Genomic DNA, 140,546 nt, shown 5'->3' on the forward strand with positions numbered 1-140,546 from the left:
AGGAGAAAGGGAGTGAGGGAAGGAGGGAGAAAAGAGGGAAGAAAGAAAAGACAAAAGGGAAGGAAGGAAAGACAAAAGGGAGGGAAGGGTGAAGGGATGGAAGGAAGGGAATGATTAAGGGAGGGATGAAGGAAAGAGAGAAGGAAGGAAAGTAAAAAAGGAAGGAAGAATGAAAGGGTGGGAGGGAAGGATGGAAGGAAGGAAGGGAAGGATAAAGGAAAGAAGGTTAAACCCCAGCAGCTCTGATTTTGTTACATTACTCCTTAAACCTGAAATTTTACGATAATCTTCCAATATGACTTCTAATTCCTTCGATGCGTCCAATGAATTTTCTGTTATTATTAAGAAATCGTCTGCAAACAGATTCACTCTCACTTCCTCCTTTCCTATTCTAAATCCTATTATTCTACCATTATTTCTAATTCTATCTACCAGACATTCTATGGTTATTGTAAATAACATAGGTGATAGAGGGCACCCCTATTTGACCCTTCTTTCAGTGTCTATTACTCTCGATAATTTTCACTTTTCTAATCCCTTTTTATACATTTCTCTTATAACCTATATAAATTCTTGTCTCGTTCCCAAATTCTCCATCCTTTTAAATAGAAAGTTATGATTCACCGTATTGAATGCTTTATATACCTCCAATTTAACAAATGCCATTTTTTCTTGCTTTTCTGTGCCACAGTGTTAAGCAAATACCTAACTGGGTGACTAATATTTCTCTCATTTATAAATCCATACTAGTCTTCCCCTATGACTTTTGGTAATGAATCCTTCAGCCTATTTGCTAGTATCTTCGCAAATATTTTGTAGTCCTGGTTCATTAAGCTGACAGGTCTATAAGAATTTACTTCTCTAGGATTCTTCCCAGATTTGATAATTGTATTATTTATACTTCCCTCCAAGACTCAGGTTCTTCACCCCCTCTTATTATGTTATTAAAAATGATTGCCAATTCCAGGATTTGTTTGTAAAACTGTGCAGTATATCCATGAGCTCTGGGTGATTTTGCTATTTTTAAGTTCCTTATCACATCTTCAGTCTCCTGGTATGAAGTAACCCTTTGTAAAAAAAATTGTCCTCTTCCCCCATTTTTGCACCAACCCAGTCATCACATAATACATTATTTCCACCCTTGTATAATTTCTAGTAAAATTCAGCAAGTATATCCCTTACACTTTTCTTGTTCTTTACCAATTTATTTTTTTATCATATATTTCTTTCACCTTTTGGTTTTTCTTTTTTAAAAAAAAAAATTCGCCAGGCGCCTTACTGAATTAGTATTGGCCCTTTGAAAATCATTTTTCACCATTATTTCTTTTATCCATATATTAAATTTTTTGCCTTCCTCTGAGGCTCAGAGAGTGTGACTTCTTGCCCAAGGTCTCTCAGTGTTTCTGTCTTTGCAGAGAATCATACCCTAGTCTCTGAGAGTAGTAGTCCAACATGGGGGCTCCAGATAAATGGGTTTATTTACAGCAGGGGTCCTCAAACTAAGGCCCGATGGTCAGATACAACCCTCCAAGGTAATTTACCCAGCCCTCGTTCAGGATCAACCTAAGTCTGAAACAACTTGAAAGCAAACAACAACAACAACAACAACAACAATTCTATCTCATCAGCCAAAAGCAGGTCCACACTTTCCATTGAAATACTAATAAGTTTATATTTTTAAAAATTGTTCTTCATTTTAATTATTATATTGTTTTAAGTGTTTTTTTGGGGGGGGGGTTGGTTTTTTTGCACTACAAGTAAGATATGTGCAGTGTGCATGGGAATTCTTTTTTTTTTTCAAATTATAATCCGGCCCTCCAACAGTTGAGGGACTGTGACCTGGCCCTCTGTTTAAAAAGTTTGAGGACCCCAGCATTTGATAGAAAGGCAGGGCAGTACAGAACAATTGGAAGATTTAATGCCGGTTGCTCCTTTGTCCTGGAGGGTGCTGGTAAGGACCCGCAGCCCCGTTGAAGGAGGCATGGGTGTGATCCTGCCTCTGGGACAACCAGAGCCGAGGCTGGAAATTTAATAAACTGCTATTCATGATTTGAAGTCTTGTGTCTGTTGTGAGCCCTTCTCCAAAACTGGGTGCATCTGGGAGGAATGTGGTTTGATGGGTGGTTGATGGGTCCTGATGGTCCAATGCCAGCGAGACAAAGAAGATGCCAGTCGGTGGACAAAAGGTGTTTAAGGCACAGTTACATTTAATTGAGGATTCCCAGAGGAGGTCTCGGTAGGTGCTATAGATCAGGCAATATTCCCAGGGCTAGCATAGACCATATCATGCCAGATAGATATGGGAAATTGGAGGAGGGTGATTTTCTGTGGGTGAGGGTGAGGCTACAACTCCCAGGACTACATAACATTGAGCTAAGTGATGTCATACTGCATTAAGTCTACAGTACAGAGACACCCAAAGTCTTGATATTTCCAGTTGACCATGTAGCCATTTCTGAGAATGCAGAACTGGGATATTAATCCATTAGGCAGCTGTGGTGGAAAAAGGAACCTCAAGCCAGACAAAGAAACAGACGGACCCAGGAGTTCAAGTTTCACTAGCTTGGTTCTTGGCCAAGAATGGCAACAGCCCCAACTCTTGCTGGCAAAACATACTGTCACATTCTATACTTCACAGACCCATCTTTTATAGGACTCCTTAGACATGCACAGTTTATCTTGCACATAAGTTTAGATTTCCTCAAAATCATGTATTTTACAAGAAATCACGTGTTCATCTCATTTAGGCACATGTGCACTTTGGATAAACTAATTATTTCCAGCCATGTATACACTTGGCCATATTTGTATACAGTCTTTGTATACAAGAGTGTTGACCACAGCCATCCATCTGTTGGTGCAAGTGGCTCAAAATTATATTTACACAGGAACTTTTCCCAAAAAAAAATCTATGAGTCTCCCTCACATCCACACTCCCCCTGAAGGTTTTCAAGTTCCCAAATGTTGGAAATTTGGGGAAATATCATCAAGGGGCAGGATTCTTATTTGGGGGCTGTTGATGCCCTCGTCTCTCCCTGCTAGGGAAGTTTTCTCCTGTTTGGGATATATATTTTTTTTGTCGTGTCAGGAGTGATTGCAAGTCACTCCTGTTGTGAGAGAATTGGCCGTCTGCAAGGACGTTGCCAGGGGACGCCCGGATGATTTTATTTCTTTTTTATCATCCTTGTGGGTGGCTTCTCTCATGTCCCCGCATGAGGAGCTGGAGCTGATAGAGGGAGCTCATCCGCCTCTCCCTGGATTCGAACCTGCGACCAGTCAGTCTTCAGTCCTGCCGGCACAGGGCTTTAACCCACTGCGCCACCGGGAGCTCCGGTGTTTGGGATTAAACCCCATTTCATTTCTGAAGGTATTTTCAAATCTGACCAGGTGGAGGAGCAGTAATCGGATTCCCAATATTCCACTGCTTGACAAGAAATCAGCTGACAAAATTGGACTGGTTTCAATCTCCTCTGGATATAAAAGTACCCTTTCCAACGAACAGCAGCATTGCATTTCCTTCTTTTGGGGGAAGAAATTCGCAGTAAGTCTTTCATGCTTTAAGTCTCTCTGTTTTAATTATATATGCAGAAGTTACATTGCCAAGATGAATGGATAGACTGATGGATGGACAGACAGTTGTCAATTGTTCTCCAATTCTGGATGGATGGATGGATGGATGGATGGATGGATGGATGGATGGATGGATGGATAGATAGATAGATAGATAGATAGATAGATAGATAGATACCAGTGAGGGGTGAAGTCACGTCCCGATGAACGGCAGCTAAATTCGCTGGTTCCGGAGAGAGAAAAATAATAATGAGTTAAAACTCCAAAATACAAAAGGATCACAGTGAGTAATTGACATCTCCAGATGAATTGAGAAAAGCAGAATAAGGGAGCATTAATGAACTCACAAAAAGTGAGAGTTAAAAGCTAGATTTTCTTATATTTGCTCAGATCTAGCAAATATAAGAAAACACGTCATGATTAATGTCTGCTAGAAGAGATAAAGACCATAAATCTAAACTAACTGCTACAAAAGTCACAGAATATTTCTTAAGACCCAGAACAAAACCTTCATACAGAAGCTTAGACAGACTGTGCGCAGAGAGTTTCTGAGATAGACAAAGAGAAGAGGAGGAAGGAGAAGTAATAATGGCGACAAAGCAAGGAGCGATCCCCAAGCAACCTCAGGAGCCCCAAGAACCAACAAATTTAGAACTGTCAGGACAATTTAAGACACAAATTGAAGAATTAAAAAAATATGATTTTGGAAAGTACTTTAAATATCACATCTAGTATTAAGAATCTGGAGTTGCAAGTTGCTGAGCAGGCTGAAAAAACAACTTCTCTAGAAAGAAAGACTAAATATCCAGTACTAAAGATCTGCATCAGCTACAAATTGTCTCCCACAGACATGATTTAAATTTTATCTCATTGGCAGACAGAGACAGGAGATCGAAAATTAGGATCAGGAACTTTACAGAAACCCAAACAGAGACTTAAATTTTTTTAAGAGAAACAATAATAAATTGGATCCGGGAAATAACAAAAGAGGATTGGCAGCAGTCTCAGTTTGATCATATTCCTGGACCCAGGAAACAACTTCCAAGCCCAGGGATATTATAATAAGATTCTCAAGCTATTACTACAAAGATCAATTCATGCAAACCACCAGAAATCAATCCATCTCACAAATAATTCAAGAAAGTAAAATCCAAATTTTTCAGGATTTATGCCCAGAGACTGTGAGCTGGAGAAGGACAATGCGCCCTTGTACCACAATACTCCATGATAAGGGTATATTGTACAAATGGGGGTACCCTATTTATCTGAAATTCAAATACACATGGAAAAGCTACAATATTACATCAGTAGATCATGGAAAGGAACTATTTGAAGAATTATTTGAACAACCACAATGTGTCCTGGATGGAAAGTCGAGCAACACAGAAGGAAGAGAAGTGGGAGGTGTAGAGGGAAAGAAGAGAGAGAAATAAGAGGACAAAGTTAAGAAAGAATGAAGAAAAGAAGAAGAAAAAAGTAACAACAACACAACAAGAAATAAGTACTATATGAACAATGATCCTAATTAATAAACTTGAAGAATAGCAGTAATAAAAACAAGTAATATAAAGGGATAATTGACTTAACTTGATAAAAAGGGGGGAATTAGAATTGTAACAATTATAATGAAAGTAGTTGGGAATATGTGTGATGTATCTATGCATGTTTTTGTATGTGTATGTATATGTATACACACATATATGTATATGTGTGTATATGTGCATATATGGGTATGGATACAGATTTTTCACCCTTTATATTGAATGAATAGGTAATATTTTAGATATAAAAATAAATATACTGGAGGGGAAAAATGCAAATTTAATATTTATTTATTTATTGTGTCAGTAGCAGCTAGACATTTGTATTACATTTTTAACAAAACAAACAAACAAACAAAACACAAAGTTTGCAAGCTTGGTAGTTGATTAAATGTCCTTTGACCAGTATCTGGCCACTTGGAGTGCCTCTGGTGTTGCTGCAAGGAGGTCCTCCATTGTGCATGTGGCAGGGCTCAGGGTGCATTGAGCCCTGGTCTGTGGTTTGTTCTTCTCCACACTCACATGTCGTGAACTCCATTTTGTAGCCCCATTTCTTAAGGTTGGCTCTGCATCTTGTGGTGCCAGACCGCAGTCTGTTCAGCGCCTTCCAAGTCACTCAGTCTTCTGTGTGCCCAGGGGGTAGTCTCTCATTTGGTATCAGCCATTGATTGAGGTTTTGGGTTTGAGCCTGCCACTTTTGGACTCTTGTTTGCTGGGGTGTTCCAGCGAGTGTCTCTGTAGATCTTAGAAAACTATTTCTTGATTTAAGTCATTGACATGCTGGCTGATATGCAAACAAGGGATGAGCTGGAGATGTCGCTGCCTTGGTTCTTTCACTATTGGCTGCTACTTCCCGGCGGATGTCAGGTGGTGCAATACCGGCTAAACAGTGTAATTTCTCCAGTGGTGTAGGGCGCAGACACCCCGTGATAATGCGGCATGTCTCATTAAGAGCCACATCCACTGTTTTAGCGTTGTGGGATGTGTTCCACACTGGGCATGCGCCCTCAGCAGCAGAGTAGCATAGCGCAAGGGCAGATGCCATCACTGTGTCTGGTTGTGATCCCCAGGTTGTGCCAGTCAGCTTTCGTATGATATTGTTTTTAGCACCCACCTTTTGTTGATATTCAGGCAGTGCTTCTTGTAGGTCAGAGCACGGTCCAGGGTGACTCCCAGGTATTTGGGTGTGCTGCAATGGTCCAGTGGGATTCCTTCCCAGATCATCCTCAGAGCTCGGGATGCTTGTCTGTTCTTAAGGTGAAAAGCACATGTCTGTGTTTTAGATGGGTTAGGGATCATCTGGTTTTCCCTGTAGTAGGCCATAAGAGCACCTAGAGCTTTGGAGTGCTTCTGTTCAACCATCTCAAAGCTCCGTGCTTGAGCGGTGATGGCACGATGATCTGCATAGATGAAACTCTCTGTCCCTTCTGGCAGTGGCTGGTCATTTGTGTAAATGTTGAACATGGATGGAGCAAGCACGCTCCACTGAGGCAGGCCGTTCTTCTGTTTCCACCATCTGCTTCTCTGGCTTTGGAACTCATCAAAAAAGCTCCTGTTTTGTAGCAGATTTCCTATGAGGTGGGTGAGGTGGTAGTCCTTTGTGATATTATACATTTTTCTCAGGAGGAGGCGGTTAGAGAAGCCTCCTCGCAGGATTGCAAGACATCTGGGCGTCCCCTGGGCAACGTCTTCATAGACGGCTGATTCTCTCACTCCAGAAGTGACCAGAAGCGACTTGCAGCATGCAAGCAAGGAAGCAAAATTTAATATAGAATCCTCAGGTGGTTGTGGTTTAGTTGCTGGTTGGGAGTAAAGTGAATCCACCCCTCCCCCACCGAAAGGCTATGATTAAACCATCTCCTGGACAAAAAGCTCCAGGGCTCGGTGGGAGAGGGGAAGTTTGGGGAAGAAAAGAGGGGGAGAGATATTGGGAAAGGAGGGGGGAGGGAGAGGAGGAGGATAACACACTGGGGTGATCTTCTTAGCAGGGACCAACCAAGAAACAAAAGAATGCAAACAAATGCTGGATCGAGTTAAGCTGATATCGTGGAATGTCGCTGGCTTGGATCATACCAGAAAAGGTGGAGGATTACAAACCAGATTCTTAAAACCAAGGGGGACTTTTTTGTGCAAGAAACTCATCAATCACAAGAAGATTTAAATGAACTGAAATTAAAAGGAACTATAATATATGAAAAAGCTATGGGCACTTTGAAAGCAAAAGGAGTAGCAATTATAATTAAAAATAATAGTGGATTTAGCATGGTGCAAACAAAAAAGGATGAAATGGGAAGATATGTGATGATCCAGGGGACTATGGGAGGGGAAGATTATACTTTGGTTAATGTTTATGCACCAAATACAAAACAGAAAGAATTTTATGAATTGATTTTTAAAGAATTAGAAGAAATTAAAAAGGGTTTTGTAATATTAGGAGGGGACTTCAATGGAATTATGGATAAAAAACTGGATAAATCGCACCCTACAAAAGAAAAGGGGGAAAGGAATCTAACAGCACTTAATAAAGTAATAACCAAGGAGGGATTCGTAGATGTTTGGAGAATGATAAAGGGTAATGAAAGATTTACCTTCCACTCTTCAGTGCACAAAAATTACTCGAGAATAGATTATTTTTTTGTTTCAAAAGATTTAATTTCGAAAACCCAAGATGTTGAAATAGAGATTATAAAAACCTCAGACCATGCACCAATTAGTATTATAATACAAATTTTTAAAAATTACAGATTAACTAAAAGATGGATAATTGATAAAAAAAGTATTAGAAGATAAAAAAAATACCAGGAAAAATAGCACAAAATTAGAGGAAATTTGGGAGATATATGATAATAACCAATGCTCTGTCGCAATAGTATGGGATACAATGAAGGCAGTAGCTAGGGGACTTTTCATTAAAGAATATAATAGTTTTAAAAAGCAACAGGAGGCAGAAGAAAAAAAATAGAGGTGGAAATCAAGGAATTAGAGAGAAGATATACGACAGAACAAGATAGAATGAGTTATGCAAAATAAATAACAAAGAGGCAAGAACTTGAAAAAGAGGGATCGAAAAAGCACAGAGAGATTTTATTTATTTAAACAGAGAGTATTTTGAGTATAGCAACAGAAACTCTAAGTTACTAGCTAATGCAATGCAAACTAGGAAACAAAAGAAATTAATAACTGTGATTAAAGGTAAGGTTGGAAAACAGTGCACAAGAATGGAAGATAAAATACTAATCTTTCAGGAATTTTATCAGGATCTATATACAGCAAATGATGGACCCAGAAAGAAAGTTGAAGAGTATGTAGATATACATTGGAAAAGAAAGATCCAAGAAATGAACAAATTAACTATGGAACAAGCAATATCAGAGAAAGAGATTGAGGAAATTATAGACAATTTAAAACCTGGAAAGACCCCAGGACTAAATGGATTGGGACCAGAATATTACAAAAAAAATATAAAACATTATTGATATCTAAATTTAAAGATTTATATAATAGAATAACAAAAGGAGAAAATATTCCACCATCATGGGAACAATAGTTGATCACTTTAAATTAAAAAACCTAATAAAGACCCTACATACCCTGGATCGTACAGACCTATCTCATTAATAAATCAAGATACAAAAATATTAACTGCCATACTGGCTGAAAGGATGAATAAATTTATATATAAATATATTAAGGAGGATCAGTGTGGATTTATAGGAGAAAGACAAATGTCAAATTTAATGGGTAGGGTATTAAACGTAATTCATAGTATTTAAAAAAAAATAGTGGCAGGAGTATTAGCTTTGCATATTTATAAGGCATTTGATAGCGTATCCTGGCAGACAATGAAATTAATATTAGATAAATTTGGATTTGGAGAAAAATTTAGAAACCTAATTGATAAATTATATTCAAAAAATTATGCCCAAGTAATGGTGAATGATGGTTTAACAGGGAAAATAGATATAACACGAGGCATGCGCCAGGGATGTTCTCTTTCCCCAATTTTATTCATAATTGTAATGGAACTATTAGCTAATGTAATAAGAGAAGATAGTAGTATAAAAGGAATAGGAATAAAAGAGAAATATAAAATAAAATTGTTTGCAGATGATACCCTTTTATCAATGAAACATCCAATAAAACAATGGGAGAAAATTGAGGCTTATTTAACAGAATTCGGATTAATAACAGGTTTACAAATTAATTGGAACAAATCAGAAATGATGATATTTAATTATCGAGAAGAATAGATAAAAAAATATAAAACAGGAGGGGAAAATAAAAATTAAAGAAACAATTAAATATTTAGGGATAAATTTAACTAAAGAATTAAAAAATTAGATATAAACAATTTAACCAAATTAAGAAAGGAAACTGATAAGAAATTAATGGAATACAACAAACTCAAATTATCCAGCATTAGTTAAAATGAAGATATTACCCAAACTAAATTTTCTATTCAGAATGCTACCTGTACAAATTTCAGATCAAGAAATAAAAAACTGGCAAAACATGTTAAATTTGTATTGTAATAGGAACAAAAAAGCAAGAATAAATAAAAGCTTATGGTATAAATCTCAGAAAGAGGGAGGTCTTGGACTACCTCAAGTTATATTATCATTCAAATCAAATAAGATATATCGTAGAAAGTTTAACAAAACAAAAGAGTTTGGAGTGGCTGGAAGATGATAAAAAATTAAAACTGAAATTAGAATATATTTTTATAGGGGTAATAGAGGAAAGGGTAAAAAGAAATGGTATAATAATTTAAACAACCCCCTTTTAAAAAATATTTTGGAGATTTGGGGGAGATATAAAAAAAAAACCTCTAATGCCAGGTATTTCTCCTATCATGCCAGTTCTAATGACAGAAAACTTTCCAGCAAATTTGAAAAAAGAACTTGAAGCAGAATTTAATGGAAGAGGTTTAATGAAGTGAAAAACTGGGACCTGACGATGGTAAATATGGAAAGGATAAAAGAGGAATTAAGAGATTTAGATTGGTACAAGAATCTACAATTAGGTAAATGGTCAAGTGATATAAGGAAAAAGTATAATGGGGTAGGGAATATACAAAAATAGTAAAGATGATAACTCAAAGGGAGACTAAAGAAGAGAATATAACATTTAAAGGTACAGTAAATGATATCTATCAACTGTCATTAATGAACAAACAGGAACAAGATTAGTTGAAGAAAATATGGGAAGCAGACTTGGAGGGGGAGTGAATAATCAGGAATGGGCAAAGATAAAGAGTATGAGATTACTAAAAAATATGTCTATAAGAATCAAGGAAAATTACTATAAAATGGTATGGAGGTGGTATCTAACTCCCATTAGATTAAATCAGATTGATTTAAAAAAAATACTCAAATCAGTGTTGGAGAGGTTGTCAGGAAATAGGGACGTACCTTCATATGGGGTGGTCATGTAAAATTATACAAAAATTTTGGGAAAGCATATTCAAAGAAATAAGAGCAATAATAAAAATAGACATCAAGATTACACCAAAATTAGCATTATTATTTATACATGACAATACAATTCCATCACAAGAGGAGAAAAAATTGGTTTCTAACTTGATAACAGCAGCTAAATTGTTAATAGCAAAAAAAAAACTGGAAAGAAAAAAAGAAATTCAATTAGAAGAATGGTATAGGGAAATTTGGAATATAGCTATTAATGATAAGCTAACTTGCAATATTAAAATTAAAAGGGGAATATGGAAAGAAACAGATTTTTGAAAAATATGGGGAAAATTTATTGAGTATATTTTTAATGAGGGAAAGGGGTATAAGCCAGCAACAGAAACAATGATATTTGGAATTGTGAAATAACATGAGTTGGTTGGTCCTGGTGAAGGTGAAGTCAATACGGACTTTAGGAGGGTCTCTCCAGTAAGAGAGACCCCTAGGACCGCACCAAAGAGGGTCCGCTACCTTGGCGAGCCATTAGAGAAGCCTGATTTCAGCAGTTTTATTAATATTAAAAATTGAAATGAGACTCTTGCCAAGGCGAAGAAGTGGCACCAAGGTTTAATGAGCGATTCAGCTGAAGCGGATGCAATTGCAGTGATATCTCACATGCAAGCATACCAATACAAAGTTTGGAAGCATTTTTATAGCAAAAACATGTACAGAGATTTCAAATTTCCACCCTCCCTTCCCCGCCCTGCTTGACGGTGATTGGCTGGTGGCCGAACAGCTGGGAGGAGGCTTGGCGGCCCGCCCTCAGCCTGGGCCAATCACAAGGCTTTCCCGCTTCAGGGGAGCCTATCAGGATGCTTTCCCCGCTTCGGGAAATTGACAAATCAGGGAAGAAGAGGCGGGACAATCAGGGACAATGGAGAGTAATAGGATTATGGCATTCTTGAAACCTATGTGTCCCTGCGTCCGGGAAATTGGCCAGCTGGAGGATTGGGTTATTGTCTTGCTGATGAGAAGTTGATTGATTTAAGAAGAGTTTTCCTGTCCCTGATCCGATAAGAGGTGTTTGTAATGTGACTTGGGTGAAGGAAAAACAGAGCTGGGCAGGAGACCCTCCTGTGGGCAGTGTGGCCCGTATTGTTTCTATCTATCAAAACTTGACTGGAAGAGATGCCTATCAATTAGTCTGACTCTGAAAATCAATAGGAACTTCCTTTGCTATTGTCCATGCAAGAGTTTGTGGAATGTTTGTTTTTGTGAGGGCAACAGCCCCCTCGGGCAACTGGTCGCTTCCTGGCCATTGCTCTAAGGTTGGGCAAAGGGCCAAGAGTTGGCCAAAGCAAAAAGGTAAGGGATAATTCATAGAAAGATATACATACATTCAAATCATAAACATTTCATAGCAATAAACCCCATCCTTGTCCCATATCCCAAGTACATTTTAATAAAAGATTTAATTTCATGAAGAAACTTGAAGTCCAATGTTTTAAAAGTTCTTTGAAGAAAGTTCATGGGGGAGATAGTGTTTACTGAAGTCCAAGACATGCAGGCAGAGAGTCCATGATCTTTGGGAAGGCTGGCAGATGAAACCCCAGCTATGCTGCAATCGATTCACGCTTTGGTCCTTGGAAAACTAGAATCTCCTCCCAAGGTCCAGGGCCCCTAGGCCAGACCCTTCCCTGAAGCCCCATGGGGAAACCGCATCAAGTCCCCAGGTCCAGAGCTTGGCAGAGGCGAGAGGCAGCGAGGAGCAATGAAGCAGTAGCAATGGAACCGGCATTTTTTACAATCAGCTGTTTCTAATAAAATATATTCTCAAATCTTAAGAGGTTATTTCCTGAGCGTAGGGGTCCAAAATAAGAAAAACGAGATGGCAGATAGGGTTAGAATTTAGTACAGAAAAATAAGACATTAAAATGGAGCCGATCCGCCATTTTGTGGATACGGAGATCTGAAAGGAAAAACTCCATATCCACGGTTTCAAGCGGTGCGGATCCGGCGTCCCCGGAATGCCAGGGAGGCATTCCGGGTAGGCTCACAGTCCCCCGCGGCCTGGAAAAGGTTGAATTCATGCATTTAGTTGGCTCAGGCAACTCTCTCCAAGATTCTATAGGAATCAAAGACATTTAATCAGATATTTATGATCTGTTCTGAGAATGGTTGGTTTGTTATTTTTGCAATTGTGCTATTGCGACCCTATGCACCTTCGATTCCCTTCGGACCTTTTGTGACCTTGTATGTAAATGCTTTTTCATCCTGGCAGCCACAGCGATTTGGATTTTCCCACTGGAGCTGAAACTATTTGTACCATCTCCTTTTCACCCCAATTGTCTACAGTACTGAAAGGAGAACAGAGAGTCCAAGGACTGGAGATAAGGCATCATGGGTCAAGGACAATCGGTAAGCGGATAGGTTCTTCAGGAGGCTATTTCTCCCAAGTGAAATTCTAGGTTTTCTCTCTCTCTCAGTCCCTTGTTTGTTGATAATTCTCCCCAATTACAAATGGAAGCAAGATAGAATTACTGTGTTGGAAGGGACCCAAAAGGCCATCTAGTCCAACCCAATTTGGCTACTCAGGAAGACACAATCCAAGACCTCCTGGCTGATGACCATCCAACCTCGGCTTAATAATCGCCACAGGAGGAGACTTCAACCTCCTTTTGACAGGTTGGAAGACACAAGCTGACCCCTCCTGACAGATGGTCACCCATTCTCTGCTTTAAAACCTCTTGGGGAGAGACTCTACTCAAAGGCATTGTATTACCTTTGGGATGCGGTTTCCAGTACTGGGGTGGAATCTCAACTATAATTACAACCCAGAAAAAGGAAAAGAGTCAGAGTCAGAAATGGTTTTAAGAACAACAACAGCAACAGCAACAACTTTATTTTTATACCCCGCTTCCATCTCCCTGAAGGGACTCGGGGAGGTTTACAAAGGGACATGCCCAACAAAACAGGTTAAAATAAGCATTACAAAGCAATATCAAACATCAATAAACATAAAATCAGACAACATTATAAAAGCGATTAAAAGCTATCATGGCTGAGCAAATAAAGTGCTGGGTTCGGTTCATAATTATTGAGTGCAATGAATCCTAAGTAGAACCAGAGAAAGTGTGACAATTGGAAGGCTGGGCTAGGAAGCAAATGTCCTTAGGCTATTAAAGTGTTAGAAGTGCCGGAAATGGACCATGTTAAAGTGCAGGAGCTGGACTAAATTTTTCACCGGCCTATGTAAGCGGAATACAGCACCTGGCCCAGTTAAAGCCATTTCTTTTTTCTTTTTAAAAAATAATTTTTATTGAGAGTTTTGACTAGGGTGTACATCGAGAGGGTGTCAATCATTGACATATCTTTATTTAAAATGTGATACTCGGGGATTTGGTAGGGGTTTAGGTAAGTAAAATGGGGTGGGAAGGCTAAAGAGAGGTGAAAAGGAGAGAAAAAAGGGAAGGGGGAAGAGCGGGGATGGGAGAGGGGAAAAGGGGATGTGCAGGGAGGATGGAGAGTTGGGAAGGAGAGTTAGTGAACTAATTTATTGATTATAGCCCTGTAGAAGATGTTAGTATTGGTGTTGGTGTTGTCTTCTTATCTTATCTCTTTCCCTTTCTATATTTGTTTGATGTTAAAGTAGTTTTTGACTGGGGACCAGTCAATCTTGTTTTTCTCCGTTGTTTCTGTGTTTTTTAGATGCTCCGTTAGAGAGTCCATATTCATTATATCTAATCGTTTAAGCATCCATTCTTCTGTCGTTGCTGTTTCTTTATTCTTCCATTTTTTAGCTACCACTATCTTTGCTGCCATTACCATATGGAAGAGGAGTTTGTCCTTATTCTTCTCAATATCAAAGTCAAAAATACCTAAGAGGTAGTATTCCGCCTTCATTTCCTTCCTTATGTTCAAAATTTTGTTTGTTATTTCATGAATCTCTATCCAAAATCTTTTAATTTTGTCACATGTCCACTAACAGTGGAAAAGGGTGCCCTTTTTCCTGACATTTCCAGCATAGCTCAGGAACATTTTTATAATATTTTGCTAGTTTACTGGACGTGATATACCACCGGTACATCATTTTGAACCAATTTTTCTTCAAGTCGTATGAGTTTATCCAAATATTTTCCCAATCTGTTGTTCCTGTCGTGTATCCTAAATGTGTTGTCCATTTCGCAAGGCAGTTTTTGTTCTGGTGTTTCTCTGTCTTCCATCCCAATAAGATTTTGTATAATCCCCTTTCTTTCTGAGAGCATAATCTTATCCCATTGTTTTTCTCCTAGCTCAAAGCCCATTTTTTTGCCTTTATTAAAGGCTTCTACCAGTTGTCTGTGTTGAAACCATGTAATCTCTCCATAAGTTGTTCTTATTTCTTCCAGTGTCTTAATTCTGTAGTCTTCCCTGTTTTTCTTTAAGATATCCTTGCATCGGGGCCATTTCTCCCAAACTAGCTCTCTTCTTTGTAGCGCTTCAAGGGCGGAGACCCAGAGAGGAGTTTTTTGACAGAATTTATCTTTGTATTTCTCCCAAATTTTTATCAATGAGGACCGAATAAAATGATTACCAATTTTTTTTCTATCTTCCTTTTGGAGTACCATATATAAGCATGCCATCCGCTTCGTAAATCATGGCCTTCCTGCGCTAGGTCTTTTACCCTTTTGATGTTGGCCCATTCTTTTATCCATATTAACCCACAGGCGTGGTAAAGTTGTCGATCTGGTAATCCTAGGCCCCCCTTTTTCTTTCTTGTCTATTAAGTATTCATATTTTATTCTGGGTTTCTTCCCTGCCCAAATAAATCTTTAAATTTCTGTATTCCATTTCTTAATTGTCTGTAGGTTTCTGATTATTAGGATGGTTTGAAAAAGGAAGAGAAGTTTGGGCAAGACCATCATCTTGATAGCAGATAGCCTTCCTAGTAATGAGAGTTTCAAGTTCCTCCCTTTAACTATCTCTTTAGTGATCTTGCTCCATTTTGCTTCGTAGTTATTTTTTAACAGATGCAGATTTTTTGCTGTCAGGTTTATACCTAAATATTTGATTTTCTCCACCACTTGTATGCCGCATTTCTCCTCCAATATTTTTTGTCTTTCTTTCGTTATATTCTTCGGTAGTATTTTTGTTTTTCTTTTATTCAAATTAAAGCCTGCTAGTAATCCAAATTCTATTTCTATTCTATTTTTTTGATCCAATCTTCCAGATTCTCTAATGAGTCTTCTATTATGCAAATAACATCATCCGCGAAAGTTCTAATTTTGTAAGAGTGTTTCTTAATCCTGGTTCCTTTGAGCTCCTTGTCATTTCTAATGTTATTTAGTAAAATTTCCAGTGTCATTATAAACAATAGCGGGGACAGCAGGCATCCTTGTTGTGTTCCTTTTTCAATATTTATTGTTTCTGTTGTTTGCCCATTTATGCATATATTTGCTTCCTGTTTGCTGTAGATCGCTTTTATTAAATTTATAAAATGATAGCCCATGTCCAATTCGTTCATTAGTGCCAAGAAAAATTCCCAGTTGACCTTGTCGAAAGCCTTTTCGGCATCTAAAGCCAAAAAGGCACATTCTTTATTTTTTCATAATATTCTATTATGTTTATTATGGTTCTTACGTTATCTCTAATTTGGTGTTGCAGTAAGAATCCTGATTGTTCTTCCTTGATCTAATTTTTCAAGAATTGTTTTAGTCTTTCTGCTAGGACGCTTGCATAAATTTTATAATCAACATTTAATAATGAGATTGGACGATAGTTTTTCACATCTGCACTGTCTGAGTTTTCTTTATGTATCATTGTGATCGTGGCGTGTTTCTAGGTATTTGGGATTTTTTGTGTTTTTAATGCTTGGTTTATCAATGCCTTCAGTTTAGGCACCAATTCCTTTTCAAATGTTTTCTAGTAAGTGGCAGTGAATCCGTCTGGTCCTGGTGATTTGGGGGCATCTAATTTAGAGATAGCATTTTTATTTCTAATTTTGAAACTTCTTTGTTACGGTTGGGCGGCAATGGCGGCTGGCTGGACTCCAGAGTTGCTCCTGAGAGTCGATTCCATGGGCAACTGATCCCTGCTGTAGACAATGGGATCAGCTGCCATGGAAAGGCCTGCTTGGATTCAAAGTGTGGGGCTTCTGGCAGGAAAACAAGAGCTTCCCAAGTACTTCAATGGAAGAATGGAGTGTGTGATGCCATCTCTCTAGCCCCATTTCCATTGCTATATAATGCAGTTTGAAACTGTATTAAATGGTCGGTGTAGACATATAACTCAGTGAATGGCATTGGAGGAGCTCCCCAAGATGCTGAACTTTGGATAGGAGGCAACATCTTTTCTAGCATAGTGCCATTCAGCACTTTGGAGGTTCAGTGCCGTGGATGGCTTTTCAAAAGTTTGAAAAGCCATCCAATGTGAACCCCAGCTGAGGTGCAACATCCTGCCTGGCAGAAGACAGCTGGGCTGGATGACCCCTGGGGTCTTGACAATTCTAGGAGTATGTCCACTTTTGCTCACTTGGTGCTGTTTTGGAGGGGGGACCCACCAAATGAGATTCAGCTTCTTGAAAGATCAGACAAAAATCCAGAGCGGATCCCTTGTCGACACTAGAACGATTGTACATTACTTCTATTGCTTTATATATGTGAGGTGCTTTGGATCTTGGTCCTGAGAAAAGATAGCAGCAATCCTGGTGTCTGGATAGTATTTAGGAATGTAGCTTTCATCACCCCCAGTTTCACTGGGTTTGAAACAGTTGCTGTAGTGGCTTTGTTTGATCTTGTAGGATCAAGAGAATGAACCAGAGACCGGAGACATCGTTGTGTTTCCTCGGGGTCTCTACAACCATTATGGTGTGGCTGTGGACAAGGAACACATGATCCACTGCACAAGTAAGGACTTTTCTACTTTGAGTCATTATAGGAAGGCCTTCTTTGACTTTTTAAATGAACTGTAACAGGGTCTTATATTTGAATTAGGGCTTGCTTTGGTCCCCTGTGATAACAGGGTTAGGTAATTTCTAATACTATTTAATAGAAAAATTGTCATGGTTCTTTTTTTGGATATTATGAATTGGGATACTAATTCTTTAGGTACATATCTTCCCTTGTTTTTGGATGCCTGACTGAAGTTCCTAGTTCCTGGACCGCTAGAAATTTGGGGACCAAAAGACAATGACATCAAGGGCCAGGATTCTCATTTGCGGCATGGATACGCTCCTCTCTCACCCTGCTATAAACAACCCTAGGAATATTTATCACCTGTTTGGGATTAAACTGCATTGCACTTAAGAAGCTATGTCTCATTCCAGCCGGGAGGGAGAGCAGTGATTTCATATGATTTTCAAGCTTTCACTGGCTTCTGATGCCAATGGGGTGAAAGAGCTATCATATATATATATATATATATATATATATATATATATATATAATTTTATGATGGTTCAATACATTTGTTATACATTGTTTGTTTTACAGCAGATACATATTATTCAATACAACTACCATACTTTAACTTTTGGCATCTAGTATTATTTTTCTATCCCTCACCGCTGTGCTCCCCTCCCCACTCTCAAGCCACAGTTTTTACATATCATGTGTCCAAAATTTCAATTCTTCTTGTGGAGGTAACTTTCCTTTATTTTTTAATTCCTTTTCAATAAATTTTCTCCATACATCATCAAAATCACTTTGTTTCCATACACCTCTTTTAATATACATGTCAGCTCATCATCACGCTCACTCCGGTCATCAGGAGAGGCCCTGCTCGTGATCCCGCCCGCGTCGCAGGCGCGTTTGGTGGGGACGCGGGACAGGGCCTTCTCTGTGGTGGCCCCCCGCCTCTGGAATGCCCTCCCGAAAGATCTCAGACAGGCCCCTACCTTGGCGGTTTTCAGAAAGAACCTGAAAATCTGGCTGTTCCAACGTGCCTTCTCAGATTAGGAACCCCACTACCAAAGCCCAGAAGCACTTTAGTAGAGTCAAGATCACCCTCACCGCACACTGGACTTATATTTTAATCCCATCTCCCTCCGACACTTCAGCACTTTTAATCCTGTACCCTACTCCTGGCCGGCTCAGTTTTTTAATAATGTCCTGTTGTACTGCTACTGTTATTGTTTTCTGCTTTAACTGTTTTATTTGCTATGTATTGTATTGTTGTATTTTGTTGGGCTCCGGCCTGTTGTAAGCCGCATCGAATCCCTTGGGAGATGCTAGCGGGGTACAAATAAAGTTATAATAATAATATAATAATAATTTATTGACAATTTCCATACTTCCTTGTACCACTCCTCTATTTGTGTATTTATTTCTCTTTTCCAGTTCCTTGCTATTATTAATAAATTTGTTATCACATCTTTATCCTCTTTTTTCAATTAATTATTATTATATAATGATAATAAAGCTGTATTAAGACTTCTTTCTATTTTAATATTCATTATATCTTATATTGCTCTAAATACTTTCCCCCAAAAATTATGTACATATTTACATTGCCACCCCATATGTATACGTGTTCCTGATTCTTGACATCCTCTCCAGCAATTTTTTGAATAGTTTTTATTTATATTTGCTATTCTTACTGGTTTTAAGTACCATTTCCATATTAACTTATAATAATTTTCTTTAACCTGTATTGATACATTTTTAGATGTCTTTGTCTCCATAATTCTTGCGACTCTGTTTCATTTATTTTTATCCCTAAATCTTCTTCCCGGATCTCCTTGAAGATGTTATTTTTTGTTTTTCCTTTTTTTATTTCAATTATTATCTTATATATTTTACTAGTTACTCCTTTCCAATTTTCATGCTCCTCTACAATCCTTCCATTTTTTATTATTTGTTCAAATTGGTTAAGCTTACTTCCGTTTTTATTATTTTTCCCCCCAATTTATAAACCATTGTTCTAATTGTATACAATGGAACCATGTCAATTTTATTTCTCTAAATTCTTCCATAATAATTTCCTTCTTCATTCCAACCTTTATCCAATCCCCTATTTTGTCTAAATTATTTTCCCTTAACTTTTTATCCATTACTTTTTTTTTAAAAAAAATGAAAATTTATTTTCCATTACCATTGGGGTTATTACTGAACTATACGTTATTAACATTCTCCTATATTTGTTCCGTACTTCGAATATATTGCTCAACATTGGGTTTCTAATTTCCCTAGTTTCTATTCTCGTAAACTGTTTCAAAAATATATTCCAGATTTCTTCCTCCGGTTCCTCCGAATCCTTACTTAGCCAATCTACTCCCACTTTTTTTATCATTCCTTCTATAACCAATCTTAATCTGCTCACTTCATAATATTTTTTTTATATTAGAGAGTGCTAATCCTCCCTCTTTTTGCGATCTGTACCAAAATTGTTTGTTTAATCTATTTCTTTTACTACCATTACAATATTTATTTATCATGTGTTGCCATCTATTTAGCTCTTTTTCTGTAATTTGAAGTGGCAGCATCCTAAATATAAAATTTATTTTCAGAAGTATTTTCATTTTTACTAATGCTATCTTTCCAAATCAAGATAAATGTATATTTTCATATTCTATTTTTTAACAACTTTTCTCAATGCTACTACATTTACCTCTTCCATTTCTTTTGAATCCTTTGTTATTATTACTCCCAGGTATTTTAATTTATTCTTAATTCTAATTCCCATTTTGCTCTGTTCTATAAAGTCTTTGTCTTCTTTCTATGAATAATTAAATAGCATCATTCCAGTTAACTTGTAGACTTGTTGTTTCCCCAAATATCTCTAAATTATCCTTTATTTTATCCATTTTACTTATTATATTTTCAATAAATAAAAATGTATCATCGGCAAATAAGCTCACTTTCTGCTTTTCCTTTATTCCTATACCTTCTAAGTTCTTATCTTTCCTAAGGGCATTTGCAAATAATTCTATCACCATGACAAACAAAACTGGTGATAGAGAGCAACCTTGTCTTGTTCCCCTTGTCACTTTTATTCCTCTTGTCACTCCATCATTTATAGTTACTACTGCTGAATTTCTTGAATAATATTGTTCTAATAATCCTTTTATTCTACTTCCCATTCCAAATTTGTTCATAATCTCCCTTAATGTTCATCATTCCACACAATCAAAAACTTTAAAAAATGTCTAATGATAATATCCCTACTTTTATCTTCCTCTCTTGAGCCACACAAATTTTATTTAATACTCTCCCTATCAAATTGACATTTGTCTTCCTTTTACAAACCCACACTGATCTTTTTAAAATATACTTGTACATGCATTTATTCATTCTATTGGCTATTATAGCAGATAAAATCTTTGCACTCTGATTAACTAATGATATGGGCCTATATGACCCTGGGTCTTTTAAATTTTTATCAGGCTTTGGTATTAATATTATTAAGACTTCCTCCATGATTCTGGCATCTTATCTCCTTTCATTATTCCATTTTACAGTTCTAATAGTTTTGGAATCAATACTTCTCTAAAACTTTTATAATATTCTGTTCCCAAACCATCCAGACCTGGAGCTTTCCCAGATTTTAAATTCTTAATAACTTCCTCTATTTCTGTCTTCTTAATAGGTTGTTCCAATAATTCTTTGTCTTTCTCCTCCAACCTACTCTCCCAATTTTCCTCCACATATTTCCTAATTGTTTCTATGGAGCTAGCTTTTGTTTGGTATAGTTCATTATAAAACTCTTCCAAAACCTTCAATTTTTCTTTCATAGGTCTACATATTTTATCAGTTTTATCTTTTATCATATTTATTACACCTTCCATATTCTTTTTTTGTGTGGATTTGGCTAGCATCTTTGAATTCCTATCATTCAAAAAATTCACTCCTTAAATATATTACATTTTCTTGTACTTCATCTATTTTCATTTTATCCAATTCCTCTTTTTTAGCTCTCAACTTTACATAAATTTGTATATCTCTCTTTATTACATATTCTTTTTCAAGCTCCTCTATTTCTTTTTCTAGATCTCTTTTCCTTTCTTCTTGCTTTTTTTTGAGATTGTCTCTTTTATACATAACCCTCTCACCAACGCTTCCATAGCACTCCTTTTGATACGTCCTTTTCATTAAATCCACAGATTTCTTGCCATTCGGATTTTACTCTATCCACAATCTCTCTATAATTCAAATTTTTTGTCTTCAATCTCCACCTCCTCATTTTATCATAATCACATTTCAAGGCAATCTCAATTGACACCAGGGCATGATCTGAAATCTTGATAATTCCAATATCAGCATTTAACAATTTACTTAACATGTTTTTAGAAACAAAAATATAATCTATTCTTGTATAAACTTTGTATACAGCCGAGTAGTATGTATATTTTTTTCATCTCCCTTTACCAGTCTTCACACATCCTTTAATTGCCATTTATTCATCATTCTACTTAAGTCCGTTGTTTCACTGTTTCTAATTTTTGACATTTGAGTAGTTTTATCTTTTTTTTTGGTCCATATAACAATTACAGTCCCCTCCAAATATTACATATTGTTGGTGATAGTTCTCTATCTGACCTAGTACTTTTTCATAAAATTCTTGCTGTTTTACATTTGGTGCGTATACATTTAATAATACATATCTATCCTCCCCTATTTCACCATACATTATTATATATCTACCTTCCTCATCTTTCGATACCTTGTTTATTACACAGTTACATTTCTTTGCAATTATTATAGCTACACCTCTTGATTTTGATAACACAAAGGATTTTTCGTAGCTTCTTATCCAACTCGATTTTAATTCATTCGAACCCGGTTTATTCTGGTGTGTTTCCTGTAAGAAGATAATATCTGCTGCGTCTTTCTTCAGTAGGGTTTCAATCCTTCTTTTAATTACCGTTCCTAAACCTCTAGTGTTCAGTTGATATTCTTAATTTATTGGACATAATTTCCATTCCCATTTAAAAACTTTTTTGTGGCTTGATCCATTGTGAACCTTTGTCCCTTATAATCTCCTTCCCCTCCTTCCCCCCTTCTCCTGCTTCCCCTCCTCCCCTCATTCCTCCCTCCCATTCTTCGGGATGTCTAGTCCCAACCATGGCCCCCAGTCTTCCCAAGTGGGAGGGGGGGGGGCAACATCATCCTGTGGTCCAGTCTCCTTCCCCCCGAGTGCTCATTTTTTTTCAAAAAAATACATTTTTAATTGCAGTGCTTCTAAATTTCTTCTTACAGCCCAATTCCTCTGATGACGCTGATTATTCCCTCCAATTTTCCTTCGTTCTTTGATGTTCTTCCTCCCTCCGCTCCTTTCTCCTCCTCATCCTTTCCGTCTCTGTCTTGTTTCATTATTATGCTGAGCTCCTTCAATAGTTGAAGTCCTTGTTCCAAAGAATCAATTCTGTACCTTTTTCCTCTCCATTGGAATTTGAGAAAAGTTGAGTATTCCCAGGTATACACTATTCCAGCCTTCATTAACAGAATCGTAATTGGCTTCATTGAATATCTCCAGTTTTTTAGTTTCAGGGCAGTAATCATTGAATATTTCCAGCTTTGCTTCTCCCATCTTTAAATTTTCTGGGTACTTCCTCGGTATTTTCATCAAATCTTCTTTTTTGACAAAGTTATGAACTCGAATTATTATGTTCCTAGGTGTTATTTTATTTCTTCCAGCCAGAAGATGATGTACTCGTTCTAGATTAATTTCCATCCAGTTTAACATTGGTGTAATTTTTTGCAACCACTTCAAAATTTCAGTTTTCAAATCTTCTTTTCTGTTCCATTCTGGAAAATTTTTAATTATAACATTATTCCTTCTCTGATTATCTTGCATATACACAAACTTTTTCCATATCTGAAAGTTTGTTGTCATTTTGCTGAATTTGTTGTTTGAGTGCTTTTTGTTCTTGTTTGTTCTTTTCAGCTTTGGATTTAATTGTTTGTATCTCTCCATATATTGTTTGTAGAGTTCTTTGTATAGTCTGAAATTTGTCATTTGAGATTTTCCTTTCTGCGTCCAGTTGCTCCTTCATTTCTTTAGCGTTGGCCTGGATCTCCAGTTTCATAGCTTGAATATCATTCTTTCTCTCTTGTTTCCTTGTCTTTCTTTCTTTTTCAAACTTCAGATTCAACTCCCTTGTTTTCTTATTGCCCTCTTCTTTAATTAGTTCTGTTATTTTGCTTAACAACTGGTTATTATCCATTTCTTTCTTTTCACTACTTCCTTCTGCTCCTGTAATTAAGGATGGTAGCGATGTGGAAGTGGATGTAGCAGAAGGGGGCGTACGTTGTAGCTGATGTAGCTGTCTGCCCTTGGTTACAGGAGGACTTCTCATTTTCACTGGGGTCTTTGGGGTCACCCTTTCCAACCTTGCAAATGCTCTGTCTGAAGGTTTTGTTTGTACCCAGAGGGGATTCCTGCTTGGGGGGCTTTCCTGCTCCTTTTCTTGTTTTTGTTTCTTCTTATTCAAACATCAGTCAAATTCACCCCATCCAATTGTTTATAAAGCCTTAATTAACTGGTTTTGCTCCACTCTGCATAGCCCAAAAGAAAGTCTTAATTATGCTTAAGCTTATGCTTATGCTTTGCCTGTGATTCCAGGGAGTTCCACTTGCATTCAATTTCCCCTTTTGTAGTTTTGCAGTTTTGCAGGAAAGCCTTCACTCCTACTCTGCTTATCACAACTCTCTCTGCTTGGTTCTTCAAAGGAGGGATCGAATGACCTACTGCCTTTTATAGTCTGTTATAATATTCCAATTTCATTTATAGTTATTACTTAAAGTCTTTTTGTAATTATCTGGGCATTTATCAACTTATTCGAGCTGCTGATGTTTTTCAACTATGTTTGTATGCCCAGTAATGGCGATTTCTCATTCACTTTCATTCACTTTTGTTTTTAACCCTTCAACCCAATACCTACCAAATTAGGCAACAAAACTCCTTACCATACAAGGTGTGACCAACAATAATAAAAAATAACAAAAAACCAAAAAGAGCTTATAAATCCTTAATAAAAGGAGAACCCATCACAGCGCATGCGTTCAGCTGTGGGGGGTGTGCACGTGCATGTAAGAGATCTCCTGCTCGCGGCAGAGCTTGTGGCGGCAACGGCTGCTGGGCCTCCCAGAGCCAGCCACAGCTCCACCAAAATTCAAAATCAGAAACACCAGCCTGACCGACGGAGCCTCAAGCGAGGCAGCAGAGTCAGGAGGCGGCTTCTCCACTCCATAGCAACTACGCCTGGGAGAGGCTTGGCCCATCTTTCCCACTCCTCCCCCTCTTCCCTGGCTGTTTCAGGGCCTCGCGTCCTCAGTCTCTTTCACCCTCCGTTTCCCCCAAGAGGTCTCCCAGACCCCCAGCACCAACCTCCACCCAGCCTTCCACTGCCGCACGCCTCCCTTCCCAAGCTCCGGCGCCTTCCTGGGCAGTCGTGCCTCTTTCACCCCTCCCCCACCGGCTTCCCTGTAGCCCATGGGGCAGCCAGAGTGCTGTGATCCCTCCTTCCTTCCTTCCTTCCTTCCTTCCTTCCTTCCTTCCTTCCTTCCATCCATCCTTCCTTCCTCCCTTCTTTCTTTCCTTCCTTCCTTCCTTCCTTCCTTCCTTCCTTCCTTCCTTCCCTTATCTTCTGTTTTTCCGCCCTCCCTTTCCTTTCCTTCTTCCCCTTCTGTTTTTCCTAACTCCTTCCCACCCTTCCCCTTCCTTCCTTCCTTCCTTCCTTCCTTCCTTCCTTTCTTCCTTCCTTCCCGTCTTCCCCTTATCCTCTCTTTGCTTCCTTCCTTTACTTTATCTTCTGTTCTTTCCTTCCTTCCCTTATCTTCTGTTTTTCCTCTCTCCCTTTTCTTTCCTTTCCTTTCCTTTCCTTCTTCTCCTTCTGTTTTTCCTAACTCCTTCCCACCCTTCCGCTTCCTTCCTTCCTTCCTTCCTTCCTTCCTTCCTTCCCTTCTTCCCCCTATCCTCTCTTTCCTTCCTTCCTTTACTTTATCTTCTGTTCTTTCCTTCCTTCCTTCCTTCCTTCCTTCCCTTATCGTCTGTTTTTCCTCTCTCTCCCCCTTTCCTTTCCTTTCCTTCTTCTCCTTCTGTTTTTCTTAACTCCTTCCCATCCTTCCCTTTCTTTCTTTCTTTCTTTCTTTCTTTCTTTCTTTCCTTCTTTCCTTCCTTCCTTCCCTTCTTCCCCTTATCCTCTCTTTCCTTCCTTCCTTTACTTTATCTTCTGTTCTTCCTTCCTTCCTTCCTTCTTTCGCTTGTCTTCTGTTTTTCCTCCCACCCTTCCCTTCCTTCCTTCCTTCCTTCCTTCCTTCCTTCCTTCCCTTCTTCCCCTTATCCGCTCTTTCCTTCCTTCCTTTACGTTATCTTCTGTTCTTTCCTCCCTTCCCTTTTCTTCCTTCCCTTCTTTCCCCTTCTGTCCTACCTTTCCTTTCCATTCTTCCCTTCTTCACCTTATCTTCTGCCCTCCCTTCCTTTCCTTCTTTCTGTTATCTTCTGCCCTTTCTTGCCTTCCTTCCCTTCTTCCCTTTCTGTTTTTCCTCCCTCCCTCCTTCCCATCCTTCCCCTTCCTTCCTTCCTTCCTTCCTTCCTCCCTTCCTTCCTTCATTTCCTTCTTCCCCTTATCTTCTGTCTTTCCTTCCTGCCTTCCTTCCTTCCCTCCCTTCTTTCTCCTTCTGTCCTACGTGGGGTGAAAGAGTGAAGGGCCCGTGCCCCCCCCCCCCACAAGCAACTCCTAAATGTCAAGGTTTTCCCCAAACTCCACTGTGTTCAAATTTTGCCATATTGAGTTTTCTTCCCAAGTTTGATCCAGATTCATCTTTGTTTTGATTCACAGTGCTCTCCAGTAGGCTTGGGCGGTTTCGTTCGTTAATTTCGTAATTCGTTATTAATTCGTATTTAAATTAGCTTACGATCCAATATTGAGCCATGCAGGACTACTGTGATGAGTAATTAAAAATCGAAACAATTTTTCTAATTTATTTCGTATTGTTTCGTAATTGTTTCGTAATTGGTTCAAAATTGTTTCGAAATTGTTTCGTAATTGTTTCGTAATTATTTCCGTATGTCTGGTGCAAGTTTTATAGTTGTTGTTTGTTTTATCAGTGATAAAAAATAAATTATCACACCAACAGTCAACAACAGAGGGAGAGGGAAGCTTCAGAAGTTCCCCCTGTCCCATTTGGAGGGTTTTTTAGCATATTGCGCAATCGCGTCTGCCATTAACGAATCGATTCGTAATTTTACAAAATTTTGTATATTTCGAACTTTTTAAAAAGAAAATTTTGAAATTCTTTAAAAAAACAAAATGCAGGGCCCCCCCTAAAAATGAAACGAGTTTAGAACCAAATTTTTCCGTGGTTATCCAAGCCTACTCTCCAGATGTAAGTGGACTGCTATTATTATTATTATTATTAATCTGATCCTGGCTATCTGTCAGGAGTGGTTAGATTGTGCTTCTCCCATTTGCCAAAAGTGGCTGCACTGGATGGCCCCTGGAGGTCTCTTCCTATCCTACGATTCTTTTATTATTATTATTATTATTATTATTAGTAGTAGTAGTAGTAGTAGTATACTGAGCCTGAATGGCCATCTCTCAGGAGTGGTTTGATTGTGCTTTTCCCTTATGCCAGAAGGGGCTGGATTAGATGGCCCTTGGAGGTCTCTTCCTACCCTAGGATTCCATCATCAACATCAAGTTGAGGCTGGCTGTTGGAGGCCTCTTCCTACCCTACCATTCTATTATTCTTATCAACCAGAGGCTGCTTGACCATCTGTCAGAAGTGCTTTGATTGTGCTTTTCCACCATGAGGGTAGAAGGGGGTTGCCACAGAGTATGCCACAGCAACGTGGGGCCAGGTACAGCTAGTTATTATTATTATTATTATTATTAGTATTAGTATTATGCATCAGTAAGAGTCTAGGGTCAAGATCGAACTGAAGACCTGGGTGTTGTTTGGCCTGAATGTGGCTTTGTTGGATCTTGCAGGATGAAGAGAAGGCACCAGAGCCCGGAGACATGGTTGAGTTTTCTCGTGGCCTATACTATCATTACGGGGTGGCCGTGGACAAGAAATATGTGGTCCACTTCACAAGTAAGGATTTCTCTATTTTGAGTCATTAAAGTGAGACTGCAGCTGGATCTACACTGCCAATCAATACCATTTGAACAGTGTTATATGGTTAATGTAGACCATATAATGCTGTCAAACTCATTTTTATAGAAAGCCACCTCAAGCTTATAATTGCCATTGAAGCTATGGACAGAGAATCAATGGATACAGAGGACTGACTATAATTCTTTTACATAGGGGTCTGTGCCTTTAACTTTTACAATTTGGGTCCCCAGACGTCATGGTTCATCAGGACAGACGGGTCATAAATAAAATGTATTATTACACTGTGTAACATGATAGTTGTTCCTTGATTATCAATGTTATTTCCTAATTTGTTCTATCATAGAAATGTGGGGGGAAAGTTTATTAAACTGCAAAAACTTTGATTTTGTGGGACATCCCGCCACATACTTTGCTATAATTTTTCAACAAATATCTCGAGTCTCAACCAATTCAATATCGTTTGTGACACATTTTGTTATATGAATGAATCTGTAAAGAATGTGAATAGATAATATAGAAACATGTTATCATAATGTATGCTTACAATGGACAATTATTATCTATTCAAATATGCTATTTTCTTTTCAATAAAAAACATGAAAAAATCATTCACAGAGTTAGATCTTATATATATAGATATAGATATAGATATAGATATAGTTGTTGTTGTTCATTCGTTCAGTCGTCTCCGACTCTTCGTGACCTCATGGACCAGCCCACGCCAGAGCTCCCTGTCGGCCGTCACCACCCCCAGCTCCTTCAAGGTCAGTCCAGTCACTTCAAGGGTGCCATCCATCCATTTGCCCTTGGCCGGCCCCTCTTCCTTTTGCCTTAATGTTTGTTTGTGATATTCACAGAACTCAAAAAGCCCTGGACGAATTGGCCCCAAATTTGGACACAAGACACCAGACAAAGTAATCTATGTCCTTCACTCACAAAAAAACCCCAAAACACTTCTCCCTCCCTCCCCCCACCCCCCTTAGAAAAACGTTCAACTGTAAGCCTCAGGGAGGGGGGAGAGAGGAGGGAGGGACGGAGTGCACATGCATGGCCAGGCTCCCTCCTCCTCCTCTTCCAAGGGGAAACTTGCAACTGAAGGAACGGAGGGATGGGGGGGGGGGGGAATACATTCGGAGATGAGGGGAAAGAACAAACAAAAAGAGGTAAACAACACTTTAGATTTACTTTGTGCCTTCACTCTGCAGCAATGCCCTTCTTTTTTGGATTCTCCATGCTCCAACATATGGGACCCGGACCGCCTTCCTTCTGGAAACCAATTCCCTCACTGCAGGAGAACATGCAGGTCAAGAATAAGGTTCCACAGTCACCTATGCACCCACCACCAGGACACTGCTTTTGGAGGACTATCATCCTCGGACTATTAGGGATCGCCTCAGTCAAAAAAGTAAAATAATAACATAAAATAAAATGGTTCAGTTTTAAAAATGCAGATCACTTGTAGGTAAAACTGGCTGCCATCAATTCATAAACTAAAGTGCCAGGGTGTCAAACTCATATGGACCCATTTCAGCCTACTCGAGGTCAAATGCCCATTTAAAAATCAATTTTTTAAGGCTGGATTGAAAGCACTGGAGGGTGGGGACTAACCTAATCTCTCTTGGGAGTGCATTTCAGAGCTGGGAGGCTACCAGCGAGAAGGCACTCTCTCTCATCCCCACCAACCGTGCGTCAGACGGAGGTGGGACCAAGAGAAGGGCCTCCCCGACAGATCTCAAAGCTCGCTCCGGTTCATAGAAAGAGATGTGGTCTTGAAGATAGGTTGGACCCAAAGTGTATAGGGTTTTATAGGTGATAACCTGCATATTTTGTTGAGCCCAGAAAGTTGTTGGTAGCCAGTAGAGCTGCTTTATAGGGGTGTGGTATGCTCCCTATAGCTAGCCCCAGTCAGTAATCTTTCTGCTTTCTTGAGGTCCGGATACAAGACATTCCGGCTTGAACATTTCGTCCGTCGGTGGCTCAAAGGGAGAAGTGAAGAAAGAGCGCCTTTCCGATGTGGCCGGGCAAAACAAGTATCGGGTCAACAACAAATATGACAAGAAGTGGAAACCCAGGGATCCAAAGGACATTGTTTGCGACGCCGAGGCCATGGTGGGCCAGGAAATGGACTACAACCTCCTCTACGCCAACTGCGAGCATTTCGCCACCAAGCTGCGCTATGGGGTTGCAGCGTGCAAACAGGTGAATTGGCCTCCTGTGTCTGCCTTGAGCTCATGGGGTTCGGTTTTGCCCCAAATAGAAGCCTGGTTGCATTTCCCAACAGATCAAATCTGGCATAATCTCCAAAATGTGAAACAGTTCCTTGGCAAGGGATCTCGGAGTCATACCACTTCAGCACGTTGAGCCAAGTGTTTGGTAGAGCAGGTTTATCATAGAGCTTAATCATACTGTTTTGAAATCAAATGGATGATTTTCCTACCTTTATCACACTGTTAAATTGTATTCAGTTGTACTCAGTAGTCCTCAGTTGATTTGCCATCACACCCTAGAGATTTGGCCCCTTCCACCCACTGTCGCTCCCTTGTGTTCTTTGGTTAAAAGAAATGATGGTGGGGGTTGCATGAAATGAGGTTAGGGAGATGTAGGTTTTCCCCCACTTCTTTATAGCTTTAGACTTAAGACACACTACTTTGGGGTATTACAGCTCGCGTCCATAAAATGGTAAGAATGTATTAGAATATATTGCCTTGGAATGTGTTGGAAACTCTTTCTTTGGATTGACACTTATTATATACTAGCTTGGGTTCCCAGCAATGCTTGTGTTATTTGAAAAGGGCCTTTTGTTATTTATTAATGTTTCCATTAGAAAATACATAAGGATAAGGGTGAACTGCAATTCTCAAAATTGTGGGCCAAACACCTCCAAACCCCACCAGTATTCAAAGTTGGCACATTGAGTCTATGTACCAAGTGTAGTCCAGATCCATCACTGGTGGGGTTCAGCGGGTTCTTTGGATAAGGGTCAGGCCTGTAGCCAGGATTTTGTTTCGGGGGGGGGGGGGGGCTGAGTTCGGTTTGGGGGGGTTGAGTTGGGTTCGGGGGGGGGGGTTGAGTCTGAGTGACAGAGGGTCGAGTCTAGCAAACCTTTTGTATCGTTACCCCAATACCCCCATGCATATGGGATATATTGGGTATGGTGATCAGATCATGATATGAATAAACATAACAGTTTAAATAATGCACCAGTAAGGCCTTCTCGCGGACCACCATGAGAATTTGGGGGGGGGGGGGGCTGAAGCCTCCCATGCACCCCCCCCCCCCCCGGCTACATGCCTGATAAGGGTGAACTACAACTCCCATATTCCAAGGTCAGTCACTCCCAAACCCCACCTGTATTCACAGTTGGCCATGCTGGGTCTGTGCTCCAAGTTTAGCCCAGATCTAACATCAGCTGGGTTCAGTGCTCTCTGGCTGCGGGTGAACTATAACTCCCAAAACTCAATGTCAGTTATCCCCTAAACACCTGCAGTATGTTCAGTTGGTCACAGTGGTTGTCTGTGCCTAGTTTGGTCCTGGTACATTATCGGTGAGAGCGGGGGAGGGTCACAGTATCTCTGGATACAGGTGAACTACAACTAGCCATCTGTAGGGAGAGATTGGATTTTATTCCTACCTGGCAAAATGGGATTGGACTGGATGAGAGTCATCCTCTCTGGAGGCTTTATTTATTTATTTACTGCATTTGTATACTGCCCTTCTCAGCCCTCAGGCTTTCTAACCAGTGACCAGATGGTCATCTGTCTGGAGGGTTTGAACTGTGCATTCCTGCCTGACTGAATGGGGTTGGACTGGATGGTCCTTGGGGTCCCTTCCAATTCTAGGATTTGGAGTCTCCTTTTCTGGAGGTTTTTTAACCAGAGGCCAGATGGCCATCTGTTGGGAGGGTTTGAACTGTGTCTTCCTGCCTGCTGGGAGATGGTAATTTTGACATCGCCAATTGTGTTTAAGTGCAGGCCAAGGTCTTTAGGCACTGCACCCAGTGTGCTGATCACCCCGGGACCATTATTATTATTATTATTATTATTATTATTATTATTATGAGCCTTAGAGTGTCTTCCATTGCTGTATTCTATGTCCTATACTTACCACTCTGGAGTATCACCATCAGGGTGCTCTCTCTTCCTCAAATTCAAAAGCAAAACTACATCTCACAACGGAATTCAAAATGCAGGTGACCCACAGGCAACTGTGCTCTCTTTCTTTCCCTTACAGGCTGACTATGCCATCATGGGTGGAACAGCAGCTATAGCTGTTGGAGGCCTGGGAGGCCTGGTAGCAGTGATCAGGGCCATAGTGGGGGCGGTTCAAGACAGACAGAAGAACATTCGCCCCTCTGCTTCCGAGCTGCAGAGAGACCTGAGGATGCCCGGTGACGGCTTCAGCTCTCAAGACATCTCCATGCCCAGCATAAATCCGAATCACCCTTTGGTTTCCAGACCTCACCACCGCAATGTTTTAAAGCTGGAGAGAGCTGTTGAGTGAATTAAAATTAAATTTAAATTAAAAGTGAATTAAAAATCAAAATTAAATTAAAATTTGAAGTGAATTAAAAATCAAAAGTAAATTAAAATTAAAAGTGAATTAAAAGTGACAAATGCATGACTTTTATGGTCTGGGCTTCTCCTCTTTTATTTGTGATTAACTTGGGTACCTGGTGTTGCCCAGGTTATTTGAAAACGCCCACTTTTTATTTTGCAAAAACTATAACCTTGTGGGTGAACTTCGACTCACATCACGCCAGGTTAGACCCGTGAAACTCCATCAGTAATTAGTTTGTCATGTTGGGCAAGTTTGCTCTAGATGCAGCATCAGCAGGGTCCTCTGGCTACAGAGTAAACTACAACTCCCACTATGGTGAGTCAGTCCTCTCAAACCCACACAGTATGATCAGTTGGTCATGGTGGTTCTGTGTGCCAAGTTTGGTCCCAGTCTATTGACAGTGATGATCACAGTGTCTCCGGGTGTAGGTGAACTACAACTCCCACTATGGTGAGTCAGTCCCCTCAATACCCTCCAGTATATTCAGTTTGTCATGGGGGTTCTGTGTGCCAAGTTTGATTCAGGCCCCTCATTGGTCAGGGTCACTGTTTCTTTGGTTGTAGGAGAACTACAACTCTCAAAACTCAAGGTCAATCCCTCCCAAACCAATCCAGTAATCAAATTTGGGTGTATCAAGTATGTGTGCCAGGTTTGGTCCAGATCCATCGACTTTTGGGTTCACAATGCTTTTTGGATGTAGGTGAACTGCAACTCCCCCAAATGAAGGTGAATTTTCCCCAAAGACCTCCAGTATGTTTTGATGGTCATGAGGCTTTTGTGTACCAAGTTTGGTACAATTCCCATTTTGGTGGGGTTCATAGTGTTCTTTGATTCCAGGTGAACTATAAATCCTAGTATCTACAACTCCCCCTAAAACCCACCAGGATTCCAATGTAGGCTTATCAGGTATGCGTGCAAAGTTTGGTCCAGATCCATCATTGTTTGGGTTCACAGCGCTCTCTGGATGCAGATGAATTACAAGTCCTATAAATCTCTCCAAAGACCTCCAGTATTTTCTGTTGGTCATGGGGCTTCTGTGTGCCAAGTTAGTTCTGGTTCCATTGTTGGTGGGATTTAGAGTTCTCTTTGATTGCAGGTGAACTATACATCCCACTACCTACAATTCCTATAAATCAAGGTGAATTCCTCCCAAACCTCTCCAATATTTTTTTGATTATCATGGGGGTTTTGTGTGCCAAATGTGGTCCAGGTCCATCCAGTGGTCTCTCTTGCTGCAGGATGAACTACAATATTTATTTTATTTATTTATTTGGGGTTCTTTTACCCCGCCCTTCTCACCCCGAAGGGGACTCAGGGCGGCTTACAAAAGCAAGGCACAATTTGATGCCTGCATCATAAAAACAATCAACACAAAATTACAACAATACACAGTTAACACCAAATATACATTATAACCATAAAATCAATAAAATCAATAAAACCAAATACAAACCTAGATTCTCCTCTTACATGGTCAGCGTTCACTACTCATAGATCTCGATTTACATTCCACTTCATCAATCCTGCTGGTCTTACTCGCCTGGTTGTCTGATTTAATTGTCGGAGTGCCCAAAGGCCTGGTCCCATAGCCAAGTCTTCACCCTTCTCCTAAAGGCGAGGAGGGATGATGATGCCCTGATTTCCCCCGGGAGTGAGTTCCACAGGTGAGGGGCCACCACTGAGAAAGCCCTGCTCCTCGTCCCCACCAGCCTCACTTGTGACAGTGGTGGAGTCGATAGCAGGGCTTCCCCAGATGATCTCAGACTCCGAGGTGGGACGTAGAGGGAGAGACGTTCGGACAGATACACTGGACCGGAACCGTACAGGGTTTTGTAGGTCAAAACCAGCACCTTGAATTGTGCTCGGAACTGAATCGGCAGCCAGTGGAGCTGACATAACAGAGGGGTGGTATGCTCCCTGTATGTCGCTCCGGTGAGCAATCTGGCTGCCGCTCGCTGGACTAGTTGAAGTTTCCGAACAGTCTTCAAGGGCAACCCCACGTAGAGCGCATTGCAGTAGTCTATTCGGGATGTAACAAGAGTGTGGACCACCGTGGCCAGATCAGACTTCCCGAGGTACGGGCGCAACTGGTGCACAAGTTTTAATTGCGCAAAAGCTCTCCCGGCCACCGCTGAGACCTGGGGTTCCAGGCTCAGCGATGAGTCCAGGATCACTCCCAAGCTGCGAACCTGCGTCTTCAGGGGGAGTGTAACCCCGTCCAGCACAGGCTGTAACCCTATACCCTGTTCGGCCTTACGACTGACCAGTAGGACCTCTGTCTTGTCTGGATTCAATTTCAATTTGTTAGCTCTCATCCAGTCCGACACAGCAGCTAGACACCGATTCAAGGTCTGGACAGCCTCCTTGGTGACAGGTGAGAAGGAGTGACAGATCTGGACATCAATATGGACATCAATATGTTGAGTCAGTCCCCCAAAACCCCTCCAGTATGTTCAGTTGCTGATCAATCACTCTCTGTTTACTGTGTAGGATAGGGTTAACTGAGAGGCAGTGGGCGGGGTCATGCAAATAGCACACCAATGGAGAGAGTCAGAAACACTGGGATGTGAAGGAAACACTCATCACTGTCGTTTGAAGCTCAGGCGTCGGCGGTGGATGGGAGGGCCTTTGCACAATTAAGATTCGTGCGCCAACTGCGACTGTACCTCTTGAAGGCGGATCTGGCCAGGGTGGTCCACGCCTTAGTCACTTCCAGATTGGACTACTGTAATGCGCTCTACGTGGGGCCGCCCTTGAAAATGGCCAGGAAATTCAAATTGTTGTCCATACTCCCCCAAACGTATTGTTTTTGTGATTAATCACTATGCTTCAATTATGTTCAGCTTGTAACAATGAAAGTACATCCTGCATATCAAAATACTTACATTACAATTCATAACAGTACCAAAATTACCATTATGAAGTAGCATGAAAATATGGTTGGGGGTCACCACAACATAAGGAACTTAATTTAGGGGTCATGGCATAAGAAAGGTTGGGAACCACTGCTATAGAGACTTATATCATTACACATGTGCAGTTTCAGCATCCTGCGATAAAGAGTAGTAGGTCAGGGGAAATCTTTCATGAACACCCCTCGTAACTCCCCATTAGGAACCTGTCTCCTACCTTACGCTGAAGCAAAGAGCACAGTATGTGGGGTGGAGCAGCCTTAAATAGCCTGCAGCTCTGCCCCTCTCAACCATCCCCAGCAAATCTGGTCTACTTCATGGGGCTCTTCAAATAACCCTACCATCACCAACACCACCATGCTTTAGGGGCTTTGCCTGCCAGTTATGGGTGGGCCAGCTTGATTGTTTCCACTATATTAATTATTTATTTTATTTATTTACAGCTTTTATATTCCGCCCTTCTCACCCTGCAGGGGACTCAGGGCGGATTACAGTGTACACATATATGGCAAACATTCAATGCAAATTTTGACATACAAACATATACAGACATACACAGAGGCTATTCCACTTTTTCTGGCCGCCAGGGGAGCTGTCGCTTCCATCGTCCATCTGCGACACTGATGAATCACTTCCACATTCCCCGCATGCTTCCCCGCTGGAATGCTTTGCTGGAGTCTTCTTTATGGCCTCATAAATCAGTTAATTATTTATTTATTATTTATTTATTTACTTTGCTTATATACCGCTGTTCTCAGCCCGGGGGCGACTCACAGCAGTGTACAACATGGAAAGGACAAGTTTCAAAAATACAAGGCACAATCTAAAATATCAGTCTAGCAAAACCAAAAACATCATCATCAAAACATCCACAATATCAAAATACAAAAAGCCAATCTCGACGTCTCATCGTTTAAACCACAATCCAGTATCAATTTCCGTTGTTCCATTCCTGTTGTCATTACCAATTATTGCACTTCATGTTCGAACGCCTTCTTGAACAGCCACGTCTTCAATTTCCTGCGGAATATCATCAGGGAAGGAGCCAGTCTGATGTCCACAGGAAGGGTGTTCCACAGCCGAGGAGCCACCACCGAGAAGGCCCTGTCTCTCGTCCCCGCCAGACGTGCCTGTGAGGCAGGCAGGATCGAGAGCAGGGCCTCCCCAGACGATCTCAAAGTCCTCGTGGGCTCGTAGGCTGAGATGCGGTCAGATAGGTATCTTGGGCTGGAACCATTTAGGGCTTTATAGGCCAACGCCAGCACCTTGAATTGAGCCCGGTAGCAAATCGGCAGCCAGTGGAGCTGGTACAACAATTTAATTTAATTTAGCCTCCCCACACTTTAAGGTGGTACCTAATTTTCCTACTTGACAGATGCAACTGTCTTTCGGGTTACAAAGGTTGACAACAGGCTACACAATTGGTTGGAAACCCACTCCAACCCGGGCTGGCTTCGAACTCATGTCCTTTTGGTCAGAGTGATCTTAATGCAGCTGACACTCAGCCAGCTGCGCCACAATCCCGGTGCATACGGCTATAGCTGTATGTAATGACAGTGTGACTAAATTGTGCTTGCAGTTCTGGAGGGACTCTAATTGTTACTTCTCATGGACTTCGCATAGGGATTTGGTTAACTAGTTAAAATTCATGAGTAAACTAGGTTTTTTTTAAACCAGAAAATTTTCGGGATGGGGGGGGGGTTAAGGATTGAACCCCTAACCCCCCCCCCCCCCCATGGCTTCAGACCTGTTCTCAGATCTCCACTGATTTACAAGAAATCAGGCACAGAAGCCCCACCTCATTTCCTTTTCCTGAGAAAGCATTGTTTGACAAACAAACAGCAGAGTCGCCTTTCCTTCTTGGTGAAAACTTCATGGTAAGTCTCTCCTGCTTTTAAGTCTCTCTCTTTTGATTATAGATACAGAATTTCCCTGAAGGAAAGATATATGACAATGTATAGATATGTGTGTATATGTTTGGTGGGAGAAATCAGATTGTTTTAGTGTGTGTTAGGAGCAACTTGAGAAACTGCCAGTCGCTTCTGATGTGAGAAAATTAGGTGCCTGCCAGGACGTTGCCCAGGGGATGTCTGGATATTTTACTATCCTGTGGGAGGCTTCTCTCATGTCCCTGCATGAGAAGCTGGAGCTGACAGACAGGAGCTCACTCTGCTCCCTGGATTCGAACCACCGACCTTTTGGTCAGCAGTCCTGTCGGCACAAGAGTTTAACCCATTGCACCACCAGGAACCTTGATGACTAAAGTGTATAACTTCTAAATTCAGTTGTAAATGGGTGGGTGAGTAGATGTTTTAGGGGATTGAAATGTTGATGGATGTTCCCTGGAGAGCGAAAAGCATTCTGTGTGTTTTAGGACCCTAACATCATTCAGATTTATTGTATTGTTAGTTCAGTTTTCGGTCTATCGAGTATTATTTATCTGGTACTGTTCCTATTCTCTCCAAGACTCTACAGCATAATTTCTCAACCTGGGGGTCGATAGTAATAATAATAATAATAATAATAATAATAATAATATCAATAATAACAATAACTTTATTTGTATTCTGCCCTATCTCCCCAAGGGGACTCAGGGTGGATTCCAACATAACAATGTCAAACATTCAATCTATATAAATAAAAATGTAATGTTCGTTTGTGGGATTAGCAGAACTCAAAAACCACTGGACGAATTGACACGAAATTTGGACACAAGACACCTAACAGTCCAACGAGTGTCCATCACCCATAAACACACACACACAAAACCCCAGTGGAACAGACTTTAAAATTCACAAATACACCATATATACATACACACATACACTTATATACATATGCACATGCACACATTCATACACACACACACACACATATATATGAGCAAACACACACAAATTCATATACACACAAATATATACATATACACAAGCATACACATATACACAATATGCATGTACACATGTAAACACACAAATACACAAATATATACACACATATATATTTATACACACACACACATATATATACAAACACACATATATACACACGCACATACACACACACACATATAGAAGTAAACATATATACACAAATATATACACACATATATACAATATGCATGTGCACATATAAACACACAAATACACAAATATATACACACATACACACACACATACACACACACACACACACACATATATGCAAACACACATATATACACAGATATATGCACACACAAAATACATATACACAGACTGGGCCACAGCAATGTGTGGCAGGGGACGGCTAGTAGCTATATAAAACAGATGATACTGACATAAAATCCCAGAAAAACCCCACATATAAAAGTAGCATTAAAACTTAACATCAAATTAAAAACCTAGCATCAGTAAATTAAACTTGATATCAATAAATTAAACTACCACATAGGCAAACAAATTTCTGTAATAACAAATCTGTGGGGGTTGCAAGGGGGTGTCACCAAAGGTAATCAGTAAACACAGTATTTTCTGTTGGTACTGGGGGTTCTGTGTAGGAAGCCTGGCCCAATACTATCATTGGTGGGGTTCAGAATGCTCTTTGATTGTAGGTGAACTAGGAATCCCAGCAACTACAACTTCCAAATGCCAATGTCTATTTTCCCCAAACTCCACCAGTGTTCACATTTGGGTATACTGAGTATCCATGCCAAGTTTGGTCCAGAACCATAATTGAGTCCACAGTGCCCTCTGGATGTAGGTGAATGCGGGGGGGGGGGGGGGGGTCAACCCATTACACAAAGTAAGCATTTGCAGTATAGTTGATTTTGCTCAGGGGCGCTCTTGAGGCGCTCTTGGGGGAAAATAGACATTGACATATGCGAGTTGTAGTTACTGGGATGTATAGTTCACCTACAATCAAAGAGCATTCTGAACTCCACCAATGATGGAATTGAACCAAATATGGCACTCAGAACTCCCACGACGAACAGAAAATATATATCAGTGATTGGTTGGGGGGGGGGGAGCACCAAAATACTGTTTGTTTACCGTTGAAAATTACCTAGGGCCGCCTCTGTCTGTGTGCCAAGTTTGGTTCAATTCCATAGTTGGTGGAGTTCAGAATGCTCTTTGATTGTAGGTGAACTATAAATCCCAGCAGCTACAACTCCCAAATGACAAAATTAATTCCTCCCAACCCCATTTGGGCATCTCGGGTATCTGTGCCAAATTTGGTCCAGTGATGTGCGGGGCTTGATGAATGCAAAGCTGGGGTGAAAATTGCTGGAAGAAACATTAACAACCTCAGATATGCAGATGACACCACTCTGATGGCCGAAAGCGAGGAGGAGCTGAGGAGCCTTCTAATCAAGGTGAAAGAAGAAAGCGCAAAAGCCGGGTTGCAGCTAAACATCAAAAAAACCAAGATTATGGCAACAAGAATGATTGACAACTGGGAAATAGAGGGAGAAAACGTGGAGGCCGTGACAGACTTTGTATTTCTAGGCGCAAAGATGACTGCAGATGCAGACTGTGGCCAGGAAATCAGGAGACGCTTCCTTCTTGGGAGGAGAGCAATGTCCAGTCTCGATAAAATAGTAAAGAGTAGAGACATCACACTGACAACAAAGATCCGCCCAGTCAAAGCCATGGTATTCCCTGTAGTAACCTATGGATGTGAGAGCTGGACCTTAGGGAAGGCTGAGCGAAGGAAGATCGATGCTTTTGAACTGTGGTGCTGGAGGAAAGTGCTGAGAATGCCTTGGACTGCGAGAAGATCCAACCAGTCCATCCTCCAGGAAATAAAGCCCGGCTGCTCATTGGAGGGAAGGAAACTAGAGACAAAGTTGAAGTACTTTGGCCACATCATGAGGAGACAGCAAAGCCTAGAGAAGACAATGATGCTGGGGAAAGTGGAAGGCAAAAGGAAGAGGGGCCGGCCAAAGGCAAGATGGATGGATGGCATCCTTGAAGTGACTGGACTGACCTTGAAGGAGCTGGGGGTGGTGACGGCCGACAGGGAGCTCTGGCGTGGGCTGGTCCATGAGGTCACAAAGAGTCGGAGACGACTGAACGAATGAACAACAACAACGAATGAAAATACATCCCGCATATCAGATATTTACATTACGATTCATAACATTAGCAAAATGACGGTTTTGAAGTATCAACAAAAATAATATGGTTGGGGGTCACCACAACATGGGGAACTGTATTAAGGGGTCGCGGCATTAGGAAGGTTGAGAATCACTGCACCAAAAGATTGTATTACTATTCTGGGAATCAGGGAGGTTTTGTCAGAAAATGTGATCCATTCTGAGTATGGTCACTTTGTTATTTTTGCAATTGCACCACACTGCGATCTTACTCATGGGGATTTCCTTCGGATTTTTTGTGACTTTGTTTGGAATGCTTTTCAAAAACAGCTTTTGTCAGGATGCCCGAAGAAGCAGCCGTGAGAAGTGGGTGCTTAGTTCATCCTGACATGAAGGCTCTGTTGGCGAAAGAGAGGACTAGGAAGAAGATCTGGCGGTGTTTTGGGGACCGAAAGTAGAAACTGTGAGAGTACATTCTGACCTGGAGCGGGGTGGAGTTTAGTTTCCAGGGATGGGGAGGATAATGTTTGAACTGTTTTTCCCTTTCTGGCAAGAAGGTAAAATAAAGACTTTGTTTCCAGAACTTAATTGTGAGTGTGTCTTGATCCCAAATAGGAGGGAAGCAGAATTTGTTTGCAGGACTCGATCATTCATATTTTTCTCCTCTCTCTTTTTGCCTTTGATTCTGCTGCCTGGCAATGTTGTCTCAGCCTCCTCCTCTTCATCCCTATACTCTACAATACTGAAAGCAGAATGGAGGCTGCAAGGACCAATGACGACATGGGATACAACAATTTGGTAAGCAGAAAGATTGTTCGGAAACCTATTCCCCCTGAGTGAAATTCTAGGTTTCTTTCTTCATCTCCCTTATTTGTTTATAGTCATCACAGCTTTCTCCCATGAATTGAACCACAGAGCTGGAAGGGACCCCAAGAGGCCATTCAGTCCATTTTTTTGTCGTGTCAGGAGTGACTTGAGGAACTGCAAGTCGCTTCTGGTGTGAGAGAATTGGCCGTCTGCAAGGACGTTGCCCAGGGGATGCCCGGATGTTTTGATGTTTTATTATCCTTGTGGGAGGCTTCTCTCATGTCTCCGCAAGAAGAGCTGGAGCTGATAGAGGGAGCTCATCCGCACTCTCCCTGGATTCGGACCTGTGACCTGGCGGTCTTCAGTCCTGCCAGCACAGGGGTTTAACCCACTGCGCCACTGGGGTTAAATGCAAAAGTCCATGCAAAAGGGGGACTTTTTCACATCAGGAGTGACTAGGGAAACTGCAAGTTGCTTCTACTATGAGAGAATTAGCCGTCTGCAAGGATGTCGCCCAGGGGACACCCAGATGTTTGATGTTTTTACCATCCTGGTGGAGGCTTCTCTCATGTCCCTGCATGGGGAGCTAGAGCTGACAGAGGGAGCTCATCCACTCTCCCCTGAATTTGAACTGCCAATCACCAAGGTTCAGGGACCTTCTTTGGTGCGGTCCTCGGGATCTCCTCGGTTGGGGAGATCCTCCTAAAAGCGGCTCGATATCACCGACCTGTCAACAATGCTCCCAGCACATTTTGCCTCCAGGGACATGAGAGACATGCTTAATTATTTTAAAGGCAGTCACATGGAGGAGCTCATCTTCAACTGCTCTAGAGACTACAATCCAATGGAGCCATGGGTTTACATGGCAGGAAAAGAGATTCCACATCTTTATTAGTAAGAATGCTTTGATGCAAAAAGCAGTTTGGCAGTGGAATCTGGTGCCGCCTGGGAATCCGATGGATTCTCCTTCTCTGGAAAATTTTACGCAGCTCTGGCCATCTGCTGGGAGGACTTGGATTGTGTCTTCCTGCCTGGCAGAAGATAGCTGAACTGGATGAACCCTGCGGTCTACACGATTCTAGGAGTCTGTCCAAGAAGTCTAGGAGTCTGTCCAAGGTGCTGAACATGGGAGAGTCCACACTTTTGCTAGCTTGGTGCCGTTTTGGAGGGAAGACCCAACAAAGGGGATTCAGCTTCTTGAAAGATCAGACAAAAATCCAGAGCAGATCCCCTGTCAATTCTGGAACCATGAGGGGTGTTCATTAAATATTTCCCCTGACCCACTTCGTGGTTGAATTTCAAAGCCACAAGAGCATGCTTTTTCCATTTGGGTGGACACCTTTGGTTCTTTATTTATTTATCGTGTCAGGAACAGACCAAAAAGTTGCATTGCATTTTTAACAAACAAACAAAACACAAAGTTTGCAAGCTTGGTAGTTGATTAAATGTCCTTTGACCACTTTCTGGCCACTTGGAGTGCCTCTGTTGTTGCCGCAAGAAGGTCCTCCATTGTGTATGTGGCAGGGCTCAGGTTACATTGCAGCTAATGGTCTGTAGTTTGCTCTTCTCCACACTCGCATGTCGTGGATTCCACTTTGTAGCCCCATTTCTTGAGGTTGGCTCTGCATCTTGTGGTGCCAGAGCGCAGTCTGTTCAGCGCCTTCCAAGTCGCCCAGTTTTCTGTGTGCCCAGGGGGGAGTCTCTCATTTGGTATCAGCCATTGGTTGAGGTTCTGGGTTTGAGCCTGCCACTTTTGGACTCTCGCTTGCTGGGTGTTCCAGCGGGTGTCTCTGTAGATCTTAGAAAATTATTTCTTGATTTAAGTCATTGACGTGCTGGCTGATACCCAAACAAGGGATGAGCTGGAGATGTCTCTGCCTTGGTCCTTTCACTATTGGCTGCTACTTCCCGGCGGATATCAGGTGGTGCAATACTGGTTAAACAGTGTAATTTCTCCAGTGGTGTAGGGCGCAGACACCCCATGATAATGCGGCATGTCTCATTATGAGCTGTTTTAGCGTGGTGAGATGTGTTCCACACTGGGCATGCATACTCAGCAGCAGAGTAGCATAGCGCAAGGGCAGATGTTTTCACTGTGTCTGGTTGTGATCCCCAGGTTGTACCAGTCAGCTTTCGTATGATATTATTTCTAGCGCCCACTTTTTGCTTGATATTCAGGCAGTGCTTCTTGTAGGTCAGGGCACGGTCCAGAGTGACTCCCAGATATTTGGGTGTGTTGCAATGCTCCAGTGGGATTCCTTCCTAGGTAATCCTCAGAGCTTGGGATGCTTGTCTGTTCTTGAGGTGAAAAGCACATGTCTGTGTTTTAGATGGATTAGGGATCAGCTGGTTTTCCCTGTAATAAGCTCACCTTTGGTGAGTGTACCACATTATCTCTTGGTTTTGATGGCCTCCTGCAATTTCTGCAGCAGTGAAGCCTAGTACGCTCCAGCAATCATGGTCCCCTTTGCTAGGACATCCATCAATATTACTCTGTGCTGGTCCCAAAATATATTGAACATAACCTTGCCTGCCAAGAGTTGGGCACGTGCTTTCTTTGGAGGCGGTGAGTTGTGATGCTTCCATTGCATTGACCAGACTTTAGCCTTGCGATCAGAGTGATGGGCCCAGCTTTTTTCCTGTGTGATCAGTCTGTTGAAAAAGTCCTGGTTTCCATGGCACAACATTGTCAATACAATCTGAGAGCATTCAACTCGTTCCTGCTTCTGGAAAGGTATGAGAAGCCGGGGGAACCAGGGAGCGGATACCTTATGCAGGTGAAGATGGTCATGGGTGATTTTTTTTCCCATGGACCCCACACTCACCTTGACATTTTGGGCTAGGGGGCAAATGGTTACGTGGCAATTTTCCAAAATGGTGACCTCCATTTGCTGGACTGTGAGTTCATCAACAGCAGAGTGGGGTCGCCCTAGAATTGGAGCTGTTTGCACCAAAGTCAAACCACATGTGGATTGATGATGCCAGTTCTTGACTCCATCATATGATGGCGAATCCGCACCATAAACACTTTCATCTCATTGAACGTCTCCTTTGGTGTGCGGCTTTCAAGGAAAGGAACTTGAGGACTGCTCTGTATAACACTGGGTCCATTCTCAAACCTCACACCACTTCAGCACCTGAACAATCAAGACTGTTATCAGTTCTGAGTTGAAAATTGGCACGTAACCTATAGGGACTTATATCATTACACATGTGCAGTTTCAGCATCCTGGGATAAAGAGAAGTGGGTCAGGGGATATCTTTAATGAATGCTCCTCGTACTGTACATTAATTATATTGCTTTGCAAGTATGAGGTTTGGATTTTGGTCCTGAGAAAAGATAGCAGGAATCATGGTGTCTGAATAGTATTTAGGAATGTGGCTGTCCTCCTCCCGCATCTTTCATCATCCCCAGTTCCACCCAGTTTAAGACAGCTCCTATAATGGCTTTGTTTGATCTTGTAGGAGGAAGAGAATGAACCAGAGCCTGGAGACATGGTTGTGTTTCCTCGGCGTGTGTACAAGCATTATGGTGTGGCCGTGGATAAGAAACACGTGGTCCACCTCACAGGTAAGTACTTCTCTACTTTGAGTCATTGAAGGAAGATTGAGGTTGGATCTACACTGATAAATAGTGCAGTTCGAGTTGCAGTATAGGATCAATTTAGTCCCATATCATGCAGGCAGTGTAGATCTAGCCTGAATGGGAGGAAGCTCACCAGTGGGTTTCCTAGGCTGAGTGGGATTCAAACATCATTTATGATCCAGTATACATCATTGACTCTTGTAGCCTTCCTCCCTCCCTCCCTCTTTTCTTCCCTCCCTCCCTCCCTCCTGCCTCCCTCCCTTCCTTGCTTCCTTCCTTTCTCCCTTTTTCCTAGCTTCCTTCCATCCTCCTTCCTTCCCTCCCTCCCCCTCCTCCTTCCTTCCTTCCTTCCTTCCTTCCTTTCTCTTTCCCTCCCTCCCTCCCTCCCTTCCTTCCCTCCTCCCTCCCTTCCTTCCTTCCTTTCTCTTTCCCTCCCTCCTTACTCCCTCCCTCTCTTCCTTCCCTCCCCCCTCCCTCCCTCCCTCCCTTCCTTCCTTCCTTCCTTCCTTCCTTCCTTCCTTCCTGTTGTGACAAAGAGCAGGAAACTGGACCCTCCTGACAACAATCCACCACACTTGACTGCAGGAATACAATGCTTTTTATTGAAAAACGTTGAATGCAAAGCAGAGGAAGAATCAGAGGTAAATAAAAACCATAGCAAAAACAGCAATAAGCAATGTCCATGAAATAAAAAACCACGGTTACCCTTGATGAATCATGAAATCTGCTAGCTCCCAGCAAACGACACTTGGAACAACTTGAGAAACTACGAGAAACCCAGCCACTTGAATCAGGAGGCCTCCACAGGCTTGCACTTGGAACTGGAACGATGCCTGGTCTGAAGGCAGCTTCAGACCCAGCACTCTTAAAGGAGAGAAATCTATTACGAGACATGCCTGAAGTTTTTGTTTGCATTCCTCTCAATCTTTCTGACCTCCGTAAACTTTGTGCTTCTTCCCTGCTCTGCCAAATCTGCCCCCTCCTTCTCTCATTAGGCTGACCAGGTGTCAGATTCTCTGGGGAAATAAGGCTGGGAGAAAAAGGGAGTGAAACTTCTCCACTCGGTTCGGAATGAATGTTCTCATGAGAACTTTGACTTTCACTTTCCAAGGGTGTAGGATTTTCACTGTTCAACCCATCATCAGTATTAACATCTACACTGGCATCAGGAAATACATTCAAAGAATCAGGTACAGGGTCACACAGAGGCTGAACCCCAACACTTCCTCCCTCCCTCCCCCATTCTTATTTTCTGGGTAGTTCTTTTTTGTGGTTGGTCTTGTTTTGGGGATAGGTCTTATTTTCAGAGTAGGTTTTATTTTGGGGTTGGGTCTTATTTTCAGGGTAGGTCTTATTTTTGAGGGAGATCATGTTTTGCAGGTAGGTCTTAATTTCAGGGTAGGCCTTATTTGCAGGGGAGTAGTACCCTGTATGCATTATTTTCAGGGTATTTTCTCTTAATTGTGCAGAGGTTGACTTATAAGCTTGGGTTTTCTGAATTGAGTTCCACTGTTTCCATTCCATTTCAACCCCTAAATCTGATGTTCTTTCCTCCCTTTCTTTCTTGAGCTGGGGACCCAGGATTTTCGGGCTCTAACCTTTCATCTGCTACTGGTTCATATGGAGAGGTGAGGAAGGACCGTGTTTCCGATGTGGGAAAAAATTACCAGGTCATCAAGAGGAATAAGACTACTCCGGGTGTCCGGGATCCAGAGGAGATTGTCTGCAAAGCCGAAGCTATGGTCGGGACAAAGAAGTACTACAACGTTTACACCAACAACTGTGAGCATTTTGCCACAGAGCTGTGTTATGGAGCTCCAGAGAGTGAACAAGTGCGTAGATCAGGTGTCCCCAAAGGGGGGGGGGGTTAAATTAATATCTTCCTCTGAGCTTGACAGAGTGTGACTTGCCTAAAGTGAATTCAAACTACTGTGTCATGCTCTCTGAATGCTGAATTCCTTCCCTTTCTGTTCATGCCCATATTTTCTCTTTCTTCCTTCCCACTCTATGCCTCTTTCTTTCCTTTCTTCCTTCCTTTCCTCTCCTCCATCTCTTTTTCCTTCCTTCCTTCTTCCCTTTTTCTTTTCCTCCTTCCTTCTTCCCTCCCTTCTTTTCTTCATTCCCTCTTTCCTTCCTTCTTTCCTTCCTTCTTTCCTTCCTTCCTTCCTTCCTTCCTTCTTTCCCTCTTTTCTTCCTTTTATCTTTCTTTTCTTCATTCCCTCTTTCCTTCCTTCCTTCCTTCCTTCCTTCTTTCCCTCTTTTCTTCCTTTTATCTTTCTTTTCTTCTTTCTTTCCTTCCTTCCTTCTTCCCTTTTTCCTTTCCTCCTTCCTTCTTCCCTCCCTTCTTTCCTCCTTTCTTCATTCCCCCTTTCCTTCCTTCCTTCTTTCCCTCTTTTCTTCCTTTTAACTTTCTTTTCTTCTTTCTTTCCTTCCTTCCTTCTTCCTTTTCTTTTTTCCATCCTTTCTCCCTCTTTCCTTCATAGAATCTTAGAGTTGGAAGAGACCTCATGGGCCGCCCAGTCCAACCCCATTCTGCCAAGAAGCAGGAAAATCTCATTCAAAGCACCCTTAACAGATGGCCATCCAGCCTCTGTTTAAAAGCCTCCAAAGGAGGAGACTCCACTGCACTTCGGGGCAGAGAGAAAGTTCTACTGCTGAACAGCTCTCACAGTTAGGAAGTTCATCCTAATGTTCTGGTGGAATCTCATTTCCTGTCATTTGAAGCCATTGTTCCGTTGTGTCCTAGTCTCCAGCACAGCAGAAAAAAAAGCTTGTTCCCTCCTCCCTATAACTTCCCTAAACATCTTGATCCCTGGCCCTCATCATGTCTCCTCTCAACCTTCTCTTCTGCAGGCTAAGCATAACCAGCTCTTTAAGCCGCTCTTCATAGGACTTGTTCTCCAGACCCTTGATCCTTTGAGTCACCCTCCCCTGGACACATTCCAGCTTGTCAACATTTCCTGTCAATTCAAAAAGACAGACCAGATGGAAGGAGTCCAGAGAAAGGCCACCAAAATAGTCAAAGGTCTGGAAGCCATGTATCCCAAATGAGGAGTGTGTTAGGGGAGTGTGTTAGGCTTCTTTCTTATGCAGATAAACAACTTCACTCTCACAGAGCCTCATCTCACACCAAAGTTACACAGGAGTTTCACACAGTAGCTTTTTACACACAGCAGCCTTCAACACGATGACCTTTAATTTGGAGCTTCTCTCATCGAAGCTTCTCACACACCAGGCCTACTCATACCAAGGCCTACTAACACTGAGGTCTACCTCTCACTGAGGCCTTTTTCCCACTGAGGCCTTCTCACACTGAGGGCTCTCTTAGACTGATGCCTCTCACATACTGAGGTGAACTAACAGTGAGGCCTTCACATATTGAAGCCTACAAACAGACTGAGGTCCTTCTCCCACAGAGACCTCTCTCATACTGAGGCCTGAGGCCTTTCTCATTGAGGTCTGCTAACACTGAGAGCCCCCTCAGACTGACACCTCTCACATACTGAGGTGAACTAAGTGAGGCCTTCTCATACTGAGGCCTACAAACAGACTGAGATCCTTCTCCCACAGAGACCTCTCTCAGACTGAGGCCTGAGGCCTTTCTCATTGAGGTCTGCTAACACTGAGAGCCCCCTCAGACTGACACCTCTCACATACTGAGGTGAACTAACAGTGAGGCCTTCTCATACTGAGGCCTACTAACAGACTGAGGCCCTTCTCCCACAGAGACCTCTCTCAGACTAAGGACTACGTCAGACTGAGGCCTATCCGGCCTTTCTCAGTGAGGTCTGCTAACACTGAGAGCTCCCTCAGACTGATGCCTCTCACATACTGAGGTGAACTAACACTGGGGCCTTCTCATACTGAGGCCTACTAACAGACTGAGGCCCTTCTCCCACAGAGACCTCTCTCAGACTAAGGATTACGTCAGACTGAGGCCTATCCGGATTTTCTCAGTGAGGTCTGCTAACACTGAGAGCCCCCTCAGACTGACACCTCTCACATACTGAGGTGAACTAACAGTGAGGCCTTCTCATACTGAGGCCTACTAACAGACTGAGGCCCTTCTCCCACAGAGACCTCTCTCAGACTAAGGACTACGTCAGACTGAGGCCTATTCGGCCTTTCTCAGTGAGGTCTGCTAACACTGAGAGCTCCCTCAGACTGATGCCTCTCACATACTGAGGTGAACTAACACTGAAGCCTTCTCATACTGTGGCCTACAAAAGACTGAGGCCTTTCTTCCACAGAGACCTCTCTCAGACTGAGGGCTAGCTCAGACTGAGGCCTATCATACAGAGGCCTCTTCTCACTGAGGTCTGCTAACACTGACAGCACCCTCAGACTGACAGCAACTAAGCTACAGACACACCTGTTTGTATTGTACTACAGCTTTTGCTGTGTCATTAGATCAACCTTTTCAGTGCCTGACTCACAATTGTATAGTTAAAAATACCTAGTTAATTTTTGATATTTCTAACAGAGTGATTGACACTTAACTTGGAAAAGAGAAAGTTCAGGAGGAAAACAATGAAAACAATGTTTACATATTTAGGAGGATTTTCGGTTGAGGACAAAGGGGTCAGCTTGTTTCCTGCTTCTCCAGAGAACAGGACACAATGGAGCCATGGGTTCAAACAGCAAGAAAAGAGATTCCACCTAAACATTAAGTAGAATGTCCTGATCGTTCGTGCTTTAGGACAGCAGATTATTCTGCCGGCGGGGGGGGGGGGGGGGGGGGGGGGGAGAACGTCTCTATCTCTGGAGATTTTAAAGCAAAAGTCAGATGGCCATCTGTCAGGAGGGTTTGAGTTGTGCCTTCCCACCTGGCAGAATGGGGTTGGATTGGATAGCCCTTGCGGTCTCTTTCAACTGTAGGATTCTGTGTCTTGTGCTTCTCATCCTTTGAGGTACTCTCCTTTTCCCCCAAATGAAAAACCAAAACTACATCTCACAACAAGAGTTCAAAATGCATGTGACTAACAGCCAATGGTGCTCTCTTTTCCTCCCTCTCAGACATTCTGGGCCAAAATCATAGGGGGTCTTGTAGTGGCGGCTGGAGTCATCGCGACCGTATTCATGGCAATTCTACGAAGAAGGTAGTAACATCAGCAACTCTGGAGTCGATTCTGAGAGAGAGGCCTGACGGACACATCCCCACATGACCACGGCTCCTCCGATTTCCTCCCATGCAACTCTGATGTGAATCCTTTTGGTGTCTCCAGAGCCTAGGACTCCAGTTCCTAACACAAAAAAGATATCAAATAAAGGTGCCAAATAAATACAAACGATCTGAGTTTCTCTCGCTTTGTGTGGTTTGGATTCAGCAATGGAACACTACTTCATGGTACTGTGATGGTACTTGCTTTGATACTCTCCGACTCTGGGGAAGTGGTGCTCATCTCCATTTCTAAGCTGAAGAGCCGGTGTTGTCCATAGACACCTCCAAAGTCATCTGGCCAGCATGACTGCATGGAGTGCTGTTCCCTTCCCGCAGAAACGGTACCTATTGATCTACTCACACTTGCATGTTTTTGAACTGCTAGGTTGGCAGAAGCTGGGGCTAACAGCAGGAGCTCACCCACTCCCTGGATTCAAACCTGCAGGTGTGGTCTAACCAAGGCAGAACAGAGGGGAAGCATGACTTCCCTGGATCTAGACACTAGACTCCTACTAATGCAGGCCAAAATCCCATTGGCTTTTTTTGCCGCTGCATCACATTGTTGGCTAGTGATTTTGTCATTTGGGAGTTGTAGTTGCTGGGATTTATAGTTAACCTACAAGCAAAGAGCATTCTGAACTCCACCAATGATGCAATTGAACCAAACTTCACACACAGAACTCCAATGACCAACAGAAAATCCTGGAAGGGTTTGGTGGGCATTGAACTTGCATTTAGGAGTTGTAGTGCACCTACATCCAGAGAGCCCTGTGGACTCAAACAACGATGGATCTGGACCAAACTTGACATGGATACTCAATAGGTCCAAATTTGAACACTGGTGGAGTTTGGGGAAAATAGACTTTGACATTTGGGAGTTGTAGTTGCTGGGATTTATAGTTCACCTACAATGAAAGCATTCTGAACCCCACCAACAAGAGAATTGGGCCAAACTTCCCACACAGAACTCCCATGACTAACAGAAAATACTATGTTTTCTGATGGTCTTTGGTGACCCCTCTGACACCCCCTTGTGACCCCCGCAGGAGTCCTGACCCCCAGGTTGAGAAGCACTGCAGTAGATGAATCCTAGAGCTTCTTGTGCTTGACACTGGAACACATTCCCCAGCATTGGATCTAGAAAGAGAGAGGGAGCCAGAGAGAAAGTTTATCTTCGTTCCAAAGTATGGGAAGATGTCCTTGTTTGACCTTGTTTGACCCCTGGGGGGGTAATGGGGGGGGGGTTCAGAGGGGTTGCCAAAGACCATCAGAAAACATATAGAATCATAGAATCAAAGAGTTGGAAGAGACCTCATGGGCCATCCAGTCCAACCCCCTGCCAAGAAGCAGGAATATTGCATTCAAATCACCCCTGACAGATGGCCATCCAGCCTCTATATTTCTCATGGTCTTCGGAACCCCATGGCAGAGAAGGCTGAAGATCTCTCCATCTGTTCTTCTCTTCTTTTTTGGAAACAGACTGCGAATCCTCCCACCAAACGCCCTCCTCCACTATGATTGGCCAGCTTCTCAGCAAGCGGGGAGCTGTTTCTGAGACTCCAAGCAGGGAGGGGAGAGCAGGCATGCTGGGTGCATGGTAGCATGGTACACATGGGCGGGCGAGGGAGAGCATGCGAGGCTGGAGGGAGGCTCACACCAGCAAGTCCCATCAAGCCACAGGGGTTCAGTGTGGGAAGTTTGGCCCAATTCTATCGTTGGTGGGGTTCAGAATGCTCTTTGATAATAATAGATGAACTATAAATCCCAACAACTACAACTCCCAAATGTCAAGGTCTATCACCCCCATTGTTCACCCCTTTTGAGCTCCTCCCTCAAAAACACATTCTCCCATCACCTATCTCATCCAAAGTTTTATCAGTTGTATCCTAGTGCATCTGGCCCGCACACTGTGTTCTATTTTCTGTTATGTTATTTGGAACTGTTTATTTTATTTTGTTATTTCATGTGTTTATTTAGATGGTATTTTTGCTTCTTGTACTTTATTTTGCAGTATTGTTATTTTGGACTTTGCCTCGTTAGCCGCCCTGAGTCCCCTTCAGATAGATGGTGGCGGGATATAAAGAAAGACCGTGCTCTGACCTACAAGAAGCACTGCCTAAACATCAAGCAAAAACTGGGTGCCAGAAACAATATCATACGAAAGCTGACTGGCACAACCTGGGGATCACAACCAGATACAGTGAAGACATCTGCCCTTGCGCTGTGCTACTCTGCTGCTGAGTATGCATGCCCAGTGTGGAACACATCTCACCATGCTAAAACAGTGGATGTGGCTCTTTGCCCTCCAACCCCCGAAATAAGAGACACAGACAACGATATGGAGTAAACTAGGGCAACTTTATTGAATGTTACCTAATTAACCTGGAAACTTGTTTTTCCACTAACCTGAATTGACCTAAGAATTGGTGAGGAATAAAGCCGAGGTAGTGTTCCTTCCCGTCCTACCCCTCGGCTGAAATTGGGCGAAACACCAGGTCCCCGAGTGAAGTAATCCTGGGTGACCTTCTATAGCAACAACGAAGAATATTCTGCCCCAAGGGATTGAGGTCAGAATCTCTCGTTCCTAGGTCATTTGCGTATTCCCCCCTTGGTTGTAAGAACCACAAGTGAGGGTTTGCGCCAATGACCCAAACAAAGGTTGCCTTGGTGAACACCAAAATGTATTTGCTTATCTAATTCCGCTGTTGCCTATTTAAATCCCAGCGCTCCCAATTTGCCTTTTAACAGTATAGGGTAGGCGAAAAAACCACCTAGAACATAGAGGGTAAAAAATTCCTACCCGGCCCCTACTGGCGACCTAAATTATACTGTTAGCGGCGGGAGGGTGGGTCGAAGTCTTCTAAAGACTGAAGCAGAGGGGGCAGAAGCTGTATGAGTAGCTCCGCCCCCTCTGGAAAGTAGATCCGGCCGGATCTACTTTCCAAGCCTCTTCTTCGGGTGAGTGGGGCAAATTTCCTTCCCCGTCGCAGCTTCGCCGCGACGGGGAAGTCCTGTTGCCCTCCAACCCCCGAAATAAGAGACACAGACAACGATATGGAGTAAACTAGGGCAACTTTATTGAATGTTACCTAATTAACCTGGAAACTTGTTTTTCCACTAACCTGAATTGACCTAAGAATTGGTGAGGAATAAAGCCGAGGTAGTGTTCCTTCCCGTCCTACCCCTCGGCTGAAATTGGGCGAAACACCAGGTCCCCGAGTGAAGTAATCCTGGGTGACCTTCTATAGCAACAACGAAGAATATTCTGCCCCAAGGGATTGAGGTCAGAATCTCTCGTTCCTAGGTCATTTGCGTATTCCCCCCTTGGTTGTAAGAACCACAAGTGAGGGTTTGCGCCAATGACCCAAACAAAGGTTGCCTTGGTGAACACCAAAATGTATTTGCTTATCTAATTCCGCCACAGATTAGGGGCAAGGGTCCACTTAGCCCCTATCCCCCACCAAATCCTCTAGAATATGGCCAATCACTCTCTAAATTCAGCCCCCAATTATCCCTTCTCCATATCGTAGCTGCATTCAATCATGACTGTAAACAAATCTGGTGTGGTGCAATGCAGTGTGGTAAGTAGTACCGAAAAAACATAGGACAGAGTTGCGCCATGCGCCTTGGCACCGCCAGGCCACTTATCATGTGATCATCTCAGACCAACTCATATTTGTCTGAGCCAACAATGTTTAGTTTCTTGTGTTCAGCTACCCCTTGTAGCAACACGACCCTGCCTTGTTACAGGGCCAAACATTCATATCTTTATGAACATATCGACACAGGATGACCAACATTCCCGAAATTAACAATAACGGGACCATCCCTCCTTCCGAAGACGTCGTGTCTTTCGAATCGGTGGATGTAAGGAGGCGAGGCCCAGGTGGTGGCCCCAAGGAACTGTTCACCTGACGTTGCACTCTTTTTTGCTGTGGTGAACAGCTATGGCAACCGCCAGTAACGTCGTTTAGTGCCCTCGCACTGCATCTGGAAAAAACAACAAGTCTCACTAAAATGGACTAGCCAGCATCTGGAAAAGGATCGCCAAATTTTGTTTCACTCTCGTTATATTTGTTTGGCTGCCTGTGGCCCATGGCTGCACCAATGTGGCCGCTGGTATCCAGCAGAGTGTCACTTTCGACCAAGGCTAACCAGCCTCTTTGTAACATGGCCAACACAGCATAAAAGTTTTTTCTTTCTTCCTTTCTTTCTTTCTTTTTTTTTTTTTTTTTTTTTTTTTTTTTTTGATGTGTGCGTTGCACTGATTCTTGGCCGAAACTGGAAACAGACTAGTCTCGGTATCTCCATTAATTTATTATTATTATTCTTATTTTTCTTTAATAATGCCAGGGCTTAAACCTTATGATCAGTTAGTCTTGACTTGACCCAACTGCAGGCAGCTCATCCCTTGTTGGCTAGACCCTGTAGGGTTTTGTTATTGACCCCCATATGGAAACCCAAGGGGGCCGAACTGCCAATAATAAAATTGTATGATCAGGTACTTTGGTATGAATAAATACCGTGGGTAGTTCCAATAATGATCCATTAAAATTAAACAAAGCATCAAATCAATTGAGGATCACGCGGGTTACCGCGTTTGTTTGTTGAGCCATTTTCCTTTTTAAAGTCATTGGCATGAAGATGGAAAACCTGCGCTTAGGCCTACTGACGATGCGGATGGCCAGTGTAATTATTGTTAGGATCTAAAACCCCTTTTTACGGCACCTGGCCACTGCGCTGCTAACGGTAAGGACAAGGAACAACACCCCCGCCAAGTAGGCTTGACTAGTTCCGACAAAATTCTTGACCCCTTTTAAATCAGAGACTCGTGCCTTGCTGCCAATAGTAACTTATGACTACGACTACTTTACTTGTCGCATTTGAGAAGGACTATATATGTTGTGGGAGACAATCTGAATTGGGAACGACCGGTCTAACGGTCTAATGTTCAAAAAGAGTATCAACTCTGCCATTGTCTAACGTAGCATTGTGATCTACCGCAACCAACTGTTGAACCATGAAGTGAAAGGTAAACATCGTTATGTCTCCCCTTGTCCTTTAAGATCGAGATGTTGTGGGTTAATTAGCTTGTATCATGGCACTATTATTTGCAGCAGCCGCATAAGTTGAGTAACCAAAATCACTAGTCCAAAAGTCAATTGACCCTCTGTTGTGAAAGAACTCTAAAATAGAAGGATCTTTAACTATCACTTAAGGTGTGTAATGTTAATGACCTAATTAGCACACCAGTGTCCATCGAATGACTTTGGATAGCATAATCCCAAAAACATAGAGCTGATTGTGGGGCACAACACACCATAGTTCCTAACTCTCGAATGGGCACATTTACTTTAATAGGTGTTGTAACCACCCAACAGGTTCTTCGCTATTCTAATATGATGAGTTGTTACGGTGACTCTAAACTGGATTTTCCGAGTGAAGTCAAATTGGTTTGGAAATTGTATTGATGTGACCGCGAAGTTTACATGGCTCCCAGCTCATGTCGTGCAATAAAGTTGGTCTATTGATATCCTAGTTGTCTTAATAAGCTACCGGGTTGTAGATGCTGACTATCAGCAGCCCGTAATCTCTTTGTCATGTTTATTTTGTAAAGTTAAAATAGAAGCTGGGGCCCTCCGTTATTGTTAAGCCAAAAGTCACATCCAATAAGCGCATCTGTTGTTGATGGTCTCATCATGCAACTATCCTAATCTTAATGTTGTTCGACTATCCTCCAAGTTATCTGGTTAATTAGTTATCCCTGGACACATATGTCCACCGGAACAGCTGAACTTGGAATAATGCAATTGCTGGACAAAACCGTAAAAGGCGCCGAACATCTTGGTAGCCATAGATAATCTAAATGCACCCTTAACTGGGTCCCTGTAAGATGACGTAAGGTGTCAAGCGCAAATCCCCTGGGTATTTTGTGAACTATATCCAACATAGCTATCCCCCTGATTGTTGGGTGTAACAAAGGTTTTGACATTCTAGCTTCCTTGGCCCTGCCATGGATCTTATAGCGGGCAATGTTAGCATGTCCTTAGAGATGCAAGCCAGCGGCCTTTGTGAAATGTCCTGGCCTTTGATCTGGGAGCAAGACCACCCAGCAACCACTACGTGCATAGTTGGCTGCAAAAGTATGGGGGCGAGTTCTTATCCGAATAGGTTTAATGTGCTGGGCCCCTATTGGAAAGAAAAACCGCTCTGGGGCTTTGCTAAGGTCATGCCCGTTGAGGGCCCCATCAATATTGCCATAATTGTCTAGCGTGCTCAATTATAATATGTACCAGCGTACTGAGCTTTGTAGCCTTTTAAAGGTGCCCCCAGTAGTGCTAATGCCTGCACCTGGCTCTGAACTGTCAATGTCGTTTCTACCGTACCTGTAGAGAAAAGTAAGGCCTGGCCCGTATTGAATTTTAATCTAATATGCCCATGATATGCATTTTGTCTTATCCATGAAAATCAGAGCAGGTGAAGCGTTTCGGTTAATTAATCTTATCGTTATTTGCTTTTTACTTCATGTAATTTATTAACATAGACCCTCTCTGTTAATCGCTCTATAGGAGTGTGTAACCATGACCCTATCAACCTGATACCGTTGTCCAATAAGCGGCGAATGAAAAACCACCCCCAGGATAGCCCTGTAGTAAAGGTGGGAAGGTCAGTTCGCTGAGCCAATATTAATGACCCATTAAGCTAGTGGTTGGTCGTTATGACCCCCCCTTTTGACCTATGATTTTTAGTCTGGGTCTGCCGCTATAGGTAATCAATGTTGACTTATATGAGCCGATGCTGCCAAATAGTGGATGGGCCTGTTGATAGTGTGTGTGTTATGTTATTTTCGGTCAGAATTAGCCCTCTTTCTCTTTCTCCCTTTTTTTTTTTTGTTTTGTTTTGTTTTGTTTTTGTTTGTTTGTTTTTGGCTTAATTGTCCCTCAGGCCAACCCGTATGTCTCTTAGTATCGTAGTACCTGTGGTTGCACTGCTTCCATCACCTGCTGTACTCGGGAAAGAGCCTCACAGCCGCCTGTGACAATGCTGAATGTTGGAACTGTCTGTTTGGTTAATGCCTATTGAAGGGTCTTTCTGTTGTGTTCACCTCTATCCAGTTCTATCCCTATAGCAAAATAGGAAAGAGAGATATTTGCAAATAACTGTCATGTTGTTCAACAAAGTGTCCCAAAAGAGTAAAACTGTAAGTAGCTTCTGATGTGAGAGAATTGGCTGTCTGCCAGTACGTTACTCAGGGACACCCGGATGTTCTGATGTTTTATTATTATTATTATTATTATTATTATTATTATTATTGTGGGGGGGGGTTCTTCCTGTCTCTGCATGAGGAGCTGGATCTGAATAAATGGAGCTCATCTGTGCTCCTCCTGGATATGGACCTGCGATCTGTCGGTCTTCAGTCAAAGGTAGTCCCTTGACATTAAGTCCAGTCATGTCTGACTCTGGGGTGTGGTGGTCATCTCCATTTCTAAGCCTAAGAGCCAGCGTTGTCCATAGGCACCTCCAAGGTCATGTGGCCGCATGACTGCATGGAGTGCCTTTACCTTCTCACCGGAGCGGCACCTATTGATCTACTCACATTTGCATGTTTTCGAACTGCTAGGTTGGCAGAAGCTAGGGCTGACAGCGGAAGCTCATGCCGTTCCCCGGAATCGAACCTGCGACCTTTCGATCAACAAGCTCAGCAGCTTGGTACTTTACCCACTGTGCCACCGGGGGCTCCAATATTGGTACAAGGGTTTACCCCCTGTGTCCCCGGGAGCTCCTCAAATATGTTTGTACATATCTATCTACACATATATATAGCTATATTATTTTATTTACTATTATTGTTATTAATATTAATTATCTCATTGTAGTCCTCTATATGTAAGGTCGAGGGTAAAGGTGTAATGATCATCTCAATTTACAAGCCTCAGAGTCAGCGTTATCCATAGGCCCCACCACAATCAAGTGGCCAGCATAACTGAATGGGGCGTCATAGGCATCTAGATATAAGCATATCTAATATATAGGCTAGCATGTTCAAAGTATCCTAAAGTTGGGAGAAACCTCACAAGCAACCTAATTTAATATCCTGTGAAACACTGTCGTTTGGGTTGAAATTTTTTTTTTGAATTTATTGTTGTTGTTGTTGTTGTTATTATTATTCCTGTCCTTCTGTATATTCTTATTAGCATCTTGCACCTTATTGCAAGGTCTAAGCCGGTATGAGCCATACAGCTACAAAATGGCTGCTTGAAAGAAAAACAAGATGGTGGCTCCCTGTAAATGCCACGAGGCCTGGTCAGTAGCATCTAAAATGGCCGCCTGATCAGCATGTCCAGTTTCGTTTTCTAGTTGTAATTTATTCATCCATGTATATCCCCGCCTTTCCCCTTCAGCAGAGGGAATCAGACCAGCTTCACCAAGGTGGATTGATAAACATATGAACTAAAACATTATAACCATAAAAAATTTAAAATTAGTGGGAAGTATGTGTTGAGTTTGTTTGCCATAAAGGAGGAGAGGTGTGATTGCACCTTTTGGGCCTCGCCCGACCAGGGAATGTATCTAAGAGTCAATAAATAGCCTCCTGCTATTATTTCCTCTTATTTATAAGTCTACTTTAGTTTGTTTGTATGAATGTCCTAACCCCCATTTGCCATCCCGAGGGGACGGCAAACGGCGGGACCTGCCCGCAGCCCCTCCCTGAACTCAGAGGGCTCAGGCAATGGAGGGAGAAGAACACGTGACCCCGCCGGGGCAGTCAGAAGAAATAGTGTAGTGGCCGCCCTCCTGCTGTAAAGGCCGCCCGGGATCTGCCCCACCCAAAGGACGATGACTGGCCTCCCCAAGGCCCTGGATTCGGCACTGTCGGCCATGCAGTCCGCTGCGGCCGCTGGCGATGAGGAGACCCACTTGGGTTGCGGCTGCCTATGTGCCATTGCTTGCGTTCTCGTGCCAGCGGCCATAGCGCAGAGAGAGAGGGGATGATCCCTCCCAGTTGCCGGTTAACGAGCAACAGATGGGGCCAGCACCTACAAAGAAGACCCTTACCCATAACAATAAGAAAGATGAAGCAGGCGCCCATAAGCGCCACACTTCCAAGGAAGGAGAGGGGAAAAATGAGGGAAGGCTGTTGTTGCCTTCCTCCCTTCCCCCTCCCCTTCCTTTCCTACCGCCAAAGCCAAATCCATGTCCGTCTCCCTCGAAGTCTTCTAAAGACTGAAGCAGAGGGGGCAGAAGCTGTATGAGTAGCTCCGCCCCCTCTGGAAAGTAGATCCGGCCGGATCTACTTTCCAAGCCTCTTCTTCGGGTGAGTGGGGCAAATTTCCTTCCCCGTCGCAGCTTCGCCACGACGGGGAAGTCCTGTAATGAGACATGCCGCATTATCACAGGGTGTCTGCGCCCTACACCACTGGAGAAACTACACTGCTTAGCCGGTATTGCACCACCTGACATCCGCCGGGAAGTGGCAGCCAATAGTGAAGGGACCAAGGCAGAGACATCTCTAGCTCATCCCCTGTTTGGGTATCAGCCAGCACGTCAACGACTTAAATCTAGACATAGTTTTCTAAGATCTACAGAGACACTCGCTGGAACACCTCAGCAAGCGAGAGTCCAAAAGTGGCAGGCTCAAACCCAGCACCTCAACCAATGGCTGATACCAAATGAGAAACTCCCTCCTGGGCACACAGAAGACTAGGCGACTTGGAAGGCGCTGAACAGACTGCGCTCTGGCACCACGAGATGCAGAGCCAACCTTCAGAAATGGGGCTACAAAGTGGAATCGATGACATGCAAGTGTGGAGAAGAGCAAACCACTGACCACCTGCTGCAATGCAACATGAGCACTGCCACATGCACGATGGAGGACCTTCTTGCAGCAACACCAGAGGCACTCCAAGTGGCCAGATACCGGTCAAAGGACATTTAACCAACTACCAAACTCACAAGTTTTGTATGTTTCTGTTTGTTTGCTTTGTTCTGTTAGAAATGTAATATAATGGACTGGTTGCTCTGACACGACAAATAAATAAATAAAGATTATTATTATTATTATTATTATTATTATTATTAAACTCCACCAGTGTTCACATTTGGGCATATTCACTATGTCGGAACCCAGGCGCCTTAAAGAGCCAGACTCAGGAGTATGTCCAAAAGTATAGTTTATTTATTAGAGTATAGTTTATTATAGTTTATTTATATAGAAAAAAGAGACTCAGAGACACTTACTTCAGTGCCTCTGGTCAAAATTCAGAAGTTGCAGCAATTTCCAGCTTGAAAAACAAACTAAGACAATAATCCGCATTATCCTGGCAAAAAAATCTGGATTAAACAGGAGAACTTCCGCAAAATCCCACAAAATCACACAGTAAAAGGAAAACAATCAAACAAGAAGCCGTGAAGAAAAGTCATTGTCCAAATGAAGTCCAAAGTCGAAGAAATCCAAGTCAAAAGTTGCAAGGTTCCAAAATCCACAAGGCAGCGTCGTCGTCAAAAGCAGTCTGAAGTCAAGGAAAGGGGAAATCCACACTCACGAGAATCCAAGCCGGTCAGTAACACGAAGCAAAACAGCAACCTGTAGATCCAGGACCCAAGCCCAACAAGAAAGCGGCAGCGACAAGACGCAAGGCACGAAACCAACACTTTGCCTACTGCAAAGTTCTACCATTTCAGTGCCTACCTTTATCTTACAACTCATCATCCGATGATGAACTGCCCTCCCTCCACCCCGTCCTCATCACTCTCAGCTAGTTTAGCTTCCACAGCTGAGCGCCAATGCCCATCCCTCCAACTCTTCCACCTCTTGTCCCCAGGATTCCACGGTATCACCCGATTGCCAATCCCCACCACCAGAAAACCCCACAAATCTGTCCCTAGACCAGTGGTTCTCCACCTTCCTAATGCCACGTCCCCTTAGTACAGGTCCTCATGTGGTGGTGACCCCCAACCATAACGTTATTTTAGTTGCTACTTCATAACTGTAATTTTGCTACAGTTATGAATCGTAATATAAATATCTGATATGCAGGATGTATATTCAGTCACTGTACCAAATTTGGTACAAATACCCGATACGCCCAAATTTGAATACTGGTAGGGTTGGGGGTAATTGATTTTGTCATTTGGTAATGCTGGAGTTGCTGGGATTTATAGTTCACCTAAAATGAGAGAGCCTTCTGAACTCCACCAATGATGGAATTGAATCAAACTTGGCACACAGAGTTCCCATGACCAAGAGAAAACACTGGGAAGGTCTGGTAGATGTTGTCCTTGAGTTTTTGGAGTTGTAGTTCACCTACATCCAGAGAACACTGTGGACTCAAGCAATGATGGATCTGGATCAAACTTGGCACAAATACTCAAAATGCCCAAATGTGAACACTGGTAGAGTTTGGAGAAAATAGACCTTGCCATTTGGGAGTTGTAATTGTTGGGATTTATAGTTCACCCACAATGAAATAGTATTCTGAACCCCACCAACGATAGAATTGAACCAAACTTTCCACACAGAACGTCCATGACCAACAGAAAATACTATGTTTTCTGATAATCTTTGGCGACCCCTCTGGCACCCCCTCACGACCCCCCCCCCCCAGAGGTCCCGACCCCCAGGTTGAGAAACACTGCCCTAGACGTTGGTTGAGTACACACATTCTGAACCTCTTGTACCTTGGTCCAATCCAGTGCTTCCTCCTCATCCCCATCACCCCCAGACCTATAATTCCCAGAAAAAAAACCATGAAATCCTCTTCCTCCGTGGGAGTATATTCCGGATCTTCTTTCTTTGACGCTCCTCATCTGACTCCTGCTCCCGAGTAATCCTCTTAGTTCCCCTATTCACATCCACTGTATCTCCTTCCTCCTCCTCACTCACTTCACTCTCGGAAAACCCTTCAAGGGACTCTTCATCAGTGGATGACATAAGTATCTCCCGGATCCTCTTCCTCTGCTGTTCCTCCTCTAACTCCTGAATACCTCTTTTCCCTCCTCTGACACTCCTACTACCAGTTGCAGAGTTGCCAACAGGCTCTACTACAGCAGAGTATTCATGCCAAGTTTGCTCCAGATCCATCACTGTTTGAGTCCACAGCGCTTTCTGGATGTAGGTGAACTATAACTCCAAAACTCAAGGTCAATGCCCGCCAAACCCTTCCAGTATGTTGTGTTGATCATGGAAGTTCTGTGCGCCAAGTTTGGTTCAATTCCATTATCAATGGAGTTCAGAATGTTCTTTGATTGTAGGTGAACTATAAATCCCAGCAACTACATCTCCCAAATGATCAAATCAACCCCACCAACCCCACCAATATTCAAATTGAGGCGTTATCGGGTATTTGTGCCAAATTTGGTCCAGTGAGTGAAAATGCATCTTTCATATCAGATATTGACATTACGATTCATAACAGTAACAAAATTACAGTTGTGAAGTAGAACCGAAAATAATTTTGTGGTTGGGGTACACCAAAAGATGAGGAACTGTATTATTAACTGTGTTATTGGATCTCACAGCAGCATTTGACACAGTCGACCACAATCTTTTGACCCACCGCCTTGCTGTTGCTGGAGTCAGGGGGACAGCTTTAAACTGGCTGTCCTCCTTTCTTCACAACCGTGGACAGCGAGTGGAGAGGGGAGGCCTGGTCTCTGAGAGGTCCCCTCTATCTTGTGGGGTTCCTCAGGGGGCCATTCTCTCCCCTCTGTTGTTTAACATCTATATGCGACCACTTGCTCAGCTGGTTCGAGGTTTTGGGCTTGAGTGTTACCAGTACACCGATGACACTCAGCTTGTGCTGAAGATGGAAGGCCGACCGGACTCTGTACCCGATTGTTTCCATCAGTGCCTCGAGGCCGTTACTGGATGGCTGCGTGCCAGCAGGTTGAGGGTGAACCCAGCAAAAACGGAGATCCTATGGCTGGGTCGACCGGGCAGTGGGGATATCCATCTGCCTACCCTGGATGGTGAGGTACTATGCCCGTCCTCGTTGGTCAAGAGTCTGGGAGTCCTTTTGGACCCTCTGCTGACGATGGAGGCCCAGGTCTCCGCCGTTAGCAGAACCGCCTTCTTTCATCTGCGGCAGGCTAGACGGCTGGCCCCCTCCCTGTCCAGGGATGACCTAGCTACGGTCATCTCAAGACTGGACTACTGTAACACCCTCTACATTGGCCTTCCTCTGTCGGTGATCCGGAAGCTCAAGCTGGTACAAAATGCAGCTGCTCGGCTTCTTGCGGGAATTCTGATGAGATGCCACATAACACCAATCTTACTACAGCTGCATTGGTTACCAATTGAGCACCGGATCACTTTCAAAGTGATGGTACTCACCTTTAAGGCCTTGCATGGTCTGGGGCCGATGTATCTGAGGGATCGTCTCACCCCCTACCAACCCGAGATCCCTCCGTTCTGAGGACCAAGATCTATTGGAAGTCCCCACTGTCAAGACCTTGCGTCTAACAGCAACCAGACGCAGAGCCTTCACAGCAGTGGCACCATCACTCTGGAATACTCTGCCACCTGAAGCCCGTGCCTTGCGGGACTTACCAGCTTTCCGCAGGCAGAGGCGGCCCTAGGTAATTTTCAATGGTAAGCAAACAGTATTTTGCCCCCCCCCCCCCCAACCAATCATTGATATATATTTTCTGTTCATCGTGGGAGTTCTGTGTGCCATATTTGGTTCAATTCCAAATGGAGTTCAAAATGCTCTTTGATTGTAGGTGAACTATATATCCCAGTAACTACACTTGCCGCACTTGCTCCCTTGCCTGGCCCGCTTTGGGTCTGGAGGCGTGCCTGAAGACCCTGGCGTGTGCACCAAAAGTCACCTCTTCTCCTGACTTTCTCCTCAGCCATTGGGACCAAGAGAGAGAGAGAGAGAGAGGTGGAGATGCCCACCTTTCCTGAAGGTAGGCGCAAAAACAAAGGAGGGAGCGGAGGTGGGAGATACCTCCAGCCGGAGGGGCTCTCTCTCTCTCTCTTGGTCCCAATGGCTGAAGAGAAAGTCAGGAGAAGAGGCGACTTTTGGTGTGCACACTGGGGTCTTCAGACACGCCTCTGGACCCGAAGCGGGCCAGACGTGGTGGCTCCGCCCCTTGGCCCACCCGCGGATTGGGGAGAGGAGAGGAGGCGGGTGGAGTGCCGGGGGATCGGGAAAGGGAGCCGGTCATGGGGAAGGGATCGAACGTGGAGAACAATTGAGTGCCGGCTCGGCTCGCGCACCCAGTGGCCGGATGGAGCAGGAACGAGAGGGGCTAGGCGAGGCTCAAGGGCTCGGCCCTTTTGGGAAGAGGATCGCCCGGCAGCGAGGCAAGAAAGCCGAGGCTCCCCCTGGACTGCTAGGGCTGTTGTGAGCTGAGGGGGCGCTCCTCAAGTGGCGGTCGAGGGGCATTTACAGAGGCGCCTCTGCGCCCCTGGCAAAAAAAAAAGTGTTCTGCAACTGCTTACTTCGCATAATGGACGAGCCGCCCCTGTCTGCAGGGAATGTAAGACATACCTGTTTCGACAGGCTTTTAATGTTTGATAGTGTTGTTTTTAAATGGTTTTAAATTGCTTTTAAATTTTGTTAGATTTTAGCTAGACTTGTAAGCCGCTCCGAGCCCCAGGGGAGTGGCGGCATATAAGTTTAAATAATAAATATATAAATAAATAAATAAAGGGGTTGCGGCATTAGGAAGGTTGAGAACCACTGATCTAGAAAGAGAGAGGAAGCCGAAGAGGAGTTTTATCTTTGGTCCAAAGCCTGGGAAGGCGTCTTTGTTTGATCTTGCTGTTAAAGGCGCTTACGTTGACTTTGACTCATGGCAGTTCTATGAACAGAGACCTACAAGTCCCCTTGGGATCGACCTGCTTCCTAGATGGCCTTGAATATGGTTTTCCTCTCCTTCTACAAACATCTGTAGGGAAGTTTCCCCTCTGCAGCTATTTTGCTTTTCATTCAAGCCACTTTGCAGAAGGAGGAGGACCGTTTGTCCATGTGATTTGCAATCGTTCACTGATTTACTCCTGCCAACCTGTCAGTCCTGGAAAGGTTTCGATTCTGTGTCAACGAAAAGCAAAGCCACACTTCCTTCTTCTTGGGGGAAACTTTGTGGTAAGTCTCTCCTGATTATATCTCTTCCATTTCCACATCTCCCGCTGTAGGGAGATCTTGCTGTTTATTAGGTGAAGGCGTTTGTTTTTGTCTTGTTTTTCTCATTCTTGCAAACAAGAATAAGGAATTCCTAAGCTTTTCCCTCTCCAATGATGGGAATTTCCCTAACCTTCCATGACGGTTTCCCCTCACATTTTGGAAACTTTTTTTGATCATAGAGGGGTTTTTTTCCCATGCTAATTTAAACACCTTGAGGTTTAGGTTGCTGTGAGTTTTTCAGGCTGTATAGCCATGTTCCAGAAGCATTCTCTCCTGATGTTTCACCCACATCTATGGCAGAGGATGTGAGGTCTGTTGGAAACTAGGCAAGTGGGGTTTATATATCTGTGAAATGACTTCCAGAGTGGGAGAAAGAACTCTTGCTTGCTTGAGGAAAGTGTAAATGGTGCCGTTGACCAGCTTGATTAGCATGGAATAGCCTTGGAGCTTCAAAACCTGGCTGCTTCCTGCCTGGAGGGATTTCTTTGTTGGCAGGTGTTAGCTGGCCCTGATTGTTTCCTGTCTGGAATTCCCCTGTTTTTTTTAGTGTTGCTCTTCCCCCAGGCAGGAAGCAGCCAGGCCTTGATGCTGCAAGGTCATTTAATGCTAATCAAGGTGGCCAATTGCTTAAACGCCTGGGGGCAGGGGCAGGAGAAAGGGGCCTGACGTTTCACCCACATCTATGGCAGGCATCCTCAGAGGTTGTGGGGTCTGTTGGAAACTAGGCAAGTGGAATGATGTCTAGGGTGAGAGAAAGAACTCTTGTCTGCTTGAGGCAAGTGTGAATGTTGCCGTTGACCAGCTTGATTAGCATTGAATAGCCTTGCAGCTTCAAAGCCTGGCTGCTTCCTGCCTGGGGGGGGGTTCCTTTGTTGGGAGGTGTTAGCCGACCCTGATTGTTTCCTGTCTTGACCCCCTGCGACGAATGGGTGGCTTTCACGTGTTGCTATCCAATACCTTAAAGGACAGTGTTGTTGTAGGTTTTTCCAGGTTATATGGCCATGTTCTAGAGGCATTTTCTCCTGACGTTTCGCCTGCATCTATGGCAAGCATCCTCCTGACATTTCTCCTGGCGAAACGTCAGGAGAAAATGCCTCTAGAACATGGCCACATAACCCGGAAAAACCTACAACAACCCAGTGATTCCGGCCATGAAAGCCTTCGACAATACCTTAAAGGACACTTTCCACCTGTCGTAATGGGTCTAGAACAGGTATGAGCAAACTTGGGCTCTCCATGTGTTTTGGACTCCAACTCCCACAATTCCTAACAGCCTCAGGCCCCTTCTTTTTCTTCCTCACCCTGAATGTTTCCTGTCTCGAATTCCCTTGTTTTTTGAGTGTTGCTCTTCCCCCAGGCAGGAAGCAGCCAGGCTTTGAAGCTGCAATGCCATTCAATGCTAATCAAGGTGGCCAATTGCTTAAGCGGCTGAGGGGTAAAAGGAAGGGGCCTGAGGCTGTTAGGAATTGTGGAAACTGAAGTCCAAAACACCTGGAGGGCTGAAGTTTGACTATGCCTGGTCTAATACATGCAAATACTATTGATCTCCAACCTATTCAGTCCAAAATCCTATAGGACTCTAGACCTATCCCAAGAATCAGGGTTTAGTTAGATAATGTGATCCGTTCTGAGTAGGAAAACTTTTTCCAATGCTTGCAATTGCACTGTTGCAATCCTACGAATCTGTTTGTAGGACTCAGTAATTCCTCACTTCCCTTCTCTTTTTGTCTTTGTCTCTTCTGTCCCACAATGTTGCCTCAACCTCCCCCTCTTTGTCCTCATCGTCTCCAAAAAACGGAAGGAAACAGAACAAAGAACTGGAAACAAAGGGATCATGGGCCAAGAAACATCTGTAAGTGGAAACTATATTCGTAAACCTATTTCTCATAAGTGGAATTCTAGGCTTCCTCTCTCCCTCCTTTCCTTGTGTATAATCCTCCCTGTTTACAAACCGAATCAATATAGAATCACAGAATTGGAAGGGATCCCAAGGGACATCCAGTCTGACCTCATTCGGCCAGGCAGGAAGACACAATCCAAGCCCTCCCAAAAGATGGCAATCCAGCCTTTGATTAAAGAGCTCCAGAGAAGGAGATGCTCAAGGAGGTGTATTGGGATGGTAAAGCATCCCAATGGTGACATTCCAGGGTGATAAGTATAAGACTCATAAAATTGGAAGAGGCTTCCAAAGGCCATCTAGTCCAACCCCCTTCTACTAGGCAGGAAGACACCGCCAAAGCCCTCCCGACAGATGGCCATCCAGCCTCTCTTGAAAAGCCTCCCATAAGAAGGAGCTTTCAAATCCATCAAAGGCCACACAGTCAATCACCGCAAACAGCTTCTTGGAAGATCAGACTAAAATCCGGAGTGGATCCCTAGTTGTCATTGTAACCACCAACTGTGTCATGACAAGCAGGTTGGTTGGTTTGAATCAACTGCTGCTGAGGGAATCCAAGGGTGCAGATCCATTGTGGGTTGGGTTCAGACTGCTCTTTGATTGTAGGTGAACTATAAATTCCAGCAACTACAACTTGTAGGTGAACTATAGATCCATTTCTGTTTGAGTCCACAGTGCTCTCTGGATGTAGGTGAACTATAACTCCCAAACTCAAGGTCAATGCCCACCAAATTTTCGGTTGGTCATGGGAGTTCTGTGTGCCAAGTTTGGTTCAATTCCATCGCTGGTGGAGATCAGAATGCTCTTTGATTGTAGGTGAACTATAAATCCCAGCAACTACAACTCCCAAATGTCAAGGTCTATTTCCCCCAAACTCCACCAGTGTTCACATTTGGGCATATTGAGTATTCGTGCCAAGTTTGGTTCAATTCCATCGCTGGTGGAGATCAGAATGCTCTTTGATTGTAGGTGAACTATAAATCCCAGCAACTACAACTCCCAAATGTCAAGGTCTATTTTCCCCAAACTCCACCATTGTTCACATTTGGGCATATTGAGTATTTGTGCTCATGGTTTTCGATCTGAGTATTTCATGCTCATGTTTTGTATTACTGCTCAAATTTTGCTTATTGACTTAAGCTGCCTTGGTGTGTTGGGACTATCCTTGAACTATTTTACTCTTGGATTTCCAAGAGACAATTTTAGAATCATAGACACCTCATAGGCCAGTGTTTCTCAACCTGGCGATCATGAGGGGGTGTCAAAGGGGTCGCCCAAAGACCATCAGAAAACATAGTATTTCCTGGTGGTCATTGGGATTCTGTGTGGGAAGTTTGACCCAATTCTATTATTGGTCGAGTTCAGAATGCTCTTTGATTGTAGGTGAACTATAAATCCCAGCAACTACAACTCCCAAATGTCAAGGTCTATTTTCCCCAGACTCTACCAGTGTTCACATTTGGGCATATTGAGTATTCATGCCAAGTTTGGTCCAGATCCATCTCTCCATCTCTGTTTGAGTCCACAGTGCTCTCTAGATGTAGGTGAACTATAACTGCCAAAGTCAAGGTCAATGCCCACCAAACCCTTCCAGTATTTTCTGTTGATCAGGGAAGTTCCGTGTGCCAAGTTCGGTTTAAATCCATCGCTGCTGGTGGAGTTCAGAATGCTTTTTGATTATAAGTGAACTATAAATCCCAGCAACTACAACTCCCAAATTACAAAATCAATCCCTTCCCCAACCCCATTAGCATTCACATTTGGGCATATTGGGTATTTGTGCTCAATTTAGTCCAGTGAATGAAAATATATCCTGCATATCGGATATTTACATTCCGATTTATAACAGTACTAAAATGACAGCTATCAAGTAGCAACGAGAACAATATTATGGTTGGGGGTCACCACAACATATGGAACTGCATTAAGGGGTCATGGCATTAGCAAGGTTGAGAACTACTGTCATAGGCCATCCAGTCCAACCCCATTCTGCCAAGAAGCAGGAAAATCGCATTCAAAGCACCCCCGACAGATGGCCATCCAGCCTCTGTTTCAAAGCCTCCAAAGAAGGAACCTCAACCATACTCTGTAGCAGAGAGTTCCACTGCTGAACAGCTCTCACAGTCAGGAAGTTCTTCCTCATGTTCAGATGGAATCTCCTCTCTTGTAGTTTGAAGCCATTGTTCCATTGCGTCCTAGTCTCCAGGGAAGCAGAAAACAAGCTTGCTCCCTCCTCTCATTAACTCTGTTTGATGTTGCAGGTGGAAAACAGAGAACCGGAGCCTGGAGACATAGTTGAGTTTCCTCGAGGGGTATACCGTCATTATGGCATAGCCATAGGCAACGGTTATGTGATCCACCTCACAAGTACGAACTTCTCTACTTTCAGTGGGAGGGGTATGGCGGTTTGGCCCTCTTCCATTAGGAGAGGAACGACACACATTTGGTACTAATGTCGAAAGGTTTTCCTCTGCCATTTGGATAATGTAAACACACTATAAGAGAGGGCTGCTGTGAGTTTTCCAAGATGTATGGCCATGTGCCAGAAGCATTCTCTCCTGACATTTCACACACATCTATGGCAGGCATCCTCAGAGGTTGTGAGGTCTGTTGGAAACTAGGAAAATTGGATTTATATATCTGTGAAAAGTCCTGGGTGGGATAAAGAATTCTTGTCTCTTGGAGCTAGGTGTGAATGTTTCAACTGGCCACCTTGATTAGCATTTGATGGCCGGACAGTTTTTAGGTGTGACTTGTTACTGCCTGGGGGAATCCTTCGTTAAGAGGCGATTAGCTTTTCCTGATTGTTTCTTGTCTGAAGTTCCCCTGTGTTTGAGTTTTGTTCTTTATTTACTGTTATAATTTTAGAGTTTTTAAAATACTGGTAGCCAGATTTTGTTCATTTTCATGGTTTAGCATTTGATGGCCTGGCAGTGCCCGGGGCAATCTTTTGTTGAGAGGTGATTGGATGTCTCTGATTTTTTCCCCCCCTTTTGTTGTTTTGCTGTTGTAATCTTAGAGGTTTTTAGTACTGGTAGCAGATTTTGCTCATTTTCATGGTTTCCTCCTTTCTGTTGAAATTGTCCACACGCTTGTGGATTTCAATGGCTTCTCTGTGTAGCCTGACATGGTGGTTGTCAGATCTGGTCCAGCACTTCTGTGTTCTCAAGTAATATGCTGTGTCCAGGTTGGTTCATCAGGTGCTCTGCTATGGCTGACTTCTCTGGTTGAAGTAGTCTGCAGTGCCTTTCGTGTTCCTTGATTCGTGTTTGGGCGATGCTGCGTTTGGTGGTCCTCTGTAGACTTGTCCACAGCTGCATGGTACATGGTTGACTCCTGCAGAAGTGAGAGGATCCCTCTTGTCCTTTGCTGAATGGAGCATTTGTTGGATTCTCTTCGTGGGTCTGTAGATCGTTTGTAGGTTGTGCTTCTTCATCAGCGTCCCTCTGCAGTCAGTGGTTCCCTTGATGTATGGCAAGAACACTTTCCCTCTGGGTGGATCTTTGTATTGACTCTTGTGGCTTGGTCTTGGAGCTCTTCAGGTGTCTGAGGTTGAGTCTCCATTGGCCTGTAGAGCCCAGTTGAGGTAGTACAGTTCGTCTTGAAGGAGGTGGGCTTCACTGATTTTTTTTGCATTGTCTGCCAGAGATTTATTGGTACTTCTTGACTTAGATGATGGTTGGAGTTTTTATGTAGGTAGGTATCTATTCATGAGTGTAGGTTTTCTGTAAACAGTGCGACCCAATTGTTGATCTGCTTTCCGGATGACTAGAACATCTAGAAAAAGCAGTTCATTTTCTCTTTCCATGGTGAATTGGATGTTTGGGTGGATGCTGTTTAGGTGGTCCAGGAACCTGTTGAGTTCTTCTTCTCCATGGCTCCAAATGGTGAAGGTGTCATCCACATATCGGATGTTATTTTCTTTTCTTTGAGGTGCGGAGCCAGAGCTTCCTGGCTTCCATTTCTCATCTAGCGGTGGTGGCCCGAAGGGAAAAGTGAAGAAAGAACGCCTCTCTCACGTGGCCTGGGACAACAAGTATTGGGTCAACAACATATATGACCACAAGAAGAAGCCCAGAAAGCCAGAGGACATTGTCTATCTTGCCAAGGCCATGGTGGGGAAGGAAATGGATTATGACTTGCTCCAGGGCAACTGTGAGCATTTCGCCACAATGCTGCGCTATGGAGATCCAAAGAGCAAACAGGTACACAGACCTTCTGTATCCATCTTGGGTCCATGAGACGTGACCTTGTCCTAAACTTAAGATCCTCAGCAGAAATCTTGTTGCATTTCCCACCAAATTAAATCTCCAACATCCTGTACTTCTCACCCTGGAAGATCACCTTTGGGTGCTCTCCCTTTCCCAAGTTAAAAAGCAAAAAGTTATTTCACAACAGAGTTCAAAATGTAGATAGCCCAGAGAGAACTACACCTCTTTTCCCTCTCTACAGGCAGAAGATGGCATCATTGCTGGATCTGCAACGTTAGGTACCATTGCAGGTGGAGCAATTCTGATTGGAGCCGCCATAGCCATATTCAAGGGAACTACAGGAAAACACGATGAAGACTAGCATCTCTGGTGTCAAAAGGAGCACAGGCCTGATGGACACATCCTCACACAACCACCAGTCTCTCACTTTCCACTTCCACAACTTGAGTGTGAATCCCACTTCGGTCTCCAGAGCTCTTACAAATGGAAAGAGATGTGAAATAAACGTCTGGGTTTCTCCTTTTATATCTGTTTTTGATTGAGCAGCAGAATACTCAGCTTTGAGTGAAGGTTCTAGATCCAATCCTCAAGAACCAGGTAGGAGTGTGGCATAGTGTTAAGCATTGGCTAGATCGGGCATGGGCAAGTTTTCTAACTTGGGGTCCGCATGGTGGGCCGGAGCAGGGTAGGTGGGCTGGGAGGGAGGGTGTCCCCTCCCTGCTCTTTCCTCCCCTTCCTCTTCTCTTTCGTACGCAGAAAGTGAAGGAAAGACGGGAAACGTTTGGATCCCAAAAGGGTTAGCCTTGGTCAAGATGCGATGGTGCATGCAAGAGAAAAAGTGTATCTATGAGACCCTGCATTGCCTACTTCTGATACAGAATCCTAGAGCTGGAAGACACCTACAAGGGCCATCCAGTCTATCCCCTGCCATGCAAGAAGGCACAATCAAAGCACTCCCAATAGTCAACCCCTGTGGAAAAGCCTCAATGGTGAAGACTCCACCATACACCGAGGCAGCCTAGGTCACTCTCCAGGAAGTTCTTCCTAACCCTTTCAGTCAAATCTCTTTCCCTGCCATTTGAACCCATTGCTCCCTAGTGTCCTGGTCTCTAGGGCAGCAGAAAGTCAATCCCCCCACCTCCTCAATGAGACACCCTTTCAAATCTTGCAACATGGTTCCCATGTTCTCTCTCTACCTTCTCCCAGCTAAACATTCCCTAGGAGGAAGGAAAGTGGGAAGAAGAGAGGAATGGAAGGAAGGGTGGAAGGGAATGGAGGGAGGGAGAAAGAGGGAGGAAAGAGGGAAGGAAGGAAAGACAAAAGGGAAGGAAGGAGAAAGAGGGAGAGGGGGGAAGATGGGGGAAAGAGGGAAGAAAGAAAGGATGAAAGGGTGGAAGGATGGAAGGAAGGGAAGGAGGAAGATAGAGAAGGAAGGACAGACAAAATGGTGGAAGGGAATGGAGAGAGGGAGAAAGAGGAAGGCAGGAAAGAGGGAAGGAAGGAAAGACAAAAGGGAAGGAAGGAGAAAGAGGGAGAGGGGGAAAGATGGGGGAAAGAGGGAAGAAAGAAGGGACGAAAGGGTGGAAGGGAAGGGAAGGAAAAGGAAGGGAAGGGGAGAGGAAGGAAGGGAAGGAGGGAGATAGGAGAGAAAGAAGGACGGACAAAAGGGTGGAAGGGAATGGAGAGAGGGAGAAAGAGGGAGGGGAGGGAAGAGGAAAGGATGGAAAGACAAAAAAGGAGGGAAGGAATAAGGAGGAAGGAAACAGAGAAGGAAAGAAAGACGAAAGGGTGGAAGAGAATGGAGAGAGGGAGGAAAAGGGAAGGAGGGAGGGAAGGACGGAAAGACAAAAGAGAGGGGGGAGGGAATAAGAGAAGGAGGGAAGGAAGGAAAAACAGGGAGGAAAGAGGGAAGGAAGGAAGGATGAAAGGGTGGAAGGAAAGGATGGAAGGAGAAAAAGGGAGAGAAGGAATAATAGGATGATAGGAGAGAGAGGAGGGCCTGAGAAAAGAGCCCAAGGGGCTGCATTCAGTCCCCAGGCCCGGGTTTGCCCATACGTGGGCTGGATCACTGAAAATCGGTATTCAATTTATGGCTCTATCTCGGTAACCCATCTGGTTGCACACTCTTGGCCCCAGAACACCAGATGATAGGCTTGGAAGCGGTGTGAAGTTTGTTTGTCGGCTTCTTTAATAGCACAGCTGTCTGATTCAGCATAAAAAGATACAGCACAAATAACAGGGGATAGCTTTGTCCTTTGCTGCCCCCAAAGGAAAGGAGGTGAAGGAGAGGGGCAGGAAAACCTGGAGGGCCAGGAATGGGCAAAGTACAGTCCTTGTGTTGGGTTGCATGTCTTCTCAACCTTGGTAAGGACCATTGGGAGCCACGTCTTGGAGAGCGACATTTGCTCTGCTCTGGGGATAGAAAGCCCAGTTTCAGCGGAGACAGGAGAAAACTCCACATTCCTCTTTGTAGCTAGTAGAACATCAAGTTCTATCAGTGTCCTTATATGGAGGTCTGGGCATGGAAAGAGAAGGTAAGGACAGAAGAAAAGGGCCCTTTGTTGGCAATGTCCAATCAGTGGCAAAGATGTCCCTGGACAGCATCCCATAGCATGGGAGATACAAAACATCATTGCACTGTAGGGTGCACTATTACACCAGTGTAGAAATCTCCAAAAGGATCTCTACCACAATCCCCATTCTGTTGTGAAAATCCATACAGACTGTGTGGGCAGTGCTCTCCCTCACAACTCAGGCATTTCTTGTAACTTCTCCTGGTCAGCCCGAAAAGGCCACCAGCCCTGAGACAAATCCAGGAGGATGGGAATGTCCTTCCTTGTGTGTTCACCATTTGGATCTTCTTCGGTCTGGCTGCCCAGAGCCTCAGTCCTGGAGCAGCTTGTGCTTGACTGTGGTGCTCTCTGTGCAAAGGTGGACAAAGAGGGTGGCCGCAGCTGTACGGGAACGCATCTCATGCAGGTCATAGTCGTGGGCCCACTCCACGTTCCCCCAGCGCTGGATCTGGAAAGAGAGTGCCAAAGAGAGGGTCAATCTTGTTGGGTGAGTGGACTTATTAACAAAAGACCCTCCTCGTAAATGTACAGCAGAGTAACTTATTAGCAGCAGCGTGACCCAGCACCAGTAACCAAAAGTGATAAAAATAACAAAAACATACAGACCAATGTTATCTCTTCCATAGGAAGATTTTCTTTATAGCAAAATAATATGGTTGCACTATTTACAAGAACAAGGTTTCCATAACAAAAATAAAGTTCTTTATACTTCCTTCTTTGCTTCCATGCTGGGCTTCTTTCTCATGCAGATAAACAGCTTCTAGGTTTTCTCTCACAGAGCTTCCTCTCACACTGAATTTACACAGAAGCTTCACACTGCAGCTTTTTACACACTGCAGACTTCACACACAAGTTTCTCTCACTGAAACTTCTCCCATACTGAACTCCCAAACTTCTCACTGAAACTTCTACTCATACTGAGGCCAACTAACAATGAAGCTGACTAACACACTAAGGCCTCTCTCACTGAGGCTTATCTCATACTGAGGACTCTCTCAGGCTGAGGCCTTCGTTCCAGAGGGCAACTAACACTGAGGTGTACTAAACTACAGGCACACCTACTTATATTGAACTGCAACTTTTGCTGAGCCATTGCATCCATTTAACCCTTTCAGTGCTTGACTCACATTTTTAATTAAAAATACCTAATTATTTTTTTATATTTCTGACAAATCTTTGGTCCAGAGTCTGGGAAGGTGTCCTTGTTTACCTTTGCTGTTAAATTGATTTGATAATCTGGATTATATGGCAGTGTAGAAGAGGCTTAAGTCCCAGATCTGATTCCCATACCGGTTTCAAACTTTACTTCCTGACAATTATCCTTAACTGGCAGAATCGTTTTCATCGTTTGCTCTAAAGGACATAACTCTGTGCGACCTCCAAGTCTTACCTGGTATTCTTCTTCCAGGCGAGACAGCAGGACCGCATGCTCCACTGTCAAGTGTTTGTCCAAGAGGCCCATGGAGAGAATAAGGGACTTCAGCTGAGTGATCATGTACTCGATGCCTGGTGGAATTGGGGAGACAATTTGCGAGGGAAGAAAAGATACCGTAATTCATTTCATGATAGTTGCTGCTGTGTAATAGTCAAACCTCCATTTTTGGTGGTGGCAAAATTAGGGTTTTTTTGTTCCTCATATAATAGTCGCTGAGCCGTTTGGAGGGATTCTCCCTCCCTTACTTCTCTGAAGTCAAGGCAGTTGAAAAACTATAAAATGGAGGTCTCTGGAGCTCCATTCTTCTCTCCTTTCTCCTTCCTCTGAGGCTTTAAGACAGTTTACCAAACCTGAAATTGAGCTCTCTGGAACTTCGCTCTTCCCTCCTTCCTCCAAAAATCTCAATTTCAGATTTTGGAAACTACCTTGCCTTCAGAGAAAGAATAATAATATTAAAAATAAAACTTTATTTATATACTGCTCCATCTCCCCGGGGGGACTCAGAGTGGTTCCCAAGTAATATCACAAAACATACTGAGTAAAAACAACATAACCATAAGATAACAAACAAAATATAAACGTAAAAATTGTCATCATAACACACATATATTAAAAATAATCCTGCCTGTTCAAGGCAATTAAAAATTTAAAAGGCCAGGCCAAGATTTGTGCAAGCCCAAAAATTCTAGGGGGGGGGGGGGGAATTAAGTGCAATGCTATGGTAGGCAGCAATAATATTAGGTCTGTGGCTGTTCATTCCAAGGCCGATTAGAGGAAAGAATCTGGGTAATTGGTAGGAAGAATAAGGCCGTATTAGACAATGTGTAGGGCTGATTTAGAACTGGTCATTTTCAAAGGCTTGTTGAAACCACCAAGTCTTCAAGCTCTTACGAAAGGAGGGGAGGGATGGGGCCTGTCTTATTTCCTTTAGAAGGGCATTCCAGAGACGGGGAGCCACCACTGAGAAGGCCCTCTCTCTCGTCCCCACCAACCGCGCTTGAGACAGTAGTGGGACCGAGAGGAGGGCCTCCCCGGAAGATCTTAGAGCTCGCACCGGTTCATAGAAGGAGATGCGATCGCGGAGATAGACAGGGCCCGAACCGTTTAGGAAGGAAGGAAGGAAAGAAGGAAGGGAGGGAGGGGGGAAACTCCTTTCTCTGAGGTAAGGCAATTTAAAAACAAACAAACATACAGAAAAGGAGCTTTAACCACTGGTACAGTTTGGGGACCATGATACAGGGTGATGGGAATGGAAATTCACCTACATCCTCTAATGCAGTGTTTCTCAACCTGGGGGTCGGGACCCCTGGGGGGGGTCGTGAGGGGGTGTCAGAGGGGTCGCCAAGACAGTCAGAAAACACTGTATTTTCTGTTGGTCATGGGGGTTTCGTGTGGGAAGTTTGGCCCAATTCTATCATTGGTGGAGTTCAGAATGCTCTTTGATTATAGGTGAACTATAAATCCCAGCCACTACAACTCCCAAATGTCAATTTCTATCCTCCCCAAATCGCACCAGTGTCGACATTTAGGCATATTGAGTATTCATGCCAAGTTTGGTCTAGATACATCAGTGCTCTCTGGATGTAGGTCAACTACAACTCCAAAACTCAAGGTCAATGCCCACCAAACCCTTCTAGTATTTTCTGTTGGTCATGGGAACTCTGTGTCCCAAGTTTGGTTCAATTCCATCATTGGTGGAGTTCAGAATGCTCTTTGATATTGTAGGTGAATTATAAATCCCAGCAACTACAACTCCCAAATGACAAAATCAATCCTCCCCTCAACCCCACCAGTATCCAAATTTGGGTGTATCAAGTATTCATGCCAAATGAATGAAAATACATCCTGCATATCGGATATTTACAAGATAATTCATAACAGGAGCAAAATTATAGTTGTGAAGTAGCAATGAAAATAATGTTATGGTTGGGGGTCATCACAACATAAGGAACTGTATTAAGGGGTCACGGCATTAGGAAGGTTGAGAACCACTGCTCTAATGAGACTATTCGTAAAAATCAAAAACAAACAGTGACCATTTTCCTGATAAACAACACTACAAAATACCTAAAACACAAGCATTGCCAGGTACCTAAGCTAATATAAATTAAATCTGCAAAAGTTAAACCTGCAAATGTGAAAGGCTGACAGGACTGGTGACTGGAAAACATCCTGCCTCAGAAGTATACATAGACTGAGATACACTGGCGACCGAAAGACGGTTCTCTTTACCTTGAAGAGCCCAGGTGTTATATGATGCCAGGTGGCTAATGAAGACGTCCTTGGTGCTCTGGGGAATGCTGGGCCCCATGATGCTGGTTGAGGAGCCAATCGTGACATTGTACCTGAAGGCAAAGCAGAGTTTAGCTAGTAAAGGTAAAGGTTTTCCCCTGACATTAAGTCTAGTTGTGTCCGACTGGGTGTTGGTGCTCATCTCCATTTCTAAGCCAAAGAGCCGGCATTGTCCGTAGACACCTCCAAGGTCATGTGGCCAGCATGACTGCATGGAGCGCCGTTACCTTCCTGCAGGAGTGGTACCTATTGATCTACTCATATTTGAAAGTTTTTTAACTGCTAGGTTGGCAGAAGCTGGGGCTAACAGCGGGAGCTCACGTCGCTCCCCAGATTTCTACCTGCAACCTTTTGGTCAGCAAGTTCAGCAGCTCAGCTGTGCCACCGGGGCTCGTATGAGTTTAGCCATGTCTGAAGAATGGCAGAGATACTTCACTCGGAACCACGGCAGTTCACATTGTGTCAAACTGCATTCATTCTGCAGTGTGGATCCAGCCTCAGTCCTTCTTTGTAGTTACCTTTTCTCAGCCCACTCAATGACAGGATCCCACTCGTTCTTCTGCAATTCCACCAAGGCAGGGGGCTCTTCCACTCGGTAGCTAGCATTTCCCAAAAGCAGACCAAAAGAAAGCCAAAAATAATAATAATAATAAAATCACTATCACTCAGAATTAAATTCTCACCCACATGGCCTACAAAACTCCTTCCACAACTCTCAGTGCAAACTGTAAATCTATTTATTTATTTATTTATAAATCTAATTTTGACCACAAAACCATTCTGCTCTAATATTATACACTCTAAATTGCGAAACATTGGTTTGCTCGCCTCCTTCCTGGAGTATGTTTAGAAATAGGCCTTTTGTTATGTGCCTTCAAGTCGCTTCTGACTTACGGCAACTAAGGCAAATCTATTATGGGTTTTTCTTGGCAAGTTGTTCAAAGAGGCTTTGCTTTTCTCTGAGGCTGAGAGAGTGTGGCTTCTTACCCCAGTGTTTCTATACTGAATCGGAGTAAGAATCCTTTTTTCTCAGAGTACTAGTCTCATGCTTCAATCTACTACACTATGCTGGTTCCAGATTTTTTTCCCCCCCATGCCAGAAGTGACTGCAAGTCACTTCTGGTGTGCGAGAATTGGCCATCTGCAAGGACATTGCCCAGGGGATGCCTAGATGTTTGATTTTTCCCAAACTTGTGGGAGGCTTCTCTCATGTTCTCGCACAGGGAGTTGGAGCTGACAGAGGGAGCTCAACCCAAATTTGTACCGGTGACCTGAGCCCCTGGTGGTGCAGTGGGTTAAACCCCTGTGCCAGCAGGACTGAAGACCGACAGGTCGCAGGTTCAAATCCAGGGAGAGGCGGATGAGCTCCCTCTATCAGCTCCAGCTCCTCATGCGGGGACATGAGAGAAGCCTCCCACAAGGATGATAAAAACATCAAATCATCTAGGTGTCCCCTGGACAACATCCTTGCAGACGGCCAATTCTCTCACACCAGGAGTCACTCCTGACACGACAAAAAAACAACAACAGCAACAACAAAAAACGGTGACCTGTCGGTCATCAGTCCTGCCAGCACAAGGGTTGAACCCATTCCGCCATTGGGGGCTACTCGTGACTCCAGACAATAATAATAATAATAATAATAATAATAATAATAATAATAATATCAATAATAGTAATAGTAATATTTTTTAATAAATCAGAGGTTATAAACATTGTTTTTAGGGGAATACAGTTCCCAGAATCCTCCAACCACCATGACCACTTGCCAACCCATTCCAGAATCCCAAATCCAGTCCTACCAGATGGTATCTGTCTCTAAGAACTTCAGAGCTGCCCCGATAATTTGGTCCTTGGTTCGTTGTGATGGGTTGTCCAAAGCCGTGTTGCACAAAGTAGTCTGGAAGGCAGGGAAGCAGTTACATAAACTCAAAACCACTAAATGGGTATGAGAACTAAGGCCCCATCTACACTGCTATATAATGCAGTTTCAGAATGCAGATTAACTGCATTGTTTGGATTATATGGCAGTGCATTAAGTCTAGTTGTGTCTGATCCTGGGGGGTGGTGCTCATCTCCATTTCTAAGCCAAAGAGCCGGCGTTGTCCGTAGACACCTCAAAGGTCATGTGGCCAGCATGACTGCATGGAGCACCCTTACCTTCCCACCAAATCAGTACCTATTGATCTACTCACATTTGCATGTTTTCAAACTGCTAGGTTGGCACTTATACACTTTCGCTTTCAGCCCTCCGTTGGCATTCATAGATCAAAGCTTATCTTTTACCTTTTGAAGATTTATTTCTGCTCATTAGGCCCTCCACCGCTTTCCCCTTCTTCCCAGTCCAAAAAAAAGATAAATCCAATTCTCTTTATTGGCTCATTTTACTGCTTATTTCTCTTTTTTGCTCACGAGCGGCACGGGATACGTCTTTACCCAGTCATGGATAACCCCGTCCCCCAGCTCTGCGGTTTAACCTGCTGCACCATCGGGAGCTCCGCAGACTCAAAAATTGCAGTTCAATACGAGTCTACACTGACTATTATAATACAGTTCAAACTGCATTATATGGCAGTGTAAATGGGGCCTGAGAAGCAAACCAGAAACTAAGCAAAGTAAACCAGCGTATCTTCCTTCTGCCGGTTGGTTTTGGGTGATGTTTGCCTATATGATGATTTTTCTGCAGACATTTATTTTAACATTTGACAGTTCCTCCAAGGCAAGCAGTTGAAAAGGTTGTTTTAACATATCCTGCTGTACTTAATACAATCATCCTAGCCAAAATTACAACCCTTCATCCCTGCCTCGAGCCGCAAGGAGAGGAGGATAATAAATGTATATTATTATTATTATTATTATTATTATTATTATTTGAAACACAACAAGATGAGTCTACAGCAGACAATATCACTCTGCTGGCTGCTGTATTGGATCACACTTCAGACACTTCCCAAGTGTCTTGGACTGTGTGATGTATCAGCAAATTATTATTATTAGAAACACAACAAGATGAATCCACAGCAGACAATATCACTCGCTGGCTGTTGTATTGGATCACATGTCAGACACTTCCCAAGTGTCTTGGACTGTGTGATGTATCGGCAAATAATAATAATAATTATTATTATTATTATTATTATTTGAAACACAAAAAGATGAGAGTCCACAGCAGACAATATAACAGTAACAATAACAGGAGCGGGGCGCAGGGAGCATACAACTCCTCTGCTGCACCAGCTCCACTGGCTGCCGATCTGCTACCGGACTCAATTCAAAGTGCTGGCGTTGGCCTTTAAAGCCCTAAACGGTTCTGGCCCAACTTATCTATCCGAACGTATCTCAGCCTATCAGCCCACCAGGACCCTAAGATCTTCTGGGGAGACCCTGCTCTCTATCCCGCCGGCTTCACAAGTGCGGCTGGCGGGAACGAGAGACAGGGCCTTTTCTGTGGTGGCCCCTCGGCTTTGGAACACCCTCCCCATAGAGGTACGATCAGCCTCCTCACTGATGGTGTTTCGGAATAGATTGAAGACATGGATGTTTAAACAAGCATTCGGTTAATCCGTTGCAACGAATTTTGATGACTAAAGGATTGGTAATCATGGACGATGAATTTTGGATTGCGATTCCAGTTACGAGATGCATGGGATTATTATTGGTGGCCCAATAATTTGTATTGTATATGTGTTTTATGCTTTTAAACTGAATACTGTTTTTTAAGTGTTGTAAACCGCAATGAGTCGCCGACTTAGGCTGAGATATTAGCGGTATACAAGCGCATAAATAAATAAATAAATAAATATCACTCTGCTGGCTGTTGTATTGGATCACAAGTTGGACATTTCCCAAGTGTCTAGGACTGTGTGATATATCGGCGAATTATTATTATTATTATTATTATTATTATTATTATTATTATTTGATACACAACAAGATTGGTACACAGCAAACAAGATCACTATGCTGGCTGTTGTATTGGATCATCACATTATTGTATTATAAAAGGCTTTCATGGCCAGAATCACTGGGTGTGTTGTAGATTTTTCAGGCTATATGGCCATGTTCTAGAAGCATTCTGTCCTGACATTTCACCCACATCTATGGCAGGCACCTTCAGAGGTTGTGAGATCTTTTGGAAACTAGGAAAGTTGGGTTTATATATCTGTGAAATGTCCAGAGTGAGAGAAAGAACTTTTGTCTATTAGAGCGAGGTGTGAATGTTTTAACTGGCTACTTTGATTAGTATTTGATGGCCTGGTATTATTATTGATGGCATTATTATTATTACTATTATTATTATATGACATTATTATTGATTACATTATTGGGTTGTTGTAGGTTTTTCCGGGCTATATGGCCATGTTCTAGAGGCATGTCAGACTACACAGAGAAGCCATTGAAATCCACAAGCATGTGGACAATTTCAACAGAAAGGAAGAAACCATGAAAATGAACAAAATCTGGCTACCAGTATTAAAAAACTCAAAAATTACAACAGCAAAACAACAGAGAGTAAACAATCAGGCACATCAAATCACTCTCAACAAAAGATTCCCCCCAGGCACTTCCAAGCCATTAAATGTTAATCAAGGTGGTCAGTTGAAACATTCACACCTAGCTCCAGCAGACAAGAGTTCTTTGTCCCACTCTGGTCATTCCACAGACATATAAACCCATTTTCCTACTTCCACCAGACCTCACGACCTCTGAGAATGCTTGCCATAGATGCAGGTGAAACGTCAGGAGAGAATGCCTCTAGAACATGGCCATATAGACTGGAAAAACCTACAACAACCCAGTGATTCCAGCCATGAAAGCCTTCGACGTTTACATTATTATTATTATTATTATTATTATTATTATTATTATTATGGCAGTCTGTCACTCACCAGGTGCATGGTGTAGGGCTTGATGGTGTCTCGCTGAGATGCCCATTCAGTGGCCACGGCTAGTGCCAAGGTCTCGCTGGGGACAGTGAAAAGCTTGGCCTGTGGGGTTTTCAGCTTCCGGTGATCCAGACTGATTTCAAAGCCTCCTGGAGAAATTAAACTTCTATTAAACCTGAACCCTGTACGACAGTGCAGACTCACCCATTAATGATCTATATAGCTGGAATGAGTAGCTCTGGAAGATCCGCTTGCCAACGTCATGCCCTTTGGACTCTCTGAGAGCCACAGAGACTGCCAAAATGTGTAAACCAGAACTGGAAGTGTCCAGAAATCCAAATTCTGTTAATGCGCTAGTCTCTAGACTTGCTTTTGGAATTTGTGGGGTGTCTGTGTGAGTGATATTTTCAAGCATTGGACAGTTGAGTCTGTGGCTGACTGTCCCTAATTTTTAAACTACTGTTTAATTATAGAATTGTAGAGTTTGCATACCCTTATATACATTCTGCCATCCCAGAACCCTAAAATGTGATTTCTTAACGGTTAGCTAGTTCACATTGAGCTCACAACACAGTTGGGCATCACAAAAAAGTTCTCCCAAGAATAGATTTCTCTCCCATGAATTGCTGAATTTCAAACTTTTCGCTAGATACACTGTAAATTCCCACTTCTAAATGACTTTGCTCAGGGATGAAATAGAATCAAAGTTCAGAAGTGTTCTGCCACAAAGTTCATCTTGAAGCACGCAGTACTGTCCATCCTGTTTTGCAACAGGATCAATCCAGATAAAGGATTTTAGAATAATAATAAATAAATACATTAATTATAAAATGCACCCAACGAGTGCTCACTGACCTTCACCTTGGCTGATGGTAACATCCTGGTAAAACCGCTTCCTCTCTGCAACAGAGAAAAGCAGTTTAAGAAATACATAATATAGGCAACTAATATAGACTAATGCATGCATTTCTGAAATCAAGAATCTCTGTCTTTTTATTATTCCCATTTTCTATTTATTTATTTATTTATTTATTACTTGCACTTATTAACCGCCGCTCTCAGCCCTAGGGCGATTCGTGGCGGTGTACAAAAACATAGAAAAGACGATTTTCTATGAGGAAATTATTGGATTATAGCATATATATTGTATACTAGCCGTCCTCTGCCACACGTTGCTATGGCCCAGTCTGTGTATATGTGTTTTGTGTGTTTATATATTTGTGTATATATGTGTGTTTGTGTGCTTGTCTATATGCATATTTGTGTGTATATGTGTGTATGTATGTATATATGAATATGTGTGTATGTGTATTTGTGTGCATGTGTATATGTATATATGTATGTGTGTATGTGTATATGTATGTGTGTGTATATTTGTGTGTGTTGGTGCATATATATGTGTGTGTGTATGAATGTGTGCAAGTGTATGTGTATATGAGTGTATGTGTATATATTGTGTATTTTGGGGTTTTTAATTCAGTTCCGCTGGGGTTTTTTGTGTGTGTGTGTGTGTGTGTGTGTTTAGGAGTGATGGTCACTCATTTGTCTGTTAGGGGTATAGTGTCCAAATTTGGTATCAATTCATCCAGTGGTTTTTGAGTACTGTTAATCCCACAAATGAACATTATATTTTTATTTATATAGATACCTATAATATTTATAATATTGTAATGCAATGCACTATAATAATAATAATATGATATTATAATTATATATTTATATTACATGTAATATTACTAATAATATTACGATATAGTGGTATGGTGCAATATAGCAATGTTTAATGCTGATATTGTACTATGCTAATAATATATTGTACGTAATATATACTTTGTAAGCCGCTCTGAGTCCCCTTCAGGGTGAGAAGGGCGGCATATAAATATCGTAAATAACTAAATAAATAATATGCTGGAAGCAGTCAATGTATTTAACATATAGCAGAATGCTAGAATAGAGGGAACCAAGGATGTGCTCTTTTAAACATTTCCATCTTCTAGTGTCTTTCTACCTAAAAGCCAAGCAGATTAAAGGTCTTTCAGACCCTCTTTCATAGTGAACTACATCTCCCACAATGGCCTAGCCAACAGAGGCCAAGGACCAGCCTTAAAAGGGGCTCCCCTGGTGGCAAAAAAGGGTATGTTTGTATTTCAAAGCATGGCTAATATTCTGCTCTCCAAGTTTACTATTCTTTCAAAGGAAGAACCGGAAACAAATCAGACAGATATTTATGGAAAATGAGCCCAGGCTTATCTATAATTGTGAAAGGCTAAAAGGAGCAAGTTGAGTCTCAGTTCTGCTAAGGATCAACAAGAGGAGACGTTGCCTTTATACTTTCTCATTTATCAGAGGTGTCTGCTTAGCGACTAGAAGGGAGACAAGATGTTTGATAAAATAGCATCTTTCTCTGTTTAATAAACATTTGGTTTGATCAAGCAGAGCATCCATTATGGGCTCACAGCATGTTTTATGAGGCTAATGGTGGTGGTGTTTCTAAAATGGGAAACTAGCAAACAAAAACGCAAGCTGAATCAGTCCAAATGTTAATTAAACAGCGAAACAAGATGCTTGGCTAAAATGGATTCTGTTTTCTCCTGTATCTTGTCTCTGTTAGTTTATAACCAGAATCCTCTGAGAAACCCACCGATAAAGGATGAAGGTGATGGCTTTTCTTGTTATTCCTTTGAAAACAGCTTTAACAATTATAGATAAGTATAGGCTTGTTTTCCATCTTATATATGGCTTTGCTGGTTGTTCATTAGTATCATTGGCAATCTCACCATGATAAAACAGTAGATGTGGCTCTTAATGAGACATGCCGCATTATCACGGGGTGTCTGCGCCCTGCACCACTGGAGAAATTACACTGTTTAGCCGGTATTGTACCACCTGACATCCGCCAGAAAGTAGCAACCAACAGTGGAAGGACCAAGGCAGAGAAATCTTCAGCTCATCCCTTGTTTGGGTATCAGCCAGCACGTCAACGACTTAAATCAAGAAATAGTTTTCTAAGATCTACAGAGATACTTGCTGGAACATCTCAGCAAGCGAGAGTCCAAAAGTGGCAGGCTCTAACTCAGAACCTCAACCAATGGCTGATACCAAATGAGAGACCCCCCCCCCCCCCTGGGCACACAGAAAACTGGGCGACTTGGAAGGCGCTGAACAGACTGCGCTCTGGTACCACGAGATGCAGAGCCAACCTTCAGAAATGGGGCTACAAAGTGGAATCCTCGACATGCGAGTGTGGAGAAGAGCAAACTACAGACCACCTGCTGCAATGCAATCTGAGCCCTGCCACATGCACAATGGAGGACCTTCTTGCAGCAACACCAGAAACACTCCAAGTGGCCAGATACTGGTCAAAGGACATTTAATCAACTACCAAGCTTGCAAACTTTGTGTTTTGTCTGTTTGTTTGTTTTGTTAAAAATGTAATACAACTGTCTGGTTGCTCCTGACATGATAAATAAATAATTGGCAATCATCTTGCTTCTTTTAATCTTTAGCAGTTATAGATCAGAACAAGCCTGATCTCCATAAATCTGTCTCATCTAAATATGGATTCAACCGCTTTGTATTTAGCTCTCCCACTTTTGTTGTTGTTGTTATAATGTTTATTTATACATCACTTTTTCTCTCCACTAAGGAGACTCCAATATACAACACTGAAGACGAGAAGAAGATTATTATCCCAGCTTTATGGAGCCCCTGGTGGCACAGTGGGTTAAACCCCAATGCCGGCAGAATCTAAGACCGATAGGTTGCAGGTTCGAATCTGGTGAGAGCGTGGATGAGCTCCCTCTATCAGCTCCAGCTCCTCATGCGGGGACATGAGAGAAGCCTCCCACAAGGATGATAAAACATCAAAACATCTGGGCATACTCTGGGTAATATCCTTGCAGATGACCAAGTCTCTCACACCAGAAGCGGCTTGCAGTTTCTCAAGTCACTCCTGACATGACCAAAAAAAAAAAGCCCAGCTTTGAAATGCAACCATTATCTTTTCCAGATATTCACAATGGAAAGGGCCAAGTATAGCACATGCCTGGCACATAAATAGCTGAGGTTTTGACACCTATCCTTTCCAAGCTTTTTCTTACAGATTTAAAGTCAATGGATAATGACAGATGCCCAAATTCCTGCCTCAACTATCTGAAAACTATAAATGCTGCTGGGCGCCAAAAGGTAGCTTCCGCTTGCCACCCCACTCACCTGCTTGGGGGGTATAGAAACGCTTGGAAGCCCCTGAGGAAAGTGCAGGGCAATGAAGGACAAAAGTACGCAGACGCTGAACCACACAGGGCTGCAGGACCCACTGGCACTGGAACCGTCCCAACCACATCCTGAGATGGCGCACTGAGGGCAAAAGAGCAACTAAATGAGGCAGATCTTCTACTAACTCATTCATTAAGTTCTGTGTGTTAATCGCTCAAGCAAATACAAACAATAGCACATCTAGCTTTCAATCTATACACACACACATATATAATATACATATATTAGACACACAGCATATATGCCTGCACTGCCCAAGTGTCGAAGGTGGAACATGGAAGTCCCTGAACAGAGTCAAAAGTGAAATGGGCAAATCAAAAGACAACATGGCAAAATGGTGCTACCTAGAAGAATCCTAGGAGCACATCAAACAACTCCGCATCTGTATGTTTGTCCACAATGCCTTGCCTCAGAGGGAGAACTGTTAAAGCAACTGACAATGCAGTTGCTGTTTCCCATTTTTGGTCTAAAATTATTTAGCTAATTGTGATCCTTTTCGTTTATTGGTTTTATACTTATTTAGTTCTTTATGTAATGCTTTTGACACAATAGATAATATTAATATTCTATAATGTTAATCATTTATATTATATGTTAATATTTTATTACTAATATTATATTGTAAATTATTATTATTAGTAGTATTACCCTGCTTTTATCTTGACTGAGAACCAAAGCCTCTCCCAGCACTAAAAACAATGCAGAATATGAACATTAAATCAGCATTAAAACACAGTATCTTTTAAAAAGCCAGTTAAAATCACATCAATTAAACACCTTTAAAATATATTGTCGAAGGCTTTCATGGCTGGAATCACCGTGCAGCTGAAAGTCTTTCGGCTGTATGGCCATGTTCCAGAAGCATTCTCTCCTGACATTTTGCCCACATCTATGGCAGGCAGCTTCAGAGGTTGTGAAGTCTGTTGGAAACTAGTAAAGTGGGGTTTATATATCTGTGAATATTCAGGGTAGAAGAAAGAACTCTTGCCTGTTGGAGGTAGGTGTGATTGTTTCAGTTGGCCACCTTGATTAGCATTTAATGGCCTAGACGTTTTCAAGGAAGACCTCTTACTGCCTTTGTTGAGAGGTGATTAGCTGTCCCTGATTGTTACTTGTCTGGAGTTCCTCTGTTTTTGAAAATTGTTCTTTATTTACTGTCCTGATTTTAGTTTTTAAAAATATTGGTAGCCAGATTTTGTTCAATTTCATGGTTTCCCCCTTTCTGTTGAAATTGTCCACATGCTTGTGGATTTCAGTGGCTTCTCTGTGTAGTCTGACATGGTGGTTGTTACGAGTGGTTCAGCATTTCTGTGTTCTCAAATAATATGCTGTGTCCAGGTTGGTTCATCAGGTGCTCTGCTATGGCTGACTTCTCAGGTTGGATTAGTCTGCAGTGCCTTTCATGTTCCTTGATTCGTGTCTGGGCAAGACTGCTGCGTGTGGGGTTCCATATGTAGCCTTGTCCACAGCTGCCTGTTATAAGGTAGACTCCTGCAGAGGTGAGAGGATCCCTTTTGTCCTTGCTGGACGTTGCATTTGTTGGATTTTCTTAGTGGGTCTGTAGATAGTTTGTAGATTGTAGCTAACACTTCCCAACAAAGTAGTCTGCAGTGCCTTTCATGTTCCTTGATTTGTGTTTGTGCAATGCTGCTGCGTTTGGTGGTCCCTATGTAGATGTGTCCACAGCTCCCAACAAAGGATTCTCACGGGCAGGAAGCAGCCAGACCTTGAAGCTAAAAGGCTATTAAATGCTAATCAAGGTGACCAATTGCAACATTCACACCTATCTCAAATAGGCAAGTATTCTGTCGCCACTGGGTCCGAACAAAACGTCTTTATTCTATAGAACACACACTTTAAACCCAGTGGGAAGCCAGGGTGCTTAGCCAGAGATTGTTAGAGACTTCCAAAAATAATGGGCCTTAGAGTCTTTAAAAGTACAACAAAGTCTTTATTAAGGAACAAATCTTCAAACAAAACTTCACGGCTTTACTATTCAAGTCTTTAAGAGACTGGCACTAACTTGGTTTGACTGTACTACCTCATAAGGAAGAACTCTTTATAATCCCTCCCAGGCCATCCATCACGTAGGCCTCGCTGGTCTGGGTAATACTGCCGATCCCCAAATGCGTCTGGAAACCGAGTAACCTACTAGACAAAGCTAGAAGATGTTTAGCTGGAATTCTGTGGTTCTGCAGTTATGTCCTGTGGAAACTTCAGGGCTGTTTTCCCCTCTGGTGCCAGAGCCTTTGGAACCTTTTCCTTCTGTTTCCCTGGAACTGGATGGTCACTGGATGACCCCTGGATGGTCGCTGGATGGACCCCGGATCATCTTTGGATGATCCCCGGATGGCTATTTCTATTTCCCCGGAAGGTTTTGAGGAATGAAGCCTTTCCTACGGGACTAGCTGATCTGCGTCCCATAGACTGGCTTCCTTGTGTGACTGAAAATAGGCCCCTTCCTTCCAAAAGGCAAAAAGGGGGCGGGACCAGGGATCCTAACTATAACTGGCAGGTGGCTTACCCTATAAATGCAAATTATAACAGGAAACCCCCTGCTGCAAAATCCCAAGCATGGGTTTGCACACAAACATTTAAACACAGCAAATAAATCTGGAGCTCCTGGAACAGCTGTTCCAGAACAGGCAAGAGTTCTTTCTCCCACTATGCATCTTCCACAGATATATAAATCCCATTTTCCTAATTTCCAACAGACCTCACAACCTGTGAGGATGCCTGCCATAGATAGATTTTGTATTTTGTCTGTTTGTTTGCTTTGTTCTGTTAGAAATGTAATACAATTGACAGGTTGCCCTGACACGACAAATAAATAAGGTGGTCAGTTGAGACATTCACACCTAGGTCCAGCAGACAAGAGTCCTTTGCCCCACCCTGGTCATTCCACAGATATATAAACCCATTTTCCTAGTTCCAACAGACTTCACAACTTCTGAGGATGCTTGCCATAGATGCAGGCGAAACGTCAGGAGAGAATGCTTCTGGAACATGGCCAGACAGTCTGGAAAACTCACAGCAATCATTCAAATATTTCAAGGACTTGGGACATTTTTGAAAGGCAGCTTCAGAGCCTTTTTTACCTGATTATAATATATATTGAAGAATATATAGAAGTGGAGGAAGTTTAATTCATGCCTTCTCCCTTTCTTAGTGCGCCGCCATCTTGAAAGTGGGCACGCTGGCCAATAAGGCGTCACAAACGCGTTTTGTCCCCTCCGAGGCGCCGTCGCCTGGCGACGCGGCAGAGACAGAGAAAAGGGAGGGAGGTACGCTCGGTGACGTCACCGCCCGCCCCCGCACGTCGTCCAATAGGACGGGAGCGTCCTGGCACGTGGCCCGAAGTTAGCCAATCAGAGACCTCGACCGACTGCATGCAACAAGACGTTAGAAACGCCCCGCCCTCGGTACCAGCGGCAGCCAATGAGAAGCCGAGCGTCGCTTTACGTTACTTTGCGTCGTTCATGTCCTAGCCAATCGGGAGCCGAGGGAGGTGGCGTCGCCGCTGAGGGGAGGAAAAAGAAGAGGCAGCAGGGTGTGTGTGTGTGTTTTTCCTTCCTGCTTCTGAGGGGAAAGCGAAAGAGGCGGCTGGCTGGCGCCGGGGGAGAGGCCCGAGATGCCGGTGCGGAGCGCCTGCCCAGGCTGCCCTCCTCCGGCAGCCAGCTCGGCCTCCTCCTCCTCGGCCTCCGCCCGGCTCGAGCCGCCGCCGCCCATCAACACGGCGCAGCCCGGCGTCAGCACCAGCCGCCTCTACAGCGGGGCCAAGTTCCGCGGGCAGCAGCGCTCCAAGGGCAACGCCTACGAGGTGGAGGTGGTCGTCCAGGTAGGTAGGCCTCACGCCTCTCGGGGCCTCCTCGCAGGCCTTCCCCCCTCAAGCAACTTGGGCCTACAACTCCAAAGGAAGCGGGCTGAGGCTGTGAGGCATGGTGGGAGTTGTAATAATAATCATAATCTTAATAGGAGATTCCATCTGAACATTAGGAAGAACTTCCTGACTGTGAGAGCCGTTCAGCAGTGGAACTCTCTGCCCCGGAGTGTGGTGGAGGCTCCTTCTTTGGAAGCTTTTAAACAGAGGCTGGATGGCCATCTGTCAGGGGTGCTTTGAATACAATTTTCCTGCTTCTTGGCCAAATGGGGTTGGACTGGATGGCCCATGAGGTCTCTTCCAACTCAATGAATCTATGATTCTATATCTGTGGAATATATATATATAAAATAGAGGGAGAAAATGTGGAGGCCGTGACAGACTTTGTATTTCTAGGTGCAAAGATGACTGCAAATGCAGACTGTGGCCAGGAAATCAGAAGACACTTACTTCTTGGGAGGAGAGCAATGTCCAATCTCGATAAAATAGTAAAGAGTAGAGACATCACACTGGCAACAAAGATCCATTGCCTAGTCAAAGCCATGGTATTCCCTGTAGTCACCTACGGATGTGAGAGCTGGACCTTAGGGAAGGCTGAGCGAAGGAAGATCGATGCTTTTGAACTGTGGTGTTGGAGGAAAGTTCTGAGAGTGCCTTGGACTGCGAGAAGATCCAACCAGTCCATCCTCCAGGAAATAAAGCCCGACTGCTCACTGGAGGGAAGGATACTAGAGACAAAGTTGAAGTACTTTGGCCACATCATGAGGAGACAGCAAATCCTAGAGAAGACAGTTATGCTGGGGAAAGTGGAAGGAAAAAGGAAGAGGGGCCAACCAAGGGCAAGATGGATGGATGGCATCCTTAAAGTGACTGGACTGACCTTGAAGGAGCTGGGGGTGGTGACGGCCGACAGGGAGCTCTGGCGTGGGCTGGTCCATGAGGTCACGAAGAGTCAGAGACGACTGAACGAATGAACAACAATGTATATGTATATATATATATATGTATGTATGTATATATGTGAGTAGATCAATAGATACCACTCCAGCGGGAAGATAACGGTGCTCCATGCAGTCATGCTGGCCACATGACCTTGGAGGTGTCTATGGACAATGCTGGCTCTTCGGCTTAGAAATGGAGATGAGCACCACACCCCAGAGTCAGACATGACTGGACTTAATGTCAGGGGACAACCTTTACCTTAACCTTTATATATATATATACACACACACAAGCCATCCTATAAATATCTGGGCATACTACTCTTGGACAATATCAAGTGAAAAATTTGGTGAGCAAAGAATACATCCAAAGAGTCAGAAAGGTTTTGAAGACCAAATTAAATGGCGGAAATACAATCAAGGCTATCGACCCCTGGGCTGCCCCTGTCATTAGATACACTGGGTTGTTGTAGGTTTTTTCGGGCTATTGGGTCACACCGTTTACAGAAAACCCACACACACAGATAGATATCTACATAAAAACTCCAACCATCGCCCAAATCAAACTTTTAAAGCCTTGGCAGACCGTGCAAAAAGAATGTGCGAACCCCACCTCCTCCAGGATGAACTGAACCACCTCAGCTGGGCTCTACAGGCCAATGGAGACTCCACCTCAGACATCAGAAGAGCTGCAAGACCAAGAACAAGCCATGAGAATAAAGACGAAGATCCACCCAGAGGAAAAGTGTTCTTGCCATACATCAAGGGAACCACTGACTGCAGAGGAAAGCTGATGAGGAAGCACAACATACAAACTATCTACAGACCCACCAAGAAAATCCAACAAACGCAACGTTCAGCAAAGGACAAGAGGGATCCACTCACCTCTGCAGGAGTCTACCATAGACCATGCAGCTGTGGACAAGTCTACATAGGGACCACCAAATGCAGCGCTGCCCAAACACGAATCAAGGAACATGAAAGGCACTACAGCCAGGAAATTGGAAGACGCTTACTTCTTGGGAGTAGAGCAATGACCAATCTCGGTAAGATAGTGAAGAGGAGAGACATCACACTGGCAATGAAGATCTGCTTAGTTAAAGCAATGGTATCCCACGTAGTCACCTACGGATGCAAGAGCTGGACCATAAGGAAGGTTGAGCGAAGGAAAATAGACGTTTTTGAACTGTGGTGTTGGAGGAAAATTCTGAGAGTGCCTTGGACCACAAGAATCTCCAATCAGTCCATACTTCAGGAAATAAAGCCCGACTGCTCATTAGAGGGAAGGATATTAGTGGCAAAGATGAAGTACTTTGACCAAATCATGAGAAGACAGGAAAGCTTAGAGAAGACAATGATGCTGTGCCCAGAAAGCCAAGGGAAAGATATTGATTGTGGAACTGGTTAGCCCCCTCCCCCCCCCCCCCCACATGCTGTCCTTCAGGTGGCCATTTAAACCCTTTTTATTCAGACAGGATCAAAGAAGAAGGTTTTTAAGCTTGTTGAGGGCTGCTGAGGTGTCACATGCTTTTAATGATGATTAATACTGTTTTAATACTTGTATTTTTGCATATTTTAAGTTGTATAGGAATGTTTTTAGTTGTGGGCAGCTTTGAGTCTCCATACGGAGAGAAAAAAATGGGTTACAAATAAACATCATCACCATCATTGCAAGGTCCATAGCACTGAGCCTAGAAAGCCCAAGGAAAGGTATTTGATGGTGGAAGTGGTTAGAATCATAGAGTTGGAAGGAATCCTCAGGCATCATACAGTCCAACCCTTGGATTGTCATATTCCTTTTCTTCCTGGATTATGGACTTTGTGTCTGGACGTTCCCGGAGGGTTAGATTAGGGAATCATACCTCGTCAGCTCTCACTCTCAACACTGGGATGCCACAGGGCCGACTGTGTATTGAGTCCTCTGCTTTACACGTTGTACACATATGATTGCATCCCCGTCCACCATAGCAATATCATTACTAAATTTGCAGATGATACAACTGTGGTGGGACTTCTTATCTCTGAAGGGGATGAATCTGCCTATCAGGATCAGGTGGATTGGCTGCTCTCATTGTATAGGGACAATGATCTGGTTTTTAATATCAATAAGATCAAGGAGTTTATAGTGGGCTACAGAAAGAACAGACCCGACATTGAGCCCTTGGTCATAAATGAAGACCAAGTGGAGCAGGTGGCCAGTTTTAAGTTCCTGGGTATCACTGTTAAGGATGATCTGACATGGAATGTTCATACAGCGGCGTTGGCCAAGAGGGCCCAGCAGAGACCATACTACCTGGGACTTCTAAGGAACCAACAACGGAATGAAAAACTGCTAGTGACTTTCTACCACTGTGCTATAGAGAGTGTCCTAACCTTCTGCATCTGCACATGGTTTGGTAGCTGCACAGTGACAGATAGGAAGGTGCTCCAAAGAGTCACCACTTTCCTCTGCACAGCAAATCATTGGCTTTCCCCCTTTCTCTCCTCTTTCAAAATACTTAAGAGGTCCCCCAGCCTTAAGAAAGCTCAGAGCATTTTTGGGGATCCTTCTCACCCGGCATATTCTTTTTTTTGAATTATTGCCATCTGGCAGATGATACAGGGTGACGAAGACATGGACAGACAGACGGCTTTTATCCTAGCACTGTGGCTATGTTGAACTCCATGGTTTCGCATTGATGTGGCATTGGGGGCTGGTTGGTGGTGGTAGGGGTGTGGAAGGATGAATGTGTTGTTTTGTGGTGTGTGCTGGGGAAGGCATTTAATTTTTTTGTGCAATAGCACAATAACAATAAAGCTATTCTATTTTCTGCCAGACGAAGATACAAGATAAGCCCTCCCAACAGTCGGCCATCCAGCCTCTGCTTTAAAAACTCTCAGAGACGGAGAGTCCAATGGACTCCCAAACAGAAGCAGATTCTGCTAGAGTTATAATGGACCTCTAGGGTCATACACCCCAACCTTCTGCCAAGCAGACCCAATCCAAGCCCTCCTGACAGATGATCATCCAACCTCTACTAAAAGACCTCCAGTGCAGGGGACTCCCAACAGATTCCAAGGGAGTAGCACATTCCACAGTTAAACAGTTCTGTCAGGAAGTTTAACCTAATGTTTAGATGGGATCTCTTTCCTCCTCCTCATTGAGACATTCTTTCAAATATTTAAACATGGCTATTGAGTTCCCTTCTCTCAGCCTTCATTTTTTCAATCTAAACATACCCAGCTTCCTAAATGGCTCCTTGAAGGGATTTATAGTTTCCACACCTTTGTACAATATGATCTCCCTTCTTGGGACCCCTTCCATCTTGTCCTGCTTGATTTGCTTGATCTTACAGTGTTTCTCAAATTGCTCTTCTGGGTGTTTTGGACTTCAGCTCCCACAGTTCCTAACAGCTGGTAAGCTGACTGGGATTTCTGAGTCCAAAACACCTAGAGGTGCAGAGTTTGAGAAACACTGATCTAGACACTGATCTAGAGTTATATTAATTGTATTGTTTATTTTGTTTATTGCTTGTTATTTATAATTGCTTGTTGTTTTTGATGTGCTGTTGGGCTTGGCCTCATGTAAGCCGCTCCGAGTCCCTTGGGGAGATGGTGGTGGGGTATAAATGAAGTTATTATTATTATTATTATTATTATTATTATTATTACATTCCTGCAGATGCATCCTAGAATCACATTGGCCATTTTAGCAGCTGCATCACAATGTTGATTCATGTTCAGCTTGTAGTTAACTGAGACTTCTAGATCCCTTTTGCCTGCACTGTTGCATAGAATTCTTGAATTGCTTTGAATAGAACCAAACAGAGGGTTATTCCAGGTGCAGTCTGAACAAATCACAACAGAATAGGACTATGGCTTCCCTCCATCTAACAACTCGGCTCCTGTTGGTGCAGGCTAGAATTGCCTGGCCTTGCTTAAGTTCTGGCTTCTTGTCCTCCTCTTGTAGCAACTGTTCCCATGGAATCATCACTCGTTGGGAACATAAGATAATCCATCTACTAGGTTTTCTCTCTTTGCCACTTTCCCCATCATATAAAGCACCAAAGCGTTTCAGGTTGCAGTGAGCTTACAGTTAGGGAATCTGATCCATTTACTAAACCACACAAAAGCACTATACTCCTCACACATTTTTTCTGGTAAATGTGACATAACAGGCTGCTTTTGCTCTGTAATCCCATCAGATGTGCCTGATGTTTAAGGCAGATGCAGTCTGCCATTAAGCAGAGTGAGGCAGCTTCAGGAAGCGCATTTGAGGTGTCATGAAAGGGAAGCCAATTGCTAGTTATTTCCTGGGCTTTTAATTATTACAGCTAGGTGTTCTTGTGGGTGTTTTTGGCTCTTGGGTCAAAATAACTTGTTTGCCTTTGGATACAATGCATCTTGGCTGCGTAGGTAGCATTGTATTTCATCTTCTACCTCAGGCAGCAAAATATCTTGGACTTTGTCAATTTCAGAGGAAATTCCATCTGAGGAAGCTTGAGAGGAGCTCAAGTCCACAAAGATGTTCTCAGCAGGATAAAATCTAATGAGTTCCTTCAGAAGTTTGATCCAGCAAAGCTGGCATTTCTCTTCCTAGGATGCAGATGATGGCTTTGTTCATTTTCCAGAGAGTTCAGTATCCCTCTGTGTTCCCAGACTGGCATTCAGACTGGCACAATTTCACACACAGAATGGGAATGATGTGGCTTCCCGCTGTTTTGGGGGCCAAAGCACTGGCAAACCATGCCAACAGTCCTAACGTCAGGAGCCACAAATAGCACCCACTGGCCTTTGTCTATCAGTTCTTCCTGCCATACTTATGTCGACAGGGCAGATGACGGTTGTCCAAATGATTTTTATGCATAACTTTCTTCCATTGCCTCCTGGAAGTCCTGCCAGAAAGGTTTTATCACCTCTTCAGGATAACCATGTGCTAACAGTGGGGGCTCCTGATGATTCATTTGTATTGAGCTACCTAGTTCTGGATGAATAGCTAAAAGATTACCAGAACAACATTAGCCATGTGTTCTGAATGGGTTGTGATATACAGAGCAGGATATGCCCCTGAATTCGGAAACCTAAGGTGCATTAAAGCAAGTAGTTCCTTTTATGTCATAAGCAAGGCTTCTTTATGCATCTTAGATACTGGGTCATGATGCTGAACATTTTAGATCCCTCTTTTTTACCTACTAAACTCCTCTCCAGTTAATTCTAGTCACTGGTCCTATTTCTTATTATTCAATCTAAAGCCTAGGTTGCTATATCTGGGGACAGAGTCATAGAAGACTTTTTGTTGTCCCTTTCAGCATGTGGACATGGAGAACTCCTATCTTTGTGGATACTTGAAGATTAAAGGCCTTACGGAGGTATGTACCTGATTCAAAGAATATCAAGCCCAATATGGTAACACTGCCTTAAAAAATCATTTGTAAGGTCTTTGTGAAGACAGGGAAATTTGCTGAGTGCTTTGTGTTCACCGCCTTTCCTATCGTACTCCCTTGCAGGAATATCCGACCCTTACAACCTTCTTTGAAGGGGAAATAATCAGTAAAAAGCACCCATTTTTAACACGGAAGTGGGATGCAGATGAAGACGTAGATCGTAAACATTGGGTGAGTTCCTTGGCCGCGTTTCCATGGAGGAGGCAGTTGACATTTTGTGGCTGCTGGGCATAGCAAAGGGACTCTTTGTGATGGAATGAGCCACGCTGGGTCTCCATTCTGAGAAAATGGCGGGTTAAAATATTTTAAATTGGGTAGGACTTTGATGGGGCTTTCTTAGTCAAGAAAGTACTCAGAACTAGTTTTCCCATTGCTTCCCTTTGAAATGTATCTCACGGCTTTGGAGTTCCTAGTACTTTTGCCTTGCAGAAAGCTGTGACTCTAAAGTTAAAGTTACTGAGTAAATTGACTTCAAAGGGAGAATGAAGCTATAAAACTGATGAATTGTTCAATCCGAACATAACTTCTGTCTCTTATGACTCAAATAAGGTTTATTGGCTTAAACCCATGCCAGAACACTTCACCAACAGCTGTCCAGGGTATATTAATAACATTACTGTCATTGTATTCACTATGTTTTGTTTCCATTTGACCTTGCTGTTAGCTCCCTCTTACCTATACATACTTCACTTCAGGGTAATGTTGTTTTTGTGAGATGAAATGGCCTGTATTCATAGTAAATTTGGACATCTTTCCAACACTTTCATTTCCCCGTTACTTCCAGGGGAAATTCCCAGCCTTTTACCAATACGCAAAAACATTTAACTCTGATGACTTTGATTATGAAGATCTGAAGAATGATGACTTTGTCTTCATGAGGTGGAAGGTGAGTTCCTTTACATGGTCCCTTGCAGGAGGCCTCTGTAGCAGAGGCTTTGGGACATTACGTGCCCCAGCACTTCAACATTTCTTTTAACCCAGCCAGGCTGGAGGCAAGTGTGAAACTATTCATATTCAGGCAGCTTTGTTCCTGTTCTGGAAATGGGTTATTAATCTTACCGTATAACTACCTCGTGTAAATAAACTGAAACTCTTTAGGGAGGAAATGCAACTCTTGCACTCTTTGTGAGGCTGCCCTTCAGAGGAGTCTTGGGGCAGCAGTTAGGGGCAAAATGCAGCACCTACATAGCTGTCCCTAGGCCTAAATACTCGAAAGGCACCAGATTTACTTAAAAATGTAATTGGAATGTTTATATGTATGTATGTAGGGGTATGTATGTGTGTAAGTTGTGTGTGTGGATTCAATCGTGTCCACTCCATATGGCTTATTATTTTTTGTTCAGGAACAGTTCCTGGTCCCCGATCACACCATCAAAGATATCAGCGGTGCTTCCTTTGCCGGGTTTTATTACATATGCTTCCAGAAATCTGCGGCATCTATAGAGGGCTATTACTATCACAGGAGTTCAGAATGGTAAGAGGCCACCTCCGTTCGGAAGTATCATAAGTATGGCTTTAGGTAACTTTGGTTGGATTTTGAGTAAATTCTTGTTTCTTCCATTACAGCTTTTTCTCAAGCAGTTTATGTTCCACGAGACTATTATTTTTTCTTGGAAAGTTATGATAAAAACAAGCGAAAGGGCAGTTTAATTGTGTAAAAATCAGCAACAGTGAAGTCCTTGCCAAGTAACTGCTGGCTTTCCTTGCCCTGCAGTTTAAAGCTAGGGTTTTTGCCTCTCTAAAGTTTCACAGTGAGTGTCATATATTTTTGTTAGTAGACTTGCCTTACATCTCGGGCCAGTCAAATATGGCCTCGTGGCCAAGCTCCCTGACCCCTTTGTATTACTCAAAGCACGTGCTGGTGTCTTTGTGTTGGGGACTGAGCTACATGTCTTGATTTGTCTACACTAAACTTGTGTGCTTGCTGTGACCATACCTGAAAAAGTCTGGTTTGGCCACAGTGGTCCATGTCTTAGCTTACAGTAGTCCATCCAGAATGGACTACTGTAATGCACTGTACGTGGGGCTGCCTTTGAAGACAGTTTGGAAACTGCAGTTAGTACAAAGGTTAGCTGCCTTTGTACTGAGGCAGCCGATAATACCAACATGAAGAGAGTCCAATTACGAGAAACAGGGATGGAATCAAGAAAATCTAGCCATAGGAACATACATTTACAAATTAAGTATTTGTAAATGCCCCAGTGGGTATCTTTGGACGAGAGGCTGGAATTTGGGGTTTGGAGAGTTAAAGACGATGTTCCAGAAGAAGTTGACATGACATAATTGGAATCAATATAGATGATTATACAGTAGAGCCTCGCTTATCCAACCTTTGCTCATCCAACGTTCTGTATTAACCATTGCAATCTGCCTCTCACCTGGAATAATGTCCAGGGCGGGAGAAAGATAGAACCCTTGTCTGTTTTGGTGCTAAATTAGTAAAAATAGTAGTCTATATAAATAAAAATGTAATGTTTGTTTGTGGGATTAACAGAATTCAAAAACCACTGGACGAATTGACATCAAATTTGGACACAAGACACCTAACAACCCAATGTATGTCCTTCACTCAAAAAATTGATTTTGTCATTTGGGAGTTGTAGTTGCTGGGATTTATAGTTCACCTACAATCAAAGAGCATTCTGAACCCCACCAACGATGGAATTGAACCAAACAGTTCTCTCATGAGCAATAGAAAATACTGGAAGGGTTTGGTGGGCAGTGTCCTTTGGTTTTAGAGTTATAGTTCACCTACTTCCAGAGAGCACTGTGGAGTCAAACAATGATGGATCTGGACCAAACTCTACACGAATACTCAATATGGCCAAATGTAAACACTGGTGGAGTTTGGGAAAAATAGAATCTTGACATTTGGGAGTTGTAGTTTATTGGATTTATAGTTCACCTACAATCACAGAGCATTCTGAACCCCACCAACGATAGAATTGGGCCAAACCTCCCACACAGAACCCCCATGTGGGCCACAGCAACGCGTGGCTGGGGGCCAGCTAGTTACTACACAACATTACTGTGTATTGAACTGCTCTTTTCTGTTGAATTATTGTAAAACATGTTTTGGTGCTTAATTTTTAAAATCATAACATAATTTGATGTTTAATAGCCTTTTCCTTAATCCTTCCTTGTCATCCAACATTTTTGCTTATCCAATATTCTGCCGGCCCATTTATGTTGGATAAGCGAGACTCTATTGTACATGAAAAAACGACATCCCCTGAAAATAAGTCTCAATGTGTCTTTTTGTGAAAAATTAAAATAAGACCCAGTTATTTTGGGGGGGAGGGGGATATGGTAGTAGAGGGTTTGAAAATAACATATCTAGGAGCACGCAGCTCAGTTTGTTCCATTGAGACCCTTTGTGCTTTCCTCCCTCAGGTATCAGTCCCTGAATTTGACGCACGTCCCTGAGTACAGCGCGCCCATTTACGAATTCCGGTGACGGCGATACCGAGAGCGGCACCAGGAGATGGCCCGCGAGGCCAGGGAGAGAGAGCAAAAGAGAGAGAGAGATGGAGAGAGAGAGCATGCTCTGCTAAGACAACTGTGACGCCCCTGTCAGGACAGGAGGCTCAGGGCTCTCCTCCTTCCAGGCCACTGGACTGGTGAAAGAGCATGACTGCGGAGCTGCCAGAGAATGACTCTCCTTCCAGCTGTGTGGCAAATTTGATACTCTGAGCGGGTTTTTAAAGCTACCATTTTGATGCACTTTTTCTTTTTTGGTATTGCACAGCTAATCTCTTTTTCTTTTTATATAATTTTCCCACCCACAGTCCTCTCTTCCTGCCCCCTTTTTGGGAGAAGGAAATGGCTGTGCTGAGCTGGGTTTTCCTTTGAACGCGAGGAAGCCAAAGTTGCCGCCTGCTTGTGCCCATCCAAGCTTTGGGTTTTCTCTTTAATGCCCACATAAGAGGGTGGAGGAGGGCTTGTCAAGCTGTGTTGCTATTGACTGACAAGGCTGCCTCTCTCAGGAATGTCAACCAGTCCCAAGCCATTGGGCTTTGCAAAGAATATGGAAGGAAGACAAAAAATAATAACAACCCACCGAGGACTGCTTTTGAAAAGCACTTGAGTGCTATTCCAATAGCCTGTCTTTTCCAAAGACTAGGAATTCTTCCTCATTACAGTTTTACCGTGTTTTTTTAAAAATTGAAAGTCGGTGATGGTGGTGATCTATCTGTGTAAACAGCTTCGCAGTGTTGCCACCTGCTCATCCCAGACTTTAGTGGTGGCTCCTAACATGCGCACATGCTACGGAAAATATTTGATGTTCGCTGTCAGAGAAAAATACTTTCCGTTCAAAATAATAACAGTAATAATAAACTGCTCTTCTAGGACTTTAAACTGTTCCATAACGTCGGGCTCGTGTGCCAAAGTGTGTGTGGGGCCTGTGTGTGTCTCTATATGCATGTTAGTCAAGCAGTTTCTGTTTTCTTCCAAGCTGCTACTATCCATGGAGAGATGAGCTGACCTGTTTTTTGGATGGCAGACACGATCCTGCTGTTAGATTTGCAAGGCGAGAATGCGGCTGGATCTACACTGTCATATAATCCAGTTCAAAGCAGATAATCTGAGATCAGAAACTGGATTAGATGGCAGTGTTGATGGGGCCTGAGATGTTCAGTCCTTCGCAAAAAAAGGACTAGCGCTTTGCAAACCTTTTTCCTCCACCCTTGGAGGTTTCTGGGATTTATAGGATAGTCTAACATAACACTGGCAAGAGAGTGTGGCCAAAGGCGAAGCCAGATCATGGCTGCTATGATTTCACTCTTATCTGACTTCTATGGTAGCCTCATTGCTGTTCCTAATGGTTCACTCTTGAGAACGTAGCTATGGTTGGCTGAGCTGCCTCTGTGTTTGCATCCCAAGGTCTCGTGAGCTTTGATAGTGACAAGATGCAGTGAAGCTGATCTTCAGGTTGTGATACTGAGTTCACTTTTTGTTGTTCTAGTGGAAAGAAAGCAGGTTTCTAGTCCTCAAGAAAGCATGGATGCTTCAGAAGGCAGAGAGACAGCTGGATAAAGTGTCCAGGGGAAGTGGTGGGGGAAATCTCCCTTGTCATGCTTAGCTCCTTGTTTTGTTTTTCCCTTTAGTTAGTAAACATAACTTAGTAAGGAAAGATAAGCAGTGTGCTGGCATTCCTTGAAGAGATGGCAGAACTCCTTCTTCCTCGTTGCAGATTACCATATAATGTTTTCATGGTGCACATTTTCCAGAGCTAGGCAGCAGAGTGGGGGAGAAGAAGCCAGGCCCTAATTAGTGTTGGAATTGCTACCTTTTGTCCCCTTTTAGTGCGGGCTTCTAGTTTGCGTTCCTTTTCCAACTATCTGCTGTGAGTTGCAGTGGCTACAAGCACCGACCCAATGTGGATCTTAGTTGTTGTGTAAGCATTAGAATAAATGCTTGCTTTAGTTGCTGGAAGGAGAGGGCTGTGGAAAGCAAGATTTGGAAACAATCTCAATGTGGAAGCTTTTCAAAGGAGAGAAGCGACAACATTTTGCTCCATTCTGGTAGTCAACGTCCAGTCAGATGCATGGGATTTCTTCCCTAGAAAAGGAACCTTGGGTTTGCTTTGTGGATGGAAATTCTGTGGCAGACTGGCTTTTGATCCTGATCCCCTGTGATAAGGAGATGAGATGGGGCTTCTGTACATAGAAATGAGGATAGTTTTGGCTGGGTCTGTGTTCCTTTCTGCTGCTTTTTTTGGTCCATAAAACAGCTGCCCACGCACAATTTTGGAGGTTCTTGAGTGCCTCAAGGCTCTTATTCCAGATTATCTCTCCATATTGAACCTTCCCTGCTCTCTCTCTCTCTCAGGCTCTGTGCAGAGAAATGGAACTAACTGTGCCTTCGTTTGCTTTAGCTTAAAGGGGACACAATGTGTCCTTCTCTCAACCCCAAGTTTTCAAAGGCTGCTTATTCAAGGATGAAGCAAGTGATTTCTTGGAGAGGATAACTGGGGGTTATCTAAATGCGTTTGGCTTCTTAATAAATTAAAAGAGGGAGCCCACATAAGTTTAGTTTTCTTCTAAAGGAATTGCAGTGTGAGGAAAAGGAAACCCTTGAGTAGGGAACTAAGTACTTGGTGGATGGAGCCCATCTCAAACCACGTATGTTTTGCTTTGAATTTGGGGGTAAATTTAGGGCCAACAGAAGTCCTTTCATTTTGCCTATTTTATTGGACTATATGGAGCCAAAGGTGACACATAAAGGGACTTGAATTGAACCCATAAGATGTTGTATCTTGCCTTTTAAGGTTTGGGGTTTTCTTTTATTCTTTTTGAAGTTAAAGGAGTTAGAGAGCACGATACTGTTGTGATGTTGGGTGTGGTTGCAAAGTCTGTAAATGCAAAAAAAAAAAAAATGGAGGGAGGAGGCAGCATGGACAGAGCTTTTTAGGATGCTTCAAGCCCAGTTTATAAATTCTAACTAACCCAGCAGGCTGGAGAATGCTTTGAAACCTCTTCTCTGCCCTCGAATCAAAGTGTGATATGTTTGTTTCGAAATGGTAAAGGTAAAGGTTTCTCCTTGACATTCAAAGTGTCCGACTCTGGGGGGTGGTGCTCATCTTCATTTCTCAGCTGATCAGTTGCCGTCCGTAGACTCCTCCTTGGTCATGTGGTTGGCATGACTGCATAGAGCGCCATTATCCTCCCACCAAAGCGGTTGATCTACTCATTTTTGCATGTTTTCGAACTGCTAGGTTGGCATAAGCTGGGGCTAGCAACAGGTGCTCATCCCATCCTGCGTATTCGAACCACTGACCTTCTGGTCAGCAAGTTCTGCAGCTTAGCGATTTAACCCACTGTGCCACCACGGCCCCGTTGCTTCGAAATGGTAGCAACCTGCTAACGGGTATCTCTCTAAACAGACATTTAGAATGCAAAGAGCCCTTTGCATTAGATCACCCACACATCAGGATTTCCTCTTCCCAGACAAGCCTTGCATTATATTAAAACTGGTCCAGTGTCGAAGCAAACGATGCTCTGAAAAGCTTCCAAGAAACCTAAGATGCATTCTTTGGAAAATATGGTGCCCATTCTCTACTTTTGTACTAGACATAACAGATAAAATGGAGCAAACAGGTGCTGCTGTTTTTTCCCCTTTGCTTTTTAAGGGCAGGTCTCTTCTCCCCCCCACCCCACCCCCTTCAAGCCTTGAACTTCCAATTTTATCCCCCCTTTCAATGAATAATTGGATGTTAAAACAAAGGGGGCTTCATGGACACAGGTCCTACAGAGTGGGGCTTGTCACAGGAAGAAGAGTTTTCATGGGGGAATCTTCCAAAAGCTATTAAAACAGGTTTTATAAAGCTAACTTTGTAAATCGGAATATTTGAGAGTATTTATGGATGAATGGCCGAAAAGGGACTGTGAGTTTTCCAGAGTTATCAGTGTCCAGATTAAAAGAACATGTATTTAATGAGGCTGCGTGTCTTCTGTGTTATCTAGCAATTTGTCAGAATGGGTTTTGCTCAATAACCTTTTTTTTCGTTTTTAAAAGAAATTTCTTAAAGATGGAAGTTATGGACAGAATGAAGTGGTTTACAGATAGATGGATGGATGGATAGATAGAGAGAGAGAGATAGAATCAAGAGGTACACTGATAGATAGATAGATATATTGTACTTTCTCCTCCAGAATAATTATTTTCTTATCTTACATGCATGTATCCCTAAAACTCCAGCTGAATGGAGTTCAGCTGGTATGAAACAACATTAATTGTACAGTGGAGATGTGCCCATGGGTGTAGTTTGTGTTTTAAAGCAACAATTCAAATTGGAAGAAAAGAAATGCCACCTAAACATTTCCTTCTCTAAAATCCAGAGCCTGACTCATACAAACAAGTCCAAGAATATGTTGATTGTTTTAATCTATAATGATAGCTCTATCCATTGTTGTTGTTGTATTGTCGAAGGCTTTTATGGCCGGAATCACTGGGTTGTTGTACCTTTTTCAGGCTGTATGGCCATGTTCCAGAAGCATTGTCTCCTGATGTTTCGGCTGCATCTATAGCAGGCAGGTGGTCAATTGCAATATTCACATTTGCCTCAAAACAGTCAAGAGTTCTTTCTCCCACCCTGGACATTCCATAGATATATAAACCCCATTTTCCTAGTTTCCAACAGACCTCACAACCTCTGAGGATGCCTGCCGAAACGTCAGGAGAGAAGGCTTCTGGAACATGGCCATACAGTCTGAAAAACTTACAACAACCCATTGTTGTTTATTAGTTCAATCTCTTCTTGAACTAATAGATCCACCTGTACCAGAGCTCCCTGTTGGTGATCACCATCCCCAGCTCCTTCAAGGTCAAGCCAGTCACTCCAAGGATAACATTCACCCATCTTGCCTTTGGTCAGCCCCTCTTCCTTTTTCCTTCCATCTTCCCCAGCATCATTGTCTTCTCTAAGCTTTCCTGTCTTCTCATGATGTGGCCGAAGTATTTCCTCTTTGCCTCTAATATCCTTCCCTCTAATGAGCAGTCGGGCTTTATTTCCTGAAGTATGGACTGGTTGGATCTTCTTGCGGTCCAAGGCACTCTCAGAATTTTCCTCCAACACCACAGCTCAAAAGCACCTATCTTCCTTCGCTCAGCCTTCCTTGTGGTCCAGCTCTCACATCCATAGGTTACTATGGGGAATACCATTGCTTTTATTATTATTTATTATTTACAGTATTTATATACTGCTTTTCTCACCCCTAGGAGGACTCAAGGTGGGTCTTTGATGTCTTTACTCTTCACTATTTTATTGAGATTGGTCTTTGCTCTCCTCCCGAGAAGTAAACATCTTCTGCTTTCCTGGCTGCAATCTGTGTCTGCAGTAATCTTTGTGCCCAGCAATACAGAGTTTGTCACTGCCTCCACGTTTTCTCCCTCTATTTGCCAATTATCAATCAGTCTGGTTGCCATAATCATAAACTCTTGCCATAATAAGGAATTAAAACTAAGATGGTGAAAACAAGAGTGCTTTTAAAGCAGCCTTTGCAATGCAAGGTCAGAAAAACAGATTAAAACATAGGAAATGTAAGGTAAAGGTTTTCCCCTGAAGCAGTTACAGAAACTCAGAACCACTAAATGGGTATGAGAACTACGGGCCCATCTACACTGCCATATAATGCAGTTTCAGAATGCAGATTAACAGCATTGAATTGGATTATATGGCAGTGCAGACTCATATAAAGGTAAATGTCCCCTGTCATTAAGTCCAGTCGTGTCCGACTCGGGGTTGGTTCTCATCTCTATCTCTAAGCCAAAGAGTCGGCGTTGTCCATAGACACCTCCAAGGTCATGTGGCCGGCATAATTGCATTACCTTCCCTCAGAAGCAGCACCTATTGATCTACTCACATTTGCATGTTTTCAAACTGCTAGGTTAGCAGAAGCTGGGGCTAACAGCGGGAGCTCACCCCTCTCCCCAGATTCAAGCCTGCACTCTCGATCAACAAGTTCAGAAGCTGAGTGGTGTAACCCACTCCCCCACATAGGTAAAGGTAAAGGTTTTCTCCTGGCATTAAGTGCAGTGATGTCCGACTCTGGAGGTTGGTGCTCATCTCCATTTGTAAGCCGAAGAGCCGGCATTGTCCATAGACACCTCCAAGGTCTATGGACCTTACCCTCCCACCGGAGCAGTACCTATTGATCTATTCAAATTTGCATGTTTTCGAACTGCTAGGTTGGCAGAAGCTGGGGCTAACAGCGGGAGCTCACCCCACTCCCCGAATTCAAACCTGAGACCTTTTAATCAGCAAGTTCAGCAGCTCAGTGGTGTAACCCACTCTGACACATAGGTAAAGGTTTTCCCCTGACATTAAGTGCAGTGATGTCCGACTCTGGGGGTTGGTGCTCATCTCCATTTGTAAGCCGAAGAGCCGGCGTTGTCCATAGACACCTCCAAGGTCTATGGACCTTACCCTCCCACCGGAGCAGTACCTATTGATCTATTCAAATTTGCATGTTTTCAAACTGCTAGGTTGGCAGAAGCTGGGGCTAACAGCGGGAGCTCACCCCACTCCCTGAATTCAAACCTGAGACCTTTTAATCAGCAAGTTCAGCAGCTCAGTGGTGTAACCCACTCTGACACATAGGTAAAGGTTTTCCCCTGACATTAAGTGCAGTGATGTCCGACTCTGGGGGTTGGTGCTCATCTCCATTTGTAAGCCGAAGAGCCGGCGTTGTCCATAGACACCTCCAAGGTCTATGGACCTTACCCTCCCACCGGAGCAGTACCTATTGATCTATTCAAATTTGCATGTTTTCGAACTGCTAGGTTGGCAGAAGCTGGGGCTAACAGCGGGAGCTCACCCCACTCCCCGAATTCAAACCTGAGACCTTTTAATCAGCAAGTTCAGCAGCTCAGTGGTGTAACCCACTCTGACACATAGGTAAAGGTTTTCCCCTGACATTAAGTGCAGTGATGTCCGACTCTGGGGGTTGGTGCTCATCTCCATTTGTAAGCCGAAGAGCCGGCGTTGTCCATAGACACCTCCAAGGTCTATGGACCTTACCCTCCCACCGGAGCAGTACCTATTGATCTATTCAAATTTGCATGTTTTCAAACTGCTAGGTTGGCAGAAGCTGGGGCTAATAGTGGGAGCTCACCCCACTCCCTGAATTCAAACATGCGACCTTTCAATCAGCAAATCAGTGGTTTAACCCAATGCGACACACAGTCGATAATAAAATCATCATGATTACTATTATTATTACGATTATTATCATTATTATTATTATTATCATCATCATCATCATCATCCAAAGCTGAAGGGAGAGGATAAGCATGGCATTTCCAGAACAGGAAAAAGGCGGAGCCAAAAGTCCTCGTCCGTGGTTGTCGAGGGGGGCTCATAAGCGCGACGGACCTATAAAGGCAAAGCGACTTCCGGGAGCGCTGCTTCCGGTGTGTTTTGCCCACTTTGCCAGCCGCCACGATGGGGATCTTGGAGAAGATCGCGGAGATCGAAAAAGAGATCGCCCGGACCCAGAAAAACAAAGGTGGGGATCCTAAGGGAAAAGGAAATGGGGAAGCAGAAGCCCACCCACCCCCAGTGATCAAGGGTCTGGAGAACAAGCCCTATGAGGAGCGGCTTAAGGAGCTGGGCATGTTTAGCCTGAAGAAGAGAAGGCTGAGAGGAGATATGATAGCCATGTATAAATATGTGAGAGGAAGCCACAGGGAGGAGGGAGCAAGCTTGTTTTCTGCTTCCTTGGAGACTAGGACGCAATGGAACAATGGCTTCAAACTACAAGAAAAGAGATTCCATCTGAACACGAGGAAGAACTTCCTGACTGTGAGAGCCGTTCAGCAGTGGAACTCTCTGCCCCGGAGTGTTGTGGAGGCTCCTTCTTTGGAAGCTTTTAAACAGAGGCTGGATGGCCATCTGTCAGGGGTGATTTGAATGCAGTATTCCTGCTTCTTGGAAGGGGGTTGGACTGGATGGCCCAAGAGGTCTCTTCCAACTCTAGGATTCTATGATTCTAAGTGGAGTCCTTTCGGCTTCTTCACCTGTTGGCCATCTGCTTGGGCCAAATGCATTGAAATGAGGGATTTTAGACAATGTACTAAACATTCCGACATAGTATATTCTTCCTCGAGATTCCATCTGAACACGAGGAAGAACTTCCTGACTGTGAGAGCAGTTCAGCAGTGGAACTCTCTGCCACGGAGTGTGGTGGAGGCTCCTTCTTTGGAAGCTTTTAAACAGAGGCTGGATGGCCATCTGTCAGGGGTGATTTGAATGCAACATTCCTGCTTCTTGGCAGAATGGGGTTGGACTGGATGGCCCAAGAGGTCTCTTCCAACTCTAGGATTCTATGATTCTATGATTATTATTCTTCTATTTTCTTTTGAAGTGATGTTTTAAGTGTCTTTTGTGTGAGTTTTAGCTATATTGCCACAAGTGGCTGTTTCTCTCTATCTATGAGGCAAGTGAAGAATAGTAGTGATTATAATAATAAATATTATTATTATTATTTGTGAAATTAGGAGGTGGCTGCAATTGAATATCTTTTTTATGTATTATTTATTTATTTATTTGCTTCACTTCTCAGCCATCAGGCGACTCAGTGCGGTTAACAACCAGTATCAACAATACAATACAAAATCATTAATCATTTAAAACAGTAATATCCATTAATTAACATCAGAACATCAATACAACAATACAGAAAAACAACAATCCATCACGTCTCATCAATAGAATCAGCATCCAATCTCGTTGTCCATTAATCCATATTCCAATAATCAATCAATTGTACTGCTTAGTTGAAAGCCTGATCAAAAAGCCAGGTCTTCACTCTCTTCCTGAATGCCAATAAGGAGGGGGCCGATCTAATGTCTGTAGGAAGGGCGTTCCACAGCCGGGGGGCCACTACTGAGAAGGCCCTGTCTCTCGTCCCCGGCAGGCATGCTTGTGAAGCCTGCGGGACCGAGAGCAGGGCCTCCCCAGACGATCTTAACGTCCTAACTGGTTCATAGGAGGAGATGCGTTCGGACAGGTAGGTCGGGCCAGAACCGTTTAGGGCTTTAAAGGCTAAAGAACAAATTATTATTATTATTATTATTATTATTATTATTATTACTATTATTATTGGGACATATGTATGTTCTGAATCTATGAAGGAAAGAAACCAAAACAGGCTAAAAAAAGAACAAATTATTATTATTATTATTATTATTATTATTATTATTGGGACATATGTATGTTCTGAATCTATGAAGGAAAGAAACCAAAATGGTCAAAAAGAAGAACAAATTATTATTATTATTATTATTATTATTATTATTATTATTGGGACATATGTATGTTCTGAATCTATGAAGGAAAGAAACCAAAACAGGCTAAAAGAAGAACAAAATATTATTGTTATTATTTGAAACACAGCAAGATGAGTCCACAGCAGACACTGCTGGCTGTTGTATTGGATCACACATCGGACACTTCCCAAGTGTTTAGGACGGTGTGATGTATCAACGAATTATTATTTATTTATTTATTTATTTATTTGTTGCATTTGTTGACCGCCGTTCTCAGCCCTTATTATTATTGAGACATCTGAATCTATGAAGGAAAGAAATCAAATAATCAAGGACAAATAATAATAATAATAATAATAATAATAATAATAATAGAGACATATGTATGGTTTGAATCTATGAAAGAAAGAAAGGAAAATAGTCAAGAAGAATAAATAATAATAATAATAATTACAACATATGTATGGTCTGAATCTATGAAGGAATCAAACCAAAATGGTAAAAAAGAAGAACATATTATTATTATTGCTATTATTATAATTGGGACATATGTATGGTCTGAATCTATGAAGGAAAGAAACCATAATAGGAAAAAAGAAGAACAAATTATTATTGTTATTATTTAAAACACAGCAAAATGAGTCCACAGCAGACACTGCTGGTTGTTGTATTGGATCACACATCGGACACTTCCCAAGTGTCTAGGACTGTGTGATATATACGCGAATTATTATATTATTATTATTATTGAGACATATGTATGGTCTAAATCTATAAAGGAAAGAAAGTAAAATAGTCAAGAGGAATAATAATAATAATAGTAATAGAGACATGTACGGTCTGAATCTATGAAGGAAAGAGAGCAAAATAGTCAAAATGAAGAAATTATTATTATTATTATTGAAACATATGTTTGGTCTAAAGCTATGAAGAAAAGAAACCAAAATACATGAAGAAGAACTATTATTATTATTCTTATTATTATTAGAGGCATATGTCTGGTCTGAAGATATGAAGGAAATAAAACCAAAGAAGAACAAATTATTATTACTACTATTATTGAAACATATTTCTAGTCTGAATTTATGAAGGAACTAAACCAAAATAGGTCAAGAAGAAGAACACATTATTATTATCAGTAGTAGTAGTAGTAGTAGTATTCACAAGGATTTATTATGAAAGAACCGATCTAACTTTAACTTACAATTCACATATATAAAGGTCAAAGTATGTGTGTATGTTGATGGGTTAGTTTCAACCGCAAAGGCTCCTCCATGACTTGATGAATCTGGACCAAACTTGGCTCACAGACGCTTCATTATACAACTTAAAATAATGGAGGGGTTTGGACTAAAAGGACCACCCTTTTCAGGCACAGTTATATACACAAATGGAAAATAAAGCTGGCACGCTGCCTCACTGATGGCCCTGTTTTTGTCCTTCCTAGCGACGGAGTACCACCTTGGCTTGCTGAAGGCCAAGCTGGCCAAGTACAGAGCCCAGCTTCTGGAACCGTCCAAATCAGCTGCCGCGAAAGGCGAAGGCTTTGATGTGATGAAGTCGGGAGACGCCCGAGTGGCGCTGATTGGTTTCCCTTCTGTGGGTAAGGTCAGTGACAGCAGGGGAAGTCATGTTCCTCTCTCCATTGTTACTGCATTTCCTTGAGGCTAATGCACAGCTGAATGCAAGGTGCACCTCTGTCTTCAAAATCCTGAAACCAGAAAAAACTATTTGCTCCTGAATGCAATGTGCAGTGGCAAAAAAATGTTCTCTTTTTGCCAGAGCAGTCGGTTTACAAGAATGAAGTGCTAATAATAATAATAATATACAATCTCAAGCCATTACTTTATTAGATGACTTAAACTCCACATCATTTGGCTTATTTGCCAGTTACAGGCATCTACTATTTTTCTCCTTTGGGATCCGAACCCTTTTATCACCAACACACTTGTTTCTTCTTTTTTCAGTCCACATTTTTGAGTTTAATGACTTCCACGGCCAGTGAGGCAGCGTCTTATGAATTTACAACATTGACCTGTATTCCTGGAGTCATAGAGGTAAATGCCATTTTCTTTTATTGTTCTTTCCTTGTAGGGTAGGACACTAGAACAAATATTCTGAATGACATTGATATAAGATTGTGCCATTTTCTTGATTTATTTTTATATTCTGTTTATTTCCCAAGTTGTCTCATAACAGAATAAATTTACATGCAGGCCAAAATCAGTGCAGATAAAGAAGTTTGAAAACACGAGTAGAAACTATTCTGTAACAGTGTAAAAGCATACAATGATACAGTGAACTATGGACAGGAAAAAAACTTTGTTTATCTAAATCAGGCATCCTCAAACTGCGGCCCTCCAGCTGTTTTGGCCTCCAACTCCCAGAAGCCCTAGTCAGCTTGTTCAGTGGTTGGGAATTCTGGGAGTTGGAGGCCCAAACAGCTGGAGGGCCGCAGTTTGAGGATGCCTGATCTAAATAGAGAAGTGTTTAGAGCAAAGAGGGAACCATCTTAGCCTCGAGTTGAAGGCCCTCTTATGTGTTTCTCCCTTTTATCTAAAAGTAGATTAGGTCCCCAGCAATGCCCAGGTTAAGTAATTTGTAACGCTATTTGTTTTTGGAATTTATGGATGGTACCATAAAGAAAAGATGGGTGAACTACCACTCTCATCATCCCAGGTCCATTCCACCCCAAACTCCGCGAATACTTAGTTGGTCATGTTGGGTGTGTTGCTAGATTGTTTATGGTAGTGCTTCTCAACCTGTAGGTCCTCAGATGTTTTGGCCTTCAACTCCCAGAAATCCTAACAGCTGGTAAACCGGTTGGGATTTCTGGGAGTTGTAGACCAAAACACCTGGTGACCCACAGGTTGAGAACCACTGGTCTGTGGGGTTCACAGTGCTCTCTGGAAGTGGGAACCATCTTGGAAAATAGATATATGTAGACAAACATATTTGCAGTTTTATATACAGAGATACTTACATCCGGGCTCCTTCCCTACATCCAAAGTGGCAAACAGAGCCAACAGACAGCTTTTATAAGAACCATCTTTAAAAGGCCAAATACCAAGAAGCTTGCCTTCTCTATCTGCAACTCTTCGGGGTTTATTTCTCTTTTGCAGTACAAAGGAGCCAACATCCAGCTTCTAGATCTTCCTGGGATCATTGAAGGAGCAGCACAAGGTAACCGCCTTTTTTATTCTTGCTTTGCATTCCTAATGCTCTGTTGATCGGTTTCTAGTTTGTTTTTTGCTCACTTTTTGAGTGGGGAAAGTGGGATATCCTACTGTGGTGCACTTTGATAGGCAGGAACTAAATGTACAGGGTTTTTCCCCTTTGAGAGCATTGTCTTTTGCTCTTTAGGAAAAGGCCGCGGGCGCCAAGTGATTGCTGTGGCTCGAACATCAGACGTTGTCATCATGATGCTAGATGCCACCAAGGGAGAAGTGCAGAGGTGAGTCTTGCGGCAGGGAATGGATGGGAGGCTGAATAATACACGCAACAATGGGATTTGCTTGGGCTGGGAATGTTGGGCATGGTAGTCCTGCCGATGTGGAGGCTGCTGGACTTGGAGTTCTACAGCAATTGGGGTGGGATCCATAGACATTGTGTTTAGTGGGACTCCAAAGACCTTCTAATCCGACTTCTCACCAATGAGCCACTTTGAATCTCTTTTTTAGAGTCTCTTTCCTGAGCAATGTAACATTAAGTGAGGGTCTTATCTCCTTCAGTTTGGATGCTTGGGTTTGGGGACAGAAAACAAGCTTGTTCCATCTAATACAGTACTGGGCTGTTCTGTAGAAGGGCATATTACTATGTTTTTTGTACTAGCTTTGTCTGGGTGCTAATACAATTCTTCTTGGCTCTATTCCCCCTTCTTTCCTGTATCCTATAGAGCTCTCTTGGAAAAGGAGCTGGAGTCGGTGGGCATCCGGTTGAACAAATGCAAGCCCAATATTTATTTCAAGGTGAGTTCTGGGCATCCTCTGATACAGGAATCAGGCCACAGCTTGATGGCACTTCTTTGCATGCAGAAAGTCCTGCGTTCAAGTCCTGAACGTGCTTGTCAAAGCAGGGAGGTGAAACTTGGGGTCTTTTGGATGATGATAGACTCATTTCCATCGATGGGAGGTCTGTCGATGGGTGTGTTGTCCAATATGGTCTTACTGTGTTTTGAAGCAATGTGTCTGAGCTCTGGTTCTGAACTCTTCTGAGGTGATGTAGAAAGATGGCCTTACCTTTCTCTCCTTTCAGCCCAAGAAAGGCGGAGGCATCTCTTTCAACTCCACAGTGACCCTGACCCAGTGCTCTGAGAAACTGGTACAGCTCATCCTCCATGAATACAGTATCCTTTGGTTGATGTGGGTGATGCTGCCATCTCAGGGCTCAGGATTATGGGGCCTGCTGTCCAAGGCTGGAATAGTCATAGGTTATATGGACCTATGTATGGACCTGGCTGATGCTGAGCAAACTAGGGCAGCTAACACCTCAAAATGGCTAAGTAATGTATGACGGTGGGGATAATGAGATCCAGATTTCACCTTTTGGGGGAGATCTAGTACCTCTGGAGACATGTGTCAGATCTGAAGCCATGAAAAAAGAAACTAAAGTAGTCAAGAAGAACAAAAGCACCACATTGTTGTTGTTATTATTATTACTATTATTATTAAAGGTTATTTATTATTATTAAATAATAATGTAATAATATTTAATAATAATTTAATAATATTACTAAATTATTATTATCATTAGTAGTAGTAGTAGTAGTAGTAGTAAAGGTAAAGGTTTCCCTTTGACAGTAAGTCTAGTAGTGTTCAACTCTGGGGGATGGTGCTCATCTCCATTTCTAAGCCAGCAGTGTCTATAGGTACCTACTAGGTCAGTGGTTCTCAACCTGTGGATCCCCAGATGTTTCTGGCCTACAATTCTCAGAAATCCCAGCCAGTTTATCAACTTATGATTTCTGGGAGTTGAAGGCGAAAATATCTGGGGACCCACAGGTTCAGAAGCACTGTCCTAAGTCATGTGTGTTGGGCAAGTGGGCTTACTAACAAAAGACCCTCATAAATGTACAGCAGAGTAACTTATTAGGAGCAGCATGACCCAGCACGAGTAGCCAAAAAGTGATAAAAAGAACAAAAACACACAGAACGATGTTATCTCTTCCGTAGGAGGCTTTTCTTTATAGCAAAATAATATGGTTGCACTATTTACAAAAACAAAGTTCAGCCTTCACGCTGGAGCTTCACAAATAAGGCCTTCTCATACGGAGGCCTACTAACACTGAGGCCTACCTCACTCTGAGGACTTTCTCCCACTAAGGCCTCTCTCAGACTGAGGCAAACTAACACTGAGGCCTACCTCACACTGAGGCCTCTCTCAGACTGAAGCCTCTCTCAGACTGAGGCCTCTCTCAGACTAAGGCAAACTAACACTGAGGCCTACCTCACACTGAGGCCTTTCTCCCACTAAGGCCTCTATCAAACTGAGGCAAACTAACACTGAGGCCTACCTCACACTTTCTCCCACTAAGGCCTCTCTCAGACTGAGGCAAACTAACACTGAGGCCTACCTCACACTGAGGGCTACCTCAGACTGAGGCCTACTAACACATTGAGGCCTACCTCGGACTTAGGGCTACTAAGCTACAGGCACACCTGCTAATATTGAACTGCAGCTTTTGCTGAGTCATTGCATCCATTTAACCCTTTCAGTGCTTGACTCACATTTTTGTAATTAAAAGTATCTAGTTAATTTTTAATATTTCTGACGTGGCCAGTATGACTGCATGGAGCGCCATTACCTTCCCGCCAAGGCGGTACCTATTGATCTACTCACATTTGCATGTTTTTGAACTGCTAGGTTGGCAGAAGCTGGGCCTAACAGCAGGAGCTCACCCTGTTTCTCGGATTCAAACTGCCAACCTTTAGGTCAACGAGTTCAGCAGCTCAGCGGTTTAACCCGCTGTGCCATCAGGGCCACTTTTTTACTATTATTACTATTATTATCACTATTATTTTATCATGATTTATTATTAATAATTATTATTTTATATTGTTCTTGTAGTTGTAGTGTGACCCCTGTATCCACATTTTCATTTAGCCATATCTGATGAACTATACTCTCCCTAAGCATTCTCTAGGTCCTCTAGCTTCTTATGGCCTTCTTGAATGAGAAAGTCTATTATACAGTTTTACATATCGACGCAAAGACATGGAAACAAAGGGTATCCATCATCGTTATCGTCAAACCTAATTTAGATCCCACATTCTCCCCCCAAAAGTAGGATTCAAATGTATAGATGAAAAATAAAGAGTTTATTTATTTATAGCATTTATATCCCGCCCTTCTCACCCCGAAGGGAACTCAGGGCGGATCACAGAACACATACATGGCAAACATTCAGTGCCGTTAAACAGGCAGGACAGACAACATATACAGGTATTATGTTGTCATTTTCCCAACTTTGACATCCTGGAGGCTGTGCTTGATTCCGATCACAGGGGTATGATGTCACTCCATCCTCTGTGGTGAAGAGCCCTTGATCACAGACTTCCTCCTTCCTTTGATCGCTGACATGTTCTGCGATTTCCTTTATGGTGCTGTAAAACACCTTCCTGCTTAAGCGGTGCCTGATTTCTCTACTCACAGCTGTTTTCGAACTGCTTAGGTGGGTAGTAAGCTGGGCTGAAGGTCGGGTGCTTATCCTGACTCTGGGTTTGAACTGCCAACCTTTTGATTGGTTAGATGTATTGCTGCTGTGATTAACTAGCTGTGCTAAAGCCCAGTGAAACATGCAAGAAGTCAACATGAATATTAAACCAGACCCAAAATAATATTTGAATTGAATGAAAACTGTCAAGAACATTTCGAACGTTTAGAACAGGGGACCCCAAGCTTAGGCCATTGGCTTCAATAGTCTGAGCACCCCTAGTTTAGAATATAATGCCAAAAAAAACCCCCAGTTAATAGGCACGTAATCATGATGGTGTTTATTCACTCTGCGACAAAAGAGTTCAGTCAAGCTCTGAAGTGTTTGAACTTAACTCTTTAAATCTGAGAAATCTTCAATGCGGAGGTGCTGTTCAGGGAGGACTGTTCGCCGGACGAATTCATCGACGTGATTGTCGGCAACCGCGTCTACATGCCTTGCCTTTACGTGAGTCTTTTGGGTTATGAGCTTTGTCCTAACTAATTGAGCCAATACGATCCCTCTTGGAAACCTCTCAGAGCTTGGCCAAGGTCTTCTTTTGCACTGCAACTGCTAACATGCCCGTAGCGCCAGCTGAAGGGCTCTCAGAGTTATAGCACAGAAAAAGAATTGGGTTGTTGTGAGTTTTCTGGGCTGTATGGCCATGTTCCAGAAGCATTCTCTCCTGATGTTTCACCCACCTCTATGGCAGGCATTCTCAGAGGTTTGTTATGGGCTCTAAATACAACTTTCTAGAGCCGTGTTCGAGTTGAGTTTGGGCAAGCTACACTCTTGGCCTCAGAAAACCTCATGATAATGTCACCATAATTTGGAAAGAACCCCAAAACACACAATGAAACCCCATTTGTGTCTTTTTCCTGTCTTTTAGATCCCTTTAAATCCTTGCTAAAGTTGAGGACATCCTGCTTTTCCATTAACTTGAGAACTTCAGGTTTTTATCTTTATACTAGCTGTATCTGCCAGGCGTTGCTGTGGCCAACCTTCCCTTCCTCTTTCTCTCCTTCTTTCTTTCTCTCCTTCCTTTCCCTTTTTTCTTTCCTTCCTCCTTCTCTTCCTCTTCCCTTCCTTCCTTTCCCCCTTTTATTTCCCTTCCCCCTTCCTCCCGCTCTTTCTTCTCTACCTATTCTTGAACTGCAATTCCCAGCAGTCCTCCTGATTGATTGATTAATTTATTTACCTATCTATCTCTATCTAATCTATCTATCCGGAGGATTGCTGGGAGTTGCAGTCCAGGAATAGGAAATTGGAAATATGCAGGGTTTGGGATGCTCTCAAAGAAATCCAGGGAGAAGAAAGCTTGCGTCTTGGAAGCAGAGCATTTGGATCCTCCTCCTCTCCTAAAGGGCCTGGACTAGGGGATGCTGGGAGCTGTAGTCCAGAAGAGAGTGTGAATATGCTTTTGTGTGTGGGTTTTATTGCTAGGCGGATCATTTTTGTACATGCGCTGTAACATCTTTTTGCTTTATTTTTTTTTCTTTTAAGTCCCTTCTGCTGTGTTTTTCAGTGTTTTTATGAGTGATGGTCACTCATTGGCCTGATAGGTGTGTCCAAATTTGGTGTCAATTCGTCCAGTGGTTTTTGAGTTATGTTAATCCCACAAACGAACATTACATGTTCATTTATATAGATAAAAATGTCAAGGAAGATATCTCACAGTCAATGGCGAGCAGTGGAAGGAAGATTCCACAAGAAAATGTCCTTTTTCTTAATTCTCAATCATTTGTAGACTGGAGTGACACTCTTATATATGGTTTTTTTCTGTATTTTTTCCCATTTTGGAAAAAGTCAAAAGGGCAATCATTAGCTATAGCATCAAATGAGACAGATCCCTTCCTTTGCAATCTCTATTGAGCTTATTATGAAAGAGAAGAGCTGCTTTTATTTTTGGACCGCATTTCTCTTCTTCTTTTTTTCTTCCCTTCTGTAGGTTTACAACAAAATAGACCAGATCTCCATGGAGGAGGTAGACCGTCTCGCCCGAAAACCCCACAGTGTTGTCATTAGGTAAGGGCAGAGGAGCCCCTCCGAAAACAAACCTCTCCATCTTGTTGCCTTTGTGCAGGTGGCCCTTATTTCCTAGGGTGTGTTACAATGGGATATTTGGGATATGAACCTCTCAGTTTCCCATTTCGTGGTTCCTCCATAGTTGCGGAATGAAGCTGAACTTGGACTACTTGCTGGAGCAGCTGTGGGAATGCCTGGCCCTGACCTGCATCTTCACAAAGAAAAGGGGCCGTAAGTGAAGCATGGGGGGGGGGGGGGGTCCCATAAAGCCAAAATACCAAAGTATAGAAATGTTTTATTTCTGTTTTATTGACTGTTCTAAAGCCTTCGACTGTGTGGATTATAATAAATTGTGGCAAGTTCTTGGTGGCACAGATGGGGAGACCAAGCCACCTTGTCTATCTCCTGAGGAATCTGTATAACAACCAAGTGGCAATGGTAAGAGCATGGAACAACCAACGGGTTCAAGATTGGGAGCGGAGCACGGCAGGGCTGTCTACTCTCACCCTCCCTATTCAACTTGTATGCAGAACATATGCGACGTGTGGGGGCTTGAAGAATCCAAGGCTGGAGTTAAAATGGCTGGAAGAAACATTGACAACCTTAGATATGCAGATGATACCACTTTAAGGGCTGAAAGCAAGGAGGAATTAAGGAGCCTTCTATCCAAGATGAAAGAAGTCATGCTACCCCTCTCTTCTGCCTTGGTCAGACCACATCTGGAATACTGTGTCCAATTCTGGGCACTGCAATTGAAATGAGATGTTGAAGGGTGGAATGTGTCCAGAGGAGGGCGACCAAAATGATCAAGGGTCTGGAGAACAAGCCCTCTGAGGAGTGGCTTAAAGAGCTGGGCATGTTTAGCCTTCAGAAGGGAAGGCTGAGGGGAGACATGATGGCCATGTATAAATGTGTGAGGGGAAGTCATAGGGAGGAGGGAGAAAGATTGTTTTTTGCTGCCCTGGAGACCAGGACGCAGAACAATGGCTCCAAACTACGGGAAAGGAGATTCCATCTGAACATGAGGAAGAACTTCCTGACTGTGAGAGCCGTTCAGCAGTGGAACTCTCTGCCCCGGAGTGTGGTGGAGGCTTCTTCTTTGGAAGCTTTTAAACAGAGGCTGGATGGCCATCTGTCGGGTGATTTGAATGCAATATTCCTGCTTCTTGGCAGGGAGTTGGACTGGATGGCCCATGAAATCTCTTCCAACTCTTTGATTCTATGATTCTGTGATTCTATGAAATAGGTGAGGGAAGTCATAGGGAGGAGGGAGCAAGCTTGTTTTCTGGGGTGCTTTGAATGCAATATTCCTGCTTCTTGGCAGAAAGGGGTTGGACTGGATGGCCCACGAGGTCTCTTCCAAGATTCAATGAGAGAAGAAAGTGCAAAAGCTGGGTTGCAGTGAAACATCCAAAAAGCCAAGATGATGGCAACCAGACTGATCGATAACTGGCAAATAAAGGGAGAAAACATGGAGGCAGTGACAGACTTTGCGTTTCTAGAAGCGAAGGTTACTACAGACGCAGACTGCAGCCAGGAAATCAGAAGATGTTTCCTTCTTGGGAGGAGAGCAATGACCAATCTCGATAAAATAGTGAAGAGTAGAAACACTGGAAACAAAGGACTGCATAGTTAAACCAATGGTATTCCCCATAGTAACCTATGGATGTGAGAGCTGGACCACAAGGAAGGCTGAGCAAAGGAAGAGAGGCGCTTTTGAACTGAGAGTACCTTGGATCGCAAGAAGATCCTATCAGTCCATACTCCAGGAAATAAAGCCTGTCTCCTCACTGTAGGGAAGGACATTAGAGGCAAAGATGAAGCACTTTGGCCACATAATGAGAAGAAAGTAAAGCTTAGAGAAGACAATGATGCTGGGGAATATGGAAGGAAAAAGGAAGAGGGGCCGACCAAGGACAAAGGTGGATGGATGGTATCCATGAAGTGACTGGCTTGACCTTGAAGGAGATGGGGGTGGCCACGGCCAACAGGGAGCTCTGGCCTGGGCTGATCCAGGAGGTCACAAAGAGTCGGAAGCGACTGAACTAATAATAACAACAACATAGAAATGTTAGGGAAAGGAGGGATAGAATAGATGGTTAGAGTTGGAAGATCCCTCTCTTCTAGCAGAAGGCTGACCCAGTCAACTTTCAATCATGAGTTTTGAGAGGGGATGGAGAGGAAAAGGGAAGTGCTGGGAGTTCATGGGTGTCTGGGGACATTCTAGTGCCACTATATTTCCATTCTGTATCTGTTTTTAGTGCAAGTTTTTAATGTTTTTGTGGTTTTATCAATGTACCTGCATAAAATGCCCTCGGAAGCACTTTATTTTGCCTGTTAGTGCAATTGAAACCCATTTCGTCCCTTGGAGCCCCTGTCCAGATACATTACATTGCTCCAGTGTTTTAAACTTTTAATCTTTGCAACCAGCCCTGCCCACTGTGATCAACTTTCTGTGTTCAAATATTGTGATTTTATATTGTTGCGATGTGTTTTTATACTGTTTCTTGTATGTTATCTTATTTTCTTATATTTTATTGTAGTATTTTTATGTTGTATATTTGCATTGTTGTATTTCTGGGCTTGGCCTCATGTAAGCTGTCCCGAGTCCCCTTGGGGAGATGGTGGCGAGGTATAAATAAATACATTATTATTATTATTATTATTATTATTATTATTATTATTACTAGCTGTACAAGCCACGCATTGCTGTGGCCAACCTTTCCTCTTTCTCTCCTTCTTTCCCTCCTTCCTTCACTCCCTCTTTCCTTCCTTCCCATCTTTCTTTCTCTTCTTCCTTCTCTATTTCTTTCCTTCTTTCCCCCATTTTCTTTCTCTTCTGCTGTCTCTTTCCTTCCTTCTCTCTTCTTTCCTTCCCCCCCTCTTTCTCTACATCTCCCCCCTTCCTTCGCTTCCTCTTTCTTTCCTTCTTTCCCTTTTTTCTTTCCTTCTCTCCTTCCTTCCCCCTTTTTCTTTCTCTCCTTCTTTCTCTCCTTTCTTCCTTTTCTACCTCTTTCCTTCCTTCTCTCTTTGCTTCCATGCTTCCTTCTCCCTTTCCTTCTTTCTTTCTTTCTTTCCCTCCCTCCCTCTTTCTTTTCTTTCTTTCTTTTTTCCCCTTCCCTCTCTTTCTTCCTTTTTTCTGTATTGTCATTTAGCTTTTTGTCATTAGCTTTTGGGAGCTTTTAAGTCCCTTCTGCTGTGTTTCTCAGTTTTTTTATGAGTGAAGGACATACATTGGGTGGTTAGGTGCATTGTGTCCAAATATGATGTCAACTTCCCCAGTGATTTTTGAGTTCTGTTAATCCCGCAAATGAACATCACATTTTTATTTATATAGATTATTATTATTATTATTATTATTATTATTATTATTATGTTCATATGTTTTTGACTTTGTTGGACCCTGCCTTGAGCCATTGCAAGAGGCGGGTAATCAATAAAATGTATTATTATTATTATTATTATTATTATTATTATTATTATATGTTCATATGTTTTTGACTTTGTTGGACCCTGCCTTGAGCCATTGGAAGAGGCGGATAATCAATAAAATGTATTATTATTACCAATATTGTATTTCTTTCTTCTCTTATAGAGAGACCAGATTTCTCTGACGCCATCATTCTCCGGAAAGGAGCCTCCGTAGAGCATGTGGTAAGTGCAGGACGAGTCTCTATATATGGAGTGAAACCAGGTCTCCATCCATCCCAGTTGTGTCAATTCAAGTTGCTGAACATCCCTAATCCTGAATGATTCCTGCTTGGCTAAAGCCAAGCTTTCCAAAGCCACAAAACTCTCCCAGCTTACCTTTGGACTTCCTATTTTTCCCTCCTTCTTTCTAGTGCCATAGTATTCATCGGACGTTAGCCAGCCAGTTCAAGTATGCCCTGGTTTGGGTAAGTTTGCCTTGGCAAAAGCGAAGCACAAACTAATGGCCAAATGCATTCCCCCAAACTCTATTCTTGTTGCCTTCAGAGCCTTCAACCATCCTCCATTTTTGTTTTGAAAACGAATTGGTTGAAATTCTTTGCAACTTTAGCCCCAAGTCTGTCTAAGACAGTGGTTCTCAACCTTTTTTTTTTGACCAGGGACCAGTCTCCAACATTAATACCAAAAGGGTTACGAATCAGTGTTTGGTCAGCTTTAGATTCGATATGGTTATTTGGGGTGTTGTTTCAGAAAATTGCATTGGATAGACCACATCTGCTCTTGTTTCTGATACAAAACATATGCTATCCAGTAGTCGCCATCTGCTCGCCCTCAGAAAACTATATTTAATAAGCTTCAGCACTATCAAAGGGTTTCATGGCTGGAATCACTAGGTTCTTGTGGGTTTTTTCGGGCTATAGGGCCATGTTCTAGAGGCATTTCTCCTGACGTTTCGCCTGCATCTATGGCAAGCATCCTCAGAGGTAGTGAGGTCTGTTGGAATTAGGACAATGGGTTTATATATCTGTGGAATCTGAGGAAACAACCAGGCACATCTTAACACCTCTCAACAAAAGATTTTCCCAGTCTCAGCCAGGCCTTCGTATGCTAATGAAGGTGGTCAGTTGAAACATTCACACCTAGCTCCAGCAGAGAAGAGCTCTTTGCCCCACCCCAGCCATTCCACAGACATATAACCCCATTGTCCTAATTCCAACGGACCTCACTACCTCTGAGGATGCTTGCCATAGATGCAGGCGAAACGTCAGGAGAAATGCCTCTAGAACATGGCCCTATAGCCCGAAAAAACCTCTAGTATATTTTAAAAATTAAAGAGATTTTCCATGCTCTCCTGGCCCCAAAGCTGTGTAAGACATCCCCCAAATTCATGAGCACATCCCCAGATACCCACTAACTCCCAATACTTCCCTTTTCCTCTGCATCTCCTCTCAAAATGGCCACCCAGTGTCACTCCAGGTCGCCATTTTGAGAAGGAATGCAGAGGAGAACACATTAAGGCATGAGTGTAATATTTGAGGTTTTAATAGGGGGGTTTTCATCGTCTCCAGTCCTTACATTATCATCTGTCCCTGGTCTGTCCAAGCATAAGGAATTTTGTTGTGTGGAGGATGTTGGGAGTTGTAGTCCAGAAAAAAGCGAGTTTTGGTGTTTGGCTAACCTTCGTCTCTTTGGACCCCAAGGGCACCAGCACCAAGTACAGCCCCCAGCGAGTGGGGCTCAACCACTTGATGGAGCACGAAGACGTCATCCAAGTGGTCAAGAAGTAAATGGCAGTCAGACAGGACATTGGGGACAAGCGGGACACAAAACGACACAAAGAGGAGCAAAGCAAAGGAAGAATCTCCTTTATTTACCCCATTCTCTACTTCCTCGGCCGCCATGCAACCTGCCTCAAAGCACACTGAATGCTGGAAGAGAGAACAATGTCGCCGGTTTCATGGAATGCACTCTCATTTTTTGGCAGCGAAGAGGTCGAATCCGTGGCCATGCCGTAACAACCAGGTCTCAGCTCCCTTTCCTAGAAATTTCCCAAGTCGTTCTTTCCTTCCTCAGAAGTTTCCAAAAGTTCAGGAAAACTATAAGTCTCAGTGATAGTCCTCAAACACAAGATAGTCCTCTTGCAGAAGTTTCTAAAAGTTCAGGAAAACTATAAATCTCAATGCTAATTATCGACCGCAAAGAAGTTCTTTCCTTCCTTAGAAGTTTCCAAAAGTCAGGAAAACTATAAGTCTCAATGATAATCCTCAAACATAAAATAGTTTTTTTCCTCCTGCAGAAGTTTCTAAAAATTCATAAAAACTATAAATCTCAATGCTAATTATCGAATGCAAATAAGTTATTTCCTTCCTTAGAAGCTTCCAAAAGTCAGGAAAACTATACGTCTCAATAGTCCTCAAACATAAAATAGTTTTTTCCTCCTGCAGAAATTTCTTAAAGTTCAGGAAAACTATAAGTCTCAGAGATAATCCTCAAACACAAAATAGTTTTTTCCTCCTGCAGAAGTTTCTAAAAGTTCAGGAAAACTATAAATCTCAATGCTAATTATTGAACGCAAAGAAGTTCTTTCCTTCCTTAGAAGTTTTCAAAAGTCAGGAAAACTATACATCTCAATGATAGTCCTCAAACACAAAATAGTTCTTCCCTCTTGCAGAAGTTTCTAAAAGTTCGGGAAAACTATAAATCTCAATGCTAATTATCGAACGCAAAGAAGTTCCTTCCTTAGAAGTTTCCAAAAGTCAGGAAAACTATACATCTCAATGATAGTCCTCAAACACAAAATAGTTCTTCCCTCTTGCAGAAGTTTCTAAAAGTTCAGAAAAACTATAAATCTCAATGCTAATTATCGAATGCAAAGAAGTTCTTTCCTTCCTTAGAAGCTTCCAAAAGTCAGGAAAACTATAAGTCTCAGTGATAGTCCTCAAACACAAAATAGTGCTTTCCTCTTGCGGAAGTTTCTAAAAGTTCAGGAAAACTATAAATCTCAATGCTAATTATTGACCGCAAAGAAGTTCTTTCCTTCCTTAGAAGTTTTCAAAAGTCAGGAAAACTATAAACCTCAGTGATAGTCCTTAAACAGTGCTTTCCTCCTGCAGAAGTTTCCAAAAGTTCAGGAAAACTATAAATCTCAATGCTAATTATCAAATGGCAAAAAAATTGTTTTCCTTCCACAGAAATTCCCCAGACTTTGTAGAACAGGTTTGAGAAAACCATATGTGTCAAGTGGAATTGAACACAAAAGAGTTCTGTCCTTTAAGCCGCAGAATGAGTTCGATAAAACCCATCAGATGCAATGATCATTTCCAAACACAAAAGAGTTCTTTCCTTTCTCAAACTTTGTAGAGCAAGTTTGAGAAAACTGTAAGTCTCCATGATGAAACTGCAGCCTCTTGGCTTCGTTACCAGAATTGTTTGCAGTATCAACAGTGTTGTCGAAGGTTTTCATGGCCGGAATCACTGGGTTGCTGTCAGTTTTCCAGGCTGTATGGCCATGTTCCAGAAGCATTCTCTCCTGACATTTTGCCCACACCAATGGCAGTCATCAGAGGTTGTGAGGTCTGTTGGAAACTAGGCAAGTGGGGTTTATATATCCGTGGAATGATGTCCAGGGTGGGAGAAAGGACTCTTGTCTGCTTAATGCCAGCTAACACCTCCCAACAAAGGATTCCCCCAGGCAACCAGGCTTTGAAGTTGAAAGGCCATTCAGTGCTAATCAAGCTGGCCAATTGCAACATTCACACTTGCCTCAAGCAGACAAGAGTTCTTTCTCCCACCCTGGACATCATTCCACAGGTATATAAACCCCACTTGCCTAGTTTCCAACAGACCTCACAACCTCTGAGAATGCCATGGATGTGCGCGAAACATCAGAAGAGAATGCTTCTGGAACATGGCCATACATCCTGGAAAACTCACAGCAACCCAGTATCAAGAGTGCCATAGTTTTGCCAGTGCTGATGTTTCCGCTCAACACAATAAAGTGAACCTAAAGTCAAACAGAAGAGGAGAATGATCTGTTTTTGGTCCTACAGCTCTTTGGGACTTTAGCTTCCTTGATCATTATTGGTATTGGGGGTATTGGGGCTCAGTTGGGTCCAAAAAAGAGATCAAAGTTTTCCACAAAATCATGTTCCCTACTGACATTTACTTCTCAACAAATAAAACTGTTCACATTAAAGCAAACCTTCGTGAAATGACTCCTGTTTCCTCTTCAAAAGGTTCCACTGCCTTGAATACATTTTTAGTCAGCCTTTAAGGAGTTTAACTTTACTTTTTAATACTGTTCATGTTTCATTCTATTTTATTGTTTGTATATTTTTAAATTGTATTTCATTCTGTTTTACTGTAAGCTGCCTTGAGTTTTTTGGGGTTTTTTTTTTTGTAGAGAGAGAAAGCGAGGTGTAAGTAAACATTATTATTATTATTATTATTATTATTATTATTATTATTATTTGATACACAGCGAGATGAGTACACAGCAAACAAGATCACTACGCTGGCTGTGTGATGTACTGGCAAATAATGCGTGCATATCCGAGTAGGGTATCCTTTTGTAGCTGACAGATGGTAATTTTGTCAGTGCCTATTGTTTTTAAGTGCAGGCCAAGGTCTTTAGGCACTGCACCCAATGTGTCTATCACCACTGGGACCACTTTGACTGGCTTGTGTCAGAGTCTTTGCAGTTCGATCTTTAAATCCTCATATTGTGTCAGCTTTCCCAGTTACTACTCAATCCTGCTGTCACCTGGGATTGCAACATCGACAATCCATATTTTGGTTTTTTTCCATGAATGTGAGGTCAGGAGTCTTGTGCTCCAAAAACCTGTCAGTCTGAATTCGGAAGTCTCAGAGTAGTTTGATGTGTTTATTTTCCGTAACTTTTTCAGGCTTGTGATCCCACCAGTTCTTTGTCACAGGCAGATGGAATTTGTGGCACATCTCAGCAACAGGATTATGCCTCTGCCTATAGTCTGTCTGCACAATCTTCTTGTAGCAGCTGAAGATGTGATCCATCATTTCATCTGCTTCCTTCCATTTGGAATCTGTCATCAATTTTTCAATTCTGGCTTTGATGGCATTGGTTATTATTATTATTATTATTATTATTATTAAATTACATTATTGTTATTATTATTATTATTATTATTATTATTATTATTATTTAACAGAACTTTTCTATATCTTAGTCTGTTATCCAAATAAGCAAGATGCTTTCAAAGTAATCCTATGGAAAACAATCTTACCAAATCCTTGCTTCCTCAATGGTTTAAACCTCATGAGATTTTCAATCTTTTTATGGTAATTTCTACTCAGGGGGAGGGAATACCATAATCACACCAGAAAAACTAAACAAGTATGTGTGTGTGTGTGTGTGTGTCTGTGTGTTTATCTGCGTTCAACCTACTGCTACTAGAAATAGCAAATTGGATGTTATCTGCTTGATTTATGGCAACCCCATCAATGCTGTACTACAAATCCCATTGACTGATTGGGTATGGTAACCCCATCAATGCTGTACTACAAATCCCATTGACTGGTTGGGTATGGTAACCCCATCAATGCTGTACTATAAATCCCATTGACTGATTGGGTATGGTAACCCCATCAATGCTGTACTACAAATCCCATTGACTGGTTAGGTATGGTAACCCCATCAATGCTGTACTACAAATCCCATTGGCTGGTTGGGTATGGTAACCCCATCAATGCTGTACTACAAATCCCATTGACTGGTTGGGTATGGTAACCCCATCAATGCTGTGCTACAAATCCCATTGACTGGTTGGGTATGGCAACCCCATCAATGCTGTACTACAAATCCCATTGGCTGGTTGGGTATGGCAACCCCATCAATGCTGTACTACAAATCCCATTGACTGGTTGGGTATGGCAACCCCATCAATGCTGTACTACAAATCCCATTGACTGGTTGGGTATGGCAACCCCATCAATGCTGTACTACAAATCCCATTGACTGGTTGGGTATGGTAACCCCATCAATGCTGTACTACAAATCCCATTGGCTGGTTGGGTATTGTAACCCCATCAATGCTGTACTACAAATCCCATTGGCTGGTTGGGTATGGCAACCCCATCAATGCTGTACTACAAAACCCATTGACTGGTTGGGTATGGTAACCCCATCAATGCTGTACTACAAATCCCATTGGCTGGTTGGGTATGGTAACCCCATCAATGCTGTACTACAAATCCCATTGACTGATTGGGTATGGTAATCCCATCAATTCTGTACTACAAATCCCATTGACTGGATGATGGTTTGACAGGATGGCCCACGAGGTCTCTTCCAACTCTTATGATTCTTCAAGTGGGCCCCAAATGGGGAGAGTTTGCACCTCTCATGTTCAGATTCCACCTGAACATGAGAAGGAACTTCCTAACGGCGAGAGCTGTTCAGCAGTGGAACTCTCTGCCCCGGAGTGTGATGGAGACTCCATCTTTGGAGGTTTTTAAGCAGAGGCTGGAGGGCCATCTGCCGGGGGGGGGGGGGGGGGGGGTTGAATGCGATTTTTCTGCTTCTTGGCAGAATGAGCTTAAACGGCTGGGGGGGGGGGTGGAAAGGGCTTGAGGCTGTTAGGAATTGTGGGACTTGAAGTCCAAAACACCTGCAGGGCCCAAGTTTGCCCATATCTGCTATACACATACACACACATAAATATACATACATGCACACACACATATCCTTCTGGTCAGGGAGGAATCAAAGCTCCTTGCTTGAGCGGTGATGGCATGATCATCAGCATAGATGAAACTCTGCCACTCCTGGCAGTGGCTGGTCATTTGTGTAAATGATCAGCACTGGGTAGGAATGTATAACTTAAGCAACAGGGGGAAGGAAAGGGCCTGAAGTTGTTAGGAATTGTGGGAATTGGAGTCCAAAATACCTTGAGGGCCCAAGTTTGTCCATACCTGATATGCACATACACACACACATAAATATACATACATGCACACACACGCACATCCTTCTGGTTGGGGAGGAATCAAAGCTTGCTTGAGTGGTGATGGCACAATCATCAGCATAGATGAAACTATCACCTCTGGCAATGGGTGGTCATTTGTTTAAATACAGGAACACAAATATATAGTTTAAGCAGCTGAGGGGATAAGGGAAAAGGCCTGAGGCTGTTAGGAAATGTGGGAGTTGAAGTCCAAAACACCTGGAGGGAAGGCCCAGGTTTGCCCAGGCCTGGCATAGATGGACCCCAAATTGGTCACCAGAGTCCAAATTGGAGAAGGTTCCTGTCCTTTTAAATGGCAGAGGAGAGGGATTGTATGGCCACTCGCTAAACAAAAGGCAACATTTGTGAAATTCCCTTTTCTACCCAAAGGAGAGCCTTCACTCTGGGAAATTGGCCCATTTCTATCCTTGCGACATCCCTGCAAAGTGAGCCAGGTACTAATGTTAATGGTGTAACATTAGAAAATGTTGACCATTTCCGCTCCCTTGGCAGCCACCTCGCCACAAAAGTCAACATTGACACTGAAATACAATACCACCTGAACTCTGTGAGTGCAGCATTTTTCCAAATGGAGCAGAGAGTGTTTGAGGACTAGGACATCTGTAGGGATACCAAGGTGCTTGTTTATAAAGCTATTGCCCTCCCAACTCTACTATACGCCTGTGAGATGTGGACTGTCTACAGAAGTCACATGCAACTCCTAGAACGATTCCATCAGCATTGCCTCCGAAAAATCCTACAAATCTTCTGGGAAGATGGGGATAAATGACAGCATGCTGGAAGAAGCGAAGACCACCAGCATTGAAGCGATGCTCCTCTGCCATCAACTCCGCTGGACCAGCCACGTCATCCGGATGCCCAACCAGCAGTTGCTCTACTCCGAACTCAAGAATGGAAAACAGAATGTTGTTGGGCAGGAAAAGAGATTTAAAGATGGGCTCAAAGCCAACCTTAAACATTCTGGCATATTCACTGAGAACTGGGAAGCCTGGCCCTTGAGTGCTCCAGCTGGAGGTCAGCTGTGACCAGCAGTGCTGTAGAATTTGAAGAGGCACGAATGGAGGGCGAACTTAAGAACGGAAAACGGAATGTTGTTGGGCAGGAAAAGAGATTTAAAGATGGGCTCAAAGCCAACCTTAAAAACTCTGGCATAGACACTGAGAGCTGGGAAGCCCTGGCCCTTGAGCGCTCCAGCTGGAGGTCAGCTGTGACAAGCAGTGCTGTAGAATGGAGGGCGAAAGAGAGGAATGTGCCAAAAGGAAGGTGCATCAAGCCAACCCCGACCGGGACCACCTTCCACCTGGAAACGAATGCCCTCACTGCGGGAGAAGATGCAGATCAAGAATAGGACTCCACAGTCACCTACGGACCCACCACCAGTACACCGATCTTGGAAGACTATCCTACTTGGCCAACGAGGGATCGCCTAAGTAAGTAAGGGCCAGGGACGTAGTTGGTCAACATCTCCTTGGATAGTTGTTTGCCGCCCAGTTTGAATGCCTCGATAGTCGTCTCTTCCTTCGATTGGTGCTCATTAATCAGGCCAGCAGGGCATCTCCCTCCGGCCGGCTGCCCAGGTGAGAAGAATAAGCCCTCATCAAATATGCATGCGGCACCTGCTGGCTCTGCTCTCGCGGCAGATGGGGCGCCGGAGAAGCATCGCCGCCGGAGCTGACAAAGGCCCCTGGAAACACCATTTTGGGGGTGCAAAAGGGACCTCATGTTCCCCAAAAAGGATTTGGGCATGGCCCAATTGGCATAGGAGCCGAACCGAAGGGGCCCCGGTCCAGGTGAGTGGAAAATGACACCTAATCCATCTCCCTTGAAGGTCAGCCGCCTTGCCTCCGAGGAGGCAGCGATGCCCTCGTTTCCTCCAAGGTGGGGCATCTTCAAAGTGGGGTTTATCCTTCTTCTATAATGTATATAATGTCTAATATATGTAAATAATGTCTCATATTTTGCATTCGAGGAGGAAGGAGAAGTCTGGCTGTTGTTGTCCAGGCCTCGTTCTGTCTCTAAGTAGGAAAACCTGGCTCTAAATCTCCCTTTTTTGCAAACTTTCCCCATTTGGGACCTTCTGCAAGAATCAGAGAGACCTGGTGGGCCATCCAGTCCAACCCCATTCGGCCAAGAAGCAGGAAAATCACATTCAAAGCACCCCCGACAGATGGCCATCCAGCCTCTAATTAAAAACTTCCAAAGAAGGAGCCTCCACCAGTCTCCAGGGCAGAGAGTTCCACTGCTGAACGGCTCTCACAACCAGGAAGTTCTTCCTAATGTTCAGGAGGAATCTCCTTCCTTTGCTGTAGTTTGAAGCCATTGTTCCACATCCTAGTCTCCAGGGCAGTGGAAAGCAAGCTTGCTCCCTCCTCCCTAGGACTTTCCCTCATATCTTGATCCATGGCCCTCATCATGTCTCCTCTCAGCCTTGTCTTCTGCAGGCTAAACATGCCCGGCTCTTTAAGCCGCTCCTCATAGGGCTTGGGAAGGGCCAAGTATGAGGAACCTCATAGGGCTCCTCATAGGACTTGGAAAGGGCAAAGTGTGAATCCTCTGGCAATCCAAGGTTTTATGGATTCAGCCCATGCAAACAGTGTCTTTCTGGGTATATCTTCCTGCCACCTTTCTTGTTTTTGTGTTGCCAGGGCTCGCCATCCACTCTACTTTCTGGTATTAAAATGACCCAAAGTAAAGTGGGAAAGGAGTGACATTGCCTTTGAATTCCAAAGGGATGTTTCCAAAAGCTCAGCCAAAATGTTAAAATAATAATAGTTATTATTATTATTATTATTATAATTAGTAGTAGTAGTAGTAGTAGTAGTAGTAGGTACACAACAACACAGCAAACAAGATCAATATTCTGGCTGTTGTATTGGATCACACGTCGGACCATTCCCAAGTGTCTAGGACTGTGTGATGTATCAGCAAATAATGCGTGCAGATCCGAGTAGGGTGGCCTTTTGCAGCTGGTTTTAAGGTTTCGGTCCATACAAATGGTGTCTTTCTGGATGTATCTTCCTGCCACCTTTCTGGTTGGTTTTGTGTTGCCAGGGCTCAAAGTAAAGTGGGAAAGGAACGACATTGCCTTTGGATGCCAAAGCCATGTTTCCCAAAGCTCAGCTGAAATGTTAAAATAATAATAATAATAGTTGTTGTTGTTGTTGTTTGATACACAGCAATATGAGTACACAGCAAACAAGATCACTCCGCTGGCTTTTGAATTGAATCACGCATTGGACACTTCCCAAGTGTCGAGGACTGTGATGTATTGGCAAATAATGCGTGCAGATCCGAGTAGGGTGGCCTTTTGCAGCTGACAGGTGGTAATTTTGTCATTGCTGATTGTTTTTAAGGTCAGGCCAAGGTCTTTAGGCACTGCACCCAGTGTGCCGATCACCACTGGCACCCCCTTGACTGGCTTGTGCCAGAGTCTTTGCAGTTCAAGCTTTAAATCTTTGTATCGTGTCAGCTTTTCCAGTTGCTGTCGCCTGGGATTGCAACATCGATCCATACCTTGTTTTTTGTCCACAATCTATTATTATTATTATTATTATTATTATTATCATTATTATTATCATTATTATTAAAATGGTTGCAGGGCTACAAATGTGGAAAGAAAGAAAAACAAAAGGTGAAGAGTTCCTCTCTTCTTGTTTAGTGTGCCAAAGTAGCAATTGTGCAAAGGCTCCAAATGGGCACCTATGGAGGGGCTTATGTGTCCGTTTTGTGCTCGGAGTGGCAGCGATTGTGGGTCCCTTATCTCTGTTGAACACAGTCAGGGAAACCACAGCAACCAGCTCCAATGACAGGCGTCACAGCCGTCTTCTCTTTTCTTTTGTCTTTCCAAAATCTCGTTGAATCCCAACAAGCAGAGACCTACTGAGCAAACGCTTAGCTTGCCTTTTTTGGCTAAATGACCTTACCGAAACGAGGGTGCACATGAGATTCACATCATACAATGTTCTTAGTGCGTGGCCAAAGGTGAAACTGCTTCAGGAGCTCCTCTTTGGGGGACCTCATCTCTGATTTAATGCTATGCAACCCTGAGATGTGTAGTTAGCTTTTGTGTGTGTGTGTGTGTGTGTGTGTGTGTGTGTGTGTGTGTGTCAGGAGCGACTTGAGAAAAAGCAAGTCGCTTCTGGTGTTGCCCAGGGGACACCCAGATGTTTTACCATCCTGTGGAAGGCTTCTCTCATGTCCCTGCATGGGAAGCTGGAGCTTACAGAAGGGAGCTAACCCCGCTACCTAGATTCAAACCGCCAGCCTTTCAAGTCAGTAGTCCTGCCAGCACATTGTGCTGCAGGGGGCTCTTATAGTTTGCTGAGGCATCAGCATCCTTTGGGAGAGAAGGCTCAAGGCCTTGTCAAACTACATGTTTCTAACCATTGGAGGGAAAGGAAGTGGCCTACGGCTGTTAGGAATTATGGGAATAGAAGTCCAAAACACCAAGTTTGCCCAAGTCTGGTCTACAATGTAGACACTGCTTGAGCTGCCCTGGCTCAATGCTATGGAGTCCTGGGAGTTGTAGTTTTGCAAGGTCCACAGAGTGCTGGTTGCCTCAGCAAAAGACAAATCCCATGGCTTCACTTTCAAGCAACCAAGAAAGAAGGGATTTTGTACTGAGGACAAGGAGCTGCCCCATTGTCTTCTTTGTTTGTCATCCACTAGCCTTGACGCAGGCACTTTCTTTGGCAACGTGGAAGCTGGCGTTGGCAGGGATTCAAAAAGGGCACCTGTCCGAAGGGAAGCCACCGTTGTCATGGGTTTCAATGCATAGCATCCGTTGTGTCACTGAGACAGATGCGAGCATCAGCCTGGAAGAGAGCGCATCCTTTCCTCTGCATTTCAGAGTTTGGACAGTTGGGCCCAATATTTCAGGCAGGTCTCGGCTTTTGTGCCAGTTGAACTGAATCCTGGACATCCCAAAGAGCATCTTTTCTAAGTTTGCAGAGGTGGCACCAATATTTCAGGTAGGTATTGGCTTCTGTGCCAGCTTGATTGGAGGCTGGCCATCGAAAAGGGCATCGGATGTGCTCTTCTCCCCATTTCTGAGCTTGGAAAAGTGTCTGCAAAGTTTCAGGCAGGTCTTGATTCGTGTGTCAACTTGGTTGGCCATTGAAAATGGCATCGAAAGAGGCATTGAGGGTCTCTTCTCCTTTTTTTGAGCTTGGACAGGTAGCTCTAATGGTTGAGTCCGGAGTTGGATTCTGTGCCAACTGAGCTGATTGCTGGCCATTGAAAAGGGCACCCAAAAGGGCATCTTTCCCCTCCCATTTTTGTGCTGGGCCCATGTTTCAGGCAAGTCTTGGCTTCTATACCAGCTTGGTTGGAAGTTGCAGCTTGGTTGGAAGTTGGCCTTTGAAAAGGGCATCAGAGGTTCTCTTCTCACCATTTCCGAGCTTGGAAAGTCATCTGTAATGTTTCTGGCAGGTCTTGATAAGTGTGTCATCTTGGTTGGAGGTTGGCCATTGAAAATGGCATCACATTGAGGGTCTCTTGAATCCTATTTCTGAGCTTGGACAGGTAGCTGTAATAGTTGAGGCTAGTGTTGGATTCTGTGCCAACTGAGCTGATTGCTGGCTATTGAAAAGGGCTCCCAAAAGGGCATCTTTCCCCTCCCCTTATTGAGTTTGGACAGGTGTGCCCAATGTTTCAGGCAGGTTCCGGCTTTTGTGCCAGTTGAATTGAGACCTGGACATCCCAAAGAGCATAATTTCTAAGTTTGCAGAGGTGGCACCAATATTTCAGGTAGGTCTTGGCTTCTGTGCCAGCTTGATTGGAGGTTGGCCATTGAAAAGGGCCATCAGAGGTGCTCTTCTCACCATTTCTGAGCTTTTATAATAAGTCTTTAATGTTTCTGGCAGGTTTTGGTTAGTGTGTCATCTCAGTTGGAGGTTGCCTATTGAAAATGCCATTATAAAGGACATATTGGGTCTCTTGAATCCTATTTCTGAGCCTGGATAGATAGCTATAATGTTTGAGGCTGGTGCTAGATCCTGTACCAACTGAGTTGGTTGCTGGCCATTGAAAAAGGCATCAAAAGGGCATTGGGTGTGCTTTTCTCACCATTTCTCAGCTTGGAAAGGTGTCTGCAATGTTTCAAGTAGGTATTGGCTTCTAGTTTGGAGGTTGGTCTTTGGAAATGACATCAAAAAGGATATTGGGGATGCTTTCCTACTATTTGAACAGGTAGCTGTAATGGTTAAGGCTGGTGCTGAATTCTGTGTCAACTGAGTTGGTTGCTGCCCATTGAAAAGGGAATTCGGGGAGCTCTTCCCACTGTTTCTAAGCTTAGAAAGACATCTGTATTGTTTCAGGAAGGTATTGGCTTCAAATTTGGAGGTTAGTCTTTAGAAATTGCATCAAAAAGAGTATTGGGTGTGCTTTTCCTACCATTTGGACAGGTAGCTGTAATGGTTGAAACCGGTGCTGGATTCTGTGCCAACTGAGTTGGTTGCTGGCCATTGAAAAGGGCACCCAAAAGGGCATCTTTCCCCTCCCATTTGCACAGGTGGCTTCCAAAAGGTTCAGGCAAATCTTGACATAGGGACTGGCTATCAAAAAGGGCTCTTTTCCTCCCCATTTCTGAGTTCATCCAGGTGACTTATGTTGGATTCTGTCCGACTAGGTTGGGGTTGAAAATTGCATCGAAAAAGGGCATTGGGGGTGCTTCCCCCCCCCCTATTTCCGAGCTTGGAAAGGTATCTGCAATGCTTCAAGTAGGTCTTGGCTTCTATGTCAACTTGGTTGGAGGCTGGCCTTTGAAAACACCACTAAAAAAGCATTGAGGATCTCTTTTTCTGCATTTATGAGCTTGGACAGGTGGCTGCAATGTTTTGCATAGGTCTGGGCTCTTATGCCAGCTAAGTATGGAGCTGGGCATCAAAAAGAGCATTGGGGAGCTCCCCACCATCACCATTTCCAATTTTACATAGTTGGCACCAATGTTTCTGGAAAGTTTGGTTCTTTGCACCAACCAGTTTGGGGACTGAGTTTTGGAAAAGACATTATAAAGGAGGGGAGATGGCACGTTTGGAGACCGGTCCAAAGCCAGGTGAGATGCTTCCAAAAGGGAAGTGTTGTTGGAGCTCAGCCTCTGATTGTGTTTCAGGATCAGGGTGCTTTGGATGTGGAGAATGATGTCAATGAGTTTCAAGATGATTTTCAAGATGGCAATGGTTTGGTCAGTGATATTGATGCAGAGAATGATGAGGAGATCCCAGTTCAAAGTGTAGTTTCCCATGAGAATGTCCCTGAGGGGTGTGGGGATGATGGTGTGCTCTCTGAATTGTTACCAGAGAGTTCCCATTATAGGGAACATGAAAACAGTTTGGCACCTGGCCCAGCTGCAGAAATTAATGAGCAAATAGACAGGAGGAAATCAATCAAAGCAGGAGAGCCGGACAGTGGCTTCGGCGTTCTTCCAGGTTCCGAGAGAAAAAGATAAGAAATTCTCAGCTACAGTGAATCCAATTTCTGGGTGCTAGAGACATAGCTAACGAGGAGATAAAAGTCCCAAGTACAGGATATGTAGTCAGATGAAGCATCGTTTGGAATCAAGTCAAGATCTTGACCCTGTCTGCTTGGAAAATTCACGTTTTAAGTGCATTTGTTTCATGGTTTTGATTCTTGGATTTTGTGCTTCTATATTCATGCCTTGGATTCATGTTTCCTGATTTCTTGCATTTTATTTGGGAAGTTTTGACTTTGTTTTTATAGACTTTGCTGGACTATTACCCTGGACTACTTTGTTCCTGCTTATCTTCCTACCTAATTGGATTTACCTATTTCTTTAGAGTGCTTTTTTTACTTTACTGCTTTTTAATTATCTTCAATAAAAGGATTGTTTCCCTATCCAACGGTGTGGTGTTTAAAGTCAGAGGGCTTTTCCTGTCCTGGAGTGCGACAAGTGGAGGATGCGGGCATGAAACCATTGTCACCTCAAATACAAATTCTGTCCCCAATAAAAACCCCAATGAGTTTCAAGGATTTCAACCTGGATCTCCTGATCCAGACTCAAACTGACTCAAAGTAATATTGGGTTGTTGTAGGTTTTTCCAGGCTATATGGCCATGTTCTAGAGGCATTTTCTCCTGACGTTTCGCCTGCATCTATGGCAAGCATCCTCAGAGGTAGTGAGGTCTGTTGGAAGTAGGAAAATGGTTTTATATATCCGTGGAATGACCAGGGTGGGACAAAGGACCTTTGTCTGCTGGAGCTAGGTGTGAAGGTTTCAACTACCACCTTGATTAGCATTTAATGGCTTGGAAGTGCCTGGGGGGAATCTTTTGTTGAGAGTGATTCGATGTGCCTGATTGTCTGCTAATATTGTCTGCTAAGAGCTGCGTTGCGTCAATAAATTCATGTTGCTGACACTAGATGTCCCTCCTTGCCATACGAACAAGGCTGTTCCCTAACAAATGGATTGGGAGCCTTAAATACGTCCCTTCTGCTGTCTCCTTTTGCCCAAATCCCTTTCATTAATAACACCATTACTATGTGTCTTCCCTGGTTTTGTGTAGGGACCCATTCTAAAAAGTGCAGGAGCTGTTGTTGTTTTCTTTTAGAAAGATAGGAATTAGAGACCCCCACAAAGTACCGCAATGAGACTGTTGGATTTCCCAACTCTGCATTTTATTATCTACTGATTTTGGGGGCCAAGGAAACAGTCTGGGGGTGACTAAAGGTGTGCGCATGTTCCTTTACCTGCCTTGTAACCGTACCCGCCTTCCTTCGGTTTATCTTGCCCGTGAGGTTTGGGTGTCTTTGCCGCTCTAAAATATCTCCCCAGAGACTTGGAAGAAGGGATAAGGTGTCCTTTGGCAGAAGAGCCGCCTCCTGTTTTCTTTCTCGGTTGCGTCTTTTAAATCACAAAGGACGATGCTTGTCACCGGCCTTCGATTCCATGGCAAGGTTTTCTTGCAGAGATGGGTTTGGAGTGTTTCCCTTTGCTTCCCTCTGAGGCTGAGAGAGCGTGACTCATCCAGGGTCACCCAATGGCTTTCCGTGGCCCGGTCTCCAGAGTCACAGTCCAATACTGGAGTTAATGCTACAAATTCACAGCAATTTAAGAGAGACGGATGCCTTCATTCCCTTCCAGAAATGAATTGCAGCACAATGAATTTCAATGAATTCACTCCAGAATTTGAACTCTGTTGTTTAGGAGTTTCTCCAAGTTGTTAAATTCACCTTCCCAAAAAGATTCCAGTATCTTGGATGGTTTTATTATAGCCATCTAAAACAGCGTTTCTCAACCTGGGGGTTGGGACCCCTGGGGGAGGGGGTCGCGAGGAGGTGCCAGAGGGGTCGCCAAAGACCATCAGAAAACATAGTATTTTCTGTTGGTCATGGGGGTTCCGTGTGGAAAGTTTGGTCCAATTCTATCATTGGTAGGGTTCAGAATGCTATTTCATTGTGGGTGAACTATAAATCCCAACAACTACAACTCCCAAATGGCAAGGTCTATTTTCTCCAAACTCTACCAGTGTTCACATATGGGCATATTGAGTATTTGTGCCATGTTTGATCCAGATCCATCATTGCTTGAGTCCACAGTGTTCTCTGGATGTAGGTGAACTACAACTCCAAAACCTCAAGGTCAATGTCACCAGACCTTCCCAGTATTTTCTCTTGGTCATGGGAATTCTGTGTGCCATGTTTGATTCAATTCCATTACTGATGGAGTTCAGAAGGCTCTTTGATTTAAGGTGAACTATAAATCCCAGCAACTCCAGCATTACCAAATGACAAAATCAATTACCCCCAATCCTACCAATATTCAAATGTTGGGCGTATTGGGTATTTGTGCCAAATTTGGTCCAGTGACTGAAAATACATCCTGCATATCAGATATTTACATTACGATTCATAACAGTAGCAAAATTACAGTTATGAAGTAGCAACGAAAATAACGTTATGATTGGGGGTCCCCACAACATGAGGACCTGTACTAAGTGGTCGTGGCATTAGGAAGGCTGAGAACCACTGATCTAAAAGGATGTATCTACACTGCAGAACAGTGTTTCCCAAACTGGGGGTTGAGACCTCTGGGGGTCACAAGAGGATTTCAGAAGGGTCGCCAAAGACCATCAGAAAACACATATTTCTGGTGGTCTTACGGACCCCTTTGACAGAGAAGGCTGAAGATCTCTCCTCCTGTCCTTCTTTTTCCTTTTGGAAACAGATGGCGAATCCTCCCACCAAAAGATTTCATCTTCTGTGATTGGTCAGCCTCTCAACCAAGGGGAGGGCTGTTTCTGAGACTCCAAGTGGGGGAGTGGAGAGTAGGTGAGCTTTCCCCTAAATCAATGTCAATTCTTCCCAAATCCATCCAGTATTTTCTGTGGGTCATGTAGAAAGTTTAGCCCAATCCCATCATTGGTGGGGTTCTAGGGGCTCTTTAATTATAGGTGAACTATAAATCCCAGCAACTACAACTCCCCAAACTCCACCAGTGCTCACATTTGGGCATATTGAGTATCCATGCCAAGTTTGGTCCAGATCCATCATTGCTTGAGTTCACAGTGCTCTCTGGATGGAGGTGAACTACAACTCCAAAACACAAAGTCAATGCCCATCAAACTCTTCCATGTTGGTCATGGGCATATTGAGTATCCGTGCCAAGTTTGGTCCAGATCCATCATTGCTTGAGTTCATAGTGCTCTCTGGATGGAGGTGAACTACAACTCCAAAACACAAAGTCAATGCCTACCAAACCCTTCCATGTTGGACATGGGACTTTTGTGTGCCAAGTTTGGTTCAATGCCATGATTGCTGGAGTTCAGAATGCTCTTTGATTGTAGGTGAACTATAAATCCCAGTAACGACAACTTCCAAATGTCAATGTCTATTTTCTCCCAAACTCCACCGGTGATCACATTTGGGCATATTGAGTATTCATTCCAGTTTTGGTCCAGATCCATCATTGTTTGAGTTCACAGTGTTGTCTAGATGTAGGTGAACTACAACTCCAAAACTCAAGGTCAATGGCCACCAAGACTTTGCTGTTGGTCATGGGAGTTCGGTGTGCCAAGTTTGGTTCAATTCCTCATTGGTGGAGTTCAGAATGCTTTTTGATTGTAGGTGAACTATAAATCAACTACAACTATAAAGCAACTACAACTCTCAAATGACAAAATCAACACTCCCCGCAACCCCACCAGTATTCAAATTTGGGTGTATCAGGTATTTGTGCCAAATTTGGTCCAGTGACATGTTGCATATCCAATATTTACATGACAATTCATAACAGTAGCAAAGTTGCAGTTATGAAGTAGCAACGAAAATAATGTTATGGTTGGGGGTCACCACAACATGAGGAACTGGATTAAGGGGTCGCGGCATTAGGAAGGATGAGAAACAGTGCTGTAGAATGAACACCACTTTAATTACCATGGCTCAATTCTATGGAATCATGGGAGCTGTAGTTTGGCGAGACACTCCAAACCTATCCTGAGATGCAAAGTAGTTTAGCATATTTTAATGCTGGCTGTTTACTGTTGCTGAGTTGTGCAGTCCTGGTGCAGATGAACCTCGAGAGCAGTACGTGTGAAAAAGATCTTGGAGTCCTCGTGGACAACAAGTTAAACATGAGCCAACAATGTGATGTGGCGGCAAAAAAAGCCAATGGGATTTTGGCCTGCATCAATAGGAGCATAGTGTCTAGATCTAGGGAAGTAATGCTACCCCTCTATTCTGCTTTGGTTAGACCACTTTACCTGGAATATTGTGTCCAATTCTGGGCACCACAATTCAAGAGATATATTGACAAGCTGGAATGTGTCCAGAGGAGGGCGACTAAAATGATCAAGGGTCTGGAGAACAAGCCCTATGAGGAGCGGCTTAAGGAGCTGGGCATGTTTAGCCTGAAGAAGAGAAGGCTGAGAGGAGATATGATAGGCATGTATAAATATGTGAGAGGAAGCCACGGGGAGGAGGGAGCAAGCTTGTTTTCTGCTTCCTTGGAGACTAGGACGTGGAACAGTGGCTTCAAACTACAAGAAAGGAGATTCCATCTGAACATGA

At 43.2% G+C, this 140,546-nt stretch overlaps 6 protein-coding genes and 1 long non-coding RNA gene across 8 annotated transcripts; 5 read left to right on the plus strand and 2 right to left on the minus strand.

The window, feature by feature from the left end:
- The first annotated feature begins 12,878 nt into the window (after window positions 1-12,878).
- On the plus strand, window positions 12,879-32,058 carry LOC137097953 (phospholipase A and acyltransferase 3-like). The gene is made up of 4 exons (XM_067473442.1): window positions 12,879-12,937; window positions 27,429-27,534; window positions 29,489-29,757; window positions 31,789-32,058. Exons 1-4 carry the CDS (start codon window positions 12,920-12,922, stop codon window positions 32,056-32,058), a joined length of 663 nt encoding a protein of 220 aa, XP_067329543.1. The 5' UTR covers window positions 12,879-12,919.
- Window positions 32,059-36,862: 4,804 nt separating this feature from the next.
- Window positions 36,863-49,785, plus strand: LOC137098002 (phospholipase A and acyltransferase 4-like). The gene is made up of 5 exons (XM_067473645.1): window positions 36,863-36,904; window positions 40,815-40,902; window positions 44,377-44,482; window positions 46,067-46,329; window positions 49,514-49,785. The coding sequence occupies exons 2-5, from the start codon at window positions 40,858-40,860 to the stop codon at window positions 49,598-49,600; spliced, it is 501 nt and encodes a 166-aa protein (XP_067329746.1). The 5' UTR covers window positions 36,863-36,904; window positions 40,815-40,857; the 3' UTR covers window positions 49,601-49,785.
- Window positions 49,786-51,997: 2,212 nt separating this feature from the next.
- LOC137098003 (uncharacterized) lies at window positions 51,998-58,993 on the minus strand. Its single transcript, XR_010910538.1, has 2 exons — window positions 58,838-58,993; window positions 51,998-56,781 (listed from the first exon to the last, which is right to left on the minus strand). It is a non-coding gene; the product is annotated as an uncharacterized lncRNA (long non-coding RNA).
- A 5,598-nt stretch (window positions 58,994-64,591) lies between these two features.
- On the plus strand, window positions 64,592-71,425 carry LOC137095012 (phospholipase A and acyltransferase 3-like). Of its 2 annotated transcripts, none has more exons than XM_067461155.1 (5): window positions 64,592-64,753; window positions 66,594-66,644; window positions 68,951-69,056; window positions 70,623-70,894; window positions 71,142-71,425. In XM_067461155.1, exons 2-5 carry the CDS (start codon window positions 66,627-66,629, stop codon window positions 71,259-71,261), a joined length of 516 nt encoding a protein of 171 aa, XP_067317256.1. In that variant the 5' UTR covers window positions 64,592-64,753; window positions 66,594-66,626; the 3' UTR covers window positions 71,262-71,425. The 2 variants fall into 2 exon arrangements, with proteins under 2 accessions (XP_067317256.1, XP_067317257.1); XM_067461156.1 differs by having other exon boundaries at window positions 64,593-64,753; window positions 66,601-66,644.
- Window positions 71,426-73,065: 1,640 nt separating this feature from the next.
- Window positions 73,066-89,607, minus strand: LOC137097887 (ATP synthase mitochondrial F1 complex assembly factor 2-like). Its single transcript, XM_067473240.1, has 9 exons — window positions 89,460-89,607; window positions 86,299-86,442; window positions 82,942-82,986; window positions 82,090-82,235; window positions 79,003-79,100; window positions 77,719-77,799; window positions 77,141-77,253; window positions 74,864-74,979; window positions 73,066-73,921 (listed from the first exon to the last, which is right to left on the minus strand). Exons 2-9 carry the CDS (start codon window positions 86,426-86,428, stop codon window positions 73,784-73,786), a joined length of 867 nt encoding a protein of 288 aa, XP_067329341.1. The 5' UTR covers window positions 86,429-86,442; window positions 89,460-89,607; the 3' UTR covers window positions 73,066-73,783.
- A 243-nt stretch (window positions 89,608-89,850) lies between these two features.
- On the plus strand, window positions 89,851-104,042 carry LOC132782114 (glucose-induced degradation protein 4 homolog). The gene is made up of 6 exons (XM_060786795.2): window positions 89,851-90,199; window positions 96,471-96,530; window positions 96,669-96,776; window positions 97,390-97,491; window positions 97,949-98,079; window positions 99,999-104,042. The coding sequence occupies exons 1-6, from the start codon at window positions 89,993-89,995 to the stop codon at window positions 100,060-100,062; spliced, it is 672 nt and encodes a 223-aa protein (XP_060642778.1). The 5' UTR covers window positions 89,851-89,992; the 3' UTR covers window positions 100,063-104,042.
- A 3,454-nt stretch (window positions 104,043-107,496) lies between these two features.
- Window positions 107,497-125,721, plus strand: LOC132782112 (developmentally-regulated GTP-binding protein 2). Its single transcript, XM_067473601.1, has 13 exons — window positions 107,497-107,614; window positions 110,824-110,984; window positions 111,344-111,433; window positions 112,499-112,559; window positions 112,740-112,830; window positions 113,272-113,344; window positions 113,631-113,721; window positions 116,438-116,535; window positions 118,016-118,092; window positions 118,235-118,323; window positions 121,688-121,746; window positions 121,935-121,988; window positions 123,222-125,721. Exons 1-13 carry the CDS (start codon window positions 107,551-107,553, stop codon window positions 123,306-123,308), a joined length of 1,095 nt encoding a protein of 364 aa, XP_067329702.1. The 5' UTR covers window positions 107,497-107,550; the 3' UTR covers window positions 123,309-125,721.
- The last annotated feature ends 14,825 nt before the right edge of the window (window positions 125,722-140,546 follow it).

This window comes from Anolis sagrei, chromosome X (assembly GCF_037176765.1).
Source record: "Anolis sagrei isolate rAnoSag1 chromosome X, rAnoSag1.mat, whole genome shotgun sequence".
NCBI classification, from domain to species: domain Eukaryota; kingdom Metazoa; phylum Chordata; class Lepidosauria; order Squamata; family Dactyloidae; genus Anolis; species Anolis sagrei.

Coding starts and splice junctions, on each gene's coding strand:
- LOC132782114 (XM_060786795.2), top strand. CDS start 89,993: ATGCCGGTGCGGAGCGCCTGCCCAGGCTGCCCTCCTCCGGCAGCCAGC. Junction 96,777..97,389: donor ACGTAGATCGTAAACATTGG/GTGAGTTCCTTG, acceptor CGTTACTTCCAG/GGGAAATTCCCAGCCTTTTA. Junction 98,080..99,998: donor TATCACAGGAGTTCAGAATG/GTAAGAGGCCAC, acceptor TTCCTCCCTCAG/GTATCAGTCCCTGAATTTGA.
- LOC137097953 (XM_067473442.1), top strand. Junction 27,535..29,488: donor ATATGTGGTCCACTTCACAA/GTAAGGATTTCT, acceptor TGCTTTCTTGAG/GTCCGGATACAAGACATTCC. Junction 29,758..31,788: donor GGGTTGCAGCGTGCAAACAG/GTGAATTGGCCT, acceptor TTTCCCTTACAG/GCTGACTATGCCATCATGGG.
- LOC132782112 (XM_067473601.1), top strand. CDS start 107,551: ATGGGGATCTTGGAGAAGATCGCGGAGATCGAAAAAGAGATCGCCCGG. Junction 112,831..113,271: donor ACCAAGGGAGAAGTGCAGAG/GTGAGTCTTGCG, acceptor TGTATCCTATAG/AGCTCTCTTGGAAAAGGAGC. Junction 113,345..113,630: donor AGCCCAATATTTATTTCAAG/GTGAGTTCTGGG, acceptor CTCTCCTTTCAG/CCCAAGAAAGGCGGAGGCAT.
- LOC137098002 (XM_067473645.1), top strand. CDS start 40,858: ATGGAGGCTGCAAGGACCAATGACGACATGGGATACAACAATTTG. Junction 40,903..44,376: donor ACATGGGATACAACAATTTG/GTAAGCAGAAAG, acceptor TTGATCTTGTAG/GAGGAAGAGAATGAACCAGA. Junction 46,330..49,513: donor GAGCTCCAGAGAGTGAACAA/GTGCGTAGATCA, acceptor CCTCCCTCTCAG/ACATTCTGGGCCAAAATCAT.
- LOC137095012 (XM_067461155.1), top strand. Junction 69,057..70,622: donor TTATGTGATCCACCTCACAA/GTACGAACTTCT, acceptor CTTTTCTTTGAG/GTGCGGAGCCAGAGCTTCCT. Junction 70,895..71,141: donor GAGATCCAAAGAGCAAACAG/GTACACAGACCT, acceptor CCCTCTCTACAG/GCAGAAGATGGCATCATTGC.
- LOC137097887 (XM_067473240.1), bottom strand. CDS start 86,428: ATGTGGTTGGGACGGTTCCAGTGCCAGTGGGTCCTGCAGCCCTGTGTG. Junction 77,800..79,002: donor TTAGAGACAGATACCATCTG/GTAGGACTGGAT, acceptor GGGAAATGCTAG/CTACCGAGTGGAAGAGCCCC. Junction 77,254..77,718: donor ATTGAGTGGGCTGAGAAAAG/GTAACTACAAAG, acceptor CTTTGCCTTCAG/GTACAATGTCACGATTGGCT.